Genomic DNA, 142,776 nt, shown 5'->3' on the forward strand with positions numbered 1-142,776 from the left:
ATTCTAGGCCATTGATCCAACCAGACAGGATCTGGCTTCCCCCAAATGGCTTGCTTCAATTCATTGAAAAGCAAAGCTCTTGACTTGCCTCTGTTCAGGCCTGTAGGAATAAGGTTATTGTATAATTCAAATGCTGACACCTGTGCCACCCATATCTGGTTGCAGTCTCTGTCCTAAGAATCTCCTGTCTCAATGTTGTATAAACATTGCTCCCCAATTGTCCCCTGATAGGTCAATAAATCAGCTTACACCCAATCGCTGAGCATGGGAGAGAATAGGGCTGAACTTCCTGCCAGCCAGGGGAGGAGGAGTTAGAGGAGGAAGTAGGGGATTGAGCCATGAGAGAGGTCCAGGTGACATCAGGAGAAGAGCTGGAGCCAAGAAAGCTACAAGTGCAAGTATTTCTGAGATGTAATGCTGGGAGGAAACCAGCTTAGCTTAGAGGTTTAAGAATAGAGTACTAACTGTTCAGTTACTGTGTTGTGAAACTTGTTTAACAAATAATATAAGAGTCTCAAATATTTGGGTGATAGCCAAGTTAAGAGAGAAACAAACACAATTTTATAAAAATAACTGTAACACAAGCCAAGAAGCTGGAGGTGTCCTTGGCACCGCCTTTTCTCTTTCATCTCACATTTAAAACCCCAACAGGACCTGTAATCCCACTGCCCAGGCTCAGAGGCTCCATGGCAGACCCCATACTTACCATGCACACGACCCTGTAGTCAATCTCCAGCACCAGAAATAAATAAAAAAATAGATAGATAGATAGATAAAATAAATAAAAACATAGATAGATAGATAGATAAACAGATAGATGGAAGGAAAATAAATCCTCTTCATTCCAGCATTAAAATACAGCTGACCCTCATACCCAGCACTTTCGAACCAGAGGCAGAAGGCTCTCTATGAATTCCAAGTCAGGTTGGTCTACATAGTAAATTCTACACAGTGAGACCTAAAATTGTACAACCTTTCTCTGTCTGCCCAGCTCTGAATAATGACATAGAGACATATTTATTTATAATTGTTTTAGGCTTTTGCTTACTGTTGTTCCCGGCTGCTCTTCTAATGTGCTTAATCTATGTTCTGCTATGTGGTTCTTTACCGCTCCTCTGTTTTATGAGTCCAACTTCCTTCATGACTACAGGCAAATCTTTTCACTCCTCTTTCTTCTCCTGCCTTTGCTATAGGCCATTCAGGTCTTTCTTCAACCAATCAGAAGGTGATGGAGAACAATGTTTACAAATCACTGAGACAGGTGATGCTTGACAATCCCAAAGTCAGCCTGTGCTCAGCCCTCTGGTATGGATGCTGGAATGGAAGTCAGCATCTCAATATACAAGGACAACCTCTGCAGGTGCACAAAAGCATCACGCCAACAGAGACCCTGTCTTAAACGAATAAACAAAGCACATGACTCTTAACTTATGACGATTGTACTTGTACTGTGGACAAGAATGGGGCACATCTTTATTGAAAGGGACATGAATTCAGTGGAAACTGTACTTAGAATTTGGATTTTTTTTTTCCTATGAGGTAGTAAAATGTTGGTCAGCGGAAAAAAAAAATCAGTTTCCCTAAGCCACATGATCATGATGGCAAACAAGTCACACCACTCATCCTGTGTGTGTGTGTGTGAGAGAGAGAGAGAGAGAAAGAGAGAGACAGAGACAGAGACAAAGATCCAGAGACAGAGAGCTAGCATGTTCCTTAGTTATACTGAGGGAATTTAAATTTTATTCACGTATTAGCGAGTGCGCATGTTCATGTGCATGTGTGTGCTGTCTGTTGGAGGTACATGCGCCAGGGTACATGTGGAGGTCAGAGGACAGCTTTGTGGAGTCAGTTCTCTCCTCTCGCCTTCACGGTATGGTTTCCAGTGGTTAGACTCAGGTCATCAGGCTTGCATTGTTTGGGCAACAAGCAGTTTTTCCCTGTGAGCCAGCTCACAGGACCTATTGATGAGCTTGTGGAAAAGTAACACCGTCTAAATGCAGATGCACGTGTGTCCCCGGAGACCATTTTACCTCAGCACACACAGCGTGGGTCATCACAAACTGCTTCCTCTGCTGCTGTCCCTACTTCCTGTGCTCCATTCCAAGCACAGCTCCCTCTGGGAGTGCACTTCATTTGGTTAGGTTTTTTGTTTGTTTGTTTGTTTGTTTATTTTTTAATTTAAAACATTTATTTTATGTGTAGGGGTGTTTTTGCTTGCATCTATGGGTGTGCACCACACACCTGCCTGGTGCCCTTGGAGGCCGGGAGAGGGAGTCAGATGCCCTGGAACTGGAGTTTCTGATGGTTATGAATCAAAAGCTGGTCCTCTGGAAGAGCAACAAGTGGCTTGGGCTGTCGCTCTGGCCTCCAGGATCCCACTTTGAAAGTCAGACCATCTTCTTCCTTTGCTTAAACCCTTCCAAGACTCCTTATGGTTGGTTGCCCAGAGTCCTTCAAAGGCCTCCAAAGCTCCAGATGGTCTGGTTCCTCGGCCCTCATTTACCACAGCCACTCTCTTGCCCTATTCCAACAGCCCTAGTCTTTGCAGCACCTGTCCCAGCCTGTTTGGTTGCCTTGCAATAGGTCTCCTGGCCATCCACCACATCCCAGTGCCCATCTGCTCTTCACCAGCCTTCCATTCTCTTTCCGCCTAGTGCCTGGCATGGCATGGAAGCATTGTTGTTTTTCTGTTACTCTCTCTGCAGCATCCCCAACCTTTAGAACAGAGTCTGACAAGTGGCAGTGTTCAATAAACATTTAACAAATGAGGAAATGTATACACAGTATCACTGCTGTTGGAAAGATGGATGGCTAGATGGATGAATGGATGGGTAGTTAGACACTTGCTGAATGGAGCCCGAGTTAGAGGGAGAGAGCAACACTAAACGAATGATAAAAACATACATAATCCTGCTTATAAAAAGCATCATTATAAAAAGGGACAGGAGAGTCTGGGGCTCTAGGAGGAAATAACTCGGATGGGTAACAGGAAATGGCCAGAAATGGACAGGTACCTGGGTGCGAACAGGTCCGCCAGGGGAGGGGAATGCTTTACTCTTTAAAGTTCAGGCTGAGGCTCTGGGGGTGGTAGTGCAGCTCTAACCTCAGCAGTCGGGAGGATCTCCATAGGTTCAAGGACAGCCTGGCCTACATGGTGAGATCCTGACTCCAGATGAACAGAACAACAGCAACAACCAGGGACCCACAGAAACAAACAAACAAAACCCTTGCTGATGGCTGTGCTGGGAAACTTCTAGATCGGAACTCCTCACACCTCCCCTGGCTCAGAGCTCAGTACTTCCTGTTCTGATTCAGCACCTGCTCAGCCATCCCAGAGGCTCTGCCTGACTCCACTCCTGCTCACCCTGCCTATCGGGCCCTGGTGAGTCAGGAGCAGGCCAATGCATGAGCTGGACTGCACTGTGGGGAGAGAAGCAGGGCCGGGAGCAAGTGCCAAGCTCTTGGTGCCCATTCCTATACCCTCTTGTCTGTGAGCAGGGTGTGTAGCACTCGGGTTGGGTTTGTTTGGGGATCAGTCTATACCACAATCAATGATTAGGGCTCAGTCAATGTCTAAGACACTGTCTAGTCCCCTTTCTCTAGAAAAAGGTTACAGTGGGCTTTGGTCTCTCTCTCTCTCTCTCTCTCGGTTTTTCGAGGCAGGGTTTCTCTGTGTAGCCTTGGCTATCCTGGACTTGCTTTGTAGACCAGGCTGGTCTTGAACTCACAGAGATCCACCTTTCTCTGCCTCACTGAGTGCTGGAATTAAAGGTGTGTGCCACCAGGCCTGGCTCTGGCTTCTCTGAGGAGTGCCTTGCAATCACCAGGAAGCCCGAGTACTCTAAGCACCTGCCCCAAACCTTGCCAGTCATCATTTCTGAAGGGCTGGACCTCCCTTGATTACTCTGAAGGCCAATTTGTCTTAGGGTCTTCTGGGGAGCTTACACTTCTCACTGGGGTCCAAGAGCAACAGCGTGGTGTAGAGGCTGGTAGCAGGACTGTGTCTATCCAGGAGGGTGTCTTGTGCAAGGCTTTCTGATGCAACTGGCTGAATACTTGTTGCCCCTCCCCAGCTTTTCTCAGAAAAGGAAGGGCTAGGCACTGGTCAGGATCCAACACACAGAATCCCTTTGCTTCTCTGGCCTCCCATGGCCTCCAGACAGGAAGGAAAGACGAACAGGGGTCAAATGACTCAGCAGTGTATTCAGTCCTAGGAGGGGCAGGTGGTGAATGTGGCTGGAAGTTAAGGGAATTAGTATTCCTAGAAATTTGGAGGACTCAGCATGACTTGTATGCACACACACACACACCACAGAAGTAATTGTGTGGCTGAGCCTAGGAAGGGGTTGGTGGTCAGACAAGATTAGAGTCAGGACCAAGTCTCCTCCTGCTGCCTTCTAGCTCCTTCTCCCAGGGGAAGGAGGGCAAAGGGCCAGGGGCTTCCCTGGCATCTCCCCTCCACCTCACTAGGCTCCTGAGATGGGAGGTGCTTGTGGTTTAGGGACATAGAGCCCTGGGCTCAAGTTTCGTTGGCTTCTTGACTGTCTCTGGACAGGTTTCCTCTGCTCTCTGGTACCAGTTTGCTCCCAGGCTCCCAGAGTGGTTGGTGAGGGTGTAGAGGACAAGCAGAAGCCTGCCATGGTGTGGCCCATGGCCACTTCATCACTCTACGTGGCCCCCGTGACTCCGCTGGTCTGCTTTTCTCAAGTGCAGCCTGTGCAGGTTGTGGGTCACAACAGATCTGTGGGAAGGTCACAGAAGACCCCAGAGAAAGGGACAAGTCCAGTCCCTAAGAGGAGGCTCCCCAAGAGGGGCACAGGCCGGCTGCGACCCCTGAATCCACAGCCACCTGCATCTTCTCCAAGCTGGCTGGTCCAGTTTGTCTTCCCAATGTCCTCCTATTGTGACCTCCCTAGAACTGGAATTATAGGCATGTGCCACCTACCTAGTTTATGTGGGGATGGGAATTGAACGTAGGTTCACGTACGACTTGCAAACTGTAGCTCCTTCAACCTTGTTTTCAGGGCAAATAACAGTTTTCCATTTGCAGTGACTTTAAATGTCCAGTTTTGGTCTGGAGAGATGGCCCAGTCTTCAAGAGTGCTTTCTGGCCAGTGGGTGGTGGCACACACGTTTAATCCCAGCACTGAGGGAGGCAAAGGCAGGGGGATCTCTGTGAGTTCGAGGCTGGCCTGGTCTACAGAGTGAGTTCCAGGACACCCAAGGCTACACAGAGAAATGCTGTCTCAGGAAAAAAAAAAAAAGTGTTTCCTGATCTTTCATCAGGCACAAGCATGTGCACACATGCACACACACACACACACACACACACACACACACACATCTTCAATAAGATGATAGGGCTGAGTGTGGTGGCAAACTCCATTAGGCCCAACACTCAGGAGGGAGAGGCAGGTAAATCAGTGTGAATTTAAGGCCAGCCTGGGTACAGAGCCAGACCAGCCGACGTTGTAATGAGATCGTATTTCAAAAGACCAATAGTAAGATAAAATGTCCATGTTAGGGCTGGTGAGATGGCTCAGCAGGCAAAGGTGCTCCCGACTAACCTGACAGCCTAAATCCCTGGGACCCAAAAGGTGGAGGAAGAGGCTGCTTTCGTGGGTGGCCACCTTCTGACCTCCACATAGGAGGCTGTGGTGCAAGTGTGGGAGCACGCACTCACACACGCATGCACACACCTGTAAACTAAGACAGAATAAACAAAATGTCCATTTTACATGAGGCTGAGGCATGTGTCTATAACCCCGGCTACTCCGGAGGCCGAGGCAGAAGAGCACATTCAAGGTCTGGGGTTGCATCATCTATACAGCTGTGTCAGAGGGCAGCCTGGACAGTTCAGTGAGATGGTGTCGAGTTCTTTTGTTTTGTTTTTTAAATGGGGAGAGGAGAGGACTAGGCAGGAAGCACAATGGCAGGGTCTTGCCTAGTGGTTGGGGAAAAACTCCAGTTTGGTTTCTGGTACTATAGACAAAAAAAGAAAGAAAAAGAAGATGGTGTAGAAAGAGGTCAGCACAGAATTAAATACCAGAAGAGCAAAACAAGATTATGCAATGCCTGCTCAATCCAGTTCTCGCTGAAGCCTCTGAGCCAAGCTTTGCCCTCTGGTTCTTGAGAGAGAAGTGTGAAACACGCAGAAACTCTGAAGTAAGACTTTCTCCCCAAGGTACTACTGGTGCAGCGGAGCCTCAGATGGGAGGAGAATCCAAGCTCTCTGAGTGTCAGTTTTTCCACAAGGCGCTGCTGTCCCGGCGCTGGACAGCGGGTGCTTCCGAAGACAATGACCTATTCCAACTTTCTCTTCCAGTTTTTATTGTTTAGTAAAATAATTAATGTGTTTGTATGTCACACATTTATAAATTTCTTCTTTGTGCACATGTGTGTGGGAATATGGGGGCGGGGGTTCGGATGACAGTTTTCTTCTTACCTCAGGTGGGTTGCGAGGATCCAACTCACATTTTTCAGCCACAGTGACAGGCTCCTCTCTGAGCTATCTCGCCTGCCCATGTTTGCTTTGTTTTTTGAGATAAGGACTCACTCTCTAGCCTAGGCTGAATTTATGTCAATCCTCTTGTCTTGGCCTCCTAAGTGCTGGGATTACAGGCATGAGCCACCACACCAGGCTGAATCATTAATAGCTTTGCTTCCATGATCCTTTGGATTCAAAAGAGGTGTCAGACACACACTGGAGAGCCGGAAGTGGTATGTGGTGCCTGGACTCTCAACACTGAAGAGAGTTAGACACCAGCCTCGGTTACATAATGAGACCTTTGAACCAGGCTGAGCGTGGTGGCACAAACCTGGAATCCCAGCACGTGAGAGTTAAAAGCAGGAGGGCCGAGAGCTTGAGGTCAGCCTTGGCGGCATAAGTTCTTCGCTCAAAAAACTAGAGAAAAAGGAAAGTGAAGCTGGGACTGCAATCAGCTGGGAGAGGGCTTGCTTGGTGCACACCCTCAATAGCACTGCATTAAACTGACAACGTGGAACACACTTGTCACCACAGCATTTGAGAGGTAGAGGCAGGAGGGTCAGAAATCCAAGGCCAACTCCAGCTACATAACGCTGCCTCAACAAAATAAACAGTAATGGTAAGAACAAACCTAAACCATACAAGATCTAAAACAAAAGCAAAAAAAAAAAAAAATAGACCCTGAAGAGATTGGTATGAGAAAGTTTCATTCTATTGGCTATTTTGTTGATTATTTGTTGAGATGATATGTTCAGTGTATATTAAATATGATAGATGAAATATGACAGATGTGAAAGTGAATTTCTTTTTACCTTTCTTCAGCCACAAGCAAAAATAATTTTTGAATTTTTTTTTTTCGAGACAGGGTTTCTTTGTATATTTCTGGCTGTCCTGAAACTCACTCTGTAGACCAGGCTGGCCTGGAACTCAGACATCTGCCTGCCTCTGCCTCCTAAGTGCTGGGTTCAAAGGTGTGTGCCCAGCGCTATGATCTACTTAAATTACTGTGGTTATTGGTTTTATTTTCCTGACTTACTAGATCTGTGGGCTGAGAGTGGTCAGTGCGGTTACCTTGAACATTTGAACAAGGCCTCCTGGCATAGCAAGCAAGCAGTGAGCGCAACTCGCTCACGCCTGGTGCCAGATGGGTTCTCGGAAAACAACACCCCCTTTGTCTCTCACAGCTCTGGGGGCTTCCACCTGTCCTGCCTTCTGAAAATTCGTCCATTCATTCCTCCCCAGCTACAGAGTGGACAGGATCAGATTGGATCTCAGAATCCTCTGGTGTTTGTGGGGGTTGGGAGAAGGAGACGCCAGAGGGTTGGTGTCCTGGCTTCCGGAACCAGAGGAACAAAGGTGTGCTGGCCCTGCCTCCCTCTAGCTCTTCCTGGAGGAATTGTTTTTGACATGGGCAAACGCAAGTATCCAGAGTGTCGGAAAGGCACTGGGGCTGTGGGGCTTTGCCAGGGTGGAGGAATGGGGGTAGTCAGCACCATGTCTAGCCTTGCCGCGTCTAGCTGCAGCTGTGGCTGGAACCGTGTGCTGCCTCCCTCCACCTCCACCTCCAGCTCCGTCCTGTTTACTGAGTCCCACACACTTAATTTTGTTTGTTTATTGTTATTGGGGATTGAACTCACTGCCTGGTGCATGCTAGGCAAAGGTTCTGTGGCTGAGCTTCAGCCTTCCTCCCTTCCCTGGCTTCTGCCCCTCCATTACTTTTAGCTTGACAAGGCTTTTAGTCCCAGTACTGCAGGACAGAGGCGGGTGCATCTATCCCTGTGAGTTCCAAGCAAACCAGAGCTACATCGTCAAACACGCCACCCTCCTGCCTCAGGCTTCTGAGTAACAGGTTCTAGGTATGCATCACACCCACTTTTGCATACACGAACTTACTAGTGGTCACAGCAGCCATATGAAGTGAGCTCCATTCCAAATCCATTTTATAGAGAACGGAACAAAAGCTCTGCTTTTTTTGGTTGTTTTTGGCTTTGGTTTTTACAGAGCCACGCCCCCAATCAGACGGAGCGCGAAGTGGCTTTTCTGAGCAGAGCTGGGTGCACCTTTGAAAGGGTCGCTTTGGAGGGAAGGTTCCCAGGATGCAGAGCGTGAGGCTTCTAGCCCAGGTCTTTAGGGCCTTAGCAGGGTGGGAGCGCGATTCGTTCGTCTTTTAACCCGGAAATCTCATTCCCATTTCTTGTATGGAGAAATAGGTGCAAAGTACTACCGTAAGGAGAGTCAGCGGCTCCGGGTGCTACTTCAGGGGGCTGAGCTAGGGGGTGGGGGGTGCGGAATGTGACCCGCGGGCGGAGCGAGCTCGGCGACAGGGGCGGGTCGCGGATGGTGCAATCCGGTGTCGCCCGGCGTCAGCATCAGATTAGCTCAGGTTTACATCAGCCGGGCGGGGATGGGAGCCTGCCTCCCCGGGCCGCGCTCTGCAGCAGCGGAAGCGGCTGCCGCTGAGGACGCGGACGCTGGGTCTGGCCTGAGCGTGCTCCGGACTCCGCAATCTGCTCAGCGAGGGGGGCCGCGGTCCACGTGCGCGGGCGCTGGCGGCTCCGAGACCCGAGAGGAACCCCAAGACAAGGTACCCGTGGGGAGCTGCGAAGAGAGGCTAGACTCCCCGAGCCTAGCCAGACTGAGGGGCATTGGGAGTCCCGACGTATTCATACTGCCTCTCTCTCTCTCTCTCTCTGTCTGTCTCTGTCTCTCTATCTCTGTCTCTCTTTGACACACACTTTCGCTCGCTCTCACGCTCACGCTCTCACTTTTCCGCTCCTTTGCTCCGCCGTTTGGGGGCACCCTGAGCCTGAGCGCTTGCAGCCAGAGCGTGATGCAGCCCAGGCGGGCCCGAAACTCGCCGCTCTCCTGCCTCAGCCTCCCGGGTGTTTGCGGCGCAGAGGTCCATCCCTATTCCCAGCTTCCCTTATTGCATTATTAAGCCTTGCCTTCGTCGCTGCTTCCTTCCTTCTCTAGCAGTCCTTGCATTTGAGAGCGCCGTGCCTAGCGAGCTTCGGAAACCCCAGTGTGACGGTTCTCTGTCCGGAGGGTCCTAGCAGGGAAGACAGCCTGTGCCTCTTCCCTTCCCCTTCTCCCTAGATGCGAGGCGCCCCTCCGGTTGCTGCTGCTGGTGCTTCCTGCAGGAAGAAGCCGTTGGAGTTCGAGGACAACAACGTCGACACGGAGGGTCCAGTCCTAAAACGAGCGAGAGGGAGGCCCGAGCCTGGGCCGCCTCCCAGCCTGCTGCCCCCCAGCCCACCTCCTACCTCAGACTTATCGGCGGCTGTGGCCCCGGCAACCCGGCTGGGGCCCTACGTCCTTTTGGAACGAGAGCAAGGCAACTGCGCGTTTCGGGCCCTGCACTGCCCCTCAGGCACAGAGTACACCTGCAAGGTATGCTCTGTGGGGTCCCCCTCCAGCACCCCAGAGGATTCTAGCTTTGTAGACTATCACTGCATTCCTCAAAAGACAGACTTCATACGCCCTGCACGATCTGCACTTGCTGTGGCCGAAAAACAGACCCAGACAAGGTGCGGTGGCACACGCCTGTAATCTCAGCACTGGGGAGGCTGAGACAGGAAGGTTGCCCCGGGTTTCGGGCAAGCCTGGGGTACATACTGAGAACTTGTCTCAAAACCAAAACAAATCTAGACCGATGCTACTGCTGTCCAACTGACAATCTAGTGAGAGGCATGGACAGAAAAGAAAGAGGTGAGCATGGGGCGGGGTAGAGATATAGCTCAGTTGGTGAGCCCCGGAATCCAAATCCACGGCTGGGTGGGTGAGGACAGGAGAGCCGAGGCAAGGGGAGGGGAGAGGTGGGGACTTGTACACTTGTGATCCTGCATTGGGAAGGTGGAGACAGGCAGACCTCTGGAGCACACTGGTTGGCCAGCTAGCCTCTTCAGTGAGCTAGTTCTGAGGTCAGTGAAAGGTTTTATCTCAGGGAGAGAGAAGGAAGGGGCAGGGCAGGGGAGATGGTTCAGTGATTATGAGTGCTTGTAACTCTTGCAGAGACCCAAGTTCTGTTCCCAGAATTCACTTTGAGGCAGCTCACAAACACAAATATAACTACAGCTCTGGGGATATCCAGGGCTTTGGCCTCCTCAGGCATTGGCACTCATGTGCACATACCCATACACATAAGACAGACAGACACACACATACGATTAAAAATAAATCTTAAGAAAAAAATTGGATGGCAACTGAGGAATGACACTTGAGGGTCTCCTCTGGCCAGCACAGGCACACACTGGAAGAGAACAGGCAATTGTGAGCATTAGGAAAATAAAGCTGCTGTCAGTGGGGAGGGAGAAGCAAAGTGAGAAGGAGGCAGACAGGTAGGGACACAGGGGAACAGGAGGAAGTCTGGGAGGGCCTCGCAGATGCTGAAAGGCATGTGAGGAGTTGAAGGAGGCCTGGGCAGGAGCGTCCAAAGGCAGCGTGTCCTGGCTGCAGGTACAGGAGGCACAAAGGGTCCACCGTAGTGATACACACCTTTAATTGCAGCGCTTGAGAGGCAGAGGCAAGTGTATCTTTGTGAGTTTGAGGCCAGGCTGACCTACATAGTGAGTTCCAGGACGGCCAGGGAGACACAGAGAAACCTTGTCTCAGAAAGCTCACTCCCCCCCACCCCCAAATAAAAATGTGCAAAGAAACCAGGGCAGGACCAACTAAGCTTTAGGGGAGGAAGAAAGAGCAGGCTGTGTTTGTATTTATTTATTTTTGATCACATGCTTCACATTTTACAGCATGCAGGAGTTTAAAGTCAAAGGCAACAAAGTGGCATATCAGCTCTGCCACTGGTTTGGCTTCTAACAAGTCACCTCCCTTTTCTGAACTTTCCTTTCATTCTCTGTAGTACTGGACCTACCTTCCAGGTGTGTGCGTAATGCCCACAAACTCTGAGCACATTTCCCAGCTGCCTCAGCACCCTCCTGTATGGCTCTCTGCCTCCTCATTCTGACCACCCTAATCTTTGCTTGCCCTTTGTCAGCGGGTTGAGGTCTCCATTGCCTCAGGACCTTTGCACTGCTTATGCCCTGAACATAGGGAAGCTTTTCCCATGAGTATCTTTGGACCATTCAGGTCACTTCTCCTGAGTCAGATGTGTCCACACTTTTTTTTTTTTTCTGAGTCATAGTTTTACTATTCAGCTCTGGCTAGCCTGGAACTTATTCTGTGTAGACCAGGCTGACTACAAACTCACAGAGATCCACCTGGCTCTGCCTCCTGAGTGTGCTACAGTGGCCTGCCTGCATTTTCTAAAATAGGTGTTTCCTTCTAGCCTGGGTTTGAGCTCCAAGACTGCAATGTAACATATTCTGATTTCTAGCAACTTTCTTTCTTTTTCACTTTCTATTTTCCCTCTTGGTTTTTCAAGACAAGGTTTCTCTATGTAGCCTTGGCTGTCCTGGAACTCACTTTGTAGATGAGGCTGGCCTCGGACTCTCAGAGATCTGTCTGCCTCTGCCTCCCCTCCAGCAACTTATTCCTTTGGAATACATGGTTTGCTTGCTTGCTTGTGCTGTACTGTGGACACCAAGCGAACAGGGGCAATGGCTGTGAGTCCAGATAACCAAGCTGGGGCAGCAGGCAGGCTTTCAAGCTGGGTATGTGCCAGCAGGGGGCTATGGTGGCAGTCTGCCTCCAGAAGGGTTTTTCTGTTCAGGTTACACCCTGATTTCAACTCTCTGAGGCATAAGGTCACACAGTGGGCAGCTTAGGGCAGAGATGGGCGCATAGGCTCTAGTCCCAAATGTGCTGCTTGTGGCCCTGGGGCCTCCTGACCTGTGACTTTCAGAGAGTCAGCTGATGCCAGGCTACGAATGACTTCCCAAGCAAGGCCCACTGTGGGTCGCTCACAGGGTGTCTAACAGGTGGGCTGTCCCCTTTTGCTAGGCCAGCCTGGCTTCCCAGGTCCCTAGCTGTGCTTACTCATGGCTCTGTCCCCAGGTGTACCCTGCCAGCGATGCCCAGTCGGTGCTGGCACCCTATGCACGACTGCCCACCCACCAGCATGTGGCCCGTCCCACAGACGTTCTGCTTGGCTCTCAGTTCCTCTACACCTTCTTCACAAAGACCCATGGCGATTTGCACAGCTTGGTGCGCCGCCGCCGCGGTGTCCCTGAGCCCGAGGCCGTTGCGCTCTTCCGGCAGATGGCTACTGCGGTGGCACACTGCCACCAGCATGGGCTTGTCTTGCGAGACCTCAAGCTGCGTCGATTTGTCTTCAGCAACTGTGAGAGGTGAGTGTGACCCTAGAAGCACATTTGAGAGGTGGGGAAACTGAGGTCCACAAGAGCAGAGTAACTTAGGAAGAGCTATGGTACAGCTCAGTGGGATAGCATGTGCTTAGCATGTGCAAAGCTCTGAGTTCCATCCTCAGTAGCAAAAGAAAGGCAGGGAAAGAAATCCTCAGAGCACACACCTTTAAATCCTGGCAGAGTCAGAGGCAGAGGCAGGGGGAATCTCTGTGGGTTTGAGGCCAGCCTGATCTACACAGTGAGTTCCAGGATAGCCAGGGCTATGTAGAGAAACCCTGACTCATCAAAGCCAAAACCAAACCAAACAAAAAACTAAGACACTGAGGCTCACTGAGCATGCTTGCCCACACTGTAATCCCAGCCCTCAGGAGGCTAAGGCAATAGTAAGTTAGAAGGCAGCCTGGACAATGGAGTGAAATCTCATCTCCCAACCCCCCCCCCAATTAAAAAACGAACAAAAGACAGTGACTGGAGAGATGGCTTAGTGCTGCTTTTCTAGAGGACCTGAATCTTTCTGTCCGTGACCCAGGACAAAGCTGGTGCTTGAGAACCTGGAGGATGCCTGTGTGGTGACTGGACCAGATGACTCTCTGTGGGACAAGCATGCATGCCCTGCCTACGTGGGACCAGAGATACTCAGCTCCCGGCCATCCTACTCCGGCAAAGCAGCTGATGTCTGGAGCCTGGGCGTGGCACTCTTCACCATGCTGGCTGGCCACTACCCTTTCCAGGACTCTGAGCCAGCCCTGCTCTTTGGCAAGATCCGTAGAGGGACCTTTGCCCTGCCAGAGGGCCTGTCAGCCCCAGCTCGCTGCCTGATCCGATGTCTTCTCCGGAAGGAGCCTTTAGAGCGGCTAGTGGCCCCCAGCATTCTGCTCCATCCCTGGTTGAGGGAGGATCACAGCCACGTCTCTCCTCCTCAGTCTGGCCGCTGGGAGACCGACCAGGTGGTCCCAGAAGGCCCAGGGCTGGAGGAGGCTGAGGAAGGGGAGCTAGGACTGTATGGCTAGGCCACCTTACTGGCCCTTTAGCTGTAAGCTGTGAGTTGAGTACAAGCTTTCTCCTGCCTCTTTGGGTCAAGCTAAACCTTAAGTGCCTTTTTGGAGGAAGAAACTGCCAATGTGCCCCAAGCATTCCTGTACTCTCCCACAGTCATTGCAGGGTGATGCTTGCTGGGTGCCAAGTTCTGGGTGCTGGGAACAGCAAACAACGAGGGGGAGAAAAATACCTTGCTGGTCCAGTTGCCACAGTGCCATGAGCTCCCAGGCCAGCACCTGCCGTCAGCCCTCGGTGAGTTGCATACCAGGGTTGGCCTTCTCTGGGCTGGTGCTAGGCTTCTGTTCACAAGACAGTCTCCTTCATTAGTGCCCCAGCTGCCTTCTATCGTGTGCCTTTAAACAAGGGGAACATCTCTGTGCCAAAGACCAAAGTCCTCATTCGCTCTGTGCCTCAGGACCACAAGTCAGGCCAGGAGGAGATTGTGCTGCTGGGCTGTGGCCTCGAGGCAGAACCTGCTTGAAGACCTAGCCCAGGATTTAAGCCAAAAGGATGAGACTCCACAAGCGAGGCGCCTGACTCACAGAATGGTGTGGAATGAGGATCTAGTTCACACTGGTAGCCTTCAACTGGAGCACCACGGTTGGAGGGCAAGGACCAGGCAGGGACCGTCGTCCTGCCATAAAGTCTCAGGCCCTGTTCTGGGGACTCTTCATACCGGTATGATGGCTCTTGTTTGGCTGTGTATGTGTTTTCACTGTGTGCCTAATAAAAGAGCTGTGTAGTTCTGTATGTCAGAGAGTTTCACCTCCTAACATCCTTGGCGACCTTCCCTACCTTCAACACAGCTATGAAAGCCAGATCATGTCAGTGCCTACCAAGTGGCCTGTGAGAAGACTCTCTCACTGATGTTCCTGTATGTGCTATTTCTTCTAGAGACCTTGGGGTCTCAGGTGGGAGATTTCCAAGCTGCCGGCTGGGGTGTAGCTTTGGGTGTAAGCAGAACACCTAACAAACTCCAGGTTCTGGGTTCCATCTTCAGCCCAAAGGGGTGTCAGCTTAGCCAGGAAGGAACATACTTTGCATAAAGACAGTCAGTGAACAGGGTGGTTTCAGGGCAGGCCAATCTGGCTCTCCAAGCTGTTGGCAGGATGCCTGCTTTCTTGACTCTTCAGACCCTGGCTGTTTTCCATGAAGACAGCTGATACATGTGTCACATCACACAAAGAAAAGGGCATTGTGGTACTTAAGAACTCAGCACTTGAGCCAGGCTGCCCCAAATTCAATCTTCCAGGACATGCCAGCTGTTGAACCCTCGACAAATTTCTTAACCATTTCTTAACCTCAGGCTGTTAAAGGCTCTGGAAAGGCAGAGAATAGGACTCAACCCATGAGACACCAATGAGTCCCTTTTCTTTTTTCTATATCGTGTGTGTGTGTGTGTGTGTGTGTGTGTGTGTGTGTGTCGGTGTGCATGCAGAGGCTGGGGATAGAGATCTTGACTCATCCTTAATCACTCTTCCATCTTATTCCTTAAGGACAGTCTCCTCTCTCTCTCTCTCTCTCTCTCTCTCTCTCTCTCTCTCTCTTTCCCTCTCTCTCTCTGTGTCTGTCTCTGTCTCTCATTCTCCCTTTTCCAAAGACAGGGTTTCTCCATGTGGCCTTGGCTGTCCTGGAACTTGCCTTGTAGACCAGGCTGGCCTCAAACTCAAGAGTTCTGCCTCCCGAGTGCTGGGACTGTGTACCACCATGCCTGGCTGAGGAGCGTCTCTCAGTCAAAGCCTATAGCCTTGTCAGCCAGCTTGCTGTGGGGATGCCATCTTTCACTTCCAAGGCATTTGTGTGGGTTCTGGGGATCTGAATGCTGGTCCTCTCATGTGTACAAGTGCTTTAAGCCCTGGGCTGTCTCCCTAGCACCAATAAAGCATTCAGAAAAAGCAGGACCTGTCATCATCACCTTGCAAGAAGCACAGATTGCTGTTTCCACAGCTCCTTCTTGAGAAGCTTCTGGAAAATGTGCCTAATCATTCCCCACATTTCAGAACGGTCCTACGGCTTCTCCCTGGCAATAGCCTGTAGGAAGTATGTGGGCACTGAAAGGTTGCGGCCAGCACCTTCAACAGGCTCTAACCAATCCTGCAGCCTCCTTCGAAGGCTCAGCCATCACGCCATGTGGCGGTCTCTGGGTTTTCAGTGGTAAGGCTGATGCATAGGCCGTGCTTGTCACACAGCCTAGTGTGCAGGGAAGAAAAATGGATTCCGTCTTGATGGGAGGAGCAGAAAATGTACGTATACGAATACACGTGTGTGTATATATACATGTATATTGGAGCCACAAGTAATGTTATGTGCCTATAAATCCAATAAGAGAGACAGGAGGATTGCCGTTAAGTTTGAGGTTTACAGCCAGGCACAGCGGCGCTTGCCTGTAATCTCAGCACTCTGGGAGGCAGAGGCAGGCAGATTTGAATTCGAGGCCAGCCTGGTCTACAGAGTGAGTACAAGCCTGTTATTATTTTAAGAATGATACAGGCTCTTCTAGACCAACTGAGGGAAAAGAGAAAGGCCAGGGTCTGGCAGGATGCGATGTGAGCACATGAGAGGATGAGTTTCTGTTGTCCATCCTGGGGCCCTCTGTATCTGTTAGTCTGTGGGATGAAAGTGAGAGAAAGCATAAAACAAGTGGTGGCTGAAAAGAATTCCCAGCCTTTGTTCGGAAAACAGAACAGTAGTGAACAAGTAAGAGACAAGTCTCCAAGGTGCCCAGGTGGGTTATCTCGACTTCCACGTTTGGATTCAAACTGGAGCAGTGTGGCTTTGGGCAAGTCATAAACATTCCAATACTCTGTTTCCTTAACTGCAAACGGGACAAGTACGGGGTTACCAATTGGTGTGCTGGCGATTTGGTGAGCCTGCAGGCTATGCTCAAGAAGAGGCGGCACCAGCAAGGACGTCTCCTTAGGAGTTCAAGCCACCCTCTGCACCTTCTAGGCCCCACCCTCTAGCTTCTCCCGCTCCCCACCCCAACCCCCCACTCCCAAGCTAAGAGCTGGCTGGAGTTGGTGGTTGGCCAAGGGGCGGTCACTGGCATCTGGACCAAGTGTCCCTGGTCCGCCAGACCATGTGGTGGAGCGTGAGCGCCAGGAACAGTCTAGAAGCCAGACCCAGCTGGCGAGCCTGCAAAGTCTTGGGTGAGGGAACAGTTTCTGTTCGGTCGGCTGCACTTCCGGGGCTGCTACTTTCACTTCCGGGGACGCTGCCCGCATTGTTTTCCGGGTAGCGCGAGCCGCTGGGCTAGGGTTCCGGACGGTGGGGCGCCGGCGCGGACTAGCCTTCCTCCGTCTCGCGCTTGTGGGTCGTGGTTGCCCATCGCCTACTGCAGGCCTAGCCCGAGGCCTCCTTCGCTTTCTGTGTCCCTCGCGGGGCCTCGCCGGTTCCCAATGCCGGGCCTTGGGCCCTGGGCAGTGTGATGCTGCCTGAGTGCGACCCAGGACACCGCTTGGGCCACGCGCGAGGCTGGCTAGAGCGGAATCGCTCGCTGCTGTCTTCCCGCTCCCTCCCAGGCGACCCCAAGGTAGCGTTTCCCGGGAGCAGCAGCCCTTTCTGAGGGGATGGGCGCAGCCAGGCCAGATGGACGACAAGACCAAGAAAGGTGGGCACCGACTGGAGCTTGTGGAAGTGGACTCTAGGCCGGGTCTGTGCAGAAATTGTTGGGATTCAGACGCGGGACAAGCGGCTGAGGTTCCTGTTTAACCATACGGACCTGGCCTCCAGGTTCTCCCAGCATCTCTCAGTTACAGGGCATGGCTGGCATACCCCGCCCTCTAGCCGGGGAATGGGCTTCCTCTCCCTCAGAGGCTCATCACCAAACCAGACATTTTGGGCCCTTCTCTCTCTCTGCATTTCCTCTCCCCTCTCTCTTCCCCACCTCCTTTTTTGTCTCCTTCGGCATGGCGATTTTACTGACCCTCTCCTGCGCAGTCGGTGAAACCGCCTAAGAGCTGACTGCAACAAGCCTGCCTATGTACTACAATTTGGCTCGTTTCGTTGGTGGAGGGAATACGTATCAGAAATAGGGGTCAGAGACTCAGTGAACACAGAGCATAGACCCTAGAGCACCTGGTAGGAAACAAACGTCAGTTGGCCAGAGTAGGACAGGAGGGAACATACATCCCTCTCTCTTTCACCCTTCTACCCAGATTTGAGGGAACACCGGTAGAGCTACTGACCTGTTTGCAGGACAGCCCAGCCCTCCTAATAGAACCAAGCCCAGAGCTCTGGACTGCCTTTAATGACCTCTCATTTCCTTGCATTCACTCCCACCAGCCTCTTCTGTTCTGTCTCCTACTGGGAATTGAACCTGGGGCTTCAATGTGTGCTATTCAAGTGTTCTATCACTGAGCTATGCCTGCAGTCCTTGACTTTTCTGTTCTGATCCAACCACTTTTTGCCCAAGGCCTTTGCCCACTTGCTGGCCTCTTGGACAGTTTTCCTTATTTGATATTGGAGTGGCAGCAACCCTTCATTCAGGCCTCAGTTTCCCTTAACTCCTAGAGGTCTCCCCTGACCTCCTTATTCAATTATTGCCAGAATGGACTATATCTGATTTTCTTGTCAAACTTTAACATTTTCCATTTTCTTGTTGAACTTAGAAGTTTATAGGAAGGGTGCTATTTGCCTTAACCACTCATAGAGTCTACATTCTAGACCAGTAGGTGCCATACAGTTAAAAAAAAAAAAAAAAAAAAAGCAAGCAAGAAAACAAATGCTTGTCAGATACATGAAGGGAGTATGGAGGACTCTGAACATGAAAGGAAAAGGGCACCCCAGTGAGCCCAGGGTGAAGAGGACTGGAAAAGCACACTCCACACCCCTCTAAAAAAAGAAAAATTTAAAATAGCAGATGTAGAAGATACAGGAACTCACTAGGGAAAGAGGACATGGATGCACCCAGGGTCGCCTCTCTAGCCTCCGCACTTAAACTGGTGCTAACCTGCTTGTTCTGTGCTGACCTTCAGCAGAGGAGATGGCCCTGAGCCTTGCCCGGGCAGTGGCTGGCGGAGATGAGCAGGCTGCTATCAAGTATGCCACCTGGCTGGCAGAGCAGCGGGTACCCCTCAGGGTGCAAGTAAAACCGGAGGTCTCCCCAACACAGGACATCAGGTGAGTGTGTCTCACACTAAAGGGGGGGCCTCCTGAACCTTTGTGGACTGGTTATCCTTTTTTCCTTGCAGTGCTGGGGGCAGAACCTAGGGCCTCACTGTCAGGTTCTCTTGTGGGAGGTTGAGCTTGAAGCTCTTGGTCGCTAATCAACTGCGAGCTATGGGGTAGGCTGCTTCCTGTGCTGGGGTTCAGTTTTTAAAGGGGACCCTGTACAGTGGGTGTCATCTTGCATTGGGGCCATGCAAATCCTCCCTTTATTATTCCAGTTTTAGTGTCTGCTGCCAAAGCCAGCACAGGATTTATTTTCTTGAATGTGTTGAAGTCAGACTCTGAGGAGACAGTTCTCTCCTTCCCTCCACAGGATCTGGGGAGGAACTCAGGGCAGCAGGCTTACGCAGCAAGCGCTTTCACACTGAGCCATCCCTCCTTACTTTACTTTTCTGTTTTAATTTACCTTTTGTTTTTAGAGACCAAGTTACTCTGTAGTCCAAGTAAGGCCTGTAAATCACTGTGTGGGCTAGCCTTCAACTCAAGACAGTTTTGTCTTGGAAGTATTGGAATTACAGGTATAAACTACCAAATTTGGTACTATAGTAACATTTACCCCTCTTTGGGTCTGAACATGTGTTGCCTCTATGGCAGTGGTTCTCAACTTTCCTGATGCTGTGACCTTTTAATACAGTTCCTCATGTTGTGGTGACCCCCAAATATTAAATTATGTTTATTGCTGCTTCGTAACTGTAATTTTGCTTCTGTTATGAATCATAATGTAAAGAAATATCTGTGTTTTCCAATGGTCTTAGGCAAACCCTATGAAAAAGTCATTCAGTCCCCCCAGGGCTTGTGAGCCCCAGGCTGAGAACCACTGCTCTTTGGGCTTCATGGTGTTGTTATTATGGAATCGCTTCTATGGAATGAGCAAAGCATGTTTAAAGTATGTGTACTTTTATGTTTCCAAACTCCTAAGATAATTTGACCGTTTAGAGTCTGGTCTTAGCTGGGTGTGGTAATGCATACCTGTAATCCCAACACTTAGGTGGTAGAGGCAGGAGGGTAAGAAGTTTCAGAGCCAACCCGAGTACACAAAACTATATCTTCACAAGAACCGAAACAACAAAACCCCTTTCCTATGAAAACATGGACAGAAAACTTTGAATCTTTGTATGTCTGCTTATTTCTGCTTTTTTTTTGTTTTGTTTTGTTTTTACTGATGATTGGGTGTCAGAATCATTTTTCTACCCCAGGCATTACAGGCACATACCTGTAATCCCAGCATTCAAGAGGCAGAGACAGGTGAATCTCTCAGTTAGAGGTGAGCCTGTTCCACATGGTCCATTAGACCAGCCAGTGCTAAATAATGAGCCCTGAGTCTAAAAAAGAAAAGCAAAAGTATTTTTTGGAAGAGTTTCTTGGGTACTTCCTGGAGTATTTTTCAGACTAGGGGCTGCTGAGACAGGGCTTGTTATGTAGGCCAGGCTGGCTTGGGACCTGGAGCTACCCTTTGCAGAACTCCGCTTCCTGAGTCCTGGCCTCATGGGCGTGTCTGCCTGGCCGCCTTTGCCCTGTGGTGCACTGTTTCCCATGGCTCTCCAAGGTCTTAGATGGCTGGACTGTGCTCCCATGCTAAGAGGTTATCTGCTTTTCTCTGGGGTCAGTTCAGCCTTTGATTTGCATTCTTATTTTTTCTTGCTTTTTGATCTTTCAACAATGTTTCAGGAGCCAGGCATGGTGGCATGTATCTGTGACGCTAGCTGGCACTTAGAAGGCTGAGGCAGGAGAATGATGAGTGCCAGGCTAGTGTAGGCTGCATACAAACAAACAAACAAACAAACGAAAAGAACAAAATAAAATAAGCTTGCAGGTCCTTGAGAAAAGCGAAGCTTGTGTCCTAGAGTAAGAACATGTGGCCTCCATGGTGGAGTGCTTGTCTGGGCATGTGAGACTCTTGGTTCAATACCCAGCACTGAATACAAAGTCCGGCATCATTGGGAGTGATAGTTTGGACTTAAGTCAATGTGGCAGTTATTGATTATTCCTGCAGTGTGGCTGCCACAGTATATTTAAGGCTAGAAAAGGATGTGGCAGGGCCTGCCTCAGGCTGCTGGAAAGGATTAAGTGGGTTAAACGATTAAGTGCCACTAGTATCACAGGTGTGTGCTCAACACCAGATGCTGCTCATTTGGCAGAAGAGAGGAACAGATGGAGCCAAGGCAGACCAAATTCCAACTTGAGGACGATGGAAGCAAAGGGCCAGAAATTCAAGGGCATCTTCAGTTTCATAGGGTTAGGGAGTTCAAGGCCAGCCTAACCAACATGAGACCCTGTTTTAAACCAAAAGAATCTCCACCTCCCCCACTCCGCACCCCCTCAAATTGCCAGGCTTGGTGACAGCTTCTTGGGTGCTAAAACAGATAGATGGCAAGTTCAGGGTTGGCCTTGGCAATTTACCAACCCTGTTTCAAAATGAAAATAAAGGGCTGGGACACACACAGCTCAGCTGTAGAAAGCTCGCCTTGTGCAAGGCTCTGAGTTTAATCCCCAGTACCAGTGTTCCTTATGCCCTAAAACTAATTTGAGCCAGGTAAGGGCTTAGGCAGTGCTTCCTGTTGGAAGGGTACATACAGAGCCGGGAATCCAGGGAGACCGTCCCCAGGTCGGCTGTCTACACAGCTTGTTCTGGTTTCTATTGTAGTAAACACCATGACCAAAAGCAGCTTGGGGAGGAAAGGTGTTCGTACATCCCAGCCTATGTTCTATCACTGAGGAAAGTCAAGTCAGGAACTCAAGTAGGAACCCAGAGACAGGACCTGAAGTAGAGACTATGGAAGAATGCTGCCTACTGGCGTGCGCTCCATGGCCTGCTCACATTGCTTTTGAATACAGCCCAGGAGCGCTTGCCCAGAGCTGTCCTGCCCACAGCCCCTGAAGGGTTGACTCAGCAGTTAAGCGTGCTTGCTACTTTTGTGGAAGACCCAGGGTGCATTGGTTCTCAGTGCCTGCATGGTGCTCACTGCGCTGTAATTGGTTCCAGGAAGTCTGACATCTTCTTTTGACTTGCACATACGCCAGGCATGTAAGCAGTGTCCATATGTACATGCAGGCAAACACTCACACACATGGAGGAAGATAACTAGTTTCAGAAACTGATTTTTAAAAATGAAAGAAGATGCCCTACAGGCTTGCCTATAGGCCAATTTGATGGAAGCATTTTTTAATTGATATTTCACTTCTAACATGTATATGTTCATGAAACCTAACCAGCACACAGCGTCTGCACACACGCGCAGCCTTGCCCACATCCTTGCCCACCCTGTTTCCCCAGGCTCTGTGTGAGCGTGGAGGACGCTCACATGCACACCGTCACCATCTGGCTCACAGTGCGCCCTGATATGACAGTGGCCTCCCTCAAGGACATGGTGAGTAAGCGGCTGCTGTCTCCTGTCTGTTCTCCCCACCCTCTCTGCATGTATCCCCACCCCATATGTTGTTGTCAGACACCTGACAGAAACAACTTGGGGACAGGCTTGTTTTGGCTCACAGTTCAGAGGATACAGTGCGTCCTGGGAGGAAGGGGCTTGCTTGAGACAGCTCAGGGTCTGGAGCTTGCAGCTGTGGCTTTTTTTTTTCCTTCTGTCCTACCCTTAACATTTTTAAGGGTTATTTAGTTTTCCTTATGTGTGAATATTTCCCTGCCTGTGTGTATTGTTCCATGTGTGTGCCTGTTTGATGTACTGGAACTGCGGTTGTGGGTATGCTGGAAATTGAACTCAGGTCCTTTTCAGGGACAAGTACTCTGAATCACTAGCCATTTCCCCAGCCCTCCACTCTCTCTTGTAAATATAGGGTTTCACTAAGAAACCCTGAGTGACCCGGAACTCACTTTATAGACCAAGCTGGTCTCAAGTGTAGAGAGATCCATGTGCCTCTGCGTCCTGAGTTCTGGGCTTAGGTGGGCACCTGCCACCGTGCTTGACTTCAGTTGTGGCTTTTCATATGGCCAAGGAGCACAGAACTGGGGCAAAATCAGAGCAGACTCAAACCTTCAAGGCCAGCCTTCAGTGGCCCACCTGTGCCAGCCAGGCCCCCAAACAACAGTTCCAGAGCCTCAGAAAACAGTGCCCCCAGCTGGGATCAAGTGCTCAAACTATAACCTACCCCCCCCCAAGGTATTTCTGGACTATGGCTTTCCACCCAGCCTGCAGCAGTGGGTGGTTGGACAGAGGCTGGCACGAGACCAGGAGACCCTGCATTCTCACGGCATTCGACGGAATGGAGACAGTGCCTATCTCTACCTGCTGTCGGCCCGCAACACCTCACTCAACCCTCAGGAGCTGCAGCGGCAGCGGCAGCTGCGGATGTTGGAAGGTGACGTCCTCTCTCTCAGGGGTGTGCTGGAGGGCCCTCCCCATGGAAGTGGATGTCAGGGTGGGGGGAGCTTTCTGTAGAACGCTTGAGCATGGCTGGCATGAAGAGAGGGGCTGATCAGTCCTGGCCTGCATTTGCTAGCCGTGTGACCTTGGGCAAGCTCATTCCTGTTTCTGTCCCTTAGCTTTCTGTGTTTCTATTTGTGTATGTTGGTAATATAACTAGGGTGTAGTATGGCTGCCTTTACTGCAGTATTTTAGACCTGTAGAAAAGTTGCACAGTTGTGTAGAGAAACGTTCTCCTTCTTTGTTTTGTTTTATTTTTTGGTTTTTCGAGACAGGATTTCTCTGTGTAGCCCTGGCTGTCCAGGAGCTCTCTCTATAGACCAGGCTGCCCTTGAAGTCAGAGATCTGCCTGCCTCTGCTTCCTGAGTGCTGGGATTAAAGGCCCTGCAAACGCTGTCCTAGCTATTGTTTTGTTATGTTTTTTTGTTCATCGTCCTTTTGCCTCTGGGTGCAGACTCTTAGGAAACATTTTAAAAGTAACTGTAAGTGGGATCGCCTAGCACTGAAGACTTGCATAGTGTTTTTAAATAGAAAAGCTGTTTTCTTTGTTCCCCTGAACAACTTTCTAATGCAGGAAATTAACATCAATGTACTGCATTCTTTTTTTTTTTTTTTTTTTTTTTAATTTTAAAAATTACATTTATTGGGCTGGGCCTAGTGGCACACACCTTTAATTCTAGCACTTGGGAGACAGAGGCAAGCAGTTCCCTGAGCTTGAGGCCAGCCTGATCTACATAATGAGTTCCAGGACAGCCAGAACTATATCAGAAACTCTGTCTTGAAAAAATAAAACAACCCCCTCACAAAGTAAGTAAATAATGTAAACATTACATGTATTCATGCATGTACGTAGCCATACCTGTGCCATAGTCAGGTCTCTTTCCACCATGTGGTCCAGGGGCTCACACTCAGGTCAGCAGGCTTGGTGGCAAGTGTCTTTGCCCACTGAACCCTCTCTGGCTTGACTCTGACACAGTGCTGTCAGTCCCATTTGGGTTTTTGCCAGTTGTCCAGTTAGTGTCCCTGGTGGCAAAAGACACAACATTCAGCTGCCACATCTCAGACCCTGCCAGCCCTGATCCCCTCCAATCCCTGGTTATTGTGCTGACTGAAGATGTTCAGGCCTCTTTCTTCTCGGTGGGCATTTCTGCATGATGGAGTTAGCGTTTGGCAGCACCTCCTCTCAAACGGGATGGTGGTTAAAGGTATGTGGTGGTGACACACACCTTTAATCCCGGCCTTTGCGAGGCAGATCTTTGAGTTCGAGGCCAGGCTGGTCTACAAAGTGATACAAAGTGAGTCCAGGACAACCAGGACTCTGTTAAACAGAGAAACTCTGTCTCAAAAAACCAAAAAAGAAAAAGAAAAGAAAAAAGAAAACAAAAAGCCAGCAACAACAAACAAACAAAAAAGGGAGTGCGGTCATGAAGGTGCAGTTATGGGTGAGGCCTTGGGATATCCTGATACCCACCTTCAGGAGGAGACTAGAAACAGTGCAGAGTTGGGAGATGCCATGATTGGGGTGTACCTGGCTGGCTCAGCATGTGGATACCTGGATATCACACATACTCCTTCTGCAGATTTGGGCTTCAAGGACCTCACCCTGCAGCCACGGGGCCTCTTGGAGCCTGTCTTTCCCAAGCCCAGGGCCCACCAGGAGCCAGGGCAGCCAGATGCAGCACCAGAGTCGCCACCGGTAAGCTGCCTTACTTCATGGGTACCTGTGTCCTGTCTTCCCTGCCCAACCCAGCCATGCTCACAGCTTGTCTCTTCCCAGGTGGGTTGGCAGTGCCCTGGCTGCACTTTCATCAACAAACCCACACGGCCTGGGTGTGAGATGTGCTGTCGTGCAAGGCCTGAGACCTACCAGATACCTGCCTCATACCAGCCTGATGAGGAAGAGCGAGCACGCCTGGCTGGTGAGGAGGAGGCGCTGCGCCAGTACCAGCAGGTGGGCACACAGGTCCGGGGCCAGACACCTGCAGGCTGCTTGAGGAAGGCCTAAGCCAGAAGGGGAACCACCTGCATAGCTGTGCCCCTAGCCACTGCCTCTTCCTCATGAGCACATTGCTGAGCCATAAGCTTGCCCTTGACTGAGCCGTTTCTCTCTGAGGCTGCTGTGTGGCTGAGCCTAGTTCTCTTCGCGTGATGCACAGCTAGGCTCTTCACTTGCCCTGCGTCCTGGCTTTGACGCCTCTTCCCTCATGCATATAAGCAGTCCTGGCTGTGCTGACAGTGCTTCTTCTGTGACTCTGAACTATTCTCAGCCGAAACCTCACCTAGGGCCTGGAGCCTCATCCTGGCTCCTACTGTGTACTCCACCTCCTCCCCTTCCTCTCGTGTGGACTGCCTTCCTAGGCTTCTTGGGAACGACTCTGCTCTCATTCCCCCAGAGTAGTCAGCTCCCACGACAAACACTGACTCCATAGGCGCCCCACTCCAAGAGCATGCTCCTCCCACCTTCTTCCCCTTTGGGTGCAGTGCAGCCAGCCCTACCTTGACCTTGTCCCACGCCTAGCCAAGTCTTACCTGCAGCTTTGCTCTGCCCTAGCTCTGATGCTCCTTTTACCATTCTGCCAGCCCTACCCTGTTTACCCGAGCAGCCCTGCGAACTACTCCCTCTTGTACCCTGAACCTTTTCTCTCTCTACCCCCCTTGTCCCCTCACCTAGCTCCTTAGCTTGCTGTAGCTCACCTGGCCTTCTTGGCCTGCCCATATTCCCAGCCCACTACTGCCTTGCTGGCCCCCTGCTACCCCAGCCTTGTCCCACTTCCTATCTGACCAACTGAGACCCTGACCCATCTGGTGGCCCCGCCCTGCCCGTGTGCCCAGCGGAAACAGCAGCAGCAGGAGGGGAACTACCTGCAGCACGTGCAGCTGGAGCAGAGGAGCCTGGTGCTGAACGCCGAGCCTGCTGAGTGCCCTGTGTGCTACTCAGTGCTGGCACCCGGTGAGGCCGTGGTGCTGCGTGAGTGTCTGCACGCCTTCTGCAGGTGCGGCCCCACTCCTACCCAGCGACAGTGCTTACCAAAGTGCCTGACCTTCCTCCTTATCGCAGTGGATTCCCACAAAACACCGTTTATGCAAGAGGTGTTGTGCTTATGCCTGAAATCCCAGCATTCAGGCGGTAGAGGCAAGAGGATCAGAAGTTCAGGACTAGATTCGGCTGTATAGTGAGTTCAAGGCCAGCCAGGACTACATGAGACCTTGTCTTTAAAATCCAAAGAAAAGGGCATGGGAGGCACAGAGAATTCAAGCATCCATGTTGTCAAGGGCACACAGCTTACAAGAAGCTCAAAAGTGAGACAGGCATTCTGGCTGCAGAGCTGCAGTCCTTCCTCACTACCTGTTACTGCCTGGCATATGAAAAGACATTAGGACCGAGCCCTGACAGCCCATAGCATTCTGTCCTTTAGTGTATGTATTCTTTCCCTTGGGTCTCCTGTGTAGCCCTTCCACCCTTGGGCTGGGAATATTATGTTCATTCACCATAGTGGACCCTGGTGGAGTGCCCCTCTAGCTAATGTTCCCATGTGGAGTCTGTGTTAAGGAATATGGTGCCACATGCTAAGTAACTAGGTTGTAAGCCTTGCTGGGGAGGAGCTGGCAGCCTTTAAGGAAGTCATGCTGGAGCAGAGGCTGGAAAACTGTCTGAAGAGACCAGGGAGCACAGGGATGGCAGCAGTGGTGGGGGAGGGGAGGGGACAAAAGCTCTGAGCATCAGTTGGTCTGGTCCCCTTTGAGTGATACCACTGTAGTGCTGAGAGTGGGCGCTTGCACTGTGTGGAGACAGGACCGAGGAGAGGTTACTGCAGTCACCTGGGCAGGGATGCCAGTGCCCTATACCACAGCAGCAGGGATGGTGGGGTGGATAGAAGTGGGGCCTTGGTGGTGAGTTGAGGGGGATGTGAAGGAAGGGCCCTGGGATCAGGCCCTGCCATCAGAGGGCTGGAGTCCCTGAGGAGGTTGGAATGAGCCTAACTGCCACCCTCCTCTCCCCAGGGAGTGCCTACAGGGCACCATCCGAAACAGCCAGGAGGCGGAGGTATCCTGCCCCTTCATTGACAGCACCTACTCATGCCCCGGCAAGCTGCTGGAGAGGGAGATCCGGGCGGTAAGGCCGGTGGAGGGAAGGCATTCTGCTCCCGGGGAGCTGGCCTTGAGTGGGCAGCAGGCACAGCTCAGGAGCATTGACTCTCTGCATCTCCCAGCAGACATTTTCCAAGTGTTCATTCAGAGTGCAGCTTTGCAGGGAGTAGATGGAGCAGAGCAGAGCTGCAAGGGCTGCAAGGGTAGGATGGGTGGGAGCTGGGCCTCAGCCTGTCTGCACCCTCATGTCAAACACTCAGCCTCTGCCCTGTGTCCTCTGCCGGAAGCACAGGTGGCGGCTGCTAGTGTGTGCAGGCTTGTGCAGCTGCTGTGTCAGCTGCTCACTCCAGGCCTGGTGCCTTCAGGCACTACAGTTTGTGAATTGCAAGGCAGTGCTCCCACTTGGTTGGAGCTGGGGTTTCTGTGCTCCAGAGCTGGTTCCTAGCTTGTCTGCTCAGTGGTATGAGATGAGTCATGATGGCCTTGTCGAAAATAATCACCTACTTCAGTCCCCTCCATACATAGGCTGTGTAGGCCTCACATGGCAGTATTAGTGAGGTTTCAGTGTTCTGAGCACAACTATAAGTGTGCATAGACTGCTTGGCTGTAGTCCTATTAGCCAGTGCAAATTACATGCTCAGGCCCAGATTCCCTCTGGGGGCCAGCATGAGCCATGGGCTGATATCCTGTGGTAATATGGCCATTCAAGGGTTGGCATGGCAGTACACCCCGTCACCTCAGCATTGCTGACACATCAGGATGAAAAGCTTGAGGCCAGCCTGAGCTGTGTAAATAGCAAGGCTGTTTGATTTTATTTTATTTATTTTTGTTTGTTTTTAAAATTGTGTTTTTTAAAATTTTTATTATTAGTTACATTTTATTAACTCTGTATCCCAGCTGTATCCCACTCCCTCATTCCCTCCCAATCCCACCCTCCCTCCCTCATCTCCTCCCTGCCCTTTTCCAAGTCCACTGATAGGGGAAGACCTCTTCCCTTTTCATCTGACCCTGTTTTATCAGGTATTTTCAGGACTGGCTGTAAAGTCCTCCTTTGTGGCCTAGCAGGGCTGCTCCTCCCTTGGAGGGTTGAGGTGTCAAAGAGCCTGCCATTGGGTTCATGTCAGAAATAGTCCCTGTTCCCCTTACTAGAGAAACCCACTAAGGCTGTTTTAATAGTTAAGGGCTAGTAGATAGAGTACTGCCTAGCAAGCACAGTACTGGGTTTGACTGTAGACTTAAAAAAGCAGGATCACAGTGGCCAGGTTCAGACTGGAAACCCCTGGCATGCACAGGTCCCCTTTCTTCCCATCGGTCCTGCCTCCTCTGACCATGTGCCTTCTGCAGTAACAGAATGTTACCAGATGATTCCCAAGTCAAAGGGGCTTTGGTGAGGTGAAGGGGAATTTCGAGTCTATGTTCAGTGTAGCCGTGTTTAACCTTGTCTGAGGGACTTGTCTGAGTGTGTTCGCTCCTGGGTCTTGTTGAAGTATCCTTTTTGTGGTCTGGAGAGCAGGACACTCACTGTCTCCGAGGATTTCTGAGGAGGCTACCCTGCCAAAGGCCATATTCATACCAAGGGCTGCATGCAGAGCACCTGAGAAGCCACCAGATCCTGCCCCAAGCCTCAGGTGTGGCAGTGAGAGGAGGAAGGTGTCAGTAGAGTGGCCAGGTGGTAGTGCTGTTAATAATGGCAGATAATGGAGAGAATAGAAAAAGAGAAAAAGCACCCCCAACTCTGGGCCCCAGACATCCTCCAGTACCATTTTGTCCTGTTTCCTTCTTCCTTGGCAGATGACATTTTGTTTTTTTTTGTTTGTTTGTTTTGTTTTTGAGACAAGGTCTCACTGTGTAGTCTCAGCTGGCTTGACTCACAGATCACCTGACACTGCCTCCTGTGTGCCACACAGCATGTGTGTGGACTTCAGAAAAAAACTGGCTAGAGTCAATTCTGTCTTTCCAACCATGTGGGTCTCAGAGATCACATTCAGCAGGTTTGGCAGTAAACACCCTTGCCTACTGTGTCCACCCTTGCCTACCACGTCACTGGCTGCATTTTGGAGGTAAATGTCTGATTCACACTGGCAGAATGTACCCCTTTATAGGTGTGCCTAGGTGTGCATTGTGAGTTTGATACCTGTAACTTTCTAAGATTCAGAACAAGGCCTGATTCTCTCACTGACTAGCTTTGCTGTTTGCCAGTGGTCCTTAAAAGAGCATTTCAGCTCTCTGTGGCATGCCTTCTTCTGCCTCTCCTTTCTGTTTACCTTTCCTGCAAGGAAGTGTGGCTCCCTAGAATACTGCACTGTTTCTATGTGAAACAGTCTTATGGGGTGTGGAGGCCACCTGAAGATGGTCTAGTCTGGGACGTTGCCGCATTGTTTGTAGAGGGCAGTGGGCCTGGATACTGATTTGTCTTTGAGACAGGTCTTGCTATATAGCACAGGCTGGCAGTGAACTGTCAGTGATCCTGCCTCAGCCTTCAAAGTACTGAGATTTAATGGCTTCCAGGTTCCAGGATTTAACTTTTTTGTCCCCCTATCGCTTGTGTCCATTTCTTCTTGATAAAATTTGAACTGTTGGCTGTTTGTCCACAATGGAAATCCTTAGGTATGCAGTTCTCAGGCATTCATCACTGTCACTTAGCTCAGTAGCCCTCAAGACCACCCATTGTCAGAGGTTTGCCTACTTCCTGCTACAGCCTCCCAGGTACTGGGATGGTAAGCTTGTGCCATCCTAACTGTCTCAGTGGAGATTGGAAGTGCTGGAAGGGCTTTGTGAAGAACGGAGCTTGAGCCATGTGTGGTTCGCCTGGAATGAATGCCAGCCCTTGAAAGTAGAGACGCCAGGAGTTCAAGGCCAGCCTCCATTATATGAAACCCCTTCTCAAAACAAGAAAAAAGAAAAGGGGCAAAAAAAGGAACTTGGGGCAGGGTTGAAGTGTTGGGTTCCCTGAGACCATTTGGTAGAAGGGCATCTGCTGGGTGTTCTGCACTTCCGCAACAAAGCCGTTTATGTGCAGCTCCTGTCGCCTGAGGATTACCAGCGCTTCCTAGACCTGAGTGTGTCCATCGCAGAGAACCGAAGCACCTTGAGCTACCACTGCAAGACCCCCGACTGCAGGGGCTGGTGCTTCTTTGAGGATGATGTCAATGAATTCACCTGTCCTGTGTGCTCCCGTGTCAACTGTCTGCTCTGCAAGGTGCGACAGGGCCCATGTGGCTTCCTTGCATTCATCTAGCTGGGGCTGGCTGTGGCAGCTGCAGGGGCTGCAGTCTGGGCTCACGGGAGAGCTTCCTTAGGGGTTACAGTGCCCATCAGTACCTAAAACAAAGAGTATTTCTATCAGGCTCTTACTGCTGGTCCTGGCTCTACTTCCCTGGATCCTGTGTCTTCTATAAAACAGGTGTCAGCTTTCTAATGCAAGGGCTTTCACTGAGTGCAGGTGGTACTCAGTGCTGGTGGTGGGCCTCTTCTGCCCCTCACAGCTTAAGCCCCTGGGGAATGTCTCACTCAGAGCCCCTTGCCCTGCAGGCCATCCATGAGGGCATGAATTGCAGGGAGTATCAGGACGACTTGGCCCTTCGGGCTCAGAATGATGTGGCTGCCCGGCAGACAACGGAGATGCTGAGGGTAAGGCAGGGTCTTGGCATGAGGAGTTATGTTCGCGATGCTTCTTAGGAAGGACTGAGTTCACATGTTCTTGGAGGCCCAGTCTCCCTCCTGGTGAAACCCCCTTTATAAGGTGTCTTCCTGTAGGGTGTCCTGTGTGGAGCTGCAGGAAGAGTCTGGGTTGGGGAGCCCTCAGGGACAGAGTGGCGGTTCCTCAAGCCGGGCTCTGAAGGAGAGTGTAGGCAGAGGCAAGGCCAGGGCCTCAGTAGCTCCCCCCCTCCCAGGTGATGCTGCAGCAAGGCGAGGCCATGCACTGCCCACAGTGCCGGATTGTGGTACAGAAGAAGGATGGCTGTGACTGGATCCGCTGCACTGTCTGCCACACTGAGATCTGCTGGGTCACCAAGGGGCCACGCTGGGGCCCTGGGGTGAGTCTTACGCACTGGTGAGCTGAGGGTAGTGTGAGTACTGGAGTGGGACTCAAAACCCGAGCATGAACTAAGTTTAATGTACTGTGGACAGCTTACAGGGAAGGATTATTTTACGTTTATTTAATTTTAAGGCAGGGTCCCATTTTGTGGCCTTGGTTGACCTAGAAATCTGTAGACCAGGCTACCCACCAACTTTGTCCCCTACGATTAAAAGTGTGTGCCACCATGCCTGGCTTGATTTTTTTTTTTTTTTAATTGTTTTTCTGCATGTGTGTGTGAAAGAGAGCAGGAGAGGAAAGAACGCAGGAGTGGGATTGTGTGTGTTTGTGCCATGTGATTAATTTGAGGTCAGTGGACATCTTAGTGGAATTAGTGCTCTCCATCTTCATGTGGGTCACTAGTCTTGAGGGGCAAGTACTTTTAATCTGCCAAGCCAGCCCAAGGGAAGATTTCCTTCCTTTCCTTCCTCCCTCCCTCCCTCCCTCCCTCCCTCCCTCCCTCCCTCCCCCCCTTGATTTTTTAAGACAGAGTTTCACTGTGTAGCCCTGGCTATTCTGGAACACACTCTGTAGCCTAGACTGGCCTCGAACTCAGGTCTACCTGCCTCTGTCTCTCAAGTGCTGGGATTAAAGGAATGCACCACCACTGCCTGCCTTTCTCTCTCTCTGGCTCTCATTCTCTTTTCTCTCTCTCTCTCTCTCTCTCTCTCATTCTCTCTTTTCTCTCTCTCTCTCTCTCTCTCTGTGTGTGTGTGTTTGTGTTTGGTTTTCTCTGGACTTGCTTTGTAGACTTGCTTTGTTCCAAGCTGGCCTGGAACTCAGAGAGATCCACTTGCCTCTGCCTCCCCAAGTTCTGAGATTATAGGTATACACTACCACTCTCTGTTCTTTCTTTTTTTAAGACTATCCTTCAGCCAGGCATGTAATCCCAGCACTGGAGGAGGCAGAAGCAGGCAGTGAGTTCAAGGCCAGTCTAGTCTAGTCTACAGAGTGAGTGCAGGACATCCAAGGCTACACAGAGAAACCCTATCTCAAAAAACCAAAACAAAAAGACTCACTCTGTAGCCTGGGCTGGCTTGGAATTTGTGGCAATCCTCCTACATCAGCTTCCTGAGTGCTGGAGATTATAGCACCATGTGTCACCTTGGTGGGCTTGAGGATTAAGAATTTTTTACATTTTAAGTGTTTAAAAGGTTATCAAAAGCCACTCTTTGACAGTGGAGACCCACAGTAAATACTCCTGGAGCCACCCACTGCAGGCTCTTGCTTCCTGCCTGCAGCTGTGCTCATGCTGAGAGGTCAAAACCTTCCAGACGGTGGACCTGGCCTGTGTAGCAAGGCTTGCCTGCTGTTGTGTTTGAGGGGAGAGCAAGTCAGGGCTTGTCTGAAGTTGGGAAGTCCCTTCCTCTCACATATTTGCCACCTTGCAGCTTCAGATTGTCCCCCAATGAAATGAAGACAGAATAAGGGCCTGTGTCAGATCATCTGAAACAAGTACAGGAGAAGTGCTCGGTGTCTGTGTCTCATAGGTTGGGAGTGCTCTGTAGACAGGAGCAGTCAGTATTAGAGCTGTGTTGCTGGAGTCAGAGCTGGCATCATTACTGGTGGTCATAGTCAGGTGGTGCAGAGGAAACTGCACTTTTTTCCTCTGCCTAGGTGCTGGCTCAGAGGGGAGACCATAGAGTTGAGGATGCTGGAGGGGCAGGGATGGGTTGAAAGGCCTTCATGCTGCCTCCCTGAGATTGCTGAGGCTGAGGCTGTTCTTTACAGGAGGGCCTTTGGTAGCCCCTCTGTACCTTCAGATGGGCTCTGCCTTTGGGCTGATGGAGTGACTTGGGGATAAGCCTGTTTTTATCATCCTGATAACCTCTTTTCTGTATCCTTTAGGGCCCAGGGGACACCAGTGGGGGCTGCCGCTGCCGGGTCAATGGAATTCCTTGCCACCCTAGCTGTCAGAACTGCCACTGAGTTGAAGATGGTGGCCCTCATTTGTAGCAGCGAACAAGTAGGGCTAGGACAGAGGCTTTAGCTCTGGTTTGTCTAGCATACCCTGTAAGCTTGGCCCAGGAGAAGTCCCTGAGCTGCGCTGTCAGCCTGCTTGCTGTGCTACAAGAGCCCAGCTGAGCTGGTGCTATGGCAGTCCTATTGCTTGTGTTGCTTCCAGGGGTTGCTGACAGATCTCAGTCTTTGAGCTGGACACCCTACCCTCACTAGCCACCAGCCTTAAACACAGCCTTGGCCGAAGGCCTGGCTGGCTAGGCTCTGGGCCTCCAAGTGACTTTGTTCTCCCCTAGCATGCTCCCTGAGGACTCACAGCCTCACCCTTTGCCTTGCTTTCTGGGCACTTTTGCTGCTATTGCTTTTGAAGGCCTGGCACTTCTTAGGGCTGATGTGAACCCATTCTGGGCCTCAGGGCCCAGGTAGATTTGTTAGTTCCGGAAACATAGCCCATGGGGGATCTGGCTCTGCATTTCCTTCTTTGAGTAAGTGGATTAAAGTGGTTTTCCAGAAAGGGGAGCAGTGTTTTGTTTGAGGGAGCAAACATCCCAATATGGGTTCCACACAGGCAGGAAGATGAGCTCTGAAATCTTGGAACAGCACCTGGAGGTCATCTGTTGGTCCTGGTGGTTGGGGGAATAAGGCTGGCTCAGCTCTGGGACCTCTATAGCAGACCTGGCACCATGATGCCCAACTTGGGTCAAGGGTTGCTTGGGCCAGTATTAGCCCACACTGGTTAAATCTATAGAGGATTTTGAGATTGGAGGGATTCTGGGGAGGGAGGCCAGTGTAGCAGTAGAGACTGGGGGAAAGGCTTGGCTGCTCTCCTCTTCTCTGGGCATCTAAGGTGAGGAGCAGAGTAGTTTCAGGAACTGCTGAAACTGAGCAGGTGGTAGTCCATCTGCCTTAACAGCTGAGGCAAGATGGTAAAGCCTTGATCCGATGTCTTCTGGTGGTTTCCCTCCACCCTGACCCACTCAGCACCTTCTGAGATTGACATGGCAGCTGTCTTCCCATAATGTGACCCACAACAATAAGCACAACACTTGTGGTGGTCAAAGTCTCGCCCCAAATGTTGGGGCATTAAGCTTTTCCAGGGTGAGCATTTTCCAGCCCTTGAAATGTGGAGCCCTGGGTGGACCTATAGCTTTGAGTTGGATCAAGAAGGAACCTGAAAGAGAGAATGAGGGTTCGTCTTGTTTTTAGAGATATAAGGTCTATGTAGTCCAGCTTGTCCTTGAATTCACAGCAGTCTTTTTCGTGCCTTGGCCTCCAGGGTGTTGGGATAACAGGCATGTGCCCTTCCTTCCTTACCTAGTTACCAAAATCCTACTTGTCCTTCGTGTTCAGTCTGTAAGTCTGAGGCTACTTAGGACTTTTGCCATTCCAACCGCTCTTTAGCCCTCTGCTGTAAGCTGCCAGAGGTTGGGCCCTTGTCCCTATTAGTCCTGTCCCTGTTTAAGGCTCACAGTTGCCACGTCAAAGGGTATCACAAGCTGGTGGCCTATTGTGGTGTAGCAAGGATCAACAGAGAGTGACTAAGAAGCACCAGCTCCACGTTCCTGGATGATTCCAAGAGGGACCCCACGTACAAGAGTATACTGTACTGCCAGGAGTAGGGCTGTTTAGAGGCTAGACCAGTGGTTCTCAACCTTCCTAATGCTGCAACTTTTAATACAGTTCCTCATGTTGTGGTGGCCCCCATCCGTAAAATTATTTTTGTTGCTACTTCCTAAATGTAATTTTGCTGTTATGAATCATAATGTAAATAGTTTGGGGTATAGAGGTTTAGCCAAAGGGGTCACAACCCACAGGTTGAGAACAGCTAGGCTAGAAGCTGAGTGAAGCAACTGTCAGGTGTTCCTCAGTAGATAGAAACTAGGTGTGATGAGCTGGTGTGCCTTCCACAATGGGCTCAGTTAGGTTCAGCGTTGGCCTTCTGAATTGAAGGCCTGCAAAGCAAGAAAGTCCGGAGCACACTAGGCATGTCTTGCACCTGTCACCTAGCTGTGATGGTGCCTGCAAGCAGCTGCAGTGTGGAGGCCACACTCATGTATGCCTGGTACTTGGGAAGCATCTTTGCTAGGGCTGAGAGACTGTTCAGTGGCTGAGAACATGTAAGGCTCTTCAAGAGGACCCAGCTCAGTTTCCAACACCTGTGTCATATGGCTTACAATAACCTGTAACTCCAGATGATCCCACCTTCTGACTTCTGAGGACACCTTACACATACATATAACCGAAAATAAAATCTTATCTTAAAAAAAAAAAAAATTCAAAACACCTTTGCTGAAAATCCTTACTTGCACCCATTAAGGGATTGAGGGACAGAAGCCTGGCCTCTTAGCCTTGATTTGGGGTCAGTCTCCTTGCCTCTGCTTAAGAATGTTAATCACATGTCTGCCTACCCAACCTAGCTCTTTTCCTGAAAAGTTGTTGGCAGACAGGCCCTGCCCAGATGAAAGACCTGTTCCAGAGTGGGAGGCTGCCCCATGGAGAAGTCATCACATGGAGCGCTGAAGCCATAGTGGGAAGCTGGGTTAGTGCCAAGTGACACATTGAAAGAATTCATTATGTGACTTTTCCTAATTTTTTCTCACATCTGTACCCCAGATGTGATTTGAGGTCACTGGCCCTTTGTTCCAAGTCCTGACTGCTTCTCACCACTTGTGTCTAAGCTGTGTATCAAGCCAGGGAAGTAGCTAGCTTAACTTTTGCCAGTTGCTTGAGGCAGGACTTTTGCCCTAAACCAATTACACCTGTATGTGAAACGAAACTGGAAATGGTCGCTGTGCCGACAGGCCCAGGCCCCAGCTGGGCCCAGGGTAGAAGTTGATGAGAACCTGAGAGTAGGCCCATTTCCAGGTCAGCAGAGGTGGTACAAGGACAACTTATTAGGAACCACTTAAGGGTGTTTATTTCATACAGGGCTCTGTACAAAACATCTACTTTTTTTTTTTTTTTTTTACAGATTAAGTAAATACCTGAAGGTAAATTGACAACATTTCTTCTCAGTGGCAGGGGAGTCCTATTATGGACTCTCTTCAGCTCAGCACAAGTCAGTGCCACCTGCTTGCTTGGATGCAGAATTGTGGCTTGGACCCTGGGCCCATGCCCCTCCCCTCAGCCAGCACACTTCCAAGCAGGCTAGAGGCATAGATGAAAAGTTCCTGTTTGTATTCCTGACAAATACTGACAGTATTTGTCACCTTATGTATCACTGGATCCTGGGAAAATTCTTTATCTTGAATTAATCCCGGTGAATCACTCACCCCAGGCAGAGCTCCTGTGCGGAGGACTTACCACTCCAGCTTGACTTGATTAAAGTGCTTTGTGTAACTCAGCCTGGACATCTCCTATGTGCTCTGGCTTTGTGGCTGCCTGGCATGCAGTGTCCCACTGCATACAGTAGGCACAGGGGACAAAGGGATAGGCAGGAGACACACGTGGGGTCTGGACATGGCAGGACTGGAGAAGAGTGCCCAGGAAAGATGAGGAAACTGGAAGCACACAGATGCTTCCCACTACACACTCTAAAGCAGCAAAAGGCACTTTTGTTTTCAAGCCAGTTACTCTAAAACACACCTGGCTTCACTTTTAACAAAGCCATCCTAGGAAGACCGAGTGATCCCATGAATCCCATGCACCTCTCCTGGAGGAGCCCAGGGGTAAGTGGGGCTGGTAGTGTGGGGTTCCTGCCAAACCCTGTCTACATACTGGCAAGTTTCCAAGGATATTCCCAGCCTGAGACCAGCAGCTGAGGAGATCAACGAAAGGACAGGCCAAGGTGGGTAATTAGTGGAAAATAAGGAAAGTGGGACAGGAAGTGTCACTGTGGGGTATGGGGCTGTTCACAAAGCAACTTTGGCTAAATTGAGCAGGGAGCATATCACAGGTGCAATCCTGTCATCCCAGATAATCGGGAGCTGACGCAGAAGGATCAAAAGTTCAAGGCCAGCCTGGGTAACTCTGGTAGACCCTGTCTCAAAAAGAAAAACTACTACTTTTCAAAAAGAAAAGCTGGGGCAGCTCAGTGGCAGAACACCTGCTTTGCTTGTGTAAGGCCCTGGGCTCCCCCCAAAAGTAAGTAAATGCTAACCCAGGGGAAGCTCATCACTCGGCTAGCTTCTCCTGAAGGAGCTGTCAAAGAGGCCAGAGAGAGGCTCAGCAGTTAAGAGCGCTTTCTGCTTCACCAGAGGACTGGCGTCCAGATCCCAGGACCCACACCAGGCTCCAGGAAAAAGTCTGCCTCTGGCTTCTGTGGGCACCTGCACACACATAAGTAACTTTTAAAAATGAGATTACTTGCTATGTTAGGTGTGGTATACAATCATAAAAATAGAATTAAAAATCTCTTTGTAGGTAATGTCGTGGCCTGTAAAGAAAACAGGGAGACACAGGCAACACTGTCCAGATGATTAACATTCCTCTGCACACAAAAATCTAGGCTGGGATCATAAAATTTAACAGCTCATGTCTTCCTCTGATTCTGACCAGCTAATGAAGCCGATTTTAGGAGGACCCAGCTGGTTCCCAGGCTAGCGCTTTCTCCCCTTGCTTTCATTCCAAGGCTGGACTTTGTTCAGCAACCCCTGCCTGCGCTAAGATACACAGGACATATGGTGCTGTAAGGAGGGCATCTCTGGGCCCAACTTTCTTCTAGGCAGTGAGTTGGGTAGCCGGGTGCTCCAGAGCCACTTCCAATAGGGGGAGAGGTGCAGAGAGCAAGCAGGTCTACCAAGCCCAGTGTCAGGTGGCTAGCTCTGCCACTAGCCACCAAAGCCAAAAGACAAGCTGCCAAGGGTGGCAGACAGGACACCCCTGACAGAAACCCTTTAATCACAGCAATTCCACCCTCTTTCTGGAAATGGGGAAGCTTGGGGCACTGGTGAGGAAGAGCTCCTTGAGCTGAATTTAGGGGAACAGCTGCAGCTGGAACTTAGGGGCCCACTCCAGGGCACTCTTCACCACTGCTAGTGCTGCTGCTCCAAGTGCCACTGTTAGTCCCATCACTGCCAGCTTCACAAAGCGATTGGTCCTTGGCTTGGTCAGGACATCTTTTGTTCGAGCCTCAGGCCTCAGAAGTCCCCGAAACCTCTGCCGCAGCACCATATCTGGCCTCTGCTGGGCTGATGCCAGTTCAAAGTCTTTGAAAGTAGAAGCTGCCGTTCTGTGGAAGGAGGCAGAAGGTAGAGAGGGGCAGAAAACACTGAGTGGCCTGCTGCAGACCAGGCCTCTGCTCACTCAGAATGAGCTTCTGGTAAAGACTGACATGGCCTGCAGCACAGAATCTGCTGCAATGTGGAACCCCATACCCTTTAGACAAGATGACCAACCATCAAGGGCCGATCTGGTTTCCAACTGCCCAGCTGCAGCAGCATCTCGCCCACCTCACCTCTCAGCTTCCTGCTGAGCAGCCGCCTCCCTTGCAAGTTCAGAAGGGGGAAACTGCACAAAGAGGTCTCCTGCTCTGCTGATGAGCGTCTCATAGGGCAGGTCCTGAGGGATCTGGGACAACAGGTGGTGGACAGAGGCCATGTCACAGTCACAGTCCAGGACTTCCTGCTCCCGGTATAGCACGATCTGGTGAAGGTAGGCTTTGAATCAGATACCAGAGGCACAGGTCCTGGACACTTGCCTTTCTTTATACACAGAAAGTCTTAGTAACAGACAGCACTCACCCCAAAGGTTTGGCAAAATCTGTATCCCACTCCACCTATAATGTGAAAGATCGCCCAAATCTATTAAGTCCTCCCAGAACAATTGCTCAGGTGTTCCCCTAAGTCTTGAAACAACCTGACATTCCTTTAGGAAGAAGAAAAAGGTCACAGGAGATTCGAGGAGCCTTAGAACAGCCTAACAGCCATCTTGCTTCTCTCAGACATCCTCAGAACATGACAGTAGTGCTCATGTTCACAGCTGCTGAAGGCCCACTCTTCACACAGCCCTCTTGGGCACAAGCCCCACACTCTTCCACCAAACACTCCTGTTTTAAGCCTAACACCAGAACTGCCTCTCCCTCCTGAAGCCTGGCACTGGCAGGCACACTGAACTGTCAGCTGTGCCCATATGATGTCTCCTAGCTGTAGTTCCAGGAGTGTCAGTCAGTAGTGACTGACAGTCAGTTGACACTGGTGTTTAAAAGGGTTGGAAGTCTCAAAGTGAGGACGATTGCTTAACCAACATTTCCTAACACTTCTCAGACAGGGAAATGGCCCAAGAATACTGATCAAGTTGGACAGGTAACAGTGAACCTAGTCACTGCCTCCCAGTGTGTACCTACCACAGCTGCAAAGTAAATGGGCATGAGCGGGTGGCAGGCCAGGAAGAAGTCGTATAACCTCACAACGTGCCTGAAGTCCATCAGGACGTGCCCAAACCAGGTGATAAGCCAGCTGAGGGCAAAGATGGTCCCCACCTCAGCACTAGGAGCAAAGGAAATCCAGATGTTAGGTGACCTGCCAGCTCATCCCTTCCCTTTCTCTGAGCCTTCTTTGTTCTCAAGAGCTGTTGAGGAAGACGTATTTGTAAAATATACCTCTTGGGAAATTATGCTACCTAGGAACTCAGCATCTTCTTAAAAACTAAATTCTTAAAAATGTACAACAAAGCCAGGCGGTGGTGGCCCAGACCTTCACTCCCAGAAAGGGGTGGGGAGGCAGAGGCAGGCAGATCTCTGAGTTCAGTGCCGGCCCGGTCTACAGAGCAAGTTCCAGGGCAGCCAGGAATACATAGAGAAACCCTGTCTCAAAACCTGAAACAACGAAACAAACAGAAAAAACACTACAATGGCCAGGGAAGGAACTCATTGGTAGAGTACTTGCCCAGCATGGAAAAGGTCCTGGGTTCAATCCCAGCACCAGGAAAAACAAACAGCACATGGCAGCAAAGGTGTCCCAGTGCCTCATCTTCCTAGGTGCTCTTCATTTTTCTTTTTAATGTTAATTACAGTTTATTCACTTTGTATCCCAGCTGTAGTCCCCTCTCTTATTCCCTCCCTCTTCTCCCCGTATGCCACTCCCCTAGTCCAGTGATAGGGGAGGTCTTCTCCCCTGCCATCTGACCCTATCCTATCAGGTCTCATCAAGACTGGCTGCACTGTCTTCCTCTGTGGCCTGGTAAGGCTGCTTCCTCATCAGAGGGACTGGGTGCTCTTCTAATGCATAACAGACCTCCATCCAGAACAAGGAGTCCCTGCTCTCAATTACACTTTAGTTTCCTCCTTGAGCACCAGGCATGGAGGCAATCCACTTACATATGTCCAGGCAGAACATACATACACACGAATGTAATCTTTAAAAAAGATTTATTATCTTTATGTATGTGTGTGGCTGTGTGTACTACCCAGGTACTTGCACAGGCCACAGGGTATTGAACTCCCTGGAACTACAGTTAAGAATAGTTGCAAATCAAAAAACAAAACAAAACAAAACAACAAAACCATGAAGCCAGGTAGTGCACACCTTTAATCCCAGCACTCTGGAGGCAGAGGCAGGTGGATCTTTGTGAGTTTGAGGCCAGCCTGGTCTACAGACTGAGTTCCAGGGCAACCAAGGCTATAGAGAGAAACCCTGTCTCAAAAAAACAAAACAAAACAAAACAAAAAGATAAAACAGTTGTGAGATACCTGATATGGGTGCTGTGAGCTGAACCTAAGTCCTCTGTGAGAGCAGTAAGCACTTTTAACCTCTAAGCCATTTTGTTTGCTTTTACTTTAAATTTTTTGTTGTTATTGTTTGTTTGAGATAGGGTTTCACTATGCAGCCTTGACTAGCATGGAACTCACTATATAACCCAGGTTGGCCTCAAACTCAGAGATCTGCCTGCCTCTGTCACTGAAGTATACCACCACTGCCCTTTTTGTTTGTTTGTTTGACTTAAATACAGGTTTTCATGTGTCTCAGATTGGCTTCAAACTCATTACATAACCAAGGATGGCATAGAATTCTTTTTATTATTTTGTAAATATTTATTTTTACCAAAGGTCATGGTGGCACATGCCTTTAATCCCAGCACTTAGAAGCAGAGGATCTTTATATGAGTTCCAGTGTGGTCAAGACTACATAGTGACACCCTGTCTCAAAAAATAAAAATAAGGGGCTAGAGAGATGGCTCAGAGGTTAAGAGTGCTGGCTGTTCTTCAAAAGGTCCTGAGTTCTATTCCCAGCAACCACATGGTGGCTCACGACCATCTATAACAAGATCTGGTGTCCTTTTCTGGACTGCAGGTACACGCAGGCAGAATACTGTATAAATAATAAATAAATACATCTTTAAAAAAATAAATAAAATACAACTTTACTTTTCTGTGTATGTATGTGTGTCTGTGTGTTACTATGTGCATGTAAGTGCCTACAGAAACTAAAAGTTGGATTCCAAGGAGCTGGAGTTATAGGCAGTCACGGTGTAGGTGTTGGAAACTGAATTCTGGTCCTCTTCAGGAGTAACAAGGGCTCCTAACCACTGGACCATCTCTCCAGCCCCTGGCCTTGAATTCTTGATCTTCCTGTCCCTACCTTCCAAGTGCTTCATTATAGGCACATGGCACCACATGTAGCTTCTCCTTACTCTTCTAAGAATTTATGACATACCCACCAGATATGACAGTTCCTTAAGCCTTTAGCTGGTATCCCTTACATGCTAGGTTTGTGAAGAAACAGGAAGCCAAAAGAGCAAGGTTCAGGGCTGCCATGTGGATCTTGTATATACACAAAAGTAGACTCACCTCTGCATGAAGTCATGGAGTTCTGGGTTCACTTGGTCAATGATGGGCATCAGATAATTTAGGATGTGCTTGGTGTTGTCCATTGTGGGATCCATGAAATCCCTATGGGAAGACAATCCAGTCAACGTACTTGGTCAGGTCCAGCATTTAGCTTAGGGCTGGTGAATGGAGTGGGCTCAACCTATTCAGCCATCTGACTATGCTAGGAGGCTGGGGTAAGTGATACCTATCCTGGTATGAGACCAGATGCACAGGTACCTGAGGTGATGAGTAGACAATTTTTCTACCAGGGATGTTGCCAGCTTCTCGCCCACTACCAGCAGAAAAGTGACCACAATGTCATGGTAGCCCTGGTAGTAGTGGAGCTGAGGGTTGCGGTCCAAGATGAGGAGGATGATGTCAATCAGCTCTTCCTGGAGCCCTTCTCTCTGCTCATCTGGCATGCCTGAGAAGAGAAGGAGCATCTGCACTGGCAAGGAGCCTAGTGATAGGAGTCTAGGCTAGCAATGCTGGCAATGCTTTCCAGAGAAAAGTGTCCAGTGACAGACAATGAATTACAAACAAGCTGGTAATGCCTTGCAAAATGTACACACTGCTGACGGCACCCAGCATAGAAGAAGCCACACAGTAGGGCCCTGGTAAAATCTAAGTAAAATCTTAGTTAGCATGGCCAGTCATGGGGAAAGACTAGCACATGCCTCCTGGATGCCATGCTCTGCACATCAGTGGATCTCCTGTCACCAGTATCACAGACATGACCCTGAACTTCATGAGCAAACATAGACAAAACCAACATAAGCAGAAAGTGATAAAGTAACTCATCTGCCATGCACACAAAGGAACTGTTGACAGTAAAGGAGGTTCAAAGGAGGACTCATGGCCAGGGAATGGGGGCGCACACCTGTAATCCCAGCACTCTGGGAGGCAGAGGTCGGTAGATCTCTGTGAGTTTGAGGCCAGCCTAGTCTACAAAGTGAGTCCAGGACAGCCACGGCTACACCGAGAAGCCCTGTTTTGAAAAAACAACAACAACAAACAAAAAGAGGACCTGTTTACTTTTCTGATAAAAACAATTAGGATAAATGGTAAAAGATGAACTACTGTATGGGATTAGATTTTGGACAAAAGGGAACTGTGATGGCTGTTTATCTCAAATAGTTCAGAAATAAAATTCTAATACATATCAAAGGAAAGAATAGGCAATTAATGTGGCGACATATGAATCTATAAGGAGATGAGTATCTAGAGACTTCTTTTCCCTTCTTCTTGGAATAAAATTATGTGAGGAGTTATATGAAAATTAAAACTGCTGTGTTCTTCTCTAAGCCAAAGCCAATATTCTAAGATGGTTTCAATTCCCAGCTGCAACTGGAAGCAGGGGCACCCTCCTGAGACCCCTCTGGAGTACAGGGAATGTAAGTCATGGTGGTGCGGCTTGTTGGTGAATCTGTTTTGGTGAAGAATTATGAACCTGTTCTACGTAAAGCCAGAGCTCAAGGAGGAGAAGGTCATGCTTAGTCCATGTACCAAGATCAAGACACCCAAAGGTGAAAAGGCTGGACAGTTCAAATTCTGCATCTAGAAGGCATCCGGGATCTGAAAGTGAACTGGAACCTCAAGGCTGTTAAAGGAGTTAAAAATCACAGCACCCAAACATGAAGTTGTTTTAGGTTGGAAGCCTGTTTTAATCTGTTCCAATTCCTCCACTAAAAATTGACCCAGAAAATGCCAACTCTTGCTACTGTATGGATTGGAGAAACAGTCACTGAGAAGCAGGTGACCTTTACTGCTCAGCAGTCTTAAGACAGTCTGAAAACAACATGTGAAAAATAAACAAATGCGCTCAGGAGCTACACACTGACTGTCATGCACATGTGGCCCTGTGGAAAATTGACAGCTGATGATGGATGGCCTGCTTAAAGGTTTTCACAAGGATGACGGGAAACAGGTCAGTATACACTGGAAGGCTGAACTGCCTGATATCTGGGAGGGTCCATGGGCAATGATGTTAATTTTGAGTTTGAAGTCTGAATTGTAAATGAAAATGACCGAGTGCTTAGGGGAGGTGGAAGATGTAAAGCCTTGATTCATGAAATATTTTAGAAGAATGTCACCAAGCACAGCTTTCTTATGCTCTTAGCTTTCAGTTAAAAGTAGGTATTGTGAGAGAAAACATCAAGGGCCTACATGTAAGGGCCTACATGAATTTGAACAATGAAGGTTCAAGGCAAAAGCAAAGGTCATCCTTGTCCATATTAATTCCACCTTTTCAAAGAGGCCCACTGGAAAGAGAAATTTAAAAAAACAAAGCAAACCAAGAACTAAGTGAAACCATGAAAGCAGTGAGAGGAAAGAACTAGGTCCTGTTTGAATTTCTGGCTTATGATTGGTCAGGCTAGATCAGAGGACATGAATGAAAACAGTTTAAAATGTTAAGGAGGATCCTGTGTGCAGGATGATCACCATAGACTTGGTGACATAAAGGCATCAAGGATTTCCTATAGTGCTCGTGTGCTCTCTCTGCCTGGGTTTAGTTTTGCCCTGTCATGGTGGTGCACACCTTTCATCACGGAACTCAGGTAGCAGAGGCAGGTGGACCTCTGTGAGTTCAAGGAGCGACACAAGTAAAGGACGCAGAGGAACACAGGGCGGCACTCGCCCGACATCACCTCAAGTGGACCAGCAAGGTAGGAAAAGCAGACTGGGTCATGGTGTATGTTGTCTCCTATCCAGACTGACTTGGCTACCAGCCTGTGGGAGCCTCACAAGCCTCCCCAGAAAGCAAAGATCCAAGAAGGGCAGAAAGCCTACAACACACATGTTCCAGCCAGAGCTTGCTTCAACTGGTGTGGCAAGAGAGTTTGAGGCTACCGTAATTCTTCAAAAGTCAAGATAAAGTAACAAGGGGAAGAAAGCTAGCTTCTGCAGAAGAGGTTTGCTACTCAGTTCCCTCCATCATGAAAACAGAAAGCACAGTCATTTTTCCTTATTCTGGAAAGTAAGAGGCAATTTCAGAAACATACTCTATGGACATGCAGGAAAAGGCTCCCTCATCCCAGTGGACCCACATGTAAGGTAACACTCACCAATGAAGATAGTAATAGTTCCCGTTAGGATATAATTCCAAACCAACCTGCTCTCTAAAGTCAATCCCTAGCCCTGATAATCCCCACAAAGTCCCTCCAGTACACAGGAGCAGACGAGGATGCAAGCCCTTCTTTCACTGCCACCTCTGGGACACAAGGAATCCACAGCGAGGGCACCCACTTGAGTGCCTGAGAGCAGGGTTCTGCACGTGTGTCTCTGGTTGCTGGGAAGAAAACTCCCAATCTTGGCAAGTACTAATACAAGAAGGTAAGTGCAAAGGGACAGAAAACCTCTTTCCAGATATGCCAAGTCAGGAGATCTGCTCACCCGGAGGGAAGCGCCGAAGAGACCGCCTGACGTCCAGCAGCACTTGCTGGTAGTCCTTGCTCATGTGTCGCAGATCCTTTCCTATTAGAGGAAGAGGAACACGGTGTCATTGCAAAGAGGTCTGCAAAGCCAGATAAGGAGTAGATTCTCCTTGGGCTTCTGATACAGCTCAGTCATAGAGAGCTAACCTAGCAAGCTTGATGCCCAGCAAGTCAAAGCAAGAAAACAGCAATAGACACTACATTCTGAAAACACACAAAAGCAAGCAGCCTTTTCCTCAAAAGAATGTGACTTAAGGTAGAACACCTGGCTCTAAGCACCATGTACACGTCAAATACCAGCTACTCAGTCAGGTGCAGAGCTGGCACACACTTGCAATCCTTGCCCTTAAAAGACTGTGGCAAAAGGATTGCCTCAATTCAGAAGCCAACCGAGGCTACCCAGCGAGACCCCATCCCAAAATAAAAATTTAAGAAGAGAATGGGAAACAAAGGACAGGAAGTAATCAAAGGGGGGAGGCCAGGGACACAGCTCAGTGGTAGAGTGCGTGCCTAGCCCATGGCCATGGATTTGATTCCCACTGCCACTAAAAACAAAACAAAACAGAAAAACCAATTAAGATACATTGGACAGGTAAGCTCTAGTTTAGTTTAAACACAGCTGTTTCTTATAAGTCTGATGAGCACTGAGGAGGCAAGAGACTGTCTTGAGCAACGTAAGGAAGGATGGGGGAGGGACAAAAAGGTCAAGAGATTTGGGAAACCATATACTGCCACTGTCCTCACAAGAACTGCCCACCGTCTGTGAAATGAGCTTGTCCTTGTCCATATGTACCTCTCAGGTTACCATGAGGAAGGAGCAGACTCGGGAATGTGACACAGTATGTGCTCAGCATTCAAGCGCTGAAGCTCTACATATAGGCCCTTGAGCAGCTGAGGACATGAGCATGGGAGTGGCTCTGGAGTGAAACTGCTAAATGCCATCAAACATGCACCGTTAAACTAGGTATAACCCCCCACCCCAATATCACACACTGGGGATGACCTTGAGCCCTCTCTCTCCATTTTTTTTTTTTTTTAAAGATTTACTTTTGGGCTGGCAGTGGTGGTGAAAGCCTTTAATTCCAGCACTTGGGAGGCAGAGGCAGGTGGATTGCTCTGAGTTCAGAGGCAGCCTGATCTACAGAGCGAGTTCCAGGACAGCTAGGAATACTCAGTGAAACTCTATCTCACAAAACAAAACAAAACCAAAAAATAATTTATTTTTATATCAAGTGCATGATGTTTTGTTAATTTCTGTACACTGCATACATGCAGTGCCCAAGGAGGCAGAAGAGGGGGTCAGAACCTCTGGAACTGGAAGTGGAGTTACACATACAGTTGTTAGCTGCCATGTGAGCGCTGAGAACGGAACCTGGATGAGCAGGCAGTGCTCTTACCACTCCAGCCCTGACCTTGAACTCTTTTATTGTTTTGTTTTGTTTTTTGAGCCAGGGTTTCTCTGTGTATCCCTGGCTGTCCTAGAACTCACTCTGAAGACCAAGCTGGCTTCAAACTCAGAGATCCACCTGCCTGTCTGTGCCTCCCAGGTGCGGGGATTAAAGGTGTAACCTTAAACACTTGATTCTCCTGTACCACACCAGTCCTATGATTACAGGCCTGTGCCATCACAACTAGTTTTATACACTGCTAGGACTGAACCTTTTGTATGCTAGGCAAATACGCTTATCAACTGGGCTGGAGAGACGGCTTCCAGATACAAGCATGTATTTCCCTCATCCCAAGCCAAGTGTGTTGATTTTCTTCATAACCCACATAGAAAGCTATCAGAGGAACCTGTTCAAGACTTATGTACCCACAGTTAGTGCACACACGTACACATACACACACACACACGCACACCTTTCTTCATCTTAGTATCAGACAGGGGCAGTTTAGAATATAGGAAAAGAACGACATCGAAGGACAAAGCCCCCAACTCCCCTTTGACACAAAGCCCACTGCCCTGAGGCGGCCAGTTTCAAACACCATAATAATCAGAACACGTGGCAACCCAGCATCTACTTGGCACCACAGCATCAAACTTTAAGCACATGAGTCATTTTAATCACATCCAGTATGTGGCACACACCAGGGGCACCAAGATTTGCCAAGTGAACGAGAGAAGCCCCAGCACACGCAGCACATTCCCAAATGCCTCAGGAGCAGGAAAGCGGAGGTGGCAGGGCGGACAGTGGAGCTGCTGTTCTGCAGCACTTTTCTCAAGGGCTGTCCCAGAACTCCCTTCACTACATGGCTTACAGAGTAGTTATGTAACAGCTTCTAGCAGAATTAAAGAGTTCAGGAACACCAAGGAATCTTAGACTTCTCTCTCTAGTGCCCCTGGAAGCCAGAAGAGGACACTGAATTTCCTAGAACTGGAGTTACAGATAGTTGTAAGCCACCACATGTGAGCCAGCAACTGGACTCCGGTCCTCTGCAAGAGTAACAAGTGTTCCTAACTGCTGAGCCATCTTCCCAGCCCCAGAGAATGGGCTTTTTTTTTTTTTTTATGAGACAGGCTTTCTCTGTGTAGCCTTGGCTGTCCTGAACTCAATTTGTAGACCAAGCTGCCTTGGAACTCACAGCAATCCACCTGCCTCAGCCTCCCTGAGTACTGGGATTAAAGGCATGCACCACCAGACCCAGCTAAGATAGACATTTTTAATAAACTCTTCCAGCTAAACTATATTTCAATCCCTGGCCGAAGCTCCCCACTCCAGGATTCTGCTCTCTTACTTGACACAGGCGGTGGCTCATCCGTGTTGACATTGAGGAGCTTGGGCCATACCTGGCACCTGATCTCATCAGTCAGGAGCCCGCCCTCACTGATAGCCATTCGTCGGAGGGCGGCCACATCTGTAGGATCACTGTTCAGAGCCTGGTGTATCTCCTTCATCTTCTTTTTCCTTTTGGCATTAAAGTCTGGAGAAAAAAAAAACAAACAGTGTACATGGAGAGAATGAAGCACACTTGGCAGTTTTTTGCTTAGTCTCTCTCTCCTAACTTGGTCTGAGGTATCTTCTCTTAGACAGCCTTGGTCTTCATCTTGCTTTTTACATAATCTACACATATTCAGCACAAGATGTGTAAAACACTATGGCCACATGCCATGTAAATAACATGTTTATTAGGAATTACATGTTTTCGGAAATATTCAGTATGTACCCAGTATATCTAGCAGCTACTGTCAATGTTTTTTTGTGTTCAACTTTACAGAGCATAGATATCTTAACATATTTTGTGAGGGCTGGGGAGTACAGTGGTAAAGGGCCTCCCTACCACACTAGCTATCCTGGTTCAACTCCTAGCACTGAAAAAAAAATTGTTTATATTGAAAAAAAAAATAATTCAAAACTCAGTACTGGGCTTGGGGAATGTGTCCTGGTAGCCGAGTACTTGTTGAGTGTACTTGATGTGAGGCATCCTTAACACTGTATTTAATAACAAAACCTTATGCAAGTCTCCAGCCTCACAGTAACAGAACTAGTAAAATACCAGAATTGCAGGAGGGAGACATTTACAAAAGTTAAATGTCAAAGGAGTATGGATTTCTAGTGTGTCTGGTAGGTAGAGGCTGTGACATTGTATGCAGGTCAACTGTTTCCCAAAAGCCACATTCAGTGCTGGAGAGATGGCTCAGCAGTTAAACCTGCACACTGCGTTCCAGAGGGCCCAGGTTTAGTTCCCAGCACCCACACCAGGTGGCTCACAACTACCTGCAACTTTAAACCCAGGGGATCCAATATCATCTTCTGACCTCTGCAAACACCAAGCATACATACATATATGCAGGCAAACACTCATACACATACACATAAAATAAAAATAAATAAATCTTTTTTAAAGTCCCATTCGGCATAGGTGATCAGAAAGTGGTATATTAAGCATCTTACAGATTTTTAAAAAATACATTTTAAAAGACTTATTTATTTTTCTTTTCTGTATATTTGTGTTTTGTCTATCGAAAACCTGGGGCCAGTGGAGCCAGAAAAAAAGTTTCAGATGCTCCAAAATGGAGTTAAGGTGGTTGTGAGCAGCAATGTGTAAGCTGGGTACTGAATTTTGACTTCTGTGTGAACATTAAGTGCTCTTAACTCCTGACCCATCTTTCCAGTCCCAGTCTTTTGCTCTCCATGTAGCCAAGAATGAGATCATGAACTTTTGGTCCTCCTGCCTCTGCCGCCCAAGTGCTTTGATTAGGGGCCTGTGCTACCATGCCTGATTTTATGCAGTGCAGTGAACTGAACCCAAGGCTTCCTAGCACTCTACCAACTAAGCTACATCCCAGCCACAAAGCAGCTCACATTCATATGTAAGAGACTTATTTACAGCCAGTTTATAATACTGAAATTATTCTCGTAGAAGCCAGCCATAATGGAGCATGCCTTTATTTCCAGCACTTGGGAGGCAGACTACCACAAGTTCATAGCCAGCCTCTCTCTTCTACAAAGCATGTTCAAGGCCATAAGTTCTTATTTCAAAAAACAAAAGAAAAATTTCCTTTTATTTGGTGGGAGGCTAAGGGCAGCATATGTGTGTATGTGGGGGGAGGGGTTCTTTGAGACAGAGTTTCTCTGTGTAGCCCTGACTGTCCTGGAACTCACTGTGTAGACCAGGCTGGCTTTGAACTCAAGAGATCTGCCTATTTGCTTGCCTTACAAGTTCTGGGATTAAGGACATACGCCATCATACCCAGCTCAACTTTTTTTTAAAGACAGGATCTCAGTGTACTCTAGGTTGGCCTGGAATTTGCCATGTAGACTAGGCTGGCCTTAAACACACAGCTATCTGCCTGCTTCTGCCTCAAACGTAGATTTTTTAGAAAACAGGATGAGCATCTGAGGCTTCCATCTGTCCTAACTCTTCCATTTCAATAGGAGTCAGCCTCTCGGTTCTCAAGCAGACCATTTACTTTTAGGTACTGCAGATGACACTTGTTAGATTTTATGGATACCTGTACCATTGAGAAAACAGAAACTACAAGAATTTCAACATATAAGCACCAAATGTCACAAGGCAGTACATTATAATTATCAAGAAAGCATGTATACAGTAAGGCCAAGAACACAAAGAGATTACAGTAGGTCAGTCAGGCCAACCTACATATGCACACACACATCTACAGAACAGATACTAGATACTAGACACCAGGGTTAATGTGAGTCGGACATCATCAAAAGAAGGTAGGTTAAGACTTAAGTGACAACACCACACGGTATATTAGGCTCTAGAAGAGGTAATGATCAGATAACTGCAGTAATGTCCTATTCTGAGACAACTGTGTTTATGACAAAGGTGACATTACTCACATAAACTGGAGTTGTTAATAGTCCTGGTGATCAACTTGTGTAAGCTATGACATATGGGCCACACAAGCAGAGCTTTGGAGTCACATGCAATTGGAGGTCAGCCAGGAAAGTAACAAGTGATTTTTGGGCCTTGGTAAAGCTGTTCTCTTGCTAGACTGTTGTTATACTCCCTAGTAACACAGAGGGTGACCAATGTCTGAGGTCTTAACAGGATAAGTCTAACCTGTGACCATAACTGCTCTGAGTAAATTCAAACTGTTCTCTTTACTCTCAGGACTGGCTCAGGTTGGCTGTTAAATTAAATGGCTGCTTTACCTAGAAATAAAAAATTCAGAAAAAATTCTTTTCTCAGTAAAGGACCTCCCCAGACAAAAGTTTCTGAGGTGTCAAGCTCTGGCCTCAGCTGTGCCTGCCTTCCTACCTCGCATCCAGCTGGTGGTCCATCATGCAATGAGTCTGTACAAAGCACTGAGGTAAAGGATGAACAATGACTCCTTTGCAACTCCTGAGACATTTACAGCAGGAAGAGACACAATTATTACACAGGGTATTTGAGAACCCTGAAGAAGGCCCAGGGAAAAGACTATTTCTAAGTTAACAAGTCTTTTTTTGGCAGAAACTGATTCTGAAATCCTGTGAAAAGTTTGCCACATGGATGAGTGTTTGGAAGGCAAAGCATTCCCGGTAGAGGAAAGAGTGAGTTGTCATGTAAGCAAACCACCATGGCCAAGAAACAGGAAGGATCAGGCAGAGAGAGAACAGAAGGAAGTTAGGACTGCAGTGGGAGCACCTAACCTTCAGGCTGGGTTCTTTCTGCAGGCAGTGTGGGCTTTCTCTGCAGAGCTATGTCCTTTGAAGACAAGGCTGCATGCTTTCCAAGAGGATTAAGAAGAGTAAGAAAAAAAAAAATTTTTTTTCTTGCAGTTCTAAGAATGAACTCTGGGCCTATACATACTACACAAGTATCCTACCTACCATGGGAACTATGTATGCTTCATGCCCTCAGCAGCAGGCTGAGCAGGAAACCGAGCAGGAACTGCTAGTCTCTAGCAACGAGCACAGGAGATGTGCCATGTGAGACTTTGCAGTGAGGAAGTGCCCTTGCACCTTCCACCTACAACAGGGAAGAGCCCTGACGTGGCAGTCCCAAATACTGCCTGTGGGAAGCTGCCATTTCCAAGTTTTGTTGACCCTTCGCCAAGAATATGGAAAAAACAAAAAACAAAAACAAACAAATAAAACCCCTCATTTCTGCCCATTCCCAATGAGCTATTCAGCAATGTTGGGAAAGAACAGTTTGAAGTTTCCTGTATTCCCAAGAGATCTGGGCAAAGACACAGTTATGAGTAACTCTGAACCAAATCACATACTTCTCAGCTTTTTGTTGTTATTGTTTATTTTTATTTTACAAGACAGGGTCTCTCTATGTAGTTCTGGCTGTCCTGGAACTTGCTCTGTAGACCAGATTGGCCTTGAATCCTGCCTTCTAAGTCCTGAGGTCAAAGGCATGAGACACCATACCTGGCTGTTGTTTTTGAGACTCATTAGTCCTGGGTCTCATTAGTCCTGGCTGGCCTCAAGTAGTTCTGTCTGTCTCTGCCTCTTGAGTGCTGGGATTAAGGAAGTGCCCACTGAGACTGGCCAAGCCTCTTGATTTCGAGTCTGTAGAACTCAAGAAGTATGTATGTAGTAGAATAAATTAGCTTACTTAGTTTCTGCTCTCCTGGGGAAAAAATGCCTAGTAGTAAGGCGGCATTACTTTTTACCACACTGCTGTGTGGCTCACTACAGAATTCTGTACAATTCTGTAGATTTTTCTGGCTTTCCTTACAGCTCTGGGTGCTTCCCTGAGGAGCGTACTCAAATTGGATTTGGAGTACTGTCTGGCCTTTTGGATTCTGCCTTCCTTAGACTTACCTGCCAGTAGGTAGGGTTGGCAGGGCATACAAGCCAGACAACCCAGGTTTTATCACCAGATCTCACAAGGTGGCAAGAAAACTGACTCATGGATGTTGTCCTCTGACCTCCACACTCAGTCACAAGCTTAAAGCTTAGTGGTAGATGAGAAAGTCATTCCTACATATGCCACCCTACACATACTTTCCTGGGCCTAATGTACAGTGCATCATTGTGATTCAGAAAGAGAAAACAAGTGAGAGAACTACACATTGAGGCCAATGGTCAGCCTACACAACAGAGCATCAGGGTCACCACTGAACAACTAATGCACAAACATCCTATTTCTCCTACGAAAGGAAAAGTCATAGCTACTGCTGCGTTATTCGGGAAAAGATTAAAATGCATGTCCACTATCCACTTTACTTTAAGGTAAATTCTAACTGCTTCACTTAGAGGAGTGGTGCATGACATACTCCAAAGCTGATAGCTTCCAAATCTCTGTGGACAAAGACTTGGCTATCATCTCCATGATAAAATAAATGATCATCCTAGGTCTTTTACAAAATATTACAATGTCTATAAATAAGTCCTAGATGCCTGAAAAGTAATTGACTCAGTCGAAGAGAAAGAAATGATAATGGCACTACTTCGGCCTACTCTCCAGTAATTTCTTTTCATGGCACTGGGGCTGGAGCCTAAGGCCTTGTACTTTGCAGGTAAGTGTGTGCTAAATCCCTGGCCCTAACATGCTTATTTTAATAAAGGCAACTGAAGCAGATCTTTTTCTTCTCCCTCCCTGGTACTGGAGAACAAACCATAGGCCTCACATTACATGAACAAGTAACTGACTACTGAGCTATAGCCCTAGCCCCTACTCATTATTTTATTTTTGAGACAGGATCTCACTGTTTAGCTTAAACTCTCTATGTAGACTAGGCTGGCCTCAAACTCACAGAGATCTATCTGCCTTCCTCTACCTCCTGAGTACTGGGATTGAAGGTGTGGGCTACTATGCCCAGGCAGTGCTAACATTTTGTGTGTGTGTGTGTGTGTGTGTGTATGTGGTTCTGGGGAAATGTTAGCATTTTAAAATCCAATCTAACTTCTGTTTAAAGACTGTAAAGCTGTAAAAACTTTGGAGACTGTTTAAAACTGTAAAGCTTTCTTGAGGCCAATCTGGTCTACATCTAGAGCTCCAGGCCAGTCAAAACTACATATTGAGACCCTGTTTCCAAAAACCAACCAACCAAAACCAAAAAATCACTGTGCTTGCTTCCACAGCACATATACTGGAACAACACAGCCAAGAAAAATAATAGCACTAACAGGTGTGGCAGTGCACAACTGCGCCTAACACCAGGGAAGTGGACGAAGAACCTACACACAAGGCCACTCTCTGTTACACAATAAGTTGAAGGCCAACCTGGGCTCCATGAGACTTGATCTCAAAAGAAACAGTAAAGTAAATAAAGGGCTGGGTAGTGGTGGTGGCGTTGCATGAAGAGGCAGGGGAATCTCTGAGATAGAGGCCAGCCTGGTCTACAGAGTGAGTTCAAGGACACCAAGGGCTACAGAGTGAGACCCTGTCTTGAGAACCCAAAAAAGAAAAAGAAAAAAAAAAAAGTATGTCTGTCTGAGCATCATGTTTGTATAAGACATGGATAGTGAGCCACAAAAATATAGCACTTGTGAGGCAGAGGTAGGAGGATCTATGAGACAGAGGCCAGCCTTGTCTGCAGGGCAAGTTCAAAGATAGCCAGGGCTACACAGAGAAACCCTGTGTTGACAAAAACCAACCAAATAAACACATAAGCCCAAGTGCCCTGTGCCTTTGATAGTACTAATTTATTTCTATAAAACAAACAAAGCCAGGTGTGGTGGCACACACCTGTAAATCCCAGCACTCTGGGAGGCAGAGGCAGTTAGATCTCTGTGAGTTCGAGGCCAGCATGGTCTACAAAGTGAGTCCAGGACAGCTAAGGCTACACAGAGAAACCCTGTCTAGAAAAACAAACAAATAAAAAACAAAACAGGAAACAAAAACATAACTGAACTAGAAGGAATTCACTAAGTACTAAAGTAAAAATGGACTGAGGCAGGAAGATGGTAAGTTCCAGGGTAAATTATCAAGATCCTGTCTGAAAGTAACTGTAAAAGGGCCCTAGCCATATATAGTTCAGGGTAACTGATCCATCTTCCAGCACTTCCTGCCCCCTTAAAAAAAAAAAAAAAGAAAAAGAAAAAGAAAAAAGAATACTTTACTGAAAAATGGAGAAAAACGAGCAAACCAATTCTGCCATAAATTCTACAAAGGAGAGCTCCTAGAATTAGCAATTTGGTCACCATTTTTCCAATATATTTAAAAGCAAGCTAAACTAAGAATGAGCCTTTGAATTCCCTTTCCATCCAGACAAGCTGGAACACCCAAAGTTTTGCAACCAAGACACAGCTGCACTGCAAAAGGTCACAAGACCCATATCACTTGGGACACTGGCTATTAAGTCATAAGGGCAGATGTCACACAGACACCGGCAAAGGCTGTTTCAAATACCGAAGAGCCAAGAAAGTAGTTCACAGGCCGAACCTCAATTGCGGCCAGTATCAAATGAGGAAAGAGAAATAACAGAAAACGAGCTGAAGAAACAAGAGATAGAATCCAGGAGCGTCATCCAAACGTGGGTGGGATAACAGGGTCGGTTCTAACATGCGCACCACCTGTCAGAGGACAGCGCCTTCGGATTAGCTCACCTGGCACGGGAATTTTCACCAACAGGCAGTCACCATACGGAAAACGTATCCCAGAACACGTGCACAACAAAACCAAGATTTCACAGAAATGGTTTAGACTGAAGGAGTGCGGAAAACAGCACTGCTTTATGCACAAACAACACTAACACAGGTGGCCCCGGAAAGGGCCAGAAAGTAGCTGAGCAGGAGTGTGGGATGCAGGGCTCACCGACGGGACTTTCTGGAATTGGACAGGGGTGACTTTCCATGAGTTTGTGTGTGCGCGTGCAGAGGGGAATTTCGGGGTCACGAGCGCAGAGCGGAGGCCGGAGCTCCGGCAGCCGCCCCGCGAAGGCGGCCGGCTCTGCGGACGTGGCAGGCGGTGCCCCGGCCAAGGCCCGGCTCCTCATCCGCCGCCGCCGCCCCCCTCAGGGCCCGACCGCCGTGCGGCCCTCGCTCGTCGCCCCAGCCCGCCGCCCTCCGTACCTGCTTTCCCCGAGCCGCGGTCCCAGCGGCCGGCGGAGCCGTCGCCCTGTGTGGGCCGGAGGGCCATCCCCGGGGGCCCGGGCCCCAGCCCGAGCCCCGGCTGGCGGCGGAGCCTGAGGCGCGGCTCCCACCGCGGTCGTAAAGCCCAGCTCGGCCGCGGGCAGGCTGGTCGCCGTCGGCCCGCGGCGCGCAGGCGCGCAGACGGCCACGCCCCCACGTGACCCGAGCCCTAGGGTGGGCGGGGCTGGGGCGCGCGCATGCGGTTTGACCGCAGAAAGCGCCGGCGCAGAGGCTGGGCGTCCGGTACGTGCGTGCTTGCGGTAGCCTACTTTGCCAGTGCTTTTTGCTTTTAGTCGTGAAATAGTTATGAAAATAAGATACTGAACTCACGAGGCCGGATCTCACTGCCAAGCTCCACGGTTATGCGCGGACTTTCGCTTACCGAGGACTTTACCTCCGGTCACACTCGGCTCCCCGAGGTTAGCAGGGTCGCTGCGCGCAGCTCCGCCGGCTGTGCCTGGCAACTCGGGGAAAGGGTCGTCCGTCAAGGAGATGGTTGTAGGGAATTGTTCCCTTGCTGAGTCGTGTGTAGCAGCGATCCTTTGGTCAAAATACTACGAAGCGGATCAGGCCTTTGAGTACCTCTTCACCTAAGGTGTTTCTGACTAGATACAGACTCATACCCAAGAGATTCACCCCTCAGACAAGTCAACCCCAGGGATTGCTTCACCTCCCAGATCTCCAGTGAGGATGCTCCCAGGAGTCTAATTGTTCAGTGAGTTCCTCCAGCCTCAATGCTACTATTTTTCCCTTTCTATAGGTGTTGGCTCCTACTTCCATATACCTTCTCTGTAGTCCAGATTCCAAGGTTCACACAAGATCATTCTAAACGGTCTTCCCAGAGGAACCCTAAGCCAGCCTGTCTAGTTGGTGAGCTCTAGGCCAAAGTAGGTGCATGGGCATTCCTGAGGTTGACACTGGGATTGCCCTCTGGCTTCATGCAAACACATTTGCACACACACACACATACACAATTAAAAGAGCATCTCCTGAAGGAATTTTCATAAGCAAAAAAAAAAAAAAAAAAAAAAAATTACTCTGAAATTATTTTGATTTTTTTAAACTGTTTAATAAACTTAGACATTCCCAAGTTTAATTCTTTAATTTCAACTGGTGACGTTTTAAAATTTTTGAAAATGTTATTCCTAACCTCCCAGGTTATAATGATCACTTCCTTGTTCCCATTTCTAGGCTGTGGCTCAGTGACAAAGCATGAGGACAGACTGAATTTAATATAGACTTTTTTTTTCTTTTTTTGGAGCCCTTATAAGCACTTATAAGCACATTTTACAGTCTGGAGGCCTTTTATGAATTAATTCGTAGAGGCTGGGCCGCAGCAGCTCAGGTTCTCATTGTTTCCACAAAATGAACTTGGATGAAGTGGGTGGTTGATGCAGCTAAACTAGGTTCCTTTCTCTCAGGCTTCCTTTGTTGAATCATTTCCTTCACTCATTTTAGGAAACTCTCTCAGCTCTTAGAGCCCTAGAGTACTTTATACACTCAAGAGACACACTAATTCTCTCAGCAAATGTTTTTGTTTGCAACAGTGCCTACAGGTAACACTGTGGTCTCCCAGTTTTGCCATCGTGACATTTTGGGGCCATTCTTTTTTTAACACGACTCATTCCAACGTTTTCTAAAGATCATAGAGACCATGTATCACGTGGCTTTTTATGTTTGTTAATCTGTTAAATTGCTAAGCATAGGTGCTAGCCAAAAGGGAATGAGGTTGGTTGGCTATTCGTTTATTTGTGTGTGTGGAGGATGAATCCAGGGCCTTGTCCATGTTAGGTAAGTGCTCTACCACTAAGCTCTTGCTTAGGGCTCTAATGAAATCTTTTAAATGTGTAATGTGTTAATATGGCTTAAGGTTACAACTTAACATTAAGCTCCCCCCACCCCCAATTGGCCTGTCTCTGCCTCCCTGAGTGCTGGGATTACAGGTTAAAAATCATAAATCTAGCTAGGTGGCGGCGGCACATGTCTTTAATCCCAGGACTTGGAAGGCAGACAGGCAGACCTCTGTGAGTTTGAGGCCAGACTAGTCTACAGAGTATCAGGACAACCAGAGCTACACAGAGAAACCGTGTCTCAAAAACCAACCAAACAAAAAGACGAAAACAAAATTTAAGTCCAAATTATTTAAGTACACATTTGTCACTGAAACACAAGTATAATCTGTTAACGACCAGGCATGGTGGTATATGCCTTTAATCCCAACACTCAAGGCAGAGACAAGTAGATCTCTGGGAATTCCAGGCCAGTCAGGACCACATAATTTAACTGTCAAATAAATAATAATATTGGCAGTGGGTGGAAAAATGGCTCAGCAGTTCTACAATATTGACTGCTGCTTTTGCAGAGGATTCGATTTCCAGCGTCTACATGGAGGCTCACAACTAACTCCAGTTCCAAAAGACCTGATGCTCTCCTCTAGTCTCCAGGCATGACTATGGTGCACATATATACATGCAAGCAAAACATCCATACACAAAAATACCTTTAATTACATTTATTGTGTGTGGAGGGAGGGGACAATGAAGCCAGAGTTGGTTTTCTCTTTCCATCACAGGAGTCGGGGGATCAAATCCAACTCAGGTCATTAGACTTGCTGATAAGCAACCTTATCCACTGAGCCATTCCTCCACCTGCTTTTCTTAAATTTGAAGACATGCCGGCTTTGAATTGGCTGGTAACTGCAGATGACCTTGAATTTTTGATCCTCTTGAGCGTTGGAATTAGAGCATTGCCACCATGCCCAGTTTATGGAGTGCTAGAATTTAAAACTCTGGACTTCATGCATGATAGGGAAACACTGTGGCAACTGAGCTACATCTCTGGCCCCCCAAACTATACAAAACTTCCTAAGAATCTAAAGAATTACATTTACATAGATTCTGTAATCCAGTGATTACTGAATTAATGACATCAAGAGCTGGAGATGGTAGCTCAGTGCTAGAGCATGGCAGGGTCCTAGATTTGATTCTATTGCCAATAAATACTAAATGGAAGTTCGGCCCGACCCCTCTTTATTCCATATCGTCACGGAGGTAAAGGATGCTTCGCGCTCACAGAGAACTAAGTCATCCCACTTGGAAATACAAAGAATGAGGTCATTCCACCTGGGAATAAGCTACTTAAGCTATTTGGGTCAAAGCGTCTATGACTGTGTGGGTCAGTGAGGCAGCCAGGTTCTGGGTCTTTGCCTTCAGTAGCGATCAGTAGGAGCCAGTGACTCCTCTCTAACCTAGCACCATAAAATGATGGCCCAACTTTGTGGCCGTTCTGGGGCTAAGGCCAGCTCTCTCCACCACGGCAAAATAAGGAAGAGTCTGGCTCTCAGGGAGGGAAAGAGAAACATGGTAAAGAAGTAGCTGTTCACACCGGACTGTTACTGAGTGTAACATTTCCTCCTGGAGAGAGGATTCTTAAGATTCAGAAAGGAGGGCTGGTGATGGTTCAGTAAGTGAAAGTACATGTAGGAAACTAGGAAAGAAACATCTCAGCAATCACTAGTATATGCTATACTAGTGATATCTATGTATGAAGTCACTCTACATTAGCACTTTCTCTGATCCCCGGGAACAGAAGTTGCTAGAAGCTGTGTGGGCGCTGGGAACCAACAGGGTCCTCTGCAAGAGCAGCCACATAGAACCACTGAGCCATCTCTCCAAGACCCTAGTATTGAATTTGCTGGGACAGGGTCTCAGTGTGTAGCCCTGGCAGTTTAGTCTGCCTCTGCCTTCTAGGTACTGGAATTAAAGGAGTGCCACCTCATCTGGCTTATTACTGTATAGAGGGTGTGTGGGCGCCTGTGGAGGTCAGATGATAATCTGAAAGTTGGTTCTCTCCTTCCTTCATGTGGATCCAGGGAATTCCAACTCTGGCTACTAGACTTGCTCAGTATGGGCATGAGCTGGTCCACGTCAATGCCCCTTTTTTCTTTTTTAAACCCAGAATCTGGTAATTCTACTTATTCGTGGTATGCATGTCAGACACTGGCTGGAGCTGGTTCTTTCCACCATGAGCTCTTGGGGTGAGACTCAATTTTGGCAACAGGTGCCTTTACCTGATGAGCTATCTTTTTGTTTTGTTTTTCGAGACATGTTTTCTCTGTGTAGCCCTGGCAGTTGTACACCACGCTGGCCTCAAACTCACAGAATACACCTGCCTCTGCCTCCCTGAGTGCTGGGATTACAGGCATGTGCCACCTCAACCAGCTCTCATGAGTCATCTCCTGTGCCTCCAGGAAGTCATAAGTGTCCTGGTAGTTATGAATGGCGGCGGGGGGGGGGGGCGCGGATTACTACCACTGAGTTATACCCCAACCCTGTCTCTACACCTTTGACTTTCCAAGTTGATTTTTGTTAAATTCTCTATCATGTCCTCTAATTTATTATCTGATAGTGTCAGTGTGTGACATCAGTCTAATTTGTGCAAGTCTGTTTAAAGAGTGTTAGAAGTTTGATCTGTCATGCAGGACAGCAGATTTTCTGTCATGTAGGACAGTAGGATTTTCAGTTATGCACACCTTTCCTTCTGCTAGGCCTTTAGTGCAGCTTAGATGGATCAGGTCAGTGTACTGTTGCACTGTCCTGGTCCAGTCTTCAGGCATGGTGTCCCTGGTTCTTGAGGTGTGGCCTTCTTAGTGCTTATGCCCTTCTGTAGCTGGAGTTCTATTCAGTATGCATTTCTGTTCCAGATGAGGGGTGGTTTTGCTTTCTTCCAGTTGAGTGAGTATCTGGTGCCCTACCCTCCAGTTTTGGCCTTTTGTGCAGAGGGACAAAGGACAGTGAGCCCCTCTCTCACAGTAGTTGCTCCTCCCTTCTCAAAGACTTTTTAAGCATCAGCAAAGAGGTAAACTCTTGCAATACCAGGACCCTCCTCCTGATCTTTCACCCGTGCTCATATTAGTTGCCATTCAATGGCTAGCTTGCTTCTACCTTATGCTTCTCTTTCTGCTCTCCAGAAAACTTAACCAGTCAATTACCTAAGCCCTAGAAAAGAAAGCTGGTCATCTCTCCCACCCTTCAACTGGGGCACAGTCTCTAAGCAGGGGAAGATTATAGTGGGAGATAGCACCAACTGCAACTGGGAGACTTTGATAAGCTTTCAAGCAAGAGACATGTTTTTGAATTGAGTTCTCTGCAAAGTTTGAGACAAATCTGAAATCAAGGAACAGGATGGCATAAGAGATGGTCAGTTGCTGTGACAACTGAGACACTAGGATGGTCGCCTGCTCAAGGAATTTTGGCAGCTGGCATGGTGGAAAATGTATTAAAAATAAATATCCATTTATTAAAATTTAGTTTATGTTTTAACCAGAGTAATACAGTGTTACAAGTACATAGTTCTATTATGTTAACAATAAAAAGCCAAAACAATCCAAATAAATAAATGTTATTTTTCAATTTTAGCTATTATTTCTCATAAAGTGTTCCGTGCTTCTAAACAGCTTATCCTGTTACCGACACTACCACACCCACAGTTCCCATCACCAATTCTTTATTGTGACATTCTGATTTTGGTCAGATCAGTCTTCACTAGCTCCACATTCTCCTCACAGCTGACCCGGTAATGGATTCAAGTTATGTTTAACCTGTTTTTTTAGAACTTGCTCATTTTTGTTGGTTTTCCCACTTTATTTTTAAAAGCTTTTAACATTTGAATCTCTTACAATTTAACCAATTATAACCTATTATTTAGCTAGTAATTATAAAGTAGAAACACATGTACCCATTTCCTCCCAAAACAGAACACTCCTAGACTGTAGACTCTCTCTCTGTGCAGCAGAGCTTCATGTTGTTCTGGCCAGGAACCCTCAAACTCGGAACTGACTTCAATTGTTAGAAAACAAGAATTGTGTCAGGTGTAGAGTTGCACATTTGCAAAATTCCTTGCACTCAGGAAAGTGATGCAGGATTGCTGCAAGGGCTCAAACCCTGACAAACAAACATAAGGCCGGAGATGGCTCAATGGTTAAGCGGTGTCAATTCCTAGTCCCCATATTGGGTGGCCCATAACCCTTGCAACTCCAGCTCCAGAGGATCCAATACCTCCGCAGGTGCCCACATTTATGCACACATACCCACACGCAAACACAATTAAGAATAAACTTTTAAAAATGAACAAAAAGCACGGTTTCTCATATATATTCATTCCTCTATGATTATTTTGTATCCACTAAACTGAGTACTGAAAATCTTCTAAAAGAAAAATATTAGCTTTGGATTGAACAAGGACAACTTCTGTCATTTTTCTCCTAAATAAGAGTTCAGTTGTTGGGCGCTGGTGGTGCACATCTTTAAGGCCAGCCCTCAGGAGGCAGGTGGATCTCTTTGAGTTCCAGTCTAATCTACAGAGCCAAGTTCCAGGACAGCTAAGGCTACACCAAGAAACCGCATCTCAAAACAAAACAAGAGTACAGTAATTATGCCAAAGACATTTACATTGCATTTAGACATTATACAGAGGTAACTTACAAGTATGTGAGAAATGTATGAGATTAACTACAATGCCATTTTACAGAAGGAGCTCTAGGTTAGGCAGATTCTGGCAGCTGGCGTGTGGTGGTTCTAGAACCAATCCTTCCTGGAGACAAAGGATGACTATAGATGCAGCCTGCATATGATTTACGATACTTCAAATGGTTAAAATTACCTACAATGCTCCCTTGGTAGTGATCACTGTATATAAAGGGCCTTCGGTTTCTCTGAGAGCATGGTTGACTGCAGTGCGGGTCTTGATGCTTCACTGCCTTGTAAGACTATATCCTCTGCCTTATTTCTTCCAGTGGTTCTCAACGTCACATGCATACATCCTTGTCTCATCGATGGTGGGCTTGATGACTCGTGGGCAACAGGGTGGCACACACCTGTATGACTTCATTAGGGCCTCTGTGCTTCGGCAATCCACCATGGAGAACACAGCCTGGGTAGCTAGTTTCAGCATGTTACTCTGAAGGAACCATTTCAAACAAACATGAACCTTATCCAAAGGGAGATAACCAACTCAGCTAAGGCTTACCCTGTCGCTGCTAGTCGAGACCACTTGCCCTAAGAGGCTGTGTGGGTGCAAGACAAAAAGTGGGGAAAGACAGTTTGTTATGACTAAGCAGAAGGGGCTCAGGGACTGCTTGAAGGCACAGCTTTAGCTGTGTACACCACTCAGGAAACAAAGAAGCCATGAAACAGTTCAGTTTTTCCAATTACAGCTTCCTGTGCTATCGTAACCCCATTTTCCAGAGGTGATTAGTTAATACTTTGTTTTCTTCCAGATATTTCCCCAGAGGCAGACTCTACAAGTATCAGGGGACCGCTTCAGTTTCTACCTTGAAAGGCCCCAAGATGTGCTCCCTCTCTTTCTTCTGTGGCTCACCTATATCTAGCCTTCAGTATGTACTTGTTCTTCAGGGTAAATTCTATCTTCCTAAGAAAAGTGGGAATTCTCCTTTCTTTAATAGGAGCCTTCTATTTTTAAAGTAAATTGTATTATCTGTATGCTTTATCTATTTAGAGTGAGTGCCTACAAAAATTAGACCCTTCTACCATGGTGACTAGAAAGCGCTATTTTTCCTACATAATTAATCAACTGATTCATTTATTAGAACCCAGAGCCTTAAGCATGCGAGGCTTCAATAATGAGCTACAATCCCCAATATTTCCTAGGAAATTATTCTCACTTTCTTATTTGACATTTCTACATAGCTTGTATCTAACCTTGCTCCAAGTCATTTAGAATAGGACCAGGTACAAGAACACCAACATATTTGTTGAATGACATCTCACAGAATAAACCCAGGCCAGGTATAGTAGTATGCAAATAACTGTAATCTCAGCACTGGCAAATTAAGAAAAAATTGCAGGCAGTTCAAGGTTTGTCTACGCTACAAATTTAAGTTCCAGGCCGACCTGGGCTATAGAGGGAGAACCTATCTCAAAGAATAATCAAAAATAAATGTTTAAAGTATATAAACTTTGTGAAGATAGTCAAGCATGAAAAGAAGGCCAGATGGACCCCTGCTGGATGACAGGGAAAGAAATGGGTACAGGTATACAGAATGGGATGTGAAGAGGAAGAGGAGGGGATTAATATCAGCACGTGGGAGGTAGAAACAGGAAGATGTTAAGTTCAAGACCACCTCAAAGCTGAAGGCCAGCTTGGACTGAGTACATGAGACATTATAAGGGATTTAGGTCTTTTCATAAGACGTTCACTATCCAAGCTTCTGCTACAAATGTTTTATGTATAGCCGAGTCAGACTCAAGGGGCAGTTTTAGGAAGCTACTGTTGTTCCCTTCTCCCTTTCCTTCCCTTAGTGAAGCCAAGACAATTCAGGTGAAACTATTGAGGCAAAAATGCTGCTGATTAAGATATCTTCAATCCCTGTGTACACTCCTGTAAGAAACGAATTGGCCATTCTGGAAGAGCCTATGTGGAGGGCTCAGGGCAAGGGTTATTCCTTGGTGGTCAAGAAGAATCCCTACTGACTATATAGCCAGAGTAACAGAAAGTCAGAGGAAAGAGTGGGAGGAGTGAAAAAGGGTGGTCCTGGGCTTTGGGAAAATCAGAAAGCACGGTAAGCTGGTGAACGCCTGTCCAGCTTAACTGATACCTTCTGAACACTGTTTTTCAGAGTTCTCAAGCCTTTTTAGAAATGCCATTATACATACTATGCAGCTATATAGATAAGAAGCCACCATCTGATCCAAGTCCACGACAGTCTAAAACTTTGGTGGACACTTACACTTAGCATCTAATCTGAACATATGGGCTATCCAAGAGCTGCTTTTTTTTTTTTTAACTTCACTCTCCCACCTTTCCACCCACAGGGTTTTATTTTGTAGGCCTGGCTGTGTGGAACTCACTGTTGTAGACCAGTTTGGCCTTGAACTCAGGATCTCTAGCCCCTGAGTGCTGGGATTAAAGACCTGTGCCACCACTGTCTGGCTTACTTCAGTCTTACAGGGGTCCTGTTCCAATGGAATGACTATTCATCTTGGGTGGCTGCTCTTTGAATGTTACAAATTTTCTTATATCCTGGTATGTAAAAAATATACACCAAGATGGTAATGTCTAACAATAATAATTTACTTGTGAAGGTTCAGAGGTTAAATAACCCAATCACAGAAGCAGAGAGAACTGTTTAAAAGCAGGGCACCTGCAGTTCTGCTAGTGACTTTTTGTAAGTGGTTAGATTTTCTAGTGTCAAAGAAAGGCTATAAAGTCTATAAAATATTTGCCTATGTTAAGATGGGCTCCAGAACCCAAGTACCTTGTGATGCTCATCTTGAGAACATTTTGAATTTTATATTATTATAGACAGGTATTAAAAAAGGATTTCTGAGCCAGGTATGGTGGCTCACTTTTAATCTCAGCATTTAAGGCAGAAGCAGGTAGCTCTGTTAGCTCAAGGCCAGTATGGTCTATGTATTAGTTCCAGACAGCCAGAACTAGAGAGACCCTACCTCAAAAAACCCAAACCCAAACCAAATTTCTGTGTTTAGGTCTGCTAAATTGGTTGGGGTTATTTCTTAGTCTTTAGTCATTTATTTACTAGGGCTCATTAAATAAACATTTTTTTTTTGTCCTGATCCAGTCTTGTCTGTGGCTTATCATTACAACTACAAACCTGAGAAGGTTCTGAGATGCCCCTTGTCATGGTGTATGTGTGTGTGTGTGTGTGTGTGTGTGTAAGGGAAAAAAAGAATGGAAGCAGCAATGAGGAACCAGGCACTTAGCAAGCATTATTTATTTCATTCAGCCTTCTTCATTCCTGGGAGATACTAGCCTACCTACATTTTAGAAAACAAACAAACAAACAAACAAAAAAACAAAAAACAAAACAAAAAAACCACACACAAACAAAAAAAAAGTTTTAGTGAGACAAACAAGATCACCAGGGAGCTGACCTGGACATGTGAGGGACAGACAACTACATCAACAAAATAACACAAGGAAAATTCAAGTGGCATGAAGAGAAAGGAACAGTAGAAACAAGGAAACCTCAGATGAGTGGGCCACAAGGATACAAGTTTTCAGATTTCATTTCGGAGGAAAATAGTAAATGTCACCACAAAGGCTTTTGATTAATTTCATTTCTTCCTCAGCCAAGAAATGGTTCTAGGGCGGGCAGTATGGCACACGCCTTTAACCCCAGCATTCAGGGGACAAAGGTAGGTAATCTTTGAGTTTGAGTTCCAGGACAGCCAGGGTACATAGAGAAACCCTTTCTCAAAAAACAAAACAACAAAAACAAAAGGGAAAGAAATGGTCCTAGAAGTCAGCCCTTGTAGCACAAACCACCTACAAGTAGGGACATTCTAAAACTACAGCACTTCGGAGAGAAGCAGCAGCAGGAAGGCAGGTAAGGGCCTGACTATGAAGAACTCACGCCCATGTCTAAGTGTGGCAGAAAACCTGCTGGTGGGAATTTGTAGACAGTGATGACAAAGCTACATTTCTCAGGATTTGCTCAAAGCATCAATTCTAATTACACTACATGAGAGTTTCTTGTATCCAAACCTAACTTCCCAATCCCCAGTAATCTCAACTCCAAAAAGTTGGAGTTGTAATGCAGCGAACATTTAAGGCAAATGAGAAATTTAGGATACCAGCAAAATGGGTTCTAGTCTGTTTGTGAGGATGTTACTCAACTGGTACTGGTAAGTCAGTTAGTTACCTGCTTCATACACTTTGTCCGCCCTTTATGGTGGAATGTACTTAAGCTGCCTAGAATGTTCCCACAAGCTCACCAGCTCCACAGTCCAGGTCTCTAAGATTGCAAAATAGCCACTATAGCTGAGCTATCTTCAAGGCTGACTATCCACAGGGATTATAACACTGTTCATAAAAAACTTTCCCTCTAAAACAAGTTGTTTTCATAGACCTTTTAAATTTAAGCACCACTCAGAAGTTTTAAACATCAGTGAGCAAAGCCTCATTTAGTTTGTCCTTCGTTAAAACACAGAGGTCCTGAGGAGGGAAGTGCCTCTAAGGAAACTACTGTGAATTGCTGACAAGTGGAGTCCAAGAACCAACCTTGCATATTAGAGGACCAGAGGAATTAGGGAAATGCCAGGCACTTGACATAAATATATTCTCACTTCAATCCCATGTAACAGATGAGATGAATTCTTGAATTATGTGATGTGCACTATGTGTGTGACAGGGTGAAAATAAACACCTGGCTCCCTTCCACTGTACTTCAATGCTCAAACTCTCAGACTTCAGAGTTCCTCCACCAATATCAATTTCCCCCACCTAACATCTCCACCAACCCAGTATTCAAATCACACGAAAACTATGCCATCCTTTATTAAACACGGTGTCGGTTGGAGAAGCATATTGCTCAGGCTGCAGGGACATTTCATTTATTTAAATGTTTTTATTTAAAAAAAAATTAAAGACCTTCATGGCACAACTTCTTCCCAGCACAGTTATGTCTTAGTCATACCAATTACAATACAATTACAACATAAATCAAGAAGGGGAATTCTGACTTTAAACTTAAAGGGGGAAGGGCACACTTCAAAACAAAGTTAAAAAATACTTTCAGAGTAACTGCCAACACAGCTGTTTTATATTGGCATCCATTTCCTGTCATCTAAGCAATGCAGACACAGGAAGTGCTGAGAAATAGTGTCCCAATACAAGGTGTACAGATGAGGTAATTTACAACACAGAAGTTGTTACTCTGTAAACCCTGACCCTCCCTATCCCTACCCATTCAGGTCTTTTAAAACTCTCCACATTTCTGCAGTGACTCCTTGTTTCTTCAAAACTTCTATTTGTTTTAAAAGGCTCTTAGGTGGCACTTATGAGTCCTCTGCATTCACCCTCGGCTCTTGCAAAGATCTGATGAGTGTGAGGAGGCTCAGCTATCTGCAGCTGTCCACACCAGCCTCAGACACACCTCAATTTCTGAGCTGTAAGAAGAGTGTGGAGTCCTGATCTACAACCTTCCTCTCCACCTCAAAAGAAAGAAATCATCAGTCTAAGTGTCTTTTTCAAATCACGATCCAGTGCAAACATAATCACAAACCGCATCTCTGGTACACCTGGCGCTTTCAGCTCTGCTCAAATCCAACATGGTAACCCTCACAGCACGCTAGGGCATACAGGAATCAAGTACAATAAATAGTCACTGCAAGTGGCCAAAAAGAAGAAAATCACTCTGCAGTCAGAAAGTTTTCTTTTTAGCTCTCCCTATGGTTGAGAAACATTAAGAAAGGCATTAGCATCCTCTACATCATTACTTTCGCTAAAGCCACCACCTTGATAAAGTTACTAAAGCCAAGATGGGCTACAAAGTTAGGTAAGTTAATTAAATTCAACTCCCCAAACAATTATGTTTTATCTATGATGTCAGGTGAGAAAGGCTTATGAATCTATAAAGGTAGGAGAATGGGGAACTAAGAGTTTAGGCCTTAAAATATGTTGGAAGATTTTTTTCCTAGTCCCCACAGGCAGCTACTGTAATGAAATAACAGGAGAAAATACAGAGCTGATGTTTTGCTATTGTGCTTAAAAAACTAGGCTTCCTCAGTGAAGCACCTGATAAACTTAGGTGGTTGGATTACAGTGGAAAGTCCACTTTATACACACACAAACACACAAAACTGGCAACTTTTCCTATCCCCAATCCCTGCAATGCTGAGACACAGAATGAGTTTTATGGCAAAGGATCCTTAATCCCCAGAGACGCTTTGGCTTGTGGTGCTTTTTTTTAAGGCCTCTCTGCCCTGCCCAGTACCATGGGTCGAATGAAGGGGTGTATAAAAATGAGGGCCTTGGGAAGCTTCCATGGTATGGGCTGTAGTCGCTTCAGGTTTGAATGTGAGACACCCACCCAGCGAGACCTTTACACAGGGAACTTAAATCTAACCTTGATAAATAAAACCAAACGTTTATTTACACCAAAGAATTCCAACACTGGATCTTTCACATATGAAGGACAAAGTATTATATATATACACACAGCAAGGGATGGCAGGGCCATAACAGGAGAACTGATAGTTTCCCACAATTACAGGTCACCATTTCTGGTTCACTGGAGATGGTGGCTCTGTGGCTGCCTCTCAGATACACTTACAACTCTGAGAGCAGGTTTCCTCACAAGATGGCATGTGAAAAAAGGAGAAGAAAGGAGGAGGAAAAGGTACAAAGCTTAAAATGAACCCAGTATGGCCACATCACCCGTTAGCTCTTAAGAATGCTAGCATGAAATTTATATGGATAATATTTCTTTTTTAAAAAGCAATAAATTATGCCCAGTAACTAACTGACTTCAAAATGGCCAAGTCAAAGAAAACAAAAAGATTTTGCCTTCCCTCTCCTATTAGCTATGAAGTACAGCATGTCAGGAGATGAAAAGGGAAAGACCAAAGTAGGAGCATGGAAGGGAAAGTACCACAAATTTAAACTAACCTAAAATTAAAATGACTGAGGGTTAGGAATAAGACATGATTCATTCAGAAAAAAAAAAAAAAAAAAAAAAAAAAAAGAAAAAGAAAAAAAACTTTTGGATCTGTCTGCAAGCTGGGTAGACTTTTAACATTCTGATGTAACTGAGACAGATCCACCTCCACCAGAGCCAGAAAACCACAGACGCAGTCCTGGAGAGAAGTGATGAAATGACCAGTAGAACAGTGTTTTAGGATGGACTGGGTCCTCTCTGCCTTTTCCCTTCCCACCTCCCTTAATAAGCTATATTTTATGATCTCTGGAGAACAGCATGAGATACAACTCCCAAGAGTGTATGATGTGGGAGAGTAATGTGGGAAGGGGAAGAAATCTCCACCCAAACGCAGCAGCTGGGACTGAGGCCAGTTTATCTTTGTTCTTTAGTGGTAATGAATTGAATTTGGAAGGAAGGGGAGAAAAAAAATTTTGTCCATGAAATATTCCACCTGCAGGTAATTTTTTCAGGGAATCCCCTGAGTTATGAAAAGTCCAAGTTAAAATAAAAAAAAAAAAATAAAAAAAAGAGATTAAAAAAAAAGGAAAAAAAAGAAGAAAATCAGCCTATTATAATTTTTTTTTTTTTATGACTCAACTACTAAATCCACAAGCAACGGTTCAGACACGGTGCTTCTGCAGTGTTCTCACCCCTCCCAACCAGGCGCAAGCTGCGTCAAGGAGAAGGTGGACTTCCCCACCTCTGCTCGGGCATCAGGATATAGATGGGGGTCATTACTGCTGAGCGCCAGCGGCAGCTGGAACAGGTATCCCAAGGGAGTTGGCAGCAGCAATCACTGGTGAGCCTGCCAGAGGTCCAAGGGGTGAAGGGGTTGGCACTGAAGAAATCCCTGAAAGAAGAGAGAAAACAGTAAGCCACAGACACCAACTGTAGTCACCAAATTTGCCATATTTTCGCCAAACACTAACATAATAATCTTTATGACTTTCTTAGTCACATTTTTGCCCACTTCAGTTTAAACTGTACAAATCCAAGTTAAAATTATAAGTTCTAATAAATGAATTTAGCAGGCAGCTAGCTGACAATTATGCACAGATACCACCGGCACCCTGTACAAAGGCTATGCTCTGCACCCCACTTTCTCAAAGGGTGACCTCTGGCTAGACATGTGGTGAGCAAGCATTTGAAATGTGGCCACAACACTACTTTTACTCAGGTTTTACTAAATAGCTGAGTGGGCACTTGCTACCACACTGAACAGCACACAACTTTGGCTAACTGTCAAACTACAATGGCCATTTGGTGGAGAAAGGTACATTCTTGCCTCTAAGTGGTGACTGTGTTTGGGAATTTATTTCCATTTGGTTTCTTCATTTCTATCACAATTACATTTTAGTTTGCTCTCAATTAGCCAGTTCCTTCTTACACACTCTCTCCAAATACAAGGCACCCCCCCATCTGTGGGCTATGTGTTCCAAGGCCTCAGAGTGCCTACAACCATGAAAACTACCCAACACCACACACACACACATACGTATATATATACATGTATAGTCTGTTTTTCTACATACATATACTTACAATAAAGATTAATTTATAAATTAGGCATAGTCACAGACTAGTTATAACAAAAAAGCCTAACAAAGGTTATATGAATATGCTTTCTCTAAACAGAGTGCAGAGAAAGTATTTTTGGATCATGAGTAACTAAAACCATGAATATGGGAAATTACTGTACATGGTTCAAAATATAAAAAGACTGAAAAATTATCTTTGAGCTATATAAAACCCTGTTTTATAAAACCAATCACAACAAACAAACAGACATCTCTGTGCTCTTCATGGTTTGTTGAGAATTCAAGCCTCTCCAAGAAATTTTCTGTAGGAATACTAGAATTTTGAAGGAGAGATACTGGTGGTGTCTTACAAGGCAATGAGTGTCACTATAAGTATACCCAGAGCTTTTAGCAGTACAGATATATACCAACTGACCAATATTTGATCTCCAACACCCATGTAAACCTAGGGTTGGCGGGGGAAGAGACAGCTAGGTAGATCTCTGGGGCTGTCTGGCCGTTAGCCTAACCTAATCGGTAGGCCCCAGCCCATGGTTTCTGGTGCACATGCACATACTCAGGTAAAGACATATACATAAAATAACTCAACAATGAAACGAAGTGGATGGCTCCTGAACAACCACCTCTGAGGATGACCTCTGGTTTCCACACAAACGCACGCCAATGTTCTCATGTCTACCCACATCCAACATTTACAGAGAAAAAAAGGCATACAAGAAAACAGGCACAAAGAGGGAACTGAAACGAAGAACAGTGACTTTCCTCTCCATTTTCTCCATAAAAAGAGAATTAACCAATCAACCAACCTGACATCATATTGGCGCTGCTGACAGGTGTACTGGCCCCTGCCATATTAGACGAAGTCATTCGAGCCTGGTCCTTCACAACAGTGTCTAGAAAACAGAGGTATGATTAGGTTCTGTTCTGCCTGATGCACTAAACTAGCTGGGGAAAAATAAGAATAGCTACCTTCAATCTTTGCCTTTAATTTATACTCTAGAACTTAAAGAAGCAACTACCTTCACACTGAATCAAATAAACAGCATAACGACCTGGCCTGTACAACTGCAGTTAAAAACCAAGTGTGAACGGATTGGTAGGATGATGAGTAAATATCCATTATAGAGCTAATTAAAAATGAAGACAGTAGGGGGCTGGAGAGATGGCTCAGAGGTCAAGAGCACTGGTTGCTCTTCCAGAGGTCTTAAGTTCAATTTCCGGCAACCACATGATGGCTCACAACCATCTGCAATGAGATTTGGTACCCTCTTCTGGCTTGCACGCATACATTCAGGCGGAATACTATATACATAATAAATAAATAAATCTTTAAAAAAAATGAAGACAGTAAAATGAATGTTTAGTGGAGACAATCCAATATAATCTCGCCAAGACAGCAATCTATTATCAGTGAATCATTCCAGAGCAGGAGACTGAGTGCCTGGGTAGGACAGTGCTATAACCACAGACTTTACTCCACTCCAATCAACTTATGTGTTCAGTTATAGAGGACTCCGAAAGAGCCTATCAGACTAACTGGAAAATCACTGCATTATTCAGGCAACAATACAAAGTTGAACAAACAGCATTCCAAGACTAGAGTGGATGGGAGCATCATTTCACTCACAGAAGCATAGTTGGCCATATACCCATAAACCATAATGGGTTAGACAATAGTAAGACTTATATACCTCACTGGCTCTCTCCAATGATTAGTATAGCCAGGACATATCAATATCAAGACTTATTGTATTCATCCAGGTTAAACTAGCCACTGGGAACTGGTAGGAAAATAAGTGTCTACAGACAAGAATCTCTGCTACAGTTTCTTCTTTTCCTATTTTGGATAGATTCTTACTTTATAAACCAGCCTGTCTTAGAAGTTACTATGTAACCCAGTCTGACTTGACACTTAAAGCAAAGCCCCTGTCTAGGTCTCCCAGGTATAGAGAATATAGGCACATACCATCATGTCTAGAAGATGATAAAATTTCATTAAAGCATCATCATGAACCCTTCTTTTTGTTGGTAGAACTGTGGATTAGACTGAAAGCCTCACAGTTACTAGGTAAGTGTTCTAGCACTGCCTATATGCCCAGCCCTCTTCCCACAGCAACTGCTATCAGTGCCTTATCTGAAGAAAATGAGATTCAGAATGGGTGAAATAACTTCTTGGTAAACTAATAGGAGCTGAATTCCAGATCTGATCTGTAACACTTGGTCCAGAACCTTGTTGACAATATAAATTTTTCATCTGCCTCATATAGTCTTTTGGGCAGTGGAGGACCACACAACCAAACTCACAGAAATAAGGGTGCTCCATGGCCTCTCTTGCAGTGAGCCGGGACTGGTGGTCATATCGCAGCAGCTTGTCCAGAAAATCCAAGGCCTCAGGACTGACAAGGTGTTGGTTTTCGCTGTGGACAAAGCGTTCCCATCGCTTACGAGAGTGTCTGTAAGGTAAAATTTGAAATGAGAAATGGGCCACAAAGTATAGAAGCCTAGCAAACCAAAAAGCACTAAAGTCCAAGAAACAGTCTTGTATACCACTGTACTACACAGGGATAACACCCACAGAGAGACGTAATTGGCAACTGGAAATGACAGCATTGCATCCAGGAGAAACCAGGGTCTTCCCCCTTTGAAAAAACATACTTCAAGTGACTTTTAGATTGCTAATGTTCTTGTACAGCAGTCGGGTGGCTGAGCCACCTAGTACTCTTCACCAATCTTCATTCTTGTAATTCTGCCACTTGGCAGACAACAAATGCCTCTGCATCAGAAAGTCTACATCCTCCCGTGAAGCGGGCAGCGTCTTCCTATTCTGTTCCATCAGCCCTGCCTGGCAGCTGGCAGCAAACCAGTCTAATTCCTTCCTTAGGAAGTCCTGCCACTTAAGAAGACAAACTGGATTAGGAGAGATTTTGATGTCTGATCTAACTCTAGTCTTCTACTTTCACCCTACATTTACTTCAATTCCCTTCACAGGAACCTCTTGACTATAATCTTCACACCCAGACTTTTCTATGTGAATGAATTTGGATTGTCATTCAATACGATGTTATCAAGTGAGCTCCAACAACATCCTGAAGCACCAAACCAGATACCTTAGCATTTCTGGCAAAGAGAACAAGACAATTTTCAGGATCCAAGATGCCAAAACCACACACAGATTAATTTTGTGTGTGGGCAGAGTGTTTGGGGGTGACTTACCTGCCCAAGATATCGTTGAAACGTGGATCTAACTCAATGTTGTATTTGTCAATATAGTCATATAAATCTTCTGTTCCCAGAACCTTGGCTATCCTCACCAACTAATATTGAAGAAAAACAAAAATCCACACCACAAACATATTATATAATCAAATTAGTAACTAAATGAGTTAAATAAATTGATATTCCCTACAAATAAATATTACTAATGTTTAATTCAAATTTTGGTGTGTAGTAGGGGTAAAGTTCATATAACATTCCTAAATCAACTCAATTAAAAATGTTAGACAAAGGCAACTACTTTGCCTGTTTTTTTTTTTTTTGTCCCCATGAAATGTGCCCGATGGTCTTTTTTTCCTCATCACAATTCAAATCATGATGTCCCTTCTTGTGTAACTTGTCACACTTCCACACTGACATTACTACACTTATTGCTGGATTTGCCTCTGGACAGGCAATGAGCTGTCTAAAGGGGTTCTTCTTCACTCTGTATCCCTCAGCCCTCCACAGCACTTGATACAAAGCTGCAGTCTTTAAACTCCAGGTGATTGTCTTTAATTAAAGGAAGGCTTTATAAAATCCATTATGCTAGGTGGTGTCGGTGGCACACACCTTTAATCCCAGCAGGAGTATCTCTGAATTCCAGGACAGCCAGTATTACATAGAGAAACCCTGTCTCAAAAAAATGAAACAAAATGTCCACTGTTACCCAAAAGGAATAACGCATTGATGCCTTCCTGGCATATCACTGGTTCTCTTGGTTCCTTGAATTTCAATGAGTAAATATTCAAAGTACCAGCAACATTTCTATTAATATACACATCTAAACTCAATTTACGTGGAGAAAATGGCCACAGCAGTACTAAGTATAATTCAACACATGGGAGAAAATGTTTTTCTCTTTTCTAAAGAAGATTCTTATTTCATGTGGATAGATGTTTTGTCTCCATGTATGTCTATGTACCACATGCATGCCTAGAGCCCACAGAGTCCAAGAGACTGAGTTAGATCACCTGGAACTGAAGTTATAAATGGTTGTGAGCCATCATATGGATGCTGGAAACTGAACCCAGGTCCTCTCAAGATCAGTAAGAGCTTTCACCACTGACCCATCTCTCTTGCCTCATATTTTGGAAAAAGATTAAAAAAAAAAAACATTTTATGTATGTGTACGCACCACATGCATGCTGTACTCCACTGAGGCCAGAAGAGGACATCATGAACACCCGAAAACGGAATTATAGGTGGTTATGAGCGAAGTGATGTGGGTGCTAGAAAGTGTACCCAGGTCTTCTGCAAGAGCAGCAAACCCTCTTAGCAAGTAAGCTGTCGCTCCCACCTCTGTACATGTGTTTTACTGACATTTTACATGCTCTCTTTACAAAGCAGCAGCAGCAAGTCACTATAAAGACAATGTGAGTCTGTGTGAGGGGTGGGGGAGAAGAAAGGGAGAGGGAGGGAGAGGAAGGGAAAGGGAGAGATTGAGATTGACTCTGAGTTGTAGCTAAACTTGGCTGTTGTCAAAATATTAATCCAAGGATCAGTAAAGCCAGGTGAACAAGTAAAGAATTCTCAGCTATTATATATTACAAGCTGGGTGACGAGTGAGATGCACATGTGTGGCAACTGTACTTTACATTTAAAATTTTTTTTTTCTTTTTTGGACTTTTGAGCCAGGTTCATCTATGTAGCTCTGACTGTCATGGAACTTGCTGTGTAGACCAAGTTGGCCTTTAACTCACAGAGATCTGCCGCCTCTTCCTCCTGAGTGCTGGGATTAAAGGCATGAGCAACCATGCCCAGGGTTCCTGGGGTAATTTGAATAGGGGGAGAGACTGAAACAGAATTTCACAGTGTAGTCCTGCATGGCCTAGAACTCAGAGGCCCACATACCTTTTGCCTCCCAGGTGCTAGGACTAAAATATCCACAAAACCATCTGGACAGGTTTTAAATTATTTACACATTGTAGCTCAAGCTGGCTTAGAACTCACCCTGTAGCCTAGACCCACTGAAGTTTCTAATGAGTTTGCAGATCTGGCCATCTTTATACTAGGTCAACAAATTTCTTAATGGGAGTAACATGTTATCACCTGATCATAATTGTCATGTCCATGGAAAAATGGCTCCTTCCGGAAGATCATACTTGCCAGCATACAACCCAAGCTCCACATATCCAAACTATAATCATACATCTGTATTAAAGAAAACACTGTTATCACACATGCATTCCCAGGCTTGTCATTTCTAGATACAAAATAGACATTTAAAGAAGAATTTTAAAACCACTTTGCTCATAGTGAAACAACAATATACTCATATATGTTTTCTCTGTGCGTTTATATCTTCTTTCACCCAGTTATTAGCCTGTTTGTTTTTTCTTTAGTACTAGGGACAGAACCTTGAGCCTTGTGTATAAGAGGCAATTGATTTACCATGAGGCCACATCATCAGCCCTTCTTTCAAACCAGTTTTATTTCTCCCTGGAGATTTATTTTAATTGTGTATTGGTGTACATGGTAGGAGGAGTGGGGTATGTGCACATGAGTGAAAGTACCTCCTCCTCTCAAAATCAAGGAAGGCATTAGACTCAATGGAACTGGAGTTATAGGTAGCTATGAGACCCTAACTTGGGTCTTCTACAAGAACATATGCTCTTAACTTCTAAGCTATCTCAGCCCCTCAATTCAGTTTTAAAACAAACTGCAAACTTTTAACTGCTTTTTTCACTTGCAGAGGAAAAGCTACAATTTTATTATGTGAAGAAATCCAAGGATCCTCTTGGGAGGAGAGGGCCTACCCAACCTAAACTGTTTGAGAGAGGGTACCTTTGCTTAGCTAGCCCTGACTGGTGGGAACTCACTATGTCAACATTGAACTCCGAGAGCTTCCTGCCTCTACCTCCTGAGTGCGGAGCTTAAAAAGTATATGCTACTACATACCATGCTAAAGCAAGGTTACATACTTTGTAATTCCAGAGATGGAACTTTTAGAGCTAAGCCTGAAACTTTAAGGCATTTGATAGTAACTCAGCAAAAATGGGTATGAAAAACGTCTCCTAAAAAGTTCTAAAACACTGGATTAATCTTTTATTTTCAGCTGCCCTAGGCATGGTGATGAATGCCTTTGATCCCAACATTTGGGAAGCAGAAGCCTTGTGATTTCAAGGCCAGCCTTGTCTACAAAGTGAGTTCCAGAACATACAGGGCTTTTATATAGAGAAACCATGTCTCGAAAAAAACCAAAACCAAAACCAAAACTTTTTAAGAATTATTCTGGGGTTGGAGAGATGGCTCAGCAGTTAAGTGCACTGACTGCTCTTCCAGAGGACCAAGGTTAGAGTCTAAGCACCCACATGGCGGCAGGCAAAAATCTCTACCTCAAGTTTCAGGGAATCCAAAACTCTCTTCTGATTTCCATGGGAACAAGTCACAAATGTGATATTCAAGATAAACAATCCAACAAAACACTCATACATATGAAATTAAATAAGCTTAAAGAGAATTTTGAAGATTTCATTGGTTTATGCATGAATATTCTGCCTGTGTGTACATACATGTACTGCATGTGTACTGGGTGTCGCAGAGCAAACAGGTAACCCATTGTTGTGAACTGCCATGTGTGTGCTGGAACTGCAGGCAGCTCCTCTACAAGATCAGCAAGTGCTTTGAGCTTCTGAGCCATCTCTCCCACCTCCCTTTTTTCTTATTTCTGGGACAGGGTCATATACTGTAACCCAAGGCAGGTATCAACTTGTAATCTCCAGCCTTAGCCTTCGAAGTGCAAGGATGTCGGTGTGAACCATCACAACTGGAATGTGTGGGGAAGGAGGTGGGATATTCTTTATATCTGAGGCTCAATATATGTCTTTTTTTTTTTTTTTTTAAGAGATAATCTCACATAGCCCAGGCTGGCCTTGAACTGATCCTTCTGCCTCTGTCTCTTGAAATCTGAATTACAAGTATGTACAACATGCCTTTGAGATCAAGAGAATCTATTATTGGGCGTCTTCTGGTTTTGCTTTAGGTAAACTTAGGACAATTAATTTAGTATTACCATATTAAAAAAAATAAACAACTTAAAACCAACTTAATTTACAGAAGACAACTCATGTATCTCACATTTTGCCTAAAAAAAAGGACAGCTTGGGATTTGATTTTCCAAACCAAACTGAAATTTCTACAAATTATGTGCAAAATAAGCACAGGAACAATACTGTACTTGCACTCTTTTCTTACCTGATAATCTACAAGTAGTTCTGGACCTTTGAAGTATCGAGAAGCAACTCGGACATTATATTCTTGGCCAGGATGGTAAAACTCAGCTAAACCCCAGTCTATTAGCCGTAGCTGAAAAGGAAAAAAGAGAACAAGTCACAAATAACTACAGCATTTTCAACTAGAGGGTATCCTCACCAGGTGCTCACATCCTTGCCAGCACTTGACAACATGACTGCACTTTCATATTAGCTACTTTACACACATGCAGGGGCTTCTTACTCGTCGCCACTCTGCACAGACCCTGCTCCCATCTCCAGAGAAAGGCCTACGAACAATGCATGACTTGGAGGCTCTCTTCCTTTCTCTGTCTTCTTTTCTTTTCCTCTATCTCAACTCTGTGTTGCTGCTCCATCATGCCATATGTAGTATTATGATTTTAATATATACGTACAATTCTTCATTCATTTTTCTGGCTCATTAGTTTCTACAATACCTATATTTTCTAAGTTTCTAAAATGATAAACATTTGAAAAGGTATTTGCTTTTTTCTTTGTGTGATGGCCATGGATCCAAGGGCTTCCTAGGCACTGAGCTACATTCCCAGTATTAGTACCTGGCATAGTTAAGCCTAGAGAGCAAAACTCCCCCTGTGTACTCATTTTACCCATCCCTTTTTCTCCTGCAGTAAGCAACAAAAACTGAGTTTCTCTTTTCTAAGATAGACAACAGAAACTTGAATGAAAATGTGTTCTGGCATAGACCATATATGAAGATACCCTTTTCAAATGGGTCTTGTATTATACAGATATCAGAAAGACTGTGAAGAGACCAATCTCATTTGCTTTCCCACTGAGCCTACCACATTGCTACTTGGCTGTTCACACTTCATCACATTTATGGAAGGAAAAGCCACAAGGGAGTTCAAAGAGCTTCTGGACAGCTATGTGACAGTTCCTAGAAGACACGTCATGCAAGCTTTGCACAACTCCTCATAAATCTTGCTCTCCATCTGTTGTCATTTGTAAAATAACTTTAAACAAACCAGTAAATCTATTTACTTAAATTCTGAAATGTTCTAGCAAATTAACTGAACCAGAGGAGGTCTGTGTGAACAAGTAATAGCCAGTTGTTCAGAAGAACCGACAGTAAAACTTGGGGCTTGTTACCAGCATTTAAAAGGGAAGTTTTAAGAATCTGATATATCTAGGCAGTCAGTGTTAGAACTGAATCAAATCAGAGGACACTCTGCTGGTGAACGACATAGAATCAACTATTAGCTTACTCAGGCAGAAAAACTCTTTTTCTTCTCGGCATATATTTTTTCCTGACATTGCATTGCTGTATTTACTCCAGTACTCTCAACATTGTAACTTTTCCAACAGAACCCCATGAAATATCCTTTCACGCTGTGCTGGCTATAAAACAGAGTCACTGGGAAAAAGAAACCTCAATACAGAAAATGCCTGAAGCAGACTGGCAGGCTGACAGGCCTGTGGTGCACTCTCTTGATTGATAATTGATGTGAGAGGACCCAGCTCACTATGGATGGTGCTCCCAGCCACACCCTTCCCTGGAAGATGAACCTGTAGCTAGGTAGGTAGCAGGCTGAGCAATCCAAGATCAAGAAAGACAGAAAGCAACATTCCTTTATGGCTTCTGCATCAGCTCCTGCTACTGGGAAATGGTTTTGCGCAGTGTATTCACTGCTGATTTCGGTGCTCAGAGGTCTGGCTGAAGATGGATATGGGCACCGTCATTACTATTGCCAAATCTCCTGTCTGAATGTTGTATAAAAATTGTCCTCTGTCATCTGATTGGTTAATAAGGAAGCTGATCAGCCAGTAGCTGTGCAGGAGAGTTAGGGTGGGACTTCCCATCCTAGTTTGGGGGAGTAGGACAGAGAGACAAAGAGAGAGGGGAGCAGGGGAAGAAGAGAGGGCAGAAAAAGCAGAGGTCACCAGAGGAGTCACCATGAAGACAAAGATGGAACAGAGCAGCAGGGTGAAATTAGAGGACAGGTAATGGGGCACATAGCTAGGAGATAGTCCAGACTGGTGTAGACAGGTTAGAATAAATGAATATCTGCTTAGCTGTAGTACTTTAAAGCCTATTAATAAATGTAATGGGTCTGTGTCATTATTTGGGAGCTAGAAAGGGTAGTAGAAAAAAACTCTAATTTTTTACACCTGTCCACCAGATTCCCTCAGTGATGGACTGTGTTGTGAAAACTGTAATCTGAAATAAACCCTTTCCTTCCTGAGTTGCTTTTAGTCATGATTTTTAATCACATCAATAGAAACCTAAATACAACATACCTCTTAGTTAAAACTCTAGTATCCTCTGTGATCTGTCACAGCCTACTCCCAGATCCCTCCATCCTTCTTCCCTTCGAAATACTTCTCTGAAACAAGGGTCTCACTATGCAGACCAAGCTGTCCTTGAAATCAACCAATCTTCTAGTCCAGCCTCTCAAGAACTGAGATTGCTTGCATGGTTACTTTCCTCACCATATATGACTCAAATGTAAACTTTAGAGACAAACATTTTTGTCTGCTTTGTTCACTCCAGTCAAATCTATTATATGGTATATGTCAGAAAATGGATTAACTGAATAAATAAGTCACCTAAATCTCCTATGACTACAAGTAATCACTGTGTAAGAAGTAGGCTCAGGCAAATTAAAAAAATGAATGTCAGCTAGGGAGATAGCTCAGCCAATAAAGTGTTTGCCATAAAAGGATAAGAACCTGAGTTTGACCTTCAGCACACACAAAACCAAACAATAACAACACCAGGCAAATCAGCACAAACTTGTAATTCTAGCACTGGGGAAGTAATGACAGGAGGAATGACCTATGTGCCTTGCTGGCTAGCTAGCACCAAAATCAGTAGCCCCAGGTACCAATAAGAGATCCTGTCTAAAAACAAAGCAAACAAAAAAAATGTTTGACTCAGAAGAAAGAAAACCCAAGGCTGGCACATATATGTCTGCGCATACACAGACATACTTGGTAGAATGCTTATGAAGCATGCTTAAGGCCCAGACTTCAACTTCCAGCACCACACAGCCTAGGTGACACACACTGTGATCCCAGCACGCAGAATATAGAGAGGCAGAAGGATCAGAAGTTCAAAGTCACTCTCTTTATATAATGAGTTCAAAATTAGCCTGAGATATGTAGCAAGACACTGACTTGGGTTGGCAAGATGGTTTAGCAGGTTAAAAGTACTTTCTACCAAGCCCCATTACCCCCATCAAAACCTGGGACTCACATGGTAGCAGGAAAAAAATTGACACCAAAGTCTACTCTCTACACATGTGCCATGGAACGCACATGTCCACACTCATCACACACATACATATACAGTGGCTCATGTCTTTTATAACAGAGCACACAGGAGGCAGAGGTAGTCAGACAGGCAGATCTCTGAGTTTGAGGCTAGCTTGGTCTACACAGCTAGAGAGCCTATCTCAAAACACTAAAAAAGGGTGGGGGGTAGGGCTGGGGAGATGGCTCAGTTGATCAAGTGCCTGCCTGCTGAATAAACATGGAAACCTGAGTTCTGTTTCCCAGCACTCATGTTCCAAGCTAGGTACGATCCCATGTAATGCTATAATCTGGGCTGAGGAGACAGAGACTGTAGCATTCCTGAGGACACTGGTCAGAGAGATTAACCAAATCTTCCAATTTAAGGTTCAGTGAGAGTCCCTGTCTTGAAAAATGAAGTAGAGAATGATAGACATCTGACACTGACCTCTAGTTTCTAAATCCAGGTGTACAGAAATACGCATATACACACCCACAAAAACAAAACCTGAAATATAAAGCATGTAGCCATTACAGCTTGCATATAAAAGCATTTGTAAAAGTCAGAAACCTTTTTAGTTTTTTTCACACAGGGTTTCTATATGCAGCCCTGGCTGTCCTGGAACTTCCTCTGTAGACCAGGCAGGCCTTGAACTCAGAGATCCACCTGCCTCTGCCTCCTGAGTACTGGGAGTAAAGGACTGCACCACCATGATATTATAGAAAATTTATTAATTCAGGCACTTAAAAAAAATATGCCTGTTCTAGCTCCCAAATAAAAGATACAGAGACATGTTTGTTAATAAGCTACAAGCCCTTACTATTTTTTGAGACAAGGCCTCACTATATAGTCCTGAAACTTGTTATGTAGATCAGCCTGGCCTTGGACTCAAGAGATCCCCTTGCCTCTGTGCTGGGATTAAGGGCATGTTCCACCACACTTAGCCCAAGCATGAGCTTTCATTTCTCTCTAATGATATTCAGGGAAAATATATCTCTGTACAGATTTGTTATTGTTTTAAGGCAGTGAATGAGAAGAATTTCTTAGCAATTCAGTTACTTAGGAAGACAAGAATTGCTGGGTATGGTGGTGCACGCCTTTAATCCCAGCACTCAGGAGACAAGAGGCAGGTAGATCTCTGTTCCAGGCCAGCCTAGTCTACAGAGTGAGTCCAGGACAGCCAGGGCTCTGTTATACAAAGAAACCCTGTCTTGACACTCACTACCCAAAAGAAGCAAACAAACAAAACAAAACAAAAAAAAACACTAAGAACAGAAGGTAGACTTCCTGGTTTAGATCAAGGGCTACTCACTATACTGTTTTCTTCGTAGTATATACCTAGGAACGTGAAGAATGGTTTAAACGTGTAGATTTAATTATTTCATTCAACTGTGAAGTTTTGTTTTGTTTTTTTTTTTTTTTAATCAAGTATGGCAGACAGTAGGGATAAAGTGTTGAAGATAAGCTGCTAACTCCATTATATTTATAAAAGAAGTTTAACAGTCTATGACTTTACCTTTCTGTGCTCATGATCAATCATGACATTATGGGGTTTCACATCTCTGTGCATAATCCCCATGCTGTGACAATAATCCAGGGCCTGCAAGAAAGGAAGATTGAATTGCATGAGTTACTGTTTTTAGTTTACTTTTTCTTCCATGTCAGTTTTCCTTCTAGCCACATAACAATCCAGAGAACCAGGTAGGTCAGTCCTCTCAGCTATTCCTCAAGAATTGGTTCACACGGCCAAACACACTCAGGGCTCTGAGATCCATGTTACAAAACCTTCTCCTTTTTCCCTCAAAGACAGGGTTCAGCTACGTCGTAGCTCAGGCTACTCTCAAACTTCTGCCTGCCTCAGCCTCCTGAGTGCTGAGATTATAGATGTGTGCTGGTCTTACTTATTTCAGTATCTTTTCTGTTCAGAAAGACCCAAAGTGTATAGCAACTGAACAACTTCTTATCCAAAGCTTAGATTATTTCTATAAACACATTCTCCTCAAAAGAAAATCAGCCTCACAACATTTTATTTAAAGAACAGTAATTCTTCAGTAACCGGGAGTGGGGTGGATCACCAGCTGCCTGCTTCTACGAATGTTTCACCCACCATCCACAGCTGCTTTGTTGTTGTAACAGCAGAGATGAACAGTCGGACAAAGACTTCAGCCCTTTGAAGTCATTTGCCAGCTCCTGATCTAGGACATCTACCAAATCTGAATACAGTTCATAGCTGAAATTAAGGTCAATGGAGCAACACACTTCCAGTTTGTCAATCCTGGCCTTTGTCAATCAATGTCATTAGCTAAATTCTTGTTCTTCCTGAAAAACAACCTGGGCTTCTAGATTGCAGGGTGGGGCAAACATGTCTATACCTTTAAGTCCTATTTTCCACAGGAACCAACAAAAGACCAAGTATCTCTGTAGGCATAATCTTTTGATGCTTTTATTTTATATGCATTGGTGTTTAGTCTGCCTGTATGACTGTGTGAGGGTGTCAGCTCTGGGAGTTAGAAAGTTGTGAGCTGCCGTGTGGGTGCTGGGAACTGAACCTGGGTCCTCTGGAAAAGCATTGTGCTCTTAACCTCTGAGCCATCCTTTCAGTCCCAAACAAGATTTTATTTTTTTAAAGATTTATTTATTTACTCTGTATACAGACCTCACTACAGATGGTTGTGAGCCACCCCGTGGTTGTTGGGTATTGAACTCAGGACCTCTGGAAGAACAGCCAGTGCCCCTAACCTCTGAGCCATCTCTAACACAGTGTTTTACTACATAACTGTGTTTGGCCTAGAACTCAATATGTAGACCCATACTGGCCTTAAAGTCACAGATATTGGCCCCTGCCTCCCAACTGCTGGGATCAACAGCATGTACAAACATGCCCAGCCTTCTTTTGACACTTTTAAATCTTAAGTAAGCTGGCATGGTACTAACCTATGATTAAGAAGAAATTTATCCAATTCTAAGCAGTGCTTGTCTTATAATGCTACTCTTACAACTACTGAATGGCAAAATGGTTTGTGATCTCACTTTAGAAACCAAAGTCCGCTTGTAGTCAGCAATTTCTAAGAAGAAATTTACAGTCCTTAGAACAATGACCCTCTGAGGGCTGAGTTCAAGAATCAATCTTTTTCTCTCTTTCTTTCTTTCGAGACAGGGTTTTTCCCTGTAGCCTTGACTGTCCTGGAACTTGCTCTGTGACCAAGCTGGCCTCGAACTCAGAGATTTGCCTGCCTCTACCTCAAGTGTTGGGAATAAAGGGGTGTACCACTACCGCCTGGCTAAGAATCTTTCTTTTTTCAATCTTGTTCGTTTCTTGACAGTCTCACTCTGTAGCCCAGGCTGGCCTTGAACATGTGGCAGTCCTCATACTGGGATTACAGGAAGGCCTGAACCTCCAGGCCCGTGTCATTTGTTGAGTCCTAAGTAAAATAAAGTGTATCAGCAGCCAGTGCATAAAAAAAAAAAAAGCTGTTTTCACACTATCATTCCCACTGTTCTCTTTAAGGCATTTCTAGGTCTGGGTATACAGCTAATTGCTTAGATATATGTTTGGCATGCACCACACAATAAAAACAAAAAAAGGCATTCTAAAGCTGGCGTGACTGTCCTAACTGTGAGTCCAAGAATGTGGGAGGCTGGGAAGGAAATAAAGAGAGGCCACCCTGGACTGGACTGACTGACTTACTACTTGTAGGCCAGCCTTGCTTCAGAGTAGGGCCCTGTTCCACAACAGCCACATCCTCTAATTACACTTCTATTGGCTCCCATTCCATATCCAAGACTTTACTCAAGGGTCTAATACTAAAAACATTCTAAAACTATTGGTGAAGTTAATCTCCTGGTTTCTCTACCATCAAATAAAGACCAATATAAAAACAATTAGGACCCATAGTTACTTACTTTCAGGATTTCATACATGTAAAATCGAATGTCATAATCTGTTAACGTCTGGTACAGTTGCTGTTAAAGACAAATGCAGTAGTTGAGCTCTAAAACAATGCTAAGGCAACAATTTTCTCACTCTGATTAATAGTAACCTCAACTAAGAACTGGCTCATTCAGCATGGCCCCAAGACTTGTTTTCAAATGTTCTCTACATCACCACCAAAAATTCACTTCAAGAGACTCTTGGAGTTGTTACCTCCATATGTAAAAAGACTGACTTAACCATACCCTGAAGCTATTGCGGGAGTCTACTATACATACATGGCTGACACAACAGGCACTGGCACGCTTTCACAACCTCGGGTTTTCTTCTCATTTACCTTCTGACTCCCTTCAACGGCATTCTGATAGTCTCTGCAGTAGTGAAATGCCCCTACCTGTGCCTACGCACTTGGTACTACCATCACCACTGGGTATGAAAATGTGAAGACAAATTTGCTGAGCCAATTATTCCAGTCTAGGGTCATCATACACTTTGCAAATACCTGCAACGTAACTTTTTTCAGTTTCTAAAAAGGCTGTAGATTATTTTTTATAACTAATTACCTAAAAATGGTAAGTAGAGTTCTCTGTCAGTTTTTTGACGTACATTTTGATTTTAAAATATCTAAAACAGTTTTTCTTTTTTTTTTTCAAACAAAATAAACTGCCTGTTTACTGATTGTTTACTGATACTAATATTCCTGATACTGAACTTAGACAAAGGCAAGTCAAACGCTATTAAATGTATATTTACGGAAAGCTCCTACATCTTTCAGTTATAACAGAGCGAAGAACTGTTTGAATAAGGAGGCCACCTGCATTCAGAGATATGTATTGTACATGTTTGTTTTACAGCAACATCTTACATGATCTTTTCTCATTATCTTTTATGGTCCATACCCAGAAGATGGAGTACAGCTCAGTTATAGCCAAGTTGCCATGCACTTAGAAGCCCTCAAGACTTAGGTCCAAGATCCAGCAGAACAAGTGTAAGAAAAGAGTAATCGTCTGAAGTTCCTAAGGATCTAAAGGAATGTACAGTCCCCACTGCTACATAAACATATATTCTCTCTTGAACACTGTTGCCTCAAGTTAACACATACTATCATCTTTACTAGTCTGGACACTAGAAGAAACTGTTAAATGAATGATAAATGTGTTAAGATGTAAATACATTAGTTATTTTAAGAGCACTAAACAAATACAAGTGTAAACTATCCAGACATGGAAAACAGGTATTACTTTCAGCACTGATCAATATAGGGTGAAAATACTGTTAAAAACAAGCAAAAGGTAAGCACATTTTACATTGTCATTCCCAAAAGACTTTCTATGTGATCTAAAAATTCAGTAGTTTTAAATGGTTGGTTATGGATGATACCTTGAAGTCTGTGTTGTTTACATGTTCAAAAACCAAGGCAGGGGTTCGTGACTAAGGGAAGAAAAAGAAAACACATTAGTACTGGCCCTGGCAGCTTTAATTTTCAGTCTGTGGGTGTTGTGTAGGGAATGTGGCAGTTCTTGTTGCAGTAGTATTAAGAAACCTTGTCCATTCTGATCATTACCACACTTAGGTTATTTTTGGAAGGATTTAAGAAAAACTTTCCAAACAGCTGAAATCTCACAATGCTCTAGGTGGCCCAACAATATATCTACTGCCCAATGGCACTAGGCGTGGGTTTACAAATTGGAGTAACACATTTGGTTTTTAGTGTTATCAATCTTCTGGGAATAACAGACTGTGTATTCCATGAGTATGTGTACATGTGTGGTATTTCTTCTTTCAAAGCAGGACCTAAGCTGATTAAACGTGTAGCTGTTTAGAACATTAAGTGGTGGTAACAACAGAACTAAATCAGTTGTGCTTTGGGCCTTGTTGGCATCTCCTGTACTTACCACAGGGTCTTTTACAATGTCTGCAAGTGTGATGATGTTGGGACCACCTCTCAAATTCTCTAAAATCTTTATTTCACGCTTGATTTTCTTCTTTTTTACTGGCTGGAATAGTAAATAGTAAAACTGCATCAGAAAAAAAGTATTTCCTAGTGTATCTCATAGTTACTGTAATACAAAACAACTTCTATATGAGCTTCTTGAAGAAATGTGAGAGATTTCTTAGAACTCCTTCTCCCGGCACCATTAGGCACACCACAGATACTTAAAACATATTTCTTCTCCAAAGACCAGACAGCCATAGAATTATCATTTAATTTCAATATAATTGTAGTATGACATACTTTTAAACCATGCAAGCCACCATTTAAAATGGTAACACAGTAGATCCTTAAAAAAAACAAAAACAAAAAAAAAACAAACAAACAAAAAAACACAAACCACCTTTTAATGGGGCCAGAGAAATGGCTCAGCATATAAAGGCACTTGCCTCTAATACTGCTGACATGAGATTCATCCTGAGTCTGTGTGATGGAAAGAGAATCGACTTCTGAAAATTGCCTTCTGATCTACACAGACTCACAAAGTAAGTAATGTTAAAATAAAGCCTTTAATGTATAGGGGAGGAATGGGTCTTCTTTGTTCCTTCCTGTACAGTCTAGCTATAGCCCAGTGGGCTTCAAACTCATACCAATACTCCTGCTCTACCTCCTGAATGCACTTTAAAGGAATATAATTTCTTTTAAAATGATTAATACCAATTGTTACATTTTTGAGTATGTGCATGTTTTTATTTTGCGCATATGGTGATACCATATTAGCTGTACTTTTGTCATGTGCTTGCCTTCCTTATCCTTACAAAGCAGAGGCATTGATTTGCTTATTGAAAAAAAAAGCATAGGACATGTACATTAGGGGAGACTTGGAAAATAAGAGCCTGTACTTTTATTCTCCACTTTGGCAACACACATTCTAACTATCTCTTTTCTTGCTTTAGGTTCAGCTGTCAAACTAGTTATAGGTGTTCTACTGACTTTAGAGGGTAACAGGTAGGCTTAACTACTGAAAAAAAAAATCTTTCAAGTGACACATATAAAAACGGCATCCATCTATATGTATAGATTCCACATTTCAAATAACTCTGACATTGTTTCTCTTGTTGTACTCACCTTGAGAATTTTAACAACAACTTTTTCATTATTTGTGATATTGATGGCTTCAAACACTTCACTGTATTTGCCCCTGCCTAATTTTCGCACAAGCTGGTAGTCATCTTGATTTCTGTGAATAAAAACGAAGTGACAATGATTTCAAAATATCAAATTTTCAATTTGCAAAACAGTATTTTTTCCAGACATGGTGGTGTATGCTTGTAATCCCAGTACTGGAAAAACATACAGAGGTATGACTTTAGTAATAGCTGTCCAGCCAGCCTAGACTATTTGTAACTCCAGCACTTGGAAGTAAACATAGGAAGATCTGTATCCAGGGTCACCCTGGTCTAGTTACAGAAAGCTTATTGACAGCCTAGCCTATAGATGACTGAAAAAAGGAAGACACACACACACACACACACACACACACTGCACAGAGGATGAACAACATGGACGGAGACATATTAAGCTTTCTCAAATTTTCAAATCTCAAACTGTTAGATACTAATGGCACAGTACACATGGTTGTGTATATTGGGATCTAAGTGTATGTTTACCTCCAACAGCAGGCTGTTTCCCCTTCAGTAACAAATTTGTATGCAGTCTTACTTCATACTACCCAGTCCAGTGTTGACACTTAGCAGAACTCAATAAATAATGTAAGAGTACTATAGTCCAGCTACACCAAGAAGCAGCTTTTTCTTCTCAGGCCTTTTTGGTCTACAAATGTCTTACACACACACACACACATACACACACACAAGATATGAATGTATGTTTGCTCTCTCACCTATCCTTCAGGACAAGACCTGACATATAATAAAGCTTACATTAAAAATAGTGAGCCATGAGGTCCTCCTTTTACCCACATTCTGTTAGCTAATAAGGACATTAGAGGTCATGCACAGAGTAAAGAAGGCATGTTAATACTTTCTCTCTTCCCCTGATGCCTACTTAGAGGCCTTTGCTCTAATCAACAACACAGTTTCTTTAGAAGGCCTGGCTGGTTGCAGGGATCCACAAATGTAATCCTAGGGCTCAGAAGGGAAATGGCAAATCTAAGGTGAGCCTGGGCTACAAACTGAAAGCTTGCCACAAAAACAAAGAAGCAACTAAACGACAACAAACCAGTAAAGCCCAGTTTTACCAAGTATGGTAGTACATGCCTATTCCCAGCTATTTCGGAGGCTGAGACAGGAGGAACATAAATGTAGGGCCTGCCTGAGCTAGAGAGTAAATTCAAGGCTAGCCTATTCAATTTAAAGAAACTTGAATAAAAATAGAGTGGGGCTGGTGGCATATACCTGTAGTAACAAATCCTTGCATTTAGAAGGTGAAGGCAGAGGATCAGGAGTTCAACTCATCCTTAATATTTGAGAATCTGTGTCAAAAATATAGCCCCTGCCCCAACAAATGGAGCTAGAGATGACTTAGTTGTTTAAAAGCACTTGTTCTGATAGAGGACCCAGCTTCAGTTCCCAGCACCTACATGGTGGCTCACAATGTCTCACAACCATCTGTAATTTCGGTTCCAGAGGATCCGACACCCCCCCCCAATCTCTAGGGACACCAGGCAAAACATGCATACATATCAAATAAGGAAATCTTAATATAAACAATATGGGCTGGCAAGACGGCTTAGAAGGTAAAGGCCCTTGCTAGAAGACCTGAATTCAACTCTCTGATCCCATACAAAAAGCAGAATCATCTGGTTCTTTGGCATATGTGCCAGTTACCTTTGCTTTGGCATATGTGGCTCACACAGCCTCCCCAGCAAATAAATGAAGTGTAATATTTTTTAACTACCCCTCCCCCATAAAAGAAAAATGACAAACTAGACTGAGAGGTAGCTCAGTTAAAAATACTCTACCATGCGTGAATCCCTGATGTATACCTGAGTATGCCAGTGCACACCTGTAATCCCAGATGAGAGATGGTGGCAAAATATTAGAAGTGTAATGTCACCTTGGGCTAGGCAGCAAATCTGGAAGATTGGGGCTATTACCTAGAAGCTGAGTACCTGCCTATGAACTATAAGCCACTAGGTTTAACACTAAGTAATGGTGTGTGTGTGTGTGTGTGTGTGAATTCCATTTATTCTTATACTATAGTATGTACCATTGTCAGCCATTCATTTTCCTTAACCAGTTACAAACAAGAATAAAAGAAAAGACAAAAATTTTACTAAGAACAATGAAAAATATTAATACTATCAGGTCTCTTTTCTGGTCATTGAGTTCTCTTGTATATGACATACAAACTAATACAAACAAGCAAACAGCACCATGTAAACATTCAAAGGGGTTGTCTAGTAGCAGTTCAGCTGAGCTACGAGTAAACACTTGTAAAGTGTTTTAAAGTGAAGACTGGTAAGATTTCTGTAGTAAATATAGGTATTAACTAGAGTTCAAAGTCTATGACATTACAGAACTGTTAAGATTATCAACAGTGATAACATTTATTGGTTTGTACCATGGGTTTTGATGGTATCACTAAGGCAAAAGTGTCTCCTTATATACAGAAAAATTGCTTACTGTTAAATATCACAGCATACCAGAAGGGAAAACATACAGTTTTATCTACTTACAGAATACAAAAAGTCACATGTAGTCAGATATAAAATACAGTATATAGGAGTTAACATTTTTTATTTTGTTTTGTTTTAATTCATTCTTTTTAAAGATTTATTTACTTATTATTTATACGGTGTTCATGCATGTATACCTGCAGGCCAGATATCACTGTAGGTATCTACGGGTCACCATGAGGTTGCTGGGAATTGAACTCAGGACCTCTGGAAGAGCAGCCAGTGCCATCTGAGCCATCTCTCCAGCTCCTCTTTTATGTTTTTTAAACAAGGTTGTAATATGTAGCTCAGGTTGACCTCCAATTAGAGGCTATCCTGCCTTAGCTCCTCAGCTTCCTATATCTAACTCAGCTACCTCTATTGAGTTTTAAATCACTTTATTTTGTTCTTAACTACCAAAATGCTTTTATCACAAAAATTGAGAAAACTCTTCAACTAGATGCCATGTTTAGACAGGAAATGCAAACATTCACATGAGCTTCTCATGGTAACAGTAAACACTGTTGTTGAAAGAGACAATAGCTCAAGAATGCAACTGGACTGCATTCATGACACGTAAGTGTGGAGGGTCATGGAAAGAATAGAGTTTAAATCCTGCTTATCATCCCAAAGAAGTTTCTGTTTTTAGAGAACTGTTTCATCCTTCATTCTCACCACAGGACAGAACTCTGACTCCCAAAATGCCATACATAATAACTAAGGTTTGGGGATTTCAGAGCCTCTAACCTGTCTTCAATGCTAAGAACACACGCTAGCCTTTAACTCAGAAGCCTAGGCAAGTTCCACACTTGTGATCCCCCTGAAAACCTAGAAACTGAGCTTGCCAATCAGCAACTCACTGTGTAATACGTTTGTAGCCCAATGAAAGCAAGCTCGGCCTTGTTCTTGAGCTTTGGAGGAGTACCTGGACATGCCATGACTTGCTGATATGAACTACTCAAAAATCTACAAGATATAGGTGAGTACAGTGAAGTAAATGGGAATAATTACCCCCACTCCACCACATGTGACTCATAATCCCAGTATTCTCGGGGTCTGTGCGTGTTAACGTCTGTGTAAACTCTGGCCCTGCTTGGCACGGGTCCCGACATGTCAGACAGGTTGACGGACAAAGCTGAACTTGATGTTTGAAGATCTGTCAGTCACTGTTCAGAAGCAGAAGTGGATAAGACCTTGTTTCAGACCTGCTTTCTTCAAACTGCAGAAACAAAATGTAAAAAGATAAATTTTTTTTTTTTTACTTTTTTCAAAGTATATTGGGGAGAACTATTTTACTAATAATAATGGTTTCAAATATATCTGTGCGCTAAAATATCTAAGCTGTGCTAGAATTGATATGGAACCTAATCAAACCTGTAAAGTAATCTGCATGCAATGCTTGGATATTCTTTTTAAGATAGCATGGAAGATAAAAATAGCACTGAGGGTAGATACAACAGCATTGCCACTGTCTACACAGAACATTAAGATATACTTGATTTCAAATTTAAGAACAGAAAATGGTACTTTCTCTTTATAAGCACAAATGTAACAAAAATTGCTATTGACAAGGTGTATCAATACACACCTGTAATCCTAGCACTGAGGAGCTAGCCCAGGAGTTCTAGGTCATCATCAACTATACAGATGAGGACAACTTGGGCAGGACACACTGTCACAAAACTACAAAAGCCTAAATCTTCAGAAAAGAGCACACATGAGGCAAAGGCAGGAGAATTAGAAAATCCAAGGTCAGCCTCAACTACTGATCAAGTTGTAGGCCAGCCTGGGCAACATGAGGCTCTGTCTCAAACAAAACAAAACAAAAAACAAACAAACAAAAAAACAGGTCAACAACAAAATCTAGGTGAAATTAGTAATTTTTAGAACTATGCTAGCAAATCCCTGACATCTCTGTCTTCCTCCACTGAAAAAACGGCAACACTGGTTGATCCCTGTACCACACATTAAATGAAAATATACTGGGTCAAAAGGACATATCATCTATAGTTTTCTGGTTCATAATGCCTACCTTCATTCAAAAGCCAGCCTGATATACACAGGATGCAGGCCAGCCACGGCTACCTAGCAAGACCCTGTCTCAAAACACCACCACCATCACCATATACAACCAAAAGACAAAACAAAGCAAAACACCAAAAATCAAAAGGCAGCAAGAAAGACGTAATAACATAACACTATTCCCTTGACTACTGTAGCACACAGTATGGAGAAGCTGTAGGAAAAGAATACTGACAAAACTAGACAGGGAAGGCAAATTAAAGATTTAGACAGGGTATAACCATAGTAAAGAAAATTCCTGAAATAACTAGGTGTGCCCATACATAACATACATAAAAGCAGTCATAAATAGAACAAAATATTACATTGGGTAGGGGCTGGAGGGATGGCTTAGTCAGTAAAGCACTTTACAAGGACCTGAGTTCAACTCCCAGATCCCTAGTATGTGCGGTGATACATGCCTTTAATTCTAGCGCTGGGGAGGAGCAGCCAAGATTTCTGGGGCTCTGCTGGCCAACCAGTCGAGCCTTTAATTGGTTAGCTCTGGGCCAATCAAGAAAGACCATATACAACTGCACATACATATACACCCTCAAACATGTGCACTAGTGTACAGACAGACACACACACACAAAAAAGCAGAATGGATGCAGACATGGTAGCATATGCCTTTCAACTCAGCACTTGGGAGGCAGAGAGGCAGGCAGATCTCTGTGAGTCCAAGACCAGTGTGGTATACTAGGGGGAGTTCCAAGATAGCCAAGGCTGTTAAACAGAGAAACCCTGTCTCCAAAACAAAACAAACAACCCCCCAAAACATTGGGCAGCTTGAGTTACAAGGACATCAATGTGTTTTGTATTTATCTTATTTAATGTCAAAAAATTTTAATATAAAAATACACAAGTGTATAATTTTGACCATGTGTAAGTATACAATTTAGTGGAATTGGTTACATCCACATTCTGTGCAGCTATCAATTTACTACCTATTTCTTGAAACTTCCAAACTTATACTGTGTGTCCACTGAAAATGAACACCCATATTTTGTATCCAGCTTTATTTTCTATTCCTTCTTCAACATCTGGTTTATTTTCTAGTACATCCTAAAGCTTCACCCTCGAGTACACCTTATGATTTCATCCTTTGGAGGAGAATAATATTCTACTGCATTCAAGCAGAATACTTTGTTTTATCCAATCATCTGTTGACCTGAACTTGGCCCGAGTCAACACCTTAACTACTATGAACAACAGTGCTATGCATATGGGTACAGATTAACCAAAGGATAGCCACTACTAAGGAAGCTAAGTTGTTTGGCCTTTGAAGAACCAGGTTTTTATTTCTGTATCTTCCCTCTGCTTTCTTAGCTTCCAAATTCCCAAGGCCAGGATTTCAGGTGTAAACTACCAGGCCCAGCTGGAATTCACTGCTTCCATATATTCCCAAACTAACCATCAAATCCTAATTTCTTAACTGATCTTTAATTCTCAAGTCAAGAACCACGCCTAACATAACCTTTCAATTTCTGAAAACATTTATGGGGAAGAGGGACCAAAGGGACAGCTGTTTGGGCTAGGTTGTCTGGCCAGCAAGCTCTCAGGCTCCACCAGTTTCCACTCTACAATGCTGAGGATTATAGGCATAGCAGCCATGTTCAACTTTTAAGTTTTTAAAATTATTTTTCTTTTATGTATATGGGTATTGTGCCTGCCTATATTACCACATGCATGCAAGACCAACTGAAGTCAGAAGAGGGCATTGAATCCCCTGGATCCGTGGTTAGAGGGAGTTGTGAGCTGCCATGTGAGTGTTGGGAATTGAACCTGGTTACTTTGGAAGAACAGCAAGTATTCTTAACTGCAGAGCCATCATCTCTCCAGGTCCCCGGCCTCTCACCCTTTCCAATACAGGATTTCTTATGTAGCATTGTCCTAGAACTAGCTCTGTAGACCAAGCTGGCCTTTGAACTCACAGAGATTCACCTGCCTCTGCCTCCCAAGTGCTGGAATCAAAGGTATGTGCCACCATCACCCAGCTTAGTCCTCTAATTTTTTATGTAACTGACAGAGACTCAGATTCAAGTCTTCATGCTTTTAGGGCAAGCACTCATAACCCACCGACCCCATCTCCCCAGCCCATATTTTAACAACAGCTTACTTAAGCTGGGCATGGTTGAGTGCGGGACAGCCAAGGCTACAGAGAAACCCAGTCTCAGAAAAAAAAACACAACACACACACACACCAGCTTATTTGGAAGTCAACAAAGTATATGAGTACTGGCTACTTGGAGGTTCCATTTTCCTAACCACTGCTCATAATAATAAATTAGACCCTAAGGAAATCTGAATCATCATAAAAATTATTACCTTTCCAACCCTTGGTGACTAACAATTCCATGGCACCATATCTACAAATCCAAAAGCCCTCAACCTGACACTGAAGATATAACTACTGGGCATGGTGGTGGAAGCCTGTTAATTCCAGTTAGGCTAAGGCAGGAGGATCACCAAGAATAAGGCCAACTGGATATAAATGGAAACAATCAAATCAAAAGACTGAAGTAGCCTAACATAAATCTGTGAAAAAGCAATGTCAAAATCTTTACTAAATAGCCAGAGCATACCAAAGCCACTTACATGGCTCTGTACAACCTATCTTTCAATAAAGCAGAACTGAAGAAAAACCACTAAATCATAAAGCTAAATTATGCACCACTAAGTCCTTAAGTTTACTGAAATGAGCTGTATGTAGAACTAACTTCAATACAGACTCTTCTTGACTTAGAAAGCCTCTCTCCCATCATCTCTTCTAGTCTACATGACGCATGTTTCAACATGGTAACTAAAAAGAAAACTAGAAGCTTAGAAATAAATGTTCCAATACATATAACTACACAAGCCTGATTACATATTTCTACTAATGTAACTTTTGTTGAAGAATTTTCTGGTATTTGAACCAACTACTAGATAACTCTAGAACCTGAAAAAGTGAAACTGGTTTTTATACTACAAACCAGTTTTATTTAGTTCATTAAATACTAATGTTTATTACCCATCAAAACAAAGCATGAGAGATGGGGATAGAGCTCACTGGTCAAGTACTTGGCTAGCACGCATGATACCTCCATTCAAGCTCTATCACTACCCAACACACGAAGATAGGGGGTAGACACTGAGAGTATCTGCCTACCACCTTAAGACTAGGGTTCCATCTTCAGCAACCAACAACCCAAACTATAACATCCATCCCCAGACCAAACACAGGCAAGGAGTGAGATCTTACAACCACCTAGACACAAAGATTTGTAAAGAAAAAGGAGCCAGTCATGGTATGGCAGCCTACAATCCCAGCACTTGGCAGGAAGAGGGGCAGGAGGACTAGGGGTGCAAATTCATCCTCAGCTACACTGCTGGGCAGAGGCAAGCCTTGGCTATATCTTCTCTCAAACTAACAAAACAGGGCCCATGGTAGCACAGGGCTCTCAGGGGTAAGGGAGCAGGGCGGAAACACACACACACACACACACACACACACACACACACACACACACACACACAGACTGTCACAAAGCCTGAGGACCTGGGTTCAAACCTACATGGTAAGAGTAGCAAACTGTCCTCTGACCTTGACCCTCACACCATGGCACAAGTGCACCACATGCATAGATATAAAACAAAATAAATGGCATTTTAAAAGCTAAACAAACAAACACAAAAGGATAAGGGATGCGGTCAGATCGTATCATACTGACTCCTCGTGTAGGATTATGCTTGAAGAAAAAGCAACCTTGTGAGGGCTTCACCTAAAAACTGCTGCACAGGGACAGTAACATCTATGGACAACACGGGGAAAGTACAACTGTACTTGCTTGCCTTGCTGTAAATCCAAAGATCAAAACCCAGTCAAACAAGGGCTGGGAATATACTTAGTAATATCCCTGCACAATTCCTGGTACCATAAACCTGAAAAAAAAAATCTGCCTTTTCTTCCTTATAAAAGTATCACTGGCCTGGCATAATGGTGCATTCAGGAGACAGAGACAGGAGGATCTCTGAACCCAAGACTAGTCATGTCTACAGAGCTAGCTTCCAAGACAGCTGGAGTTACACAGAGAAAACCTGTCTTGAAAAGTAACCCGCCCCTACACACACACACACACACACACGCACACACACACACACACATGGGCATTAGGGGTGGTCCTAGCAGTTAAACTCAAGGCTTCGACTATGCTGGGACATTCGGTACTATCTCCTAGGTCCTGTCTCTGGGCCAGAAAAAGCAATTATAGTCAAAAGTGGAGAGCAAATAGGACTCAGAGAAATAAGCAAGGAAATCTGAAAGGCCTTTGTTAATCCCTGAAGATTAAAATTTTGTTCTAACTTAAGCTAAATCCAAGTGTCCTTCCTTGTAAGGTGGGGAGTCTAATGGATGATCCTCTCTGTAAGAATCTGAGGCTCCAACTGAAGGTTACACACTTAGGATGTGAAAATGACAAGACCAAGGGAAGAAATAAATACCATATCTCAACTTATTTTAAGGTAGCCTCTGGAGACTAGAGAGGCAAGGTCTCTGTTAGCTAAGAAAGAAAGGGGAGGGGTGCCTTGCTATGTGTCTCAATGATTACCTACACCTATAATCCTAGTATCTGAGAGGTAGAAGCTGGAAAATGAAAAGCTCAAGGTCAGAGGTTGTAGAGATGATGGCTCAGAGGTAGAGAAGCTTCATTCCTAACATCCACATGCATTCACAACCACTCGTAGCTCCAGTTTCAGGGAATCCAAAGCCCTCCTTTGACCTTGGGAGAGCCACATGCATGTAGAACAGAGCAGAGACAGAACATGCAGACGAAACTGCCACAGAAATGAAAACAAAACAAAAATTTTTACAACAGGCACCTGTCAGAGTTACCACCATCTGTAACTCTAGTTCTGGGGGGATCTGAACACCCTCTTCTGGCTTTGACAGGCATTACATGCATGGAGTGCGCATACACACACACAGGCAAAACAAAAATAACATAATTGCCGTTTTATTTTCTTGTTGAAACAGGGTCGCTCCCTAGACATCCCAAAGCTCACTGCATAGACCAGGCTGGTCTCAAACTCAGAAATCCACCTACCTCAGCACCCCCTACCCACCTGGAAAAAGGTGTTAGTTATTACACCCAGCTATAAATAAAACATAAAAAAAAAAATCAGCATTGACTTTGTGCCCACTTCTGAGCTCCATGGACCCTGTCTCTAAGAAATAATAAAGGAGTGGGGGAAGCAAGATGACTCAGCAGGTAATGGAGCTTGCTGTTAAGCTGGATAACCCCAGACTGACCCCCAGACATGTGTGGTGGAAGAAAATAGTTATCTTCTAGCCTCACAAGGGTGCCAGGCCATGCCATGCATATGCCTAAACACATACACAAACCCCTTTTTTGTTTTTGAGACAGGGTTTCTCTATGTAGCCTTGGTTGTCCTGGACTCCCTTCGTAGACCAGGCTGGCCTTGGTCTTGCAGATCCACCTGCCTCTGCCTTCCAGAGTGCTGGGATTACAGTTGCGCACCACCATGCCTAGCTTCTACAACCCTTGTTTCTTCTTTTTATTTTGTTTTGCTTTATCAGACACAGTCTCTCTGCATAGTCCTGGAGCTTGCTATTTAAACCAGGACAGCCTGCACTCACAGGGATCCTCCTGCCTCTGCCTCCCTGCCTGCTGGAGTTAAACAAATACACCCCCACACCTGGCCTCTTTATTATTTTCTTAAATTAATTTTTATTCTGTATCAGTGTTTCCCTGCACATTCTATGTACCATATCCATAACTAGTGCTGGAGAAAGCCAGAGGGAGGAGTCAGATCTCCTGGAAATAGAGTTACTGTTGTAGGATTCCACACCCGTGCTGGGAATTAAACCTGCAACCTCTGCTAAGACCAGTAAGCACTCAACTGTTGAGCCTTAGTTCTACCCCAATTCGAGAATCTTGGCACATCTCATTTCATTTTTTTCCAGAAGAGAGGGAGACAATTGTAGCACAGGCTTAAAGTCATGTTTCAGAAAGACAGCCAAGTTGGATGGATGTTTTACAAAATGTCAGCTCCAGAAAAGATACAATAGCAATCAGAATTAGCCAGGCATCAATAATTTAATAGACGCTAACTATATTTTTTTCTTTATCTCAGTGCTTTAAAAAAAAGGACTTCTTTACAATATCCAACTGTAAGCCATTACTATTACTTTTTAAGTACATTTCTTGAATCACACATGGAAAGAGACTGATTTGAACTTCTGAGAAACTTTAAAGTGTTTTTTTTTTTTAACATGAGGGCAAAAATTATCCAAAGAGTAGCTGGTCCCTTGAATCTTTCCTGTTAAGAAACTCAATTACTGAAAATTGTAAAACTCAAGTCACGGAACAAATACTTCTGTGTGGCACAGTGGGATAAATGATCAACACTGCTCCAGCTAAGGCACTGTGCCTTACACAAGCGGCTGGAGGGTCTGACAGTAGTACCTCAGCAATGCCTATCAGATGTGGTGTAAGTTAAGAGATTCTGGCTTAAATAGGGATAGTGGCATGTGCTTGCAATTATAGTACTTTTAAAAAAGGAGGCTGGAGCAGAATTTTTAGAAGTTCTAGGCCAGCCTGGGCTATAGAGCAAGACCCCATGAAAAAAAAATAAAAACAAAATAAGAGAGCTATGGAGATGTCTCAAGCAAAGGGACTTAAGTTTTGATACCTAGAATACCCAAGTAAATGTCAGGCAGGAGTGACTGTGCACCAGTAATTCTAGCACTGGAAGGCAGAGCCAGGGTTTTCCTGAGCAAGCTGGCTAGTGAGACTAAGGATATCAGTAAATTCTGTGTTTGATTAAGAGACCCTGCCTCCAGGAGTAAGGCGGAAGAATCATGGAAGCAACTTTTGACATCAACCTTAGGCTGAAACATAATCACATGCACCTGTAGTCAGCTCTGATCGTGTGCACGCGTGTACACACACAAAGATAAATAGGGCTCTCAAGATGGCTTTTGTGAGTAAACATGCTTAGCACCAAGCCTTGATGACCCCCAGGACTCACATGGTGGGAGGAAAGAACCACCGGAATTCATGTGCCCACTCCTCACAATAAATAAATGTAATTAAAAAAAAAAAAAAAAAAAAGGTGGTAACTGGCTGGGCTGTGGCAGCATGCACTTAGGAGGCAGAGGCAGATGGATCTCTGAGTTCAAGTCCAGCTTGGTCTACAAAGTGAATTCCTGGACAGCCAGGGCTACACAGATAAGCCCTGCCTCAAACAAACAAATATCAATAAAACCAGCAACTAGAATTTTGAGAGTTCCCTGCATGTAGAAGAATTCTGAATTCAGAACATAGCTGTTCTGGCAAGACCTTTTAGGTCTGTGTGATCCGGCTGGAAAACGAAACAGGCCTTTAATCTAGGAGACAAAGACAAGCAGATCTAAGTTCAAGGCCAGCCTGGTACAGAGTAAGTAGCTTAGGTCCAGGCATGATGGTTCATGCCTTTAATCCCAAACAATAAAGGTAAAGACAGTTTGTAGAAAGAAGCACCTAAGTTTGAAAGTGATGTCTAATTGAGTGGCAGAAAAGGTATCAAATCAAAGGAAGGTTTGACAGAATAGAATACCCCCAACTCTCATAGAAGACAGAAAAAAGAAAAGCTACTTTAGGGGCAATGCAAAGAGAGGAGGCAGTTTTACCTGGAGAATTTTACATAGAGGTTGAAGGCAGAACAATCCAAAGAATAAGAAGGAGCCAAAAATTAGAGCAGATTGTGGGATTAGTTGAGGCCAACCAGAATAATTCTGGAGCCAGGAGAGAAGACAGACTGAAGTAGTCAGCTGGGAGAGGAATTTGAGTGGGAACAGCTAGGCTGAACCAGCCAGCTATGAGCTCAGAAAGAACAAGAATGGGTGAGCTTATTAAGCAGTAAGTCTCAGAGGCTGAAAACATTCTAGGCCTAGGTTAGCAGAGAAAGGCAGTAAACCTCTGAGACAACAAATGAAACAGGCAAATAAAAGTTACTTTTACATCTGGCTTTGACTTTCAAATTCCAAAGTTTCAACTGCACACTAGACTAAGAAAACTTCCTTCAAACAATAAATTTTCTCTGGTCCCATGAAGGGTCTGGTTTGGGGATATAATATTTATATTAGCTATAAATGCAGCTGAGTGACAGAACACTCGTATATGGACCTAGGTTAACACTCAAGACACCTCTCTAAAAAGTTACTTTAAAGCCGTGCATAATCACACCGCAAGAGAAAGATGAGAGTTCCAAGACATTCAGGAGTACAAAGCAAGACCTAATTCCATAAAGGGTCACAATAATACTGACGGAGGAATCTATGGAGCATTTATCTTCAGATTTCAATCCTAGTACACAAATGGTTCTTCTGCTTTTACTCTTACCTACAACACATACAGTATTAATTAATGTGTTGAAAGAAAATGCAGAAGTATTTCTAACATAAAAAACTTTAAAAAATGGCAAAACAAAAATATTAGTATGTGGATCCTCTGTGTAAAATTTTATTTTCCCACCTTTAAGCCAGAAAATTAGTATCAATGATTAAATAAATGACAAAATACACAACAGTGCGTTGTCTTTCAACAAAGTGTGGGGGTGAATAAACCAAGTTATTTTGATAACATAATTCTATGCTGAAAACATAACTGATAAACAGAAAAGTCATTATCTGTATATTTTAGCTTCTGATCATACAGCACAGGCAGAATGAGTCTTACCCCACAGGCTATCATTCTCTGGATAAAATAAAATAAAATAAAAACCTTTGAGACTTAAAGAAATCTAAAGTAGAACTCAGCATTTACATCTGTAATAAGCACTGCTGCCATTTGTGTGTCTCTTAAACTACGTGTGGCACGAAATCCAGACTCTCAGGTTCAGAGGTTAAATAACCTATGTACCCTTCGCCCTATTACAGAAGCACTAAATAGAAAAGAATAAGTTTGAACAAGTCTATTTATGATTCAGGACCTAAACAGACTCTTTTTACTAACTTTAATACCAGGGGCTCTCTATGTAAACCAGGCTGGCTTTGAACTAAGAGATTTTTCTGCCTCTTCTGCCTCCTGAGTACTAGGTGTAAACTGACTCCCAAAAGGTATCCTCTAACCTACACACACTCTCACATAATAGAAGAGTTCATCCCCAGGGCTGGAGGGATGGCTCAGAGGTTAAGAGTACTGGCTGTTCTTCCAAAGATTCTGAGTTCAATTCCCAGGAACTGCACGGTGGCTCACAACCATCTATAATCAGATCTGGTGCCCCCTACTGGTCTGCTGGCACACATGCAGGCAGAATACTGTATAAATAACAAACAAACAAACCTTTAAAAAAATTTCATCCCCATTTGCAACAAATCATACCACTGGATATCATATCTCTGGATACCTCATGGAGAACCTACTCCCAAATGCTGTTCTCCAACCTCCACTCATATACCATGACAAAAGTAGGGACCCATACACAAGAGTCAACAAAAATGGGTCAAAGGTATGTGTCCCTGTCCATCACTGATAAAAGACTCACCTAACTTACCCAACCCCTCTCTCTCTCAAAGAAAAAAGCAGCTGCAGGGGCCTGGTGGTATATGCCTCCATACTAGGGCTTGGAGGCTGAGGCAGAAATACCTTAGCACATTCCAAGCCAGCCAGAACTACTTGACAAGATAAATAAAAACAAAACAAAACAAAATAAAATAAAATAAAATAAAATAAAATAAAATAAAAACAAGCCAGCTGTGGTGGCAGGTGCCTTTGATCCCATCACTCAAGAGGCAGAGGCAGGTCAATCTCGTGAGTTTGAAGTCATCCTGATCTACATACTTTCAGGACAGTCAGGACTACAAATCCATGCCAGGTGGTGGTGATAAATACCTTTGAGCCCTGTGTTTGGGAGGTGGAGGCAGGAGGATCTCTGGGTTCAAGGTCAGTCTGGTCTACAGAGTGAGCTCAACAGCCAGGGCTACCCAGAGAAACCCTGTCTCAAAAACAAACAAACAAACAAAAAAGCAAAATCCACAGAAACAAGAGAGACAGCAGTACAGAAAAGATGTTATAAAACCTACACAGGTGCATTCCTAATACAGTATAGGCAAGTAATTCCCAATCTATGATTATAATACCACTGAAAAGAATAACTTTGGGTGCTGAAGAGATGGCTTACAGTTCAAGAATTCAGTTCCCAGCACTTGTTTCAGGTGGCTCATGACCGCCTATGAACAGCTCCAGGGGATCCTCTGTTCTCTTAGGGTACCTACATTCATGTGCACACATCCCCATAAAGAAAAACACAAATACCTGCGTAATGGAAGTTTTGGTTTGTTTTCTTTTTAAACTCCGTTGTGTTACATAAATATGTTTTTGTTTTAATCCCAAGTGTGGGATTTTAGTTTCAACTTTAGTTTGTCCACGGATGCACGGATGATTGCCTCCCGTGGGATGTGGTTTTTGCCAACTGGTAAGTGCCTACCTCATGCAGAAAAGGGGCATGCTCTATGATTTGGAGGGATATAAACGTGAAAGCCCAGAAAGAGAAGGTGTTTCAGCTTAGAAGACATTTTAACACATTGGCTTGGAGAGACTGCTTCCTGGGTTTGTTGTTGACAGAGATTGGTACAGGCCTCCAGAGAACCCATTAACCCTAAACAGCTGGGAGAAGTAAAGGGGTCTCCCCACTAACCTTCTCTCTCTTACCTAGGGTTAAAGGGTCGGTGGAAGGGAGGTAGAGGCTTAAATACCAATAAAAGTTTTAAAATGAATGCAACATAAACATAATTAAAATATTTTTTAAAAGAAATACCTCCAATTAAAGGCTATGTGCCTACAGATGAACAAACCTAGAACTTTTCCAGAGTCCAAAGCAAGATGAGCTCAATTAGAGGCAAAAGACTCCTAAATCCTGGGGGTGGGGGGGGGGGGGAAGAGGGAAGGAGGGAGGAGGAAGAACCTTAGATCTATTAAAACTACACCACATATTCTGTGCCTGGGTAATGGAGGCCACCTACACTGGGTGTGACTTACATACTGACCCACACCTAAGCTGGTTCAGTACCTCACTCACCCAGCAGGCCACACCACAAACAAGATGTTCAAGTCAAATGTTTCTTTAAAAAAATAAGAACTCTCAGCATCAGGAAATGAAAATCATGAAAAGAGTAGCAACATCAGCAATGACCTATCAGTGGTGATTTAATTAATAATCTTCAGAAGAATTCCCTGAGATGAGAATTAACCCCACTTTACAGATGAAGAAACTGAAGATTAGTAAGTAAGTCATTCCACAATGCACTCCAGCTGCAGAGGTGACAAAAGCAAGGCTTGAGAGTTGATCAGCTTTGATCCTCAGCTCTCCAAGAGTACAGTTCTTCCTACTATCCTGTCAGCCATCCCCCACCTCCCAGCAACTTCAGCCACTTCTAAATCCCATTCTTCCCCCATCCAGTTCTATAGCTACAATTACTACAGGGCATGTAAGGTCCTCATGGAACCACCAAAAGCTCCTAAGCATTATTTATTTTGACAAAATGCCAGGGTGAAGGCATTTTGCCCTGAGGGCAAGGGCATCTGGTGGTCCTAAGTATAGTACCTGACAGAGGTACAGCAAGCATTAAGGGGCTGCTGAATGAATGAACAACTTCTGACTAGTCCAAATGGTTCCTTTACACCTTGATACAAAAATAACACAATTTTCTAATTAATTATCCCTTCCCAGTTTAGAGGGAGTATCTTTTCTTGAGACAGGACATATTACGTAGCCTAGATTGGCCCCTATCTCAGAATCCTACAGCCTAAGCTTCCTGTCCTCAGTGCTGTTCACACGCACACACCACCAAGCTTACTTTCTGCTTATCGAGGCCAGAAGAAGTAATCCTGGAACTGGAGTTACAGATATTTGCAAGCCACTATGTGGGTGCTGGGAACTGAACTCAGGCCCTCTAGAAGAGCAGCCAGTGTTTTTAACTGTTGAGCCACCTCTCCAGCCCCATCCTCCACCCTCAGCCAAGGTCTCTGTGTAGCCTTGGCTGTCCTGGAATGCCTTGTATAGACCAAGATGGCCTTGAATTCACAGAGATCTGCCTGCCTCTGCCTCCTAAGTGCTCGGATTAAAAAGATGGGGCCACCACAGCCTGGTTCCCACCCATTCATTTTTAATGGGGTGTTTTTCTTAAAATTTACAGAACATTAGTGAGATAGTTAAATTGAGAAACGTCTATTAGAGCATTAGTCATAACTAGAAAAATTCCAAATGCTCACTTTTCTAAGCAGACTAAAATATTTCAACTAATAAAAAAACCCACCCAGAAAAACTCAGAAGACCAGTGTTAAAAGGACAGATGAAGGTTTCTTGAGACACATACAAATTATAAGATTCCTCTAACCATGACACTCCTAAAATCTCCAGATAACAATATTTTTTCATGTAAAAAACATCATCACAAATGTAAAAAACGGCTTACCAACCAAAGCAACTGTTGTTACATAATATTTTTAAATCTAAGGACAAAAGACACAGCTTGCAGAAGCCAATAGAACACCACTCCGAGTTTTATCTTGTGATATTACCTCAAACTTTTTAAAAGATGTAATTCTTTATTTCTGCAACATTTGTTCAACAACTGCTGAATTTCTAATCTGGAACAAAATATTTAAATATTTGCTAGAAATTATCAATTGCTTCATTTCTGTGGGGGAAAAATTCTAATTGTTCACTTTTCTGAGAAGACTAAAATGTTTCAGTTAATAAAAACAACTCAGAAAAGCTCCTAAGACCACAGTGCTAAAAGAACAGAGGAAATAGGGCCATCTGAGATGTGACATATAAATTATAAAAGATTCATGCCTATAATCCCAGCATTTGGGAGGCTGAGACAAGAACAACTCAAGGCCATCCTCAGCTACACAGTGAATTTCAGGCTAGCCTGGGCTACAAAAAAAAAAAAAAAAAAAGTGAAAAGAATGCTGAATATTGTACCACAAACCTTTAGTCCCAGCACTTCAGTACGCAGAGGCAGGCAGATCTCTGAGTTCAAGACCAGCATGGTCTATGTAGTGAGTTACATAGTGAGGCTGTCTCAAAAACACAATCATATTCTATCTATAACCCAAACAGCTGCCATTTTTCCTTAATAATTCTAGAGGAATTTCCTCACTCAAATAGCTAGCTAGGAAGTAGGGAATGGGGCTCAGCTGGTTGACTGTTTACCTGGCCATGCATGAAACCCTGGGTTTGATGCCCAGTGAGATATAAACTAGGCATAATGGTAACTAGAAACTATAATCCCAGTACATTCAAGGCCAGCCTGGGCTACATGAGACCCTATCTCAAAAACAGATATATAGAAATAAATAAGTAAACAAATAGAGAAAAACAAGATAGCTGGGACAGATTTGGTGGGTTTATACCCGAATTCCTGCACTCAAGGGGACAGCTACAGGACTGCCATGAGTTTGAGGTAAGCTCAGTCTACATAGTGACATCATGTAACAAACAAACCCAAAAGGAAACAAAGCAAAACAAAAAAATTCAAGTAAAGCTGGCTGGTAGTCCTGATTATCTCCCCCCCCCCCCCCGCTGTGGGGTGTCTGTCTGTCCACTAGATAATAGCTAAAGGGTATGCCACTTTGAATCCCTCCATTTTAGGAACTCCCAAAAATTTAGGTTTAAGCAGTCAACATTATTCTTATGCAAGATACTAGGTCCTAGTCACTCAGGTATAAATCCAGTTGCCATTATTATTATTACTACTACTACTTGTATTTATTTATTTTTTGGCACAAAGTCTTTCTACATAGCCCTAGCTGTCCTGGAACTTACTATGTAGACCAAACTGGCCTTGAACTCACAGCGATCCACCTGCCTCTGCCTCCCAAGTTAAGTCAATGAAAAAGCAGGTGGAAAGAAGTAACTGTAGTCCCAGGTATTTTAGAGTGCTCAGAGAATACAGTTCCAAAGCCATGACTACTGCCTCAAACAGGAGTCTACATCCAGCTCTAGGGACACCTCAGTTACCCCTCAGAGAATAATTTCCTTACCGTAAAGTCTAAAAACCAAACTCAAGCAGATAATTTCAAAAGTCCTTCATACCTTGAAATGTCTTGTCAACTTATTTCAATGAAATAAATGTCTTCCTCCATGCTCCAACGTTTAGTCTACATCTTTTTTATATATTTTTAAATTCTATTTTCATTAGTTACAGTTTATTCACTTTGTACTTCAGCTGTAGCCCTTAGTCCACATCTTATGAGCACACTACTACAGAACAAAGTCAAGCAGAGCATGTGGAGTCCACGTGTAACACCAGTTCTTGGACGGCTGAGGCAGGGGAATCAATGTGAGTTCCAGGAGTGACTGGGCTACAGAATGAGATCCTTTCTCAAAAACAACAACAACAAACAAAACAACTTAAGCCATAAACTATATTTTGTAGTTGTGATTGCTAAATCTAACCTCAAATGACAATGGCAGAGAGAAAATAATAGTTACAACTTTTGAGTGAGCTAGATGTAAGAGAACAGATAGACCACAGCGAAACTCATTAATTCACTAAAATTTGCATTCTCTCTCCATCTCTTCTAATATACAGGAATATCTTTTTATAGACATGAAAAACTACCAACTTACAATGATCCTACCAAATCGATTCAGCACTAGAATTAGCATTTTAGAAGGTTTATCTAGTACCTTCTTCATATTGCATCTAAGGTCAAGAACAGAATATTTAAACATCAAGGGCTTAAAAAATGGCTGAGCTGTTAAAAGCACTTGGATTAAGAGGTCTCTAATTGAAGGCTCAGCACAGACATGGCGGCTTACAAGCATCTAGAACCAGTTCCAGTGGAATCAATGCCCTCTTCTGGTCCCCATGGGCACCAGACACACTTACTTGTACACAAACACATGTGCAGACAAAACATTCACACACAATTTAAACATGAAGCACAAGGCTGAAGTTCTACTCCATACCATTATTCTATGAATAATCTTTGCTGCCTTTGTTCTCCAGAAAACAACTATCCTTACATTCTGAAATAAAGCTAGCAAAAAAAGAGTATAAAGTTTTCTTCTGTTGCTGTAACAAACCACCACAACAAAGCAATCCCAATTATACCAGTTTCTGGCAGTCAGAAACAGAGAGTCCAACTAGGGCAAATCCAAAGTATCGGTCAGCTGTTTTTCTTGCTGGAAGCTCTGACGAATCTGCTCCCTGCTCCCTCAGATTGTTGGTTTGATTTCCTATGGCTGTATGTACAACTGGAAGCCAGACTCCTTTGATAGCTGTCAGCTGGGGCTTCCTTTGCTGCACAAGGCCGCTGTATTCATAATTTCCCCGTTGGTAGCTCCCAGAACTGCAGGATACTCTAGCTCCACCCAAAGGTTTTTGCTTTAAAATAATAATAATAATTTAAAAAATACAGTCTTGCTATGTAGCCCTGGCTGGCCAGGAACTAACTTATGTAGGCTAGGCTGGTCTCAAACTCAAGAGACTCACTTGTCTCTGCTTTCAGAATGCTGAAATTAAAGGTGTGGACTACCACATCCAGCAGGTTCTTTGATTTTCAAAAGCCCAAAGATTAGACTAACTCCAGGGGAAAAAACAAGACAGAATAATCCTGAGTCCCTTAAAAGTTCCTGCATCAGGGAACCTGTGGGGTCATAGCATCTTTTGGGGTCAAATGACCCGTTCACAGGGGTTGCATTTCAGATATCCTACATTATCAAATGATGTAAACCATAATTTACATAACAATTCACTTCATTTATGAAGTAGCAATGAAAACAACTCCTTTCTGCATTATAACAATATTCTAAAGATTAGAGGTCCAACATTTTAGTGGTATCATTTTGTCTCCAAAGATTTACACTGTCCTACCCACAAAACATTCATCCTATACCAAGTCCCCAAAGGTCTCAAACCACTACAGCATCAACCTAAAGTCCAAAAAGTCTCATCTAATGCTTCTGCTTCCAGGTTTAAAAGAAAAACCTAACTCTTGACCAGGAGCTGTGTATATGACTGTAATCCCAGTACTTGGCAGGCAGATACAGGAGGATGGTCAACAAGTTCCAAGCCAGGCTGGTCTATTGAGTTTCAGGCTAGCAAGGTATACACAGCAAAATCCTATCTCAAAAAAAACCCAACAAAATATTTTCATTTAACTTAGGTATAAAATGTTCTGAGCTACAATGTATTTATAACTAGAACATCTGGAACATAAATATAAGAAACACACCCAAAGTAACTCCATTTCACTGCCCAAAGAAAAGCCTCTGCTGCTTTGAGCTCCAATCCTCTAGGCTCTTGGTTGCACTTGCAATCCAAGGCAGCGCACACACCACTTTTTATGAAAAGCAGCACTATTTCAGAAAGTCCAACAGCCCTCTTTAATTTTTCCTATGTCTTTCAGTGGACATTAGCATTGTTCTTGTAATTGTAACATTATCAAGAACATAATGGGGATTTCATGAATTTCACAGGGGTCCACTCCCTTAAAGATATTCACAATAAAAGCAAGCTGTACCTTTGTACCTTCAACATTTTGCTAGGATATCTAAGCTTAAAAACAAAAAACAAAACAAACAAACAAACAAACAAAAACCAACCCTGTTTATTTGCAAATAAACTTGCAAATTCTGCTTTCCATAAAAGCACAAGATATAATTTCTGCTAAACTTGCTGGCCAGTCATCTCTTGTCAGTTTGCAGTAACATGTAACTCACTCCTATCTCAGTCTTCACTAGCAAAGTTATTAACATCTACATTCCTACTAACAATCTGTTCTAGATCTTTTCTATCATACTCTTCAAAATTCTTCCAACCTCCTCCCACTGCCACTTCTATGTTTAGGTAACAGAACACCCTACTCCTGGTACCAAAATGTATTCTAGTTTTCTGCTACCATATTATCACCAATGTAGTGACTTGCATTATAACAAGTTTATTATCTTTTCTATAAATTGTAAAATGGGTAGGTAAGCTTGGCTAGGTTAGGATCTCAAGGCCAAAAACTTAAAAAAAAATTCATTTCTAAGTTATTCAGATGTTGGTACTAGGTTCCTACTGGTTGTAGGACTGAGGTTTTCACTTTCTTGCTGTCAGATACTAGAGGTTGCCCACATTCTGTCTCATATTCTCTTTTCAGCCTTCTCTAAAAGCACCTAATGGAGTCCCTTTCATGCTGTAAATTCATCTTATTTCCCCGTCTACTCTCTGATTCCAGCTGGAAAAAGTACTCTTGATTTTTAAGTGCTCATGTGATACCACTAAGCAAGGATCCAGGTTAATTTCCTATTTAAAGATTTTGGTGGCTGGAAAGATGGCTCAGAGAATAAGAGCAAGTACTGGTGCTCTTCCACAAGACCTGAGTTCCATTCCTAGCACCTCCACCAGGCAGCTTATAATCACCTGGAACTCCAGCTCCAGGAGACTCAACACCTTTTTCTGGCCTCTATGGAGACCCACATATATATAATTTGAAATGAAATCTTTAAAAGGTTCTTAACATTAATTACACCTGCAAAGTCCTTTTCTACTAACAGTATATTTACAGACTGTGTAGATCAAAATATGGACACTCACACAAGTTGGGTATCATCTGCCTATTCAACAGAAGCCTAAACCTCATGCTAAGTTTTCAAGCCTAGTTTCTAAGAAAACCTTCCCTTTCTTTACAGGACTATACGCTATAAAACTGTTATGTTTAAGGCTGGGAAAGTGCTTGTTGTATAAGCATGAAGAACTAAATTCAATCATATACTGAAATCCCAGCATAGGTGGGAAAGTAGAAACAAGAGGATCTCCAGGCCTGGCTGACTAGCCAGTCTAGCTAAATCATGGAGCTCCAGAATTAGTGAGATACTATCTTAGTAAAATAAAATAAGTAAGGCAGTGAGGCTGAAGAGATAATGTGGCAGCTAAGAGTGGGTACTTTTTTTGTAGAGGATGAAAATTCAGTTCCCGCCTCTCACGTTGGGCAGCTCACAATTACTGGTAATTCCAGCTCCAAAGTCCCCACCCTTCTGGCCTCCTTGGCCACCAGCACGCATGTGTACATACCCTCCACACAGATACATATATTTTTTAAATCTTTAATAAATAAAAAAAGGCAGAGCACAACTGAGGAGGACACCTGACATCTAACTCTGGCCTCCATGTTCACCTACAGACAAAAATACATACACACTTGAATGTATACACACATGAAATATTCAATGATAAAGCTAGTACCAAGTGGGTGTGGTAGATCATGCCTATAATTCCAGGATTTCTGAAGGCCTACGCAGGTGTATTCAAGACCATCCTGGGTTACAGAAGGAGCCCTTGTTTCAAAATACAAAAGCAAGCAAAGAGCAGCAAAGAGTAGAGTTTTCAAAGCACACTGTGAAAATGTTGCCACTTAGTTAATCAAGTCCAAACCTCCAGGTAACACACAAACTGGTCGGCCACCCCCTTATGTAACTGTTTTTGTTTGTTTTCCATAAAAACAAAAATAAAGTAGGTATGGTGTGCTTAGTTTGTTTCAAAGAAAAGTTGCCAAGAGTAACCTAACTTTGCAACTATTAATAAAAACCAAACTAAGTAAACATCCAACCCTTTCCTTCTTTCTGCAAAGTACACATTCTCCTTCAATAACAAACTAAAGCCAAATATTTCCAAGTCAAGAAAGGACAAACTTGCCCTGGTAGGACTGCAGCAGATGAACTTTTCAAGACAACATATTGGGGAGCTAATATCTGTCCTGGACTTTTGGCCTCAGTTCTACCTAGCAAGTATAACCAACTTATCTGAAATAACTACGAAGATGATTCAAGTGATCCCTAGCAATAAACTTTACCGGAACAGAAGACATTTCAAACATATCAATTAGCCCTTTAGTAACAGTCAGATGCCCTGAGCACTTACTGTCTGCCACATATGCTAGTTAACATTTTATACAAATTATTTTAGACACTCCTTAACATAAATACATAAGCTAGGAAACACCACCATTTTACGACTAGGAAAACAAAGCCTACAGTTTAGGTCACACAGCTAAGTGAGTGGCTCTGATATCTGAGAACCTACGGAAGTTTAGTTCATTGCCACTGGCCTATACAGCAAGTCATTCAACTCTTGTGGATGGGGGGTGTCTTCCCTTCCTACCTTGTTTTTCATTTCTTCTCCTCTTTATCCCTTCCGAAAGAATTTAAGTCACAGAGAATCACTTCTTCCTCAAATAACCTGTCACCTTTTCACAACACTTTCTTCCCCCACAAGAGCAAAGGCAGCACCAATTCTCCCAAGTCTTGACTTCGCTTCCCCAAAACAAACTCCAGAAGTTTCACCCATCACTGGCCTAATCTAGATGTATTCTAACACTGCAAAAATCAAAGAAACAAATTCGAAAGTCCTTTTCTTTCAAAAGGTCACTAACATGTACACTCTCAGCCAACCTTTCTCCTTCTACATACCTCACCTCCTGCACCCAGCCTCCCAAGGAGCTCCCATGCCCAACTCCACCCATTCGGCCCCAATTCGTGCTTCCCTCGGCCTTCCTCTCCAACAACCCCGCCCCGGGCCCCCACCACCTCGCACCGGGTCTGCAGGTAGGAAGTTTAGCCCCGCCCAGAGGAACCACACGAAGGAAGGCCCCTCTCCCGGCTGGTCCGCGCGGCGCGACGCTCCATGCCACTCTGCCCAGCAGGCCTCACTCCCTCGGTGCGCTTCCCCAGCATCCGCGCGCGCCCCTCAGCTCCCTTCCCCCTTCTGCCACCCCACCTCCAAGTTGTCCCTTAGTCTCCGCCCAGTCCAGCCTCCCTCCTGCAAAGAACGTGAAGTCTGACAGCCAGCTCCCATCCTCACACCGACTGGTCCCTCTGCCTCGCTCTGCGCCTTCCTGAGCGTACGGGATGGACTGCAGGGGCCTCGGCTACTGTGTGCGGCGAGGGGGGTAGGGGAAGGCGACAGGCCGCTCGGGAGACGGCTGGGAGCGTGCGGGGCGACCTCGCCCTGCTGCCTTGGCCTGGGCTCACCCGCGCGCCCCGATGACCTCGGCCCGCGCCTCCCACCGTACCTGTGGTGGAAGTGGCAGCGGCAGCAGCCGCGCTCCCCTATTCTCACACAGACAATATGGCGGCGACGGAGGAGGAGACACACGGCTCGGCCGCCAGCCGCAGGGACCAGAGCGAGGCTGCAGCCTCCGCTGCCGGAAGCGGAAGCCCCCTCCCAACCAGAGGCGGGTCGGAGCCGGAAGAGGCGGAGCTGCCCCGCCCTCGGAGGCCATCCTGGCTTGTTCTATGTCATCTGGGAGCCTTCTGTGCTGGAATGGGGAGCTGAATGGAGTGCTTCTCGTGAAGTTTGTCAGAATTTACAGAGAAGCGCATTTCAGTTAGAACCTGTAATAGGTGACGAGATAAAACATGAGCGTCCCATCAAATATACAAACGGTTGGTTTGACACAGCCGAAGATGGCGTGTTAGATTTCCTGTACTACGCCCAGCGAGAAAACGACCTGTCGGCAAGTCCCGTTCTTTCTTCAAAGAAGCATGCGCGACCTTCCCTACTGTAGAGCAAAGCATCCTGGGAGCTGAAGTCTCTGCTTGCTTGGACCCCCTAGTCTAGGTTTAGCACTTTTTTTCCCCACTCTCGAACTTGGAGTTTAGACTAACGAAAGTTGGATACCGTAGGGGCGTGACTCTGGAGTCTAGAATCTAGCAAGAGATGGCAATAACCCTTGTATGGAATCCTACCCAGAGCTGCCTATTCAGAGTACCATAGGGTTTTCCCCCTTTCAGTCCGCCCTCATCCTCACTCTATTTGCACTCTGCATGCGTTTCTCTTCCAAATAGACGCGGGGCACTTTCTGCTATGCATACCGGTTATGTTCTCCTTTTGCTCAAAATTATCCTGGGACTTCTCAAAATTCTCTCTTGTGCTCTTGGCTTTATATTCCCTACCCCCCCTTAAAAAAAATGGCCAAAACTCCTTAGTCTCCTGCCTTCTCTAAAATTCCTGATGTTTCCACTCACGGAGACTGCAAACAACCCTGGAACTTGACATTGTTGCCTCCCTCTCTTTTGAACTCTGTTAAATTACCTTGTGGACTGGATAACTTGTATGCATTGTTAAATTTATTCAGAGGGTTTCTTTTCTTCTGAGGACCTGTTCTCCTTGAGCTCCCAAACCCAAGAACCATCACTTAGCAGCCTGAGGTCCCTAGCTGCCCTCCTCCGTCAGACTGTGAGGCCCCCAGTAGACAGAAGCTGGTGTGTATGAGTGCTGCTGAATGCTATTCAATGTTGACCTTATCTCTGATGGGGCAGAGGTGTGAGGGCTGAAATAAGGGTGAGGAGGCTGGGTTATTTCTGTACAAGCATTATCCCCAGCTGCCTCAGAATAACTGTCTATTCCAGGGATAAGCTTTCCACCCTCTCTAGCCCCCCTTTCCAGTTTGTCAGCTGACTGGCACCACTGCTCCCAAAGAAACACTCCTGCCCCCTCCACGCCATGGGAATGATGGTGGCTTGTACATACGTAGTGATGCTTTAGCGAGGTGGCAGCTACCTTTTATGGGCCTCCCCCAGACAGGTCTGTGATAATTTGATCCCAGTTGCCTGAGTACCCGCAATCATCTGGGTGTCTGCAATATGAAGCCATTCTCCCCGCTGTGCCTCAGTTTTCCCATCTGTGAACTGAAGTGGTTAAACAAGGAGATCCCACGGTTGCCCAGCTGGGTATGGTGATTCATGCCTGTAGTGGCAGCACTTGGAAGGTAGAGGCAGGAGGATCAGCAGTTTGAGGCCGGTGTAGGGTGCATGAGACCAGTCACAGTCACCAACTAAAGAGCTGCCCCCCCCCCCGGGGGGGAAGTGTATAGCTTAGTTGGTACAGTGTTTGCCTAGCATACCCTAAGCTTTCAGTTCAAATCCCACAGCTCTGCATAAACTGAACCTGATGACCCTCGATTGCTTGGGATTAGTGAGTTTGAGGCCAGTCTGAGTTACATTAGATCCTGCCTAGAAATAAACAAACAGATAAACAAATAAATGCTATGAGTGGAACAAAAAACCCAAGTAGATGTGAAATAGATTTAAAGCTTTAGATAGCCCTAAGTACTATGAAGGAAAATGATAAGTGGTTCTAAGTATTGAGTGGCTCAGAAGCTCCCTCCGGGAAGCAGAAAGTAAGTAGAGAGGTCCCAAGGCAGGCAAAGCTTGCTACATTTAAAGGCAGCCTTAGTGGTGGAAGCACTCTGACTAAGGGAGAAGTGAGTTGATAATATGGGAGGAGAGTGGACAGGACATTGGTCTTCATCTGAGGGAAGTGGGGGTCTTCCTGGGGTTAGCACACGTGCCTCTCTGCTGATCTTGTTGACCCGAGCAGTGCCTAGGTGGCCTAACTAATTTTTTTATTTATGTATCTATTTTAGTGTGTGTGAGTGTATGTATGTGCCCCATTTTTATATGTATGTAGGTCCCTGCAGAGGCCAGAAGATGACACGCACCAGATCCCCTGGAACTGGAGTTACAGCCAGTTGTGAGCCACCAACCCGTAGTCCTCTGCAAGAGTAGCTAGTGCTCTAAACTGCTGAGTCATCTCTCCAGCCCCCCTGCCCCCCCACCCTTTTTTTTTTTCTTTTTCAAAGAAAAGATCTTAGCATACTTTTGGACCAGGCTGGGTCAAACCCTTGGCAATCCTTATGCCATAGCCTTCTAAGTGCTGAGATGTGAACCTCAGTGCAGGTTCAACTACCAGGATTGCTTGCTTCCTCACGTCTGTCTTTCTTTCTTTCTTTCTTTCTTTCTTTCTCTCTCTCTCTCTCTCTCTCTCTCTTTCTTTCTTTCTTTCTTCAAAACAGAACAAAAAACATATATGCATATATATGTATATAGTGAGTGTGTGTGTGTATGCATGTATGTGGGGATCAAAGAACAACTTAGGGAAATACGTTTTTCCTTCCACTGTATGGGATCTGGGGATGGAACTCAGGTTGTCAGGCTTGGCAGCAGCTGCCTTCACTAGCTGAACCATCTCAGCAGACCCCCTGCCAGGATTTCCACTTGGCTGGATCCTGTTTACCTTTGGGAACAAGGGTGCTTGAATCCAGAAGATTCTGCTCAAGCAGATTGGCTGAAACTATTGGACCTAAGAGAGTTGCCAGAGTTACTGCCAGGTTTTCTCCAACTTCATTACGATCTCATGCTAAATGGCACTCTCCAGTGCCTTGTCAGGTGGCAATTATCAGCTGGAAAGAGGGCTGGCATTGTAGGGAAAGTACTTACCTCCCGAATATGAGGACCTGAGTTTGGTCCAAAGAACTTAGAGGAAACAGACATGGTAACACAGGGTTGTAATGCCAGCACTGACAAGGCAAAGGCAGGTGGAACCCAGGGGCTTGAAGGCTAGCCAGCCTAGACTATTTGGTGAGTACCAACCCAAGTAAAATAGTGTCTCAAAAACCAAGGTGGCACCCGACAAGCAATAGCTGAGGCTGACCTATTACCTCTACAAACAAGCGTAAATTCACAGGCATAGGAACCCACACACAAACATTAGGTCACGGGAACAAAAGCCACGTGTGGTGGTGCAGTCTTACATTCTCAGCACTCAGGAGGCTGACGAGAAGTTCAAGGTCATTCACAGTTACACAGGAATTTCCTTCCAGTCCAGCCTGAGCTACATGAAGCCAGATTATCTCTCCCCAAGTAAAATAGTAACAAACAAAAAGAAAAAAAAATGAGGAACTGGAGAGATAGCTTAGTGGTTAAGAGCACTTGTTCTTTCAGAGGACCTGGATTCAATACCCAGCACTCACATGGTGGCTAACAGACATCTGTTATTACAGTTACAAAAGATGTTACGCCCTCTGTGACACATAAACATACATGCAGGCAAACCACCCATACATATGTTAAAAAAAAACAAACTGAGACTGCTTACCTCATGATGTATGTAGAATGTTTATTTTGCTATTTAATCCTCAGGTAATAAGACAATGTAGAAACCAGAACTATCCCCTTGTGCTGATGAGGAGACTGAGGGCCAGGGAGATCACAGGTGGAGCTTGCGTTCTATCCTGAGCCGTTAGATGTCATTACTGTACTGTGACTCTAATCAGTTTTCTTTTGCTTAGCCAAACAAAAGCACAGTGGCTTAAAATGACAACCGTCCCTTGGCTTGTTTGTTGTCTCTGCAGTTAGCATATTTGCTTTGGGACAGCTCTTGGTGTGTGAATTTTTTTTTTTGAGCATCCCTAACTAGCCTGAAATTTACCTGCTGGTTTATTTATTTTTATTATATGTGTATTTATTTTATGTGCCTGTCTGTATGTGTACTCTGTGTATGACTGGTGCCTGAGGAGGCCAGAAGATTCCTGATTTCTGGATGTGCAGTTACAGCTGTGAGCTATGCTGGTACTAGGAACCCAACCTGGGGCCTCTGAAAGAGCAGCAAGTCGCTCTTAGCCACTAAGCCATCTCTCCAGTCCCCCAAACCGGTTTTTGTTTTTTTTTAAAACATTGGTTCTGAGGATGGAACTCAGCTTCTCATGTGTGGAAGGCTAGTACTTTATGACTGAGCTGGTTCTCAAGCCCAAGCACTTGCTATGTATCAAGACCAAACAGAAGATGGTTTTCACATTCTGACTCATGTGGTCACAACAGGAGTCCAGTGACACTTCCTTAGATATTATGCACACCAAGGCCAAGAGAATTTAGACAGTTGTCCTAGGTCATGTCTGCAGATCACAGTCATTAAATAAAATGAGGATACTATTATGTCTTGGCATGTAGAGCTGACTCTGGTATACTGATGGGTGATGAAAAAAACAAAAGGTAAAAAAATAAAACAAAAAAAAATGCAAAAAAAAGAAAAAAACAAAAGGCAAAATAAGACTCTGCTGAACATATTGAAGAATGGAGCTGGAGATACAGAGCCCTTGTCTACCAGGCACAAGGCCCTAGGTTCAACTCCCAGTACTACAGGAAAAGGAGGGGGAGAGAGAATGAGAATGTTGTTTCGGGGCGTGGTGGTGTGCCCCATGCTATGATGCCTGCTCCTGCAAGGTTGAAGCTGTTTGTATTTAAGGTGAGCCTGGAGTACAAAGTGAATACTAGGCTAGCCAAAGCTACATACAGCCTGTCTCCAACCACCATCCTCCCCTTCTCCCCCGCAAAAAAAAAAAAAAAAGACTAGCTATATACATATGTGTGCTGTAGAAGGGTCCAGGAGGCTTTGCCACCAGTGATTAGCCTTTCTCTGAAAGGGAAAGAAGGGTGAACATCTGCTTTCAACCTCTCTAACTGTATTGTTTGATTTTTTTTTTAAAGATTATTTATTTTGAGATGGTGTCTCACTGTATATTCCTGGCTGGCCTCAAACTTGCTATATAGACCAGGCTGGCCTCAAACTAATAACAGAGATCTGTCTGCCTCTGCGTCCCACACGCTGGATGAAAGGTGTGTACCACCATGCCGGGCTTTTATTTTAAATTTTGAAATTTCTTGTTCCTACGTTTATTTACTTTGTTTCTGGGTGCGCCCACCCGTGCTCCAGTGTGGTATGGCACATGTCTGGAACTCAGAGGGCAGCTTTTCCGAGTTGGTTCTTCCCTTCCACGATGTGGTATTCAGGGTCTGAACTCACAGGCATCAGCTAAACTGTCTCACTGGCCCTGTTTGAAGTATGTTTTGTTGTTGTTGTTGTTTTCAAACATGAATTTTACTTCCTCCACCCCACAAAATGCAAAGTTTTTGTTGCTGATGTTTGCTTGCTTGCTTGCTTGTTGATTTTTGCAGTCTTGGAAACTAAAGGCCTGACTGTACAGTCTAGACAACCACTGTGCCACTGAGCTACATCGATAAGCCTACAGAGGACTTAGAAATGTCTTTTGCCTGGTGTGGTGGTGTGCCCCTTAATCCCAGAACCTGGGAGGCAGAGGGCAGGCAAATCTCTGATTTCAAGGCCAGCCGGTCTACAGAGTGAATTTCAGGACAGCCAGGGCTACATAGAGAAACCCTGTATCAAAGAATCAAAATATAAATTAAAAAAACATCTTTCAACTTGTCCCTCATCTCTATCTTTTTCTGTTTGGGTTTTGCTTTCACTTGTTTTCCTTTTTCGGCACCATACCCTTATCAATTCTGGCCTGGAATTTCTTCCTTCTACAGGTCACTCTTCATACTAGCTGGAAGAACATTTACTGTTCTTGCTTAGGAGTTTTCAGTCATAGCTGAGCCTCGAATCATATGCCTGCCACCCCAGCATTTGGAAGGTGGAGACAGGAGGACTAGGAATTCAAGTGTTGCTGTGAATAGAAAAGCCACACCCTTTGGCTACGTGTACAGAGTTTGTAAATGTGACTTCAGTTTGGCTGGACTTCAACACTGTTACTTAATAAGGGGAGAAACTTGGACAAGTCATTTGAGCTCTCTAAGCCCCAGTTCCCATAAGGGTTAAAAAGCAGCAAGAAAAGACATATCTGATGGTCAGTTTGATCTCCTGGCGGGTGGCAGGTGGCGTTTTCTGTCCACTGATGTGACGCAGGCCCAACATGCGAACATTACAGCCTGCGCCTTAGGAGTTCTGTCATGCAAGGTATAGCTGAGCACACTTAGCTGAGAAAGGATGATCGCCAGTTCCAGGCCAGCCTAAGCTACACAGCCAGACCTTCCTTTTCTTTAAAAAACAGAAGCAATGGTGGGGAATTTTATTTTCTCTGCTTTAAAAACAGTTTTAGTGAACAAGAATTACTTAGCTGGAGCTGGCATGGTGGCACAGACCTATAGTCCTAGCACATAGGAAGGCAGAGGCAAGTGGATCTCTGTGGACAGCCTGGTCTTAAAAAAGCGAGTCCAGGACAGGATAGGCTACACAGGGCAGTGGTGATACACAGCACTGGGGAGGCAGAGGCAGGCAGATCTCTTGAGTTCAAGGCCAGCCTGGTCTACACAGTGAGTGCCAGGACTGAAAAAGAGAAACCATGTCTGGGAGGGGAATTGTTTTGTCCTTTAATGTTTGTTTGATTTGATTACATTCAGTAATTTGGCCTCAGACTTGCTTTGTGGCTGAGGCTGGCCCTGAGTTTCTGATCCTCCTGCCTCCGTCTCCCAGCTCCTGAGGTCGCATGCATGTACTCCTCCTCCTGGCTTAGTAATTATTTTTGAGATCATGACTCATGTAGTACAGGCTGGTTTCAAAGTTGGTTTATGCTAAAGACAGTGACCATGAACTTCTGATCCTTCTGCTTCCAACTCCAGTGTTCCAGAATTATAGGTCTACACCAACACATTCCTTTGTTGGTTTATGGTTTTGTTTGTTTTTTTGTTTGTTTGTTTTTTTGCCAATAGCTGAATCCAGGGCTTTGTACATGCTAAGCAAGTATTCTAACTGAGCTATGGTTAGCCAGTAAGTTTCTTAAAAATTTTCTGGTGTGTGTGTGTGTGTGTGTGTGTCTGTGTGTGTGGTATGACATGTGACACTTGTACTTATGAAGGCTAGACAAGAACGTCAGGTATCTTCCCCTACCAGTTTCCATCGTATTCCATCTCTTAGACAGGGTTTCTCACTGAAGTGGAAGCCCAGCTCAGCTGAGCCAGTATAAGTCCCAGGACTTACAGGCACACAGAGCCATGTCCAATTGGTTCTGGAGATTCAAACTTAGGTCTTTCTGTTCAAAGAATAAGCGCTCTTACCCACTAGGCCATCTCACCAGATCTCAGCAATTAATTTAAAAATATTTTAATATGTATTTTTGTGTAGGGGTCTTTTGGCTGTGTGTATGTCACTGCATTGGGAGGCCAGAAGAGGGCAACTGATCCTCTAGGACTGGAGTTCCAGATGACTGTAAGCCGCCCTTTGATTGCTGGGAATCTAACCCAAGTCCTCTTTGAGGTAGGAGCAGCCAGTGCTTGTAACCACTGAGCCATCTCTCCAGCCTGACTTTAAATTTTCGATGGTCTGGCCTTAACCTCTCCAATTGCTGGATGCCACATGTATGATAGTGTTTGCTTTTGAAAGCTATAGGTTACGTGTGTGTGTGTGTGTGTGTGTGTGTGTGTGTGTGTGTGTAGCAGGAGTAGTAGCAGACCTGTTCCTGTATGTAGAATATATGCCTGCGTATGCACACAGGGGTCAGAGGTTGACATTAGTGTCTTGCTCAATCATTCTTATTTTCTGTGTGCATTGTGTGTGTGTGTGCATTTGTGTGTAGGTGCCCCCTCCTCTGTGCACACAGAAGCCAGAAGAGGGTATCAGATGTCCTCCTGTAGCACTATCTACGTTATTCTTTGTGGCAGGGTTTCTCACTAAACCACAAGCTTAATTTTCACATAGCCTGCCGTCCAAGCCCCTGTGATCCACCTGTCTACCTCCCACACCTCGGGGCACACCCGGCTTGTTACATGGGTGTTGGGATCCAGACTCCTGTCCTCATGCTTGCACAACAGGTGCTCTGAACTGTAAACTATCTTCCCACTGACTCCACCTTACTTCTGAGACAGAATTTTTGAGGGAGCTCCAAGCTCCCAGAGTGGCTAATCTGGTTGGCTAGCAAGCTCCAGGGACACTCCCGTTTCTGCCTCCCCAGTGCTAGGATGTTGTACGTGATTCTCCTCTGAGCCATATTTCTATGAGATGGCTGTGCCGGTAAAAGATCATCAGTTAAGCTTGTCGACTGTTGGTGCTTCCTCACAGGAAGAGTTAGGAGGACTGTGTGGGGTCCTCCGAGAATCCTTCCACTCTTCCTGACCAGATGCGTGCAATTCTGTTCTAATTACATGGTCTCTCTGAGAGTGGCGAGAGCACATAATAGAGGTGGGGACGAGCCAGGGAAGGGGGATCCCTCTAAGTAGCAATAAAAGAACTATCATCCATGTTGTGAACAGACTTCCCAGTAGGGATACTTTAAGGTCACCCATGCTCCTGACCATAACCTCTTGACTGTTCTGGAAGGAAGCCGGTCCACTCATTTGTTCCTTAAGGTGTGTAGCTGGTCTTTGCTATTTTGTGGGTTCTTCTTTTTCCCCCATTTTCACCCCTTAATCGCTAGATAGGCGAGAAAGGATAGAGGGGAAAGAGAGAGATCTGTGAATCTAATTTCTTTCTTCTTGTTTTTTCTTTGCTTGTAGCTGGTCTTTGCCACTTTGTGGGTTCCTCTTTTTTCCACCTTTTTTCCCTCTAGTTTCACCCTCTATCACTAGGTAGGCAAGAAAGAAGAATAGAGGGAGAGAAAGAAATTATATTCAAAGATCTCTCTCTCCCCCCAATTCTTCTTTGTCTCCTATCTAGTGACAGAGGGTGAAACCAGGGGGGGAAAGGGTGAGAAAAAGAACCCACAAAGTGACAAGCGCAAACTACAAAGGTGAACTTTGTATCTCTGATTTGTACCTCTGGTTGTTTGGGACATTAGGGTGAGAAGGCAGATGTTTACATCTCTCTCCCAGGAGAGGAATTTTCACTACGTGGGATTAAGGTGGGTGGCCACGCCTGGATTTTTATGTAGATTATAGTCCTCATACTGGCACAGAAAGCACTTTACTGACTGAGCCATCTCCTCAGTCCCTAAAGACCAGAGATTTTTGGGGGGAGAGGAATTGTCATGAAGTCTTCTTACAGCCATAGCTAACTGGTATAGAGTTTTACCTCATTAGATTCAGTGGATACAGTAAAGCCCTTTAAATGTACCGGCACCTGGTTGGGGTGGAGAAGAGGGAGGGAGGGAGGAAAAGAATAAATCAGTGTGATCTCTGGGGAAATTGGATAAGATGTGTATATTAGATAATAATTTTGTGTCACTGTGAAACTTCTCAATCTAGGTTATTGCCCTGGGAAATATGTGCCTGTTTTTAGCAGTGAGAGTCATGTTTGCAATTTACTATAAAAGGTCAGGGCTGGCAAGATGCCTCAGTGGGCAAAGGCACTTGCCACCATTCGTAATGACCTGGGTCTGATCTCCAGGACCCACACTGCAGAAGGAGAAAAACAGTTCCTATGAGTTGCTCACTGGCCTCTACAAATGCTCCATTGCTCGATGGCTTGGGGATAATTGTCTTGACCTAATAAGCCATCTCACCAACACACACACACACACACACACACACACACACACACACCAGCAATCCTATTTAAAATTTAGATCCGAGCTGCTGAACTGCTGTGTGAACTCTTGTGAGTCATGTCACTTCGCAGGAGCCTCAGTTTTCCCTCCAGAGGAAGAATGGGTGACAATAAGTGTCTCACTCATTTGGAAGTGTCCTTGAGTGCCTGCTACCTACACTAGGGATGCAATGATAAGCAGGGCAGGTAAAGACCGAGGCCTTCTTATAGCTTCATGGGAAGCTTCATGGAAATGACAGACAGAAATCAAACAGGTGTGTGAGATGGCAGCAGCAATGAAGAAAAGGAAGGAAGGGTCATAGGGCAGGGCAGGACTCCCTGAGGAGCATAGTCAGGTAAGTTGTTGAGGACGGCGTTTAAGCAGAGCACTGAGCAAAGCAAAGGACTGAACCATGAGGGCACTGGAGGGAGAGCATTTTAGGCAGAGCGAAGACGCCAACACGTAGCTGCAGCCTGAGGTGGGAACATGCCAGGTGTGGTTATGAGAAGGTGAGGAAGCTGTGGAAGCAGAGAGTGAGGGAGAAAAAATGAGAGCAAGGATGTCATGCCACCCTGTGCTACGTACATAAAGCCCTCCTACGCTGGGTGTGCTTGGGAGTGACTTCTAAAGCTGCTTTCCTGTCTAAGGCCCAGGTCTGGGATGCTTGGAGCAGTTAGGCACCCGGCATTCTGAACTTCTGCTGAATGTCCACCAGATGGCGACTCTGGGTCGAGTTTCTACCCTGTAAGTGATGGGTCCTGGCTTTGTTAACACAGCGCTTAGCTGGCTCCTAGCGTAAAGAATCTGCCTTTCTAAGGAATCTCATGAGACTAGTACAGGGAAGCGACTTTGAGAATCTCAGGTTGGGGAGCCCTGAGTCAGAAACCAAAGGCACTTTCATAGTGTCTGACTCAAACATTGTCTTGCTGTTATCTTTGTCTCTGTGTCTGTCAGTAAGTCTGTTAGTCTGTCTGTCTATCTCTTTCATTTTATTTTATATGTATGGATGTTTTGCCTGCTTGTATGTCCATGCCATCTGCATGCCTAGTGCCTGTGGAGGCCAGAAAAGGGTGTCTGATACCCTGAGACTGCGGGCATTTACAGGTGGTTGTGAGCTGCCATGTGGGTACTGCAAATTGAACCTGGGTCCTCCGGAAGGGCAGCCAGTGCTCTTAGCTGCGGAACCATGTCTCTAACCCTCTTTTCTTTTCCTTTCTTTTTTTTTTTTTTTAGCCCCTCTGAAACAGGGTTGGCCTGGAATTTGCTATGTCAACCAGGCTGGCCTGGAACTTACACAGATCTGCTTGCCTCTGCCTCCTGGGTGCTAGAATTAAAGCTGGGCATCCCCTGCCCCGCTACCCAGCTATCTGCCCACTTATGTGCAGAGTAGAGTACAGGTGGGTCTCTGGCTGCCAAACCTGATGGCTTGAGTTTGATTCTTGGATTTTATGGTGGGAGAAGATAACCAGTTCCTGCAAGTTGTCCTCTGACCTCTACAGACCTAGCCGTGACTTCTGTGCAACACACACACACACACACACACACACACCCCACTAAAATAAGGAAATGTAAATTAAAAAAAAGGATGAAAACAAGAACCCTTTCTGCACGGTGTTGAGCTGTTGGCAGTATGTAGTGACAAGGCTGAGCCCCACCCCTTGCCATAGTTACACTGCCTCATCTTTTGTAATAGTTGTCTCCAGCCTGCCTGGGATCAGAAGGGTCCAAAAAGGCTGGGAAGATGCTCTAGAAACAGAGAGGGCTGCTGAGCCGTGCTGCAGGGGGAGGGAGGGCAGGTGGAAGCAGATATGGGGGCGGGGAGATACATTCTCCAGGCATTCAAGGGCAGGAGCCATATTTAGGCTTAAGACCAGCCTTCTTGAGTGCTCTGGGATCAGTGCCTGCTGTCCTGTGTTGGATCATTGAGGGCTTAGCTGGAAAGGTGTCACTCTAGAGTGTTGTCAAGAGGTGGGCCCCAGACTGTGGGCTCTCTGGACCATGTGGGTGTCAGGATACTTTACTATTGAGGACAATGATGACAGATAACATCTGAGACAGTGTGGGACCCCTGCAGTTTTTTCTCTCTCTCAGAGTTGTAAGCTTGCAGGTCATTAATAGGCTTATGAATACCCAGCCAGCTGGTGTAGGCCTCTGCAGTTTACACACTCCTCCTTGGTTCTTGCATCAAATCCTGTGTGAAGATGGATTTTTCATGTGTCCATACTACTTTAGGAACCTCATGTGCCTCATTTCATTTGTCCAGGAGTGTATATAGTAGGTGCTGTCTCTGTTGATGTTTTATGTGGCTCAGGCTGGCCTGTAACTTATTAAGTGGCTGAGGATGACTTTGAACTTCTGACCCCACTGTCTTCATTTCCTTAAGTGCTGGGATTACAGAAGAGAGTTATGGTACATGGTACTAGGATTACAGATGTGTGCAACTGCACCCAGTCTTTAACACTCATTTGTCAATGGAGAAAACCTGCTGCTACAGAGATGTCAAGTGACAAGAGGAAGACTTCTCAGTCAGCCTGTCAGAATAGGGGCTGGAGAACAGGATGGTCTCTGGGGCAGTTAAGTCACACAGAAGATGAGAGTCAGAAAAGCAGCTGGAGGGACCTGCCTGTAGCAACCCTGCCTGGCTTCTGGGCCTTTGGTGTCACCTGGCACAGGCTGGGGGTGAGGAGGAGGCTGCAGTGGGATGCTGAGCCTGACAGAAGCTCAGCCCACCCCAGGAAGGCCGGAGGTGGGCATGAATGGGAGAGATGAACAGAAAAGCCCTTTCTCCAAGTAGCTGAGGTTAGTGATAAGGGCACAGGAGATGAAGCAGAGGAGAGAGGCAGGGTGGATGAGAGTCCCGAAACAGAGTCCCGAGTCTCAAAGGAGAGGGTAGGGATGGTGTTGGGGCAGGCAAGGCTCTTACCCTGCGTTTCACGTCCCAGATCACAGCTTGTCCAGCTCTGGTGAGTGGCAGGCTAGGGGCTGTGCAGAGAGTTTCATCTGACAGGCACAGGGCCCACTGGTATAAGACAACATTCAGGATAATGGCAGGGCTTGTGCTTATCATCCAACTGTGGTCACGGAAGGTGCACAGCTGCCAGGCTGGACTCCCAGAAGAAAACATTTTCTATGGATAGAGCCCAGTTCCTTCTCCAGGCAGTCTCCATTCGCGTAGAAAGATGGGCAAAAAGGCAACAAAGAGCCTGGAAATGTGGTTGGTTGCTAGACTGTGCCAGGTACCACAAAGTCCCCAGCATCACAGCTGAGTGTGGTGGCAAATGACTAATCCTAGCATTTAGGAAGTGGAGGAGGGGGGTCAGGAGTTCAAGGTTGTCTTCAGCTATATTGCTGTACAAGGCCCTGTTTAAAAACCAAGGTTCAAAATCATCTTTGGCAACATAGCGAGTTTGAGGCCAGCCTAGATTATAAGATCCTTCCTTGGCGGTGTGGGGAGCCAGCAGCATTTTCTATCACTTTGGTGAGGCCCAGTGAGTGGCAGAGCAGAGCCCACTGCTGTGAGAGTGGCCAGGCAGGGCCTCTCTGAGCAGACACCACTGGATCAAAAACCTGAAGGGGAAAGGCAGCAGCTATGTGCATCTGGGTGAAGGGAGCAGCCAGTGTCAAGACCCTGAGGCAAAAGAGGGCCTGGCACAGAGGCAGAGGGGTAAGGCACAGATGTCAGAATGGGGAAAAGGAAGTGATGGAAGGTGGGAGGGGCTGGTGCTCAGGAAAGATGGTCCTACAGCAACGTACAAGCCACTGGAGGAGCCTGGCCATCCTAGGCACACCTTTGATCCCACCACTTGGGAGGCAAAGGCAAGTGGATCTCTGTGAGTTCAAGGCCAGCCTGATCTACCTACAGAGCTCCAGCCACAGCTACACAGTGAGACCTTACCTCAAAATAACATTAAAACGAAACGACCAACGCCCCAAACCAAAGCAAACAACAAAGGTCACTGTAGGGATGTTAGCTGTTCCCACGTGTTCGCTTGTGTGGAAAGAATGTACACCATGGCACATGTGTGGAGCTGAGAAAACAACTTTGTGCGGGGAGTTGATTCTCTCCTTCTATCATGTGGCTTCTGGGGATTAAATCCTTGTGGTCAGGGTTTGTGACAATTACTCAAGAAGCCGTCATGCTGGGCCCCCCATTCCTCCTCTTTTTCTGAAGCAATATTTCAGTGAGTTGCCTTGAGCCCACTTTAGCCCATGCTAGACTTGAGCTTCTGAGGAGACAGGCCTGTGCTGTGAAGGCTCAATCATGAGATGGAAGGAGTTTGAACAGAGAGGAGGGTGTGGCCGGACTTAGGTTTTATCACTACTTCTCTGGCTCCATCTGGAGAAGATGTAGGCCAGCAGGCCGGGTCTGAAGTGCAAGCCCAGCAAGGGAGCTGGCATGGCTGTCTGTGAAGGTAGCAGCTTGGTCTATAAGCTGAGGCTCTAAGGAACAATAGAATCAGAAGTGTGGATTGGGGAATATGTTGACACACACCTGTACTCCCGGCACTGTAAGGGAAAAGGGTGGGAGGTAAAAAAATCTCAAAATCATCCTCGGCTATTCCACAGGTTCTAGATCCCTGTGGGACACAAAGAGACTTCAGTCTCAGAGGTACACAGAACGGTCATGACGCATAGCCCAGGCTGGCCTTGAACTCACTGCATAGTTGAGAATGACTTTCAACTTTTGCTGCTCAGCTTCCACCTCACAAGTGCTGGGGTTATATAGGCCACACCAGTTCATCTGTCAGGTAAGAGCTGTAGCCCAGGCTTGCCACCATTTAAAATTCTTGATGTTTAACGCGCTTTTCATCTGCAAAGGAGGTTTTTAAAGTTTTGCCTCTGTGTCCACTTTCATCGGGATCATTTCTTTGAAGTTTATTTTTTTACTCTTTCATTTAAATTTGTTCGCTGGAGGGGACATACAACAACCTGCAGTAGCCAGCTCTCTCTTTGCACCGTGTGGCTTCTGGGAATTGAACTCGGGCTGTCAGGCTTGGCAGCTCTGCCCTGAGTGCTGCTCTGGGGCCGCTCACCTGTCAGTCATGTCTCTGACCCCACCTCCACTGGGTTCGTTTCTTAAGTGACATAAAATTCATATACCACAAATCCACCAAACGTACAAACCAATGTTGTCTAGTTTCTTCTCAGGGCTGGGTAACCACATCTGTATCTGCTTCCAGACCGTTGTCCTCACCCCTAGAGAAAGACCCAGGCTGTTAGGCAGATAGCATTTTAATCTTCATTTTGCAGAAGAATAAATAGAGGTGCCAACAAGTAGTCAAGAGGCCCACGTTGGTGGGCCAGAAACTGGAGCAAGCTGGACAGCCCAAGGATCAGCTGCCTGAACTCTTCCAAGTGCTCCGAGATGGTAACCACAGCTGCTTCTGGGAAGGGGCAGTCGGGGAACATTTGAAGCTGGTGGGGAGAAACAAGTCCAGGGGTGTGGTTCAGCTGGCAGCTGTTAGCCTAGTATGAACCAAGCAAAACAATGGAAGAAAGGGAATTGGCAGGCGCTGCTGAGGCTCTGCTCCCCTCCTGGGGTGACTCACCCTGAGAATGTGGCTCTGGGGCCGTCTTCCTCCACCTGCTACCTGTGCAACCTTGGGCGAGACCCCTTTTCAACCCTTTTGCCCTCCTTTATTCATTTAAACATTCCGCCGTGTTTCATTTATTTTTGTCCATGTCTAGATACATGTCACAGTGCTCACCCTGCAGCAGAGGACACCCTGCAGGGGTCAGTTCTTCCCTTTCACAGCACAGGCCCTGGGAACAGAACTCAGTTCATCTGGCTGGCAGCAAGCACCTTCACCTGCTAAGCCATATCATTGCCCTCCCCACTCCCCTTTTGGAAAAATTTTATTTTATAAATGTATTCATTTGTTATGTGCAACTGTCTTTTCCTGCATGTATGTCGCTATACCATGTGTGTGCAGTGCTCAAGGAGGTCAGAATGTGGCATCAGATTCTCTGGAGCTGTAGTTACACATGGCTGTGAAGCACTGTGTGGTACCGGGGACTCAACCCAGCAAGTGCTCTCTTTTATATTTTTATTTCAATTTTTATTGATTCCTTGTAAATTTCATATCATGTGCCCCAAGCCCACCCACCTCTCCATTCCCTCCTATCTGCTCTCCAGCCCTGCAACCTCCCCCAAAAGAGAACAAAGAATGAAATAAAAGTTAAGACAAACACACACGGCTCACCCTGGAGCTGCAGTGTGCCACTCACTGTGCCCTTCTGCCCATGCGGCTTTACTTGCAAATGTTGGTTGGAATGTGTCATTGGTCAGGTTCGAGGACTCTGGCTTCTGCCACACTTTCCTCCCTAGATTCCCCCCCCACACACTCCCTCCTCGCCCCTAGAGTTGTTGCCCTGTGTCATGGAGATCCTGCAGCTTTGGATCTGCAGTTCAGCCCCTTCACACGAGCCAGCACTTCATAGACGGGGTGGATGGGGGCTGGCCAACTCAGAGCCCTGGGTGTGGGCCCGAGTGGAAATGAGTTGTCAGCCCACCAACTCTCCGGTGCCCTCGACACCAGCACCGCCCTCCCCCCTTGCCAGGTGAGGGGTGGGGCCAGGTCTCCAGCTGTCCCATGCCCATGCCACCAGATGCAGCTGTGCTGCCCAGATGAGGCCCAGCAAATACTCCTCAGCTCCCTTTTGACTTTAAAGAATTTGTCTGTCTGTCTGTGTGTGTGTCCACACATGTGCATGAGTATGCATATTCTATGGCATGTGTCGAGGCTGGAGGACTTTCAAGTGTCAGTGCTTGGCGTCCACCTCACGGAGGCAGGGTCTCTTGGTTCTGCTGCTCTGTGTGCCCCTGCTAGCTGGCCGTTGAGCTTCTAGCTGATTCTTGTCTCTGCATCCCATCTCACTGAAGGAGCATTGGGATTACAGACACAGGCTACCAAATCTGGCGTTTAATTGTTTTTTTTTTTTCAATGTGATTTCTGGGGATAAAACTCTGCTTCTCAGGCTTATGCAACAAGAAGTTTTTTTATTTTTTATTTTTTTATGGTGTTTTGAAACAGGGTTTCTCTGTATAGTCTTAGCTGTCCTGGACTGGCTTTGGAGACCAGGCAGGCTCAAACTCACATGGATCCAACTGCCTCTGCCCCCCTGAGTGCTGGGATTAAACCATAGGAACTGCACCTGGTTGCAGCAAGCAGGTTTTTTAGAGCCTCTGAGTACCCCACCCCCACGCCTTTGGTGTCTTTTTTTTGACACAGGGCCTCAGTGCTCAGCTCCACTTGCTCAGAACTGTTAATCCTCCTCCCTCAGCCCTCGAATTGTTGGGATGACTTGTCTGGCCACCACACCTGGTTCCAGAAGCCTTATAGATGTAGGTTTAAAACGTACCGAGGCCTTTCCACTGAACTCTGGACATGGTGTCCAGCTGCTGGCTGATGTCCACAGCTCGTTTGGCAGCTGTGGGGGTGCTCAGAGAGGGAGGCCCTTCACACAGCTGCTCAGGCTCTACATCCAGACCTCCCACTTGGCCCCTCGGCTGGTTCAGTGTGGCAACCTCTAACATCTACCTGGATTCTCACTCCACACTCCCATCCCCACTACCCCCTTTATCTGCTGGCTAGGTCTCTGTGTCAGGGAGCCTACCTACCTCTGTCACAGAGTGCTGCAAATCCTAAAGTCAGGGCAAGCGTGTGTGACACAGCGCATAGGCCCAGCTGGAATCTGCCTGGGCTGCCTCACATCTGTCACGAGCTACATCCTACTCTGGCAATCTGTTTTCTCTTCCCTAAATCGGAGATGAGTGAAGCTCTCTGCACTCAAGACAGTTCCAAGAGATCACTTTTTCCTTGGACCAGGGGGAAGAGAGGTCACTGGGGAGAGGGGGCTTCACAGGCGTTAGGTACTAACACAGAGCGTGGTGGCAATGGTGGGTGTGAGTACAGGCCAGCTGGTCTGGTGGCTTGCTTTCTACCTTAGGGACGTGGGAGAATGGAGGGGTAGAGGAGGGCATCCTAGCAGGAGATGCAGTGCAGGGCAGGATGGAGGTGAGCCTGAGAGAGGTCCTCTACCTGGGCTGTGAAGACTCAGAAACCTCACACACATCAGATGGTATGCTAGGCCTTGGCTAGCCATGCTTAGACCCCCTTGGAAGAGGGCCAGAGAGGCCCACAAGAGCCACCTTTGGACTTGAGTCACAGAAAACCCTCCTCCAGTAGCCTAACCTTGTGGGTACCCCTCCCCAGAGCACCAGCACCTTGAGGGGCTGTCGCTGAGTGCCTCCCTCCCCCAAACAGCTAAGACAGACAGAGAGGTATGTAAGGATAAGTGTGGGCGTGCCTGATGAGCATGAGCGATCCCTTGCCTTGGGCTCGGCAGCTGGACTAATGGTCCATTTCCCCTGATCCGAGGCCTCTTTTGGGCCCCCAGCTGCCCTGATGGGCCAGGTCACCCCCTCCCTCCCGCAGAAGCCCCTTGTCACTCCCCATTCGGCTTTCCTTGTATTGTGCACGGCCTGGTTCCTCGAGGAAATGGGGCGGCTGGTGGTGCGGGGGCGGCCGCCAACAACCCCACCCCCTTCCCCCCATTGTCATTCCTGGCTTCTCCCCTAGCCCCTGCTGCACTCTCTAAAAATAGACCCGCACAAGGAGCAGGCCCCACCCTTGAGCCCCTGCTTCGGCTGAGGTTGCCAGGGCAGAAGTGCCCTGGGGACTGAAGTGGCCTTCCGAGTGACCAGGGTCAAACCACGTAACGACTGTGTAAGTTTAGGACATGCTTTCCTTCTTTCTGAGCCTCAGTGTCCTCATCTGTAAATAAGGACAAAGACGTTTACTTGGGGGCTATCGGGAGCGGCAACCAAGGCTAGCTGGGTCAGGAGGCCTCTGTTTGTCCTGCACACGGGTTGGTGCCCGCGGCCTTGAGAGCCTGAGGAGAGAGGGTCTGCCAGGTGTACCCCCTAGCAGCTCTGGTGGCTGTCAAGGACTTCTAGCCCTGGAAAGCCCTGACAGCTGTTTGCTGCTGTCTGGCCTCTGAAATTGGTCAGCTCATATGAGACCATGAAGCCTGACAGGGACTCGAACCAGGGTAGCCAGCCTCTGAGGACTGTTTTTTCCGCTTTAAGAACCTGCCTCCTCTGGTGGCTCTAAGGACTTCCTGGCTGGGATAACCCTGCCTTCAGTCCACAAACAGATGATTCACCAGAAGGAAGAGACGCTCAGTAGGTGTTAAGGTCTGGGCTGGGGGCTGGGTGGCTGCCCTCAAGCCTTGTGCATCTGCGTAGCTGTCCTCAGACGGCAGCATGGCTGCTGCCTTTGGTCCTGTCCATACTATGGCACATGTCTATTGGCCTTTCTCTGCTCCCTGTCTTTTTGTTTTTTAACCATGAAAATTTACGAATCTATTTATTTATTCATTTATTTGCTTATTTACTGTGAGTGTGCATGTGTGCAGACTCACGGGCACCGAGGCCCAAGAGTGGGCGTCAAAGGACAATTACAAGAGTCAGTTCTGTCCTTCTACCATGTGGGTTCTGGGAGTCTAGCTTAGGTTGTCATGTTTGGTGGCAAGTGCCTTTACCTACTGAGATATCTTGCTGCCGAGTATGGATTCTTTAAAGGTAAAGTTAGAATTTACCAAGGAAGCTGGGCATGGTGGCACACACCTGTAATCCCAGCACTCAGGGAGGCAGAGGCGGGAAGATCTCTGAGTTTAAGGCCAGCCTGGTCTACAGAGTGAGTGCCATGACAGTCAAGGCTACACAAAGAACCCCTGTCTTGAAAAAACAGAACAAATAAAAAATGAAAACAACCCACTAAGCAAGCAAACAAAAATAAATATTTTTAAACCAGATTTACACATGGGTGTTAAAGGATTGACACTTTGGAGAGGACAACACACAGCAGGACACGGGTGTAACCTTCTCAAAAGAATAGTACACATAATTTAACACTATGATATTTTTATATTTATCTGTTTTGAGGCAGTCTCAATGTGTAGACCAGACTGGCTTCACACTTGCAGTAAGCAGTCTACACGCCTTAGACTTTTGAGTGCTGAGAATATAGAAATGAACCACCACCCTTGGCTTAGATTTTTATTGCTGTTGTTTGGCTGGTTTGTTTGTGTGTTTGTTTGTTTTTGTTTTTTTTTTAGACAAGATTTTAAATGGCTCACTCAGGCTTTCCTCAAATTTGCTGTGTAGCTAAGTCTGGCTTTGAACTCTTGATTTTGCCCCCATTTCCTAAGTGCTAGGATTGCAGGTACCACTGTACCTACTTTTTTTTTTTTTTTTTTTCAAGACAGGGTTTCTCTGTGTAGCCCTGGGTATCCTGCATTCACTTTGTAGACCAGGCTGGCCTCAAACTCAGAGATCTGCCTGCCTCTGCTTCCCTGAGTGCTGGGATTACAGTGCGCCTCCATGCCCAGCTTGTACCCACTCTTTATATGACTTTTGTTTCTGAGTGAAAAATAGATGACTATAGCCCAAACTGGCAGAAAATGTCACTGTGTAGCTCAGGGTAGCCCAAATTTGTGCCCTCAGTTTTCAGAGCACTCGGATTATAAGAATGACCCAACACACTGAATGAAAAAAATAAATAAAAGGAAGACATGACAGCTCCTAAGGGGTTGATGTTTTCACTGTAGATATAAGGGAGAGCACAGGCAGGAGCAGAGACATCTGGGAGAGTCCAGAGTAGACACCACCAGCAGACTGGACCAGGCCATGTGAAGAGAGTGGGGAGGGGCCGGGGGCCGGGAGCTAAGAGCCAAGAGCAGCGGCCAAGAGGCAAAAAGACGGAAAAGACCTTATACCCAAAATGTCTGGGTTATATAGGAAACTGGGGGAAGAGAAGGCCCAGTCCAGTCCCAGGCTGGAGTTTAGGATAGGGATAGGGGTATGCTAGCCAGGATGACTGTAACAGGTACTGAGGGATGCTGGGAGCCCCTGGAGGCCAATGTCCGCTCAGTGTTCGCTTTGATATGTTAACAGGCATCTCAGCAGCCACTGGTGCCTGCTTAGAGACCTAGCACACGCCCGGTGCAGCATGGATTTTTTTTTAAATCAGAACCTCAAACTTGTAGACCTTCTCTGCTCAGGGTTCCATTTTTACAAATGCTTGTGTGTACCTCTGTCCATCACGCCGTGGGCTCCAGAGTAGGGGTCAGGATTTCATTAGGAATTACCGTGTCCCCGGAACAAGAGGCGTTAGCATTGTCCCACACACCACCCTTCACGCACTCAAGGACACTCAGGTTTGTCTGCAGTGTTCGCTTCTGGGGCGTTTGTGGGGACGCCTTGTCACCTAGTTGTTTCTTTTCATTTTTCAGTTCGATCTTCTTTCTTTATTAACAAAAATATTAGTTATTATTGTTGTGTACTTGAAAGAGAGAGAGAGAGAGATTGCACAGGTGCCACAGTATGAGTGCAGAGGTCAGAGGGAAGCTTTCAGGAGTCAGTTCCCTCCTTCCATTGTGGGTTCCAGAGATTAAACTCACATCATCAGGCCATGCCTAGTAAGCGCTTTACCCACTGAGCTGCTTTACCAGCCCTCCTTTTCCCTATTCTTTTTTCTTTTCTTTTCTTTTCTTTTCTTTTCTTTTCTTTTCTTTTCTCTTTTCTTTCCTTTCCTTTCCTTTCCTTTTCTTTCCTTTCCTTTTCTTTTCCTTTCTTTCTCTCTCTCTCTCTTTCCCCAGGATTTTGTTGTGTTGTCCAGGCTGGCCTTAAATTCATCATCCTTTTGCCTCTAAACAGCCTGACACCTGGGCCCTCCCTCCCTGACACTTGGGGTGGACTGAGCCTGCTAGGTTAGTGCTCTTCCACTGAGCCACATTTTCAGCTCTACTTTGGCTGTTTTTATGTGGGAATTCAAAAAGATGTGAAAGCCACCCTCCAGAAATCTTGACTCATTTTGAAAACATATACACATTAAAAAAAAAAGTCTTCCCCATATCCAGTGATGGCTATCTCAATGAGTCTGGATATGACCCTTGCTGCCAGCTTTGTGTTCTTTGACTGAATTTTATGTATATCAAACAGTCCAGTTCTTGCACAAAGGCAGATCAGTCTACATGCTGTTCCCTTCCAGCTTATTGTACTGCATTTAGAAATGCTCTTGACTTCTTTCCATATCAGTGTGCAGGACAACTCCCTAATGAAAACTAAAATGGCTCCATCTATGGTGAACTGTGTAAGCTGGCCCAGCCGTTAGGAGCACTTAGTGATCTACCAGAGGATCCAGATTCATCTCCCAGCACCCATGGGAGGTGGCTCATTACTGCCTGTAACTCCAGCTCCAGAAGATCCAAGACATGCACACTCACATAATTACACTCACACAGACATACATTCATATTTAAAGAAAAAATCCTTTAAAGTGAGCTGTTTCAGTCACATACAAACACTTGGGAGCTTAGGGTAAGAGATCATGAGGTCAAGACCAGATAGAGTTACACAAGAAGGCCCTCAAAAAGAGTGGAGGACAAGATGGTTCAGTGGGTTGAAGCACTTAAGCCACAAATTGGCAATCTGAGTTCAGTTCCCAGAGACTACAGTGGAAGGAAAGAACTGATCCCTCCTCCTCTTCCTTTTCGTTCTCCTCTTCCTCCTTTCTTATATGTTTGTTTGTTTTGAGACAAGGTCTCACTATATAGCTCTGGCTGTCCTGGAACTCGCTATATAGACCAGGTTAGTCTTGAACTCAGAGAGATCCCCTGCCTCTGCCTCCCGAATGCTGGGATCACAGTGCTACTGCTCCCAGCTACCAAGAACCTACTCTTGAAAGTTGTCTTTTGACTGCCACATACACCCAGCATACACACAGTAATAAGAAGTAAGAGAGAGAAAGAGAGAGAGAGCACCTGGGGATTTAGCTCAGTGCTACAGTGCTGGCCTGGCTGTTCAACATGCATACGGCCTCAATTCCTAGTACCATACTGCGACTTGGGAAGTATTACTGAGTTGTGAAGGTCAGAGCCTGGGCCAGGTAAAGACATAGGTCATAATGAAAAGCAGAGAAATGTCTATTCAACATGGACATATTGGAAAGAGTAAGTATTAAAGGGTCTAGTGACCCCCTCTCCTTCCCAGATTGTCCTTCTGGTTCTGGCTCATGCCACATTTAGGTTTTGAGGGTAGAGATATTTGCCACCAAGCAGATCTGGTCAAGGTGTAGTCCCGCCCACCACTGACCCATCATTGTCTCTGCTCCAGTCTGTCCTGTAAGGTGACTAGGCAAGACATCAGAACTGTGTGAAATCTCTTCCTAGGAAACAGTCCCTTCTGGGACTGGCACCAGACTTTATCCTTTTCCTTCTGTCAGCACGGAAATCCGGGGGAAATTCCAGTTTCTTGGAGACCATTGTTTCAATAGTCCTATAGCCAAAAAGAGGCTGCAAAAAGTGTCTCTCTTCACAACACCTTCTCTTCCACCATGATGATCACAGAGGGGAGAACAAACTCAAAGGATGTAGTAAGTTCAAAGCCAGCCCTAGTTGCTAGAGGCGCTGTGTAAACCAAACCCAAGCAACAACAAAACAAAACAAAATAAAAAATAAACAACAAAATAAAAAAAATAAACAACAAAAACCAACCAACCAAAAGAAGACGAAAGAAAGAAAAAAAGAAAGAAAAAGAAAAAAGAGGGAGGGTGGGATCGGGAGGGGAGGAGGGAGGGGCTTATGGGTGGATACAAAGTGAATAAAGTGTAATTAATAATAAAAAAAGACAAAAAAAAAAAAAAGGAGAAAATAATGTGGGCAGCTTTGTCCTTTGTACCAGGGCCTCTTTGGCATCTAGTGAAGAGCTCGAACCCTTATCATAATCATGGTTTTTAAATGTGTAAGGTGCATAATGTCCAAAGAAAATCAATGGTACCAAAAGGCAGTAAAAGCATTATTTTAAAGGTTGTGTGTGTGCACTTGAGCTTTGGTGCCACAGAGAACAGAGGCATTGGATCCTTGAAGCTGGGATTACAGTTGGTTGTGAACTTCCTAATGTGAATTTGGAGAATAGAACATGTGTCCTCTGGAACAACAGCATGTGCTCTTAACATCTGAGCCTTGTCTTCACAGCCCCCGTCATTATTTTAAAAGATATTTTTAAAAGATTTTAAAAAACAATGTAACTTTAAGATATTTTATTGCTTTGTTACTACTTTAATGTGTATGGGCGTTTGTCTGCATGTATGTCTATATGTCTGTGTGCCTAAAGCCCACAAAGGCCAGAGAAGGGAGTTGTAACTCCTGGAACTGAAGTTACAGATGGCTGTGAGCCACTATGTAGGTGCTGGAAACCAAAATGGGGTCCTTACAGAAACAAGTGCTTTTAACTACTGAACCAACTCTCCCCCACCTCATCAAGGTCTTGCTATGTAGCTCAGGCTAGCCTTGAACTCATGGTCCTCATGCTTGAACCTCCTGTGTGTAGAGAAATCAGGTCTGAGACACCATGCCATCTTGCAATATTATTTTAATTGATCAATTAGTTTATTTATTTGCTGGCATTTTGGTGCTCGCTAAAGACTGAGGGCCTTTTTGTTCTGTTGTAGAGGCACTCCTCCCAGCCCTTATTACTGTAATATTAAAGAGAATGAGTGATGCAGTGATAGGTAAACACTTTCAAAAATTATTTATGAAGGTGGCGAGATGGCTCAGTGGTTAAAAGTATTACTAGAGTTGTTAGGGTCAGAGCCTGGGCCAATTAAAGAATGAAAATCAGAGAAAGATTTATTCAAAATGGACATATTGGAAAGAGTAAGGATTAAGGGTTCCCGTGACTCCTCTCCTTCCCAGGTTGTCCTTCCGGTTCTGGCTCATGCTGGGTTTAGGTTTAGTAATTCTGGACGCTTTTACAGAAGGTTCGATTTCCAGCACCCACGTGGCAGCTCATAACTGTCTGTAACTCCAGTTCCAGTAGACCCGACACCCTCTTTTGGACTCCATGGGCACCAGGTATATGCACAGAATAGATTAGGCAAAACACTCGTTCTCATGAATTAGAAATAAAAAAAACTCAAGCTGGGTGGTGGCACACATCTTCAATCCCAGCACTCAGGAGGCAGAGGCAGGCAGATCCCTGAGTTTAAGACCAGCCTGGCCTACAGAGCAAGTTCTAGGACAGCCAGGATTACACTGAGAAACCCTGTCTTGAAAAACCAAAACAAGTAAATAAATAAATTTACTCATAAAATTAAAACCAGTACTTATTGCGTGTTTGCACTTGTTTATGTGTGTGTGCTCATGTGAAAGCCAGAGGGCACCTTCTGGGGCAGGTTCTCCCCTGCTGCCATGTGGGCCCTCCACCGAACTCAGGTCATCGGTCTTGATGGCAGGTGTCTTTCAGGTTAGCTTCTTTATCAGCACATCAACGGTCAGGATGCTATTTTAGTTTGGTTTTGAAGAGACGCCATGACCACTGTAACTCTTATAAAGAAAAACATTTCACTGGGGCTGACTTACAGTTCAAAGGTTTAGTCCATTACCATCATGGCAGAAAGCATGGTGGCGTGCAGGCAGACATAGTACTGAAGAAGGAGCTGAGAGTCCTACGTTTAGATTGGCAGGCAGCAAGAACAGAGAGTGATACTGGGCCTGGCTAGGGCATCTGAAGCCTCAAAGCCCACCCCCAGTGACATACTTCCTCCAACAAAGCCACACCTACTCCAACAAGGTCACACCTTCTAATAGTGCCATTCCCTCTGGGCCTTTAGGGGCCATTTTTATTCAAACCACCACAGATGGGGATCAGGGCTGGTCTTTAACTCAGTTATTAACACTCACTTAGAATGCACAAGGCCTTGGATTTGATCCTCAGCACTGCATAGAGTGGAGTGTGGTGGTGCACGCTTGTAATCCCAGCACCCGGGAGGAAGAGGCAGGAGCATCAGGTCATCCTCATCTACATAGTGAGTTCAAGGCCAGCTTGGGCTAGGTGAGACCTCTCTCAAAAACTAATCCAGGCTGGAGAGATGGCTCGGTTTTTAAGAGTGCTTACTGCTCTTGCAGAGGACTCAGCACCAACCACCTGGAACTTGAGTTCAGGGGATCTGACACCTCTTCTGACCTCACAGGCGTCTCACGCACATGCACTTACACATAAAATATATACATTTAAAACTATTAAGGTGGAGCTGGGGCTCAATAAGCATTGTCATTCCATGCCATCTGCCACCCGTGTGACGCAGCCCACAGCCCTTCACTTCTGCCTGACACGTTCCTGTCACCCTAACGCAGCTCAGGTTTGCCTTCCCCAAGGAGTCGCTGCATCTCACCTAGACATTTGGGAGCATGAGGCTGTTTCAAGCTCATGGCGTTCCTGAATTTGGACTTTCGGTTCAAGATTACTGCTAAGAAATGAGGCTTGCCCTTCATCCAACCAGTCATCCCTTTTTGAGAGGAATGACCCCCACTTCAGCACTTCTCCCGGTCTGCTATGAAACTGAAAATAGGCCAGAGAGAGGTCTGGGGTCCTTCTGCCCAGGGAGTGTCCATCTTGTGCTCTGACCTGTGGTCGGGTCATTCCGAAGCTTCTCCTCACAGGACGGTGGCAGGGAACCCCGCCAGCCAGAAGCAGGCTGGCAGCTGGTGTCCTGCCCCTGCCATGACCCGCCCTGCCTGCGCCCCCGCAGGGCCCTGGCCAGCACAGCTGTGGATGTGACAGTAGGCTTGGCTCTGATTCACCCCGGCACATTCCTGGCTCCGACACTGTTTTGGTTTTGTGTGTGTGTGTGACTTTTTCTCCCACACCCCTCCCACCCCTTTCCTCAAAAATGCTGTGTCTTTCCCTAGAGGGCTCCTCTGGGCGGTGCCTCCAGGAGGGAAACTCAGTCTGGATTTCCTGGAACAAGTGGAGCTTGTGGGAGGAGGGATGCTTCGGACACCAGGCCAACCCCACCCCAACATGACTGGGTCTCCTAGCAGAAAGCAGGATAGACAGGTGGAGCCTCAGCGCTCCTGGCCTGTGCACTGAGTGGACGGAGCACAGGTTCCCCTGGTCTCAGGGAGAAAGTCCCATGGAATCAGAGCCTGGCCATCTTTCTCTGAGCATTGGCGAGAGCTAAGAAATGAGATTACCAGCCCGGCGTGGTGGCGCACACCTGTGATCCCGGCACTCAGGGAGGCAGAGGCAGGCAGATCACTGTGAGTTTGAGGCCAGCCTGTTCTACAAAGTGAATCCAGGAGAGCCAAGGAAAAACCACAAGAAAAAGAAATGTGATTGCCACCTGCAAGTCAGAGTGTGCACCACCCTACCTTGCAACGGGCAGAGGGATGCCCTCATTGATGCAATGGGTTCCTGTCCAATATCTGCTGAGTAACCCCCATTGTACCTCTCGGGGCTCCAAGACCGTAGGCGAGCGCTGGCCTCCTGTGTACCCTGGCAGAGAGGAGAGTGTGGGAAAGACAGAGCAGTGGTGAGGCTAGAGTTTTTATGGGAGCTACAGCCCCCAGGCCCTCACAGCCAGGGAGGGATGTGGGAGGAACAGGGCTAGGTAAAACAGTGGGTCTCAGCCTTTAGTGCTGTGACCATTTAATACAGTTCCTCATGTTGTGGGTGACCCACAACCACGAAATTATTTTTGTTGCTACTTCACATCTGTAATTTTTCTACTGTGTTTTCTGATGGTCTTAGGTGACCCCTGTGAAAGGGTTGTTCCATCCCCAAAGGAGTCATGACCCACAGGTCAAGAACCACTGATGCAGAAGGACAGGTGCAGCAGAAAGAAGTCTGGAGGTTTGTTTTGGGGGGGGAAAGAGGAGATGAGTCAGAGAGGGACTCAGGTTCTTTTCAGTTATGGGGAGACAGGACACTGCTTTAAAAAAAAATAGATAGTGTCTCATTTGAGCCAGGCTGGCCTTGAACTCACTGCAAGTCAAGGATGCCCTTGAACTATTGATCCTTCCTCCCAAGTCCTGAGACTATACCACATTCAATTTATGGGGTGTTGGGGACTGAACCCAGGGCTTCCTGCAATCTAGGCAAACACTTTACCAAACAGACAAATTCCCGGCCTGGGAACAGCTCTTTAATGGCAGACACCCAACCTGTGTGGGAAGAGCCAAGCCTAGACTTGAATTTAAATTAGGACAGTGGCTGCTTAGATTTTGGGGACATGGGAGGTCATGACCTGAGTTGGGGATGTCCTTAGATTTTCTCAGTCCCTTTGTGCTTATGACCACACGGCTAGATTTAGAGGAGCTTTCTGGGTGAAGGAAAGAAAGCCCGGGAGCAGATATGGGAAAGGACTTCCCCCAGAGACTTCTGAGGGCCTTGGGGCTAGCTTCTTCTTATTGCCACACTCCCCCACTCCAAGTCCAGCTTCCTTATGTGCAAGTTCCTATCCTGCTGGGGATGGGAAGGTATGTCATGCGTGATGTGTCCAAGGAGGAGGAGTCCCCTTTCTCCCAGGCAGCGGTTGATGTGATCATGACGTGCCACCAGAACTTTTGGTGGCTTTCTTTTGCTCTCAGATAAAGGGAGGGCAGTCCTGGAGGGTGGAGGGTGACAAGATAAAGCATTGAGCGTGGAGGTACCTTTGGCAGGCCGTGCCAAAGTGTGCCACTAAGAAATTGAGCCATACAACAGATCAAGTGAAAGAGGTTTATTGGTGGTGTGGGGGGGAGCAAAAGGCAATCTGAGAGTGGAAACGTGAGAGAGAGATGAAGACAGGCAGGCAGACAGACAGAGAAAGAACAAGACAGAATGCGGGAGAAGGGGAGTGGGATAGGAAGGGGAGGAAAGGGGAAAAGAGGGGGAGGGGAAGGAGAGCGAGGGGGGAGGTCTGAAGGGGAGAGCCTCTATGTGCCACAGGAGGTACACCTGATGGCAGAGGGTGGTCCCTGAGGGCAGGCCGGTGGAAATGCAGGATTGCTAAGGTAAGGAAGGTAAGGGAATCCTCAACCCTTGGGTGTAGGGAGAGAAGCAATCTTGGCAATCAAGAAAAGTGGTATGGGATAGCTAGGGATGGCTTCACCTTCAAGATCCTTCTGCCTTTCCCTCCCAAGTGCTGGGATTAAGGCACAAACCACCCACACCATGCCAGCCATGCCAGCCATGCCAGATGATCCCTTTTTGCAGATTAGGAACTGAAGGTAAAGAGGTTGGGTAGCCTGCCCCAAGGTCACATAGCAAAACACAGGCAGAACCAGATGATGATCTTTGGCCGAGGAAATCTTGCAGTCTGGGACCCAGAGCTATTCAGGGAGGAGATGAGACCGTCCATCTGGACAGAGAAGGAGTGTGTAGGGCTTGCCCCACCCACCCCTGTTTTCTC

At 45.6% G+C, this 142,776-nt stretch overlaps 4 protein-coding genes across 8 annotated transcripts; 2 read left to right on the forward strand and 2 right to left on the reverse strand.

The window, feature by feature from the left end:
- The first annotated feature begins 8,784 nt into the window (after window positions 1-8,784).
- On the forward strand, window positions 8,785-14,538 carry Trib3 (tribbles pseudokinase 3). Its single transcript, XM_021649251.2, has 4 exons — window positions 8,785-9,071; window positions 9,584-9,877; window positions 12,440-12,732; window positions 13,280-14,538. The coding sequence occupies exons 1-4, from the start codon at window positions 8,892-8,894 to the stop codon at window positions 13,758-13,760; spliced, it is 1,248 nt and encodes a 415-aa protein (XP_021504926.1). The 5' UTR covers window positions 8,785-8,891; the 3' UTR covers window positions 13,761-14,538.
- Window positions 14,539-17,004: 2,466 nt separating this feature from the next.
- On the forward strand, window positions 17,005-33,979 carry Rbck1 (RANBP2-type and C3HC4-type zinc finger containing 1). Of its 4 annotated transcripts, none has more exons than XM_060383082.1 (12): window positions 17,005-17,398; window positions 18,768-18,909; window positions 22,232-22,325; window positions 23,076-23,274; window positions 24,920-25,035; window positions 25,117-25,290; window positions 26,172-26,332; window positions 27,342-27,453; window positions 30,448-30,627; window positions 30,960-31,058; window positions 31,322-31,465; window positions 33,355-33,979. In XM_060383082.1, exons 1-12 carry the CDS (start codon window positions 17,377-17,379, stop codon window positions 33,433-33,435), a joined length of 1,524 nt encoding a protein of 507 aa, XP_060239065.1. In that variant the 5' UTR covers window positions 17,005-17,376; the 3' UTR covers window positions 33,436-33,979. The 4 variants fall into 4 exon arrangements, with proteins under 4 accessions (XP_060239065.1, XP_060239066.1, XP_021504933.1 ...); XM_021649258.2 differs by having other exon boundaries at window positions 17,006-17,398; window positions 18,765-18,909; XM_021649259.2 differs by having other exon boundaries at window positions 17,006-17,320; window positions 18,765-18,909.
- Window positions 33,980-36,356: 2,377 nt separating this feature from the next.
- Window positions 36,357-56,281, reverse strand: Tbc1d20 (TBC1 domain family member 20). 2 transcript variants are annotated; one of them, XM_021649262.2, is made up of 8 exons: window positions 56,067-56,281; window positions 48,382-48,567; window positions 45,605-45,685; window positions 42,449-42,635; window positions 42,191-42,292; window positions 39,749-39,890; window positions 38,861-39,048; window positions 36,357-38,635 (listed from the first exon to the last, which is right to left on the reverse strand). In XM_021649262.2, the coding sequence occupies exons 1-8, from the start codon at window positions 56,131-56,133 to the stop codon at window positions 38,380-38,382; spliced, it is 1,209 nt and encodes a 402-aa protein (XP_021504937.1). In that variant the 5' UTR covers window positions 56,134-56,281; the 3' UTR covers window positions 36,357-38,379. The 2 variants fall into 2 exon arrangements, with proteins under 2 accessions (XP_021504937.1, XP_060239068.1); XM_060383085.1 differs by lacking the exon at window positions 45,605-45,685 and having other exon boundaries at window positions 56,067-56,265.
- Window positions 56,282-67,492: 11,211 nt separating this feature from the next.
- On the reverse strand, window positions 67,493-113,064 carry Csnk2a1 (casein kinase 2 alpha 1). The gene is given in 14 exon segments (XM_060383086.1): window positions 67,493-70,363; window positions 70,365-70,435; window positions 71,930-72,016; window positions 73,428-73,576; window positions 74,337-74,437; window positions 76,428-76,529; window positions 78,573-78,683; window positions 83,380-83,463; window positions 85,767-85,826; window positions 87,175-87,225; window positions 87,690-87,791; window positions 88,856-88,967; window positions 92,418-92,625; window positions 113,041-113,064. Coding segments are annotated over 13 exon segments (1,263 nt in total). The 5' UTR covers window positions 92,519-92,625; window positions 113,041-113,064; the 3' UTR covers window positions 67,493-70,231.
- Window positions 113,065-142,776: the final 29,712 nt, after the last annotated feature.

Source organism: Meriones unguiculatus, chromosome 4 (genome assembly GCF_030254825.1).
Source record: "Meriones unguiculatus strain TT.TT164.6M chromosome 4, Bangor_MerUng_6.1, whole genome shotgun sequence".
NCBI lineage: Eukaryota > Metazoa > Chordata > Mammalia > Rodentia > Muridae > Meriones > Meriones unguiculatus.

What these genes read in the sequence shown, in the direction of transcription:
- Rbck1 (XM_021649258.2), top strand. Translation starts at nt 17,377, where the DNA reads ATGGACGACAAGACCAAGAAAG. An exon ending in CGCTGCGCCAGTACCAGCAG is followed by an intron (nt 25,291 to 26,171) that starts GTGGGCACACAG and finishes CCGTGTGCCCAG; the next exon opens with CGGAAACAGCAGCAGCAGGA. An exon ending in TGGAGAGGGAGATCCGGGCG is followed by an intron (nt 27,454 to 30,447) that starts GTAAGGCCGGTG and finishes GTTTATGTGCAG; the next exon opens with CTCCTGTCGCCTGAGGATTA.
- Tbc1d20 (XM_021649262.2), bottom strand. Translation starts at nt 56,133, where the DNA reads ATGGCCCTCCGGCCCACACAGGGCGACGGCTCCGCCGGCCGCTGGGAC. An exon ending in TCTTCGGCGCTTCCCTCCGG is followed by an intron (nt 42,636 to 45,604) that starts GTGAGCAGATCT and finishes TTCTCTTCTCAG; the next exon opens with GCATGCCAGATGAGCAGAGA. An exon ending in TTGTCTACTCATCACCTCAG is followed by an intron (nt 42,293 to 42,448) that starts GTACCTGTGCAT and finishes GTCTTCCCATAG; the next exon opens with GGATTTCATGGATCCCACAA.
- Trib3 (XM_021649251.2), top strand. Translation starts at nt 8,892, where the DNA reads ATGGGAGCCTGCCTCCCCGGGCCGCGCTCTGCAGCAGCGGAAGCGGCT. An exon ending in GAGAGGAACCCCAAGACAAG is followed by an intron (nt 9,072 to 9,583) that starts GTACCCGTGGGG and finishes CCTTCTCCCTAG; the next exon opens with ATGCGAGGCGCCCCTCCGGT. An exon ending in GTCTTCAGCAACTGTGAGAG is followed by an intron (nt 12,733 to 13,279) that starts GTGAGTGTGACC and finishes TCCGTGACCCAG; the next exon opens with GACAAAGCTGGTGCTTGAGA.